This window comes from Prosopis cineraria, unplaced genomic scaffold, assembly GCF_029017545.1.
Source record: "Prosopis cineraria cultivar Desert tree isolate PC_DT_omini unplaced genomic scaffold, ASM2901754v1 PC2, whole genome shotgun sequence".
In the NCBI taxonomy this organism is placed as follows: Eukaryota; Viridiplantae; Streptophyta; class Magnoliopsida; order Fabales; family Fabaceae; genus Prosopis; species Prosopis cineraria.
In genome coordinates, this window is record NW_026555333.1 from 47,897,869 (window position 1) to 48,022,861 (window position 124,993).

The following is a 124,993-nucleotide window of genomic DNA, read 5'->3' on the forward strand; positions in this document are numbered from 1 at the left end:
TCCCCAAATAAAGATAAAAAGAATTATTTTTAATAGAGTAATTTTTTTAACATTTAATAGGGCAGAAAAGTAAATATGGGTATAAAAAAATAGTAAAATACTGTATAAATAATATCAAAATTAATCTTCTCTCCCTCCCATATAAATAGAACATAAAGAGTATAATTTTTTGTTGAGACATTATACTAAGAACTTCCTCTGATCTTATTCATAAGTCAATTCTAGTACTTTCATTGGAAATTAAAAAAAAAACCTTAAATATCATTAATTTTGTTTAAAAATTTAAAAAAATTAATTTTATCCTTATTAAATATGCATACTTTAAAATTAAAAAAAAAACTCTAATATTTAATAACTTTCCCAATATTTAATAAAAATGGTAAAAATATATAATAATTATTCAGGTGTCCTATAAATAGGACAAGACGAATAAGTGTAAATAGTTAATAATATCATTAAACTTGTAAGCAAATATTTGAATTTTTAATTTTGGCTTTCACTAAAATTAATGATCATAAAAATTACAACAACTTGATACAGTTAAGAATAATGGGTAATATAAAAAAAATATAACGACTACCACATTTTTGCCCTATATTTAAAATAAATAGAATTTTAAAAATTTGCCTTATAATTAGTATTGTAGAGCGTGCATGAGTATTATTCATTTTTTCATTTAAGTAAATAGATATTATAGTGTATGTTAAATTTTTTTTTTGGTGAGACTAAGAGTATCCTTGGTTAGGAGAAGGGACAGATGTCCCTTGACAAAAGGTAGACATGTTCTGATTAAGTTTTTTCCTTATACAAATGTTAGGAATCCTAACTCCAAGAACCCAACAGTTTACTTAAAACATCATCTAATGTGTCTTAAATTTTATTCGAGTCATACGGAATCGTTTTTTTTTTATATTTTTAAAAAAATGTAAATAAACAACTAAAATTAAATGTTATTACTTTCGTCCAAAAAAAAATCAAAATGCTATTACAAACTGATGTAATTTTAAATTTTAACCAAAAATATAGGAGCGGTGGCCGTTTGACGGTTTGAGAATGTGATGAGTTATGTGAAAGTTAAAAAACCGCCAAGGTTGTCACTCCTTATTTTGGGCTTGTCAAGGTACAAACGTTGCAATTAAATAATTAAATAAATGGGAGGGCAAGTAAATGTTTTATTATATTTTTTATAAGATACAGTAATTTTTTTTGGCATTATATACATGCATTCTTTAATTTATCATAATAGGAACAATTGGTAATAAATATGGATAACTTTTTTAACTAGATTCAAATCTTAGTTTATAATGTTGCTAAGGATGGTTTCTTTTTTTATATTCAATTCTCACTGATAAAATATAATAAATTATTATTCACATAGATTTTTAAAAATTTTATTCAAGTTGTATTGAATTACTGATTTTGTTATTTTTTATTTTATTTATAGGATATTTGTCAATTTTCAGTGCTCCTTTTTATATTTTTACCTTTATTAAATGTTTTGAATACAAATATTAGTAATAAAATTTAAAAATATTTATTAAAGTTAAAAGTAAAAAATTATTAAATTTTAAGACAAAGTTAATAAAATTTAAAATTTTTTTAATATTAGTAAAATATATTAAAAATAATTTATAAATAAGATCAAGCAAAATATGTTTTCAAAATATAGCTGAAATCAAAATATCATTTTGTACTTTTGAGATATATGCTATTTAATCTTTTATAGCATAATTATAACTATAATTATAATATGATAATGGCTGGTGCATGATATATTTTTGAAAAGTCAAAAAATGACATGGACGGGAAGGTGTTTTCAAATTTAGAATTAGATTATACTTCTTTCATTTCAAATTATAAGATAATTTTAAAAAAATTTAGCACTTAAAATATATGACACTTTAATAAAATAATGTTTTAGTAATGATATTCTTTAATATTATCCTCCCTATATATTTTCTCTCTTCAATATTCTTTCATCAATGAATTATTAAATGAATGGTATTTTTAAAAATTTATATTTTTATCTTAAAAAAATAAAATTATACAAGGTATTTAATGAATTTTTATTAATATATAAAATTTTATTTAAAAATGCTTTACAATTTAGTGCTTTGGACGGAGAGAGTTTGAATTTAATAAACGCAACGGCAACCTAACACCTATTTCGCCGCAAAAATTCTGTGGCTAACTATCCCTCTCTATTTCTGAAAGAAAATTTATTTTTGCGGCCTTCACAAGTATTTTTTCTCATATTCACACATTTACTTTTTCATGCATTGGATCTTTACTTTGACCTACAATGCATAATGCAATACATAGAATCTAATTTTAGTTTTTTTATTCATATTATAATTTAATATAAATTTTATGATATTAGTTATTGATGATTAATCTAGTTCTAAAGAAACCTCTCGTGAAACATTAAAAAGGAAGTCATCCCATAATTAATGATCCATCTAAGATTTTTTTAATTAAATTTCACCTTCAATAAATTAGTTATTTATTTTTAAATTAACTTTATCTTTTTATATTTATTGTTATTAAATACCCTATAATAAATATAAATGCATACATCAATAGGAGCATTTTAAAAAAAAAAAAGTTAATGATTACACTTAAAAAATTAAAAATATCTTATATTTTTTAACGAAAAGAGTGTAATAAAAGCATATCAATGAAGATTAATCTAATTGATGAAGATTTAACTTATAATCTACAAGGTTACTGCAAAAAAAGATTACTTAGTTACAAAGATTAATTAACTGATTAGGATTTGACTTATAATCTACAAGGTTACTGCAAAAAAAAGTCACTTAGTTACAGTCCCATAATAGCAGTTTATACAACCATTACAAAATCTGATACTTGTAGCAATTTTCATCCAAACCACTATAATATTATAGTTGTTTGACCCCAGCCTTTGGTGGGAGACGTTCTAGCAATTACAACAGCGTTTACCCACTACAAAGATTGTAGCAATTCCCCAAATCACTACTAAGTGGCACGAAAGGATGGTAACGATTTTAATGGTGAAACTGCTACCAACCTGCCTCGAGTAACGAATAGTAAGCACCAGAGTGATTTATGTAGTATTTAGTACCATATTACTACCATTTTAAAAACGCACTAATGATTGTCTTACCCGAACATTGAAGCTTGATGCAATTTGGATAGCAGTTTTGACACATACATATAAACCTGCACTCTCCTATTTTTTCACTTTTGACTAAATTTTCTCTCACTTGTACTTTTTAAAATGTTGAGGGACCAGTAGCTAGACTAGCATGTAGAGGAAAGGTTATAGAGTTATGATACAAGGTAATTATCTATTTATTTTAATTTTTAAATTAATTATTTAATTTAAATATTTTATATTGTGATTTGAAGGAAGTAAAACTTTAAAACTCTGCTTTATAACTTAAAAATGGATGAAATATTTCTCTCTCCTTTTTGTTCAACCTGAGTATATTATTTCTGGAATTGAGAACATTTTTCTATAATGATTAATGGTGAGTGAAGTGGAGGCATTAGAATTTCATTTCTGTTCTTTGATGGCTAAGTTACGTATGTTGGCTTCCATCTTAGGGGGGAAAAAGAAGAATAAATTTGGGATGATGTTGAATGCAACATGGTCATAAATGAAGCCATATGTAAATGGTCCCACAAGAACGCTCTCCACAAGTTTTAGCAAATGAGTTTGGTTGGAATGTGTGCAAATTCATTGTTGTTTGGTACAAAATAAAAATGCAATTTTTTTTGAAATTTAATTTTTTTTGTTACTCATGAGTATTCTTATATTAAAAATCATTTTATTTGAAACATGATTAACATTAAATTTAAACATCTCTCTCAACATCCTTTGATTTCTTTAGGATATTTTCTAAAAAAATTTCTTCATCCTTAATATAACTCATATAGAGATTTATTAATTAATGTTTCAATTTTTCCCCCATTACAAATTATTAAAAGGAGAATTTAATTGTAATTTAGCGTTTCTACATGCTTTCTCAAATATTATGTTTTTTCTTTTTTTAATAGGAATAAAATAAAATTAAAATATTTTTTAAAAATAAATTTAATGAATTAACTGTCCTTTCTTAATTCGGTGGTTGAAAATGGAGAAAGTATTCCTTATTTTTCATATTTTTTATGTAAATTATTATTTTTATAACAATTTTCGCCAAATTTGTTTATAATGTCTAAAATGTCTAAATTAAATTATTTAAATAGCACAAGGTGTGGATTGGATCCTAACAATTTGTGATGTGTCGTTTATCAATTTTGGGAGTTGGAGGTTGGTGCCTTAAGAAGAGAGAGCATTTATGGAGAAACTAACCAATTGTTATGTAGGTTCATCTCTACTTGTGCCCCTTTTATTCTCTTGATCGCCATCACATGGAATCATTTTTGCGGCGGTGGTAATTGCTGTACTGTGGGAGAAAATTTTTTTGCCCACATATAACTTTTTAAACTTGTTAAGAGGAGTAGAGAAAAATTTAAGAGGATATCCTTGAAAGTTATTAAATACGATCTCTTAATTAATAATATTTTTAAAAATTTAATAAATAATAGAGTACAATGACATCTTATAATTCATATAACTGACTCCACCTGATGAGATAAATACTTGTTGTTGTTGTTATTGTAATCTTCATCCATTAATTACTTGTTTGAATATGTAAATGTTGTTGTCTGAACTTAAATTCCTTGTAGACTCAAAATTCCAATACTTAGAGATGGGTTATTGTAAAAAAAAAAAAAAAAAGATTAAATTTCATCTCCAGATCAAATCTGGATTCTACTTTAGAGATAAACTTAGGGGGAAAAAAAAAATAAAGAGCCTACTTGTTTACTATTCTTCAAAACTGTTTTTTTATTTTAATATTTTTAAAATGAAAAAACTTGTTTGGTTAATGATTTTTTTAATTTTTATTTTAAATTTTTTTTTAATTTTTTGTTTTTAAATACAAGAAAATCAAAACAATTTTTAACTGTTTCCATTCTTATTATTATTATTTTGTTTTACAAAGAACAAGTGGGAAACAAAAAATGGAAATTGTTCTCGTTGATGACAAACATTATATTTTTGTCACGATAAAAAAGAATCATCCATCTCATAAATTTGCAAAACAGTTTTTGAATTACCATTACTAAGCAAGTTCTTTTTTTATTTGTTCTCAAAAACAGTTTTATAAAATAACTTTTGAAAACAACAACCACACAGGCCCAAAGTTGATGTGAAACCTGCAGGGGGAAGTCCAAAAAGAAAAGATAGAGAAAGGAGGAAGAAAGAGAAAAAGAGGAAAGTAAGGAAAAATTCGAAATACTTCATTTAATTAATTAAATCTACTTACAAGTTACAATGAGAAACGATATGATTATCTTGGAAAAAAAAAAACCATATCGTCATTTATAGAGCTCTAAAAATATTTTTAAAAAAATAAATTGAATTATAACCCTAATCTAGAAAAATATTCGGTAACTTCACTGGAGAATGAAAAACATTTACACTAAAATTCCAAAATGAATAAATTGATTCATTAGCTGAAAAAAATCTTATGCCCATAAAATATGAACTAAATTTTTGAAAATTTAGGAATATGATCGATTCTTATTGATATACAAATAATTTATTATTAAAATTTAAAAATTTAGAGTTTATTATTAATATACAATAGTATATCATTGACAAATATAATAAATCGATCATAATGCAAAACATAATAAATGTTGAGTCATTTGTTTGGTTTGATCCTATAACATGGATTGTATATGTAAAAGCCCCTTCCAAAATCCCCACACACACACAACCCCTAGAACAAAACATAGCACGACAAAAGATAAGACTTGACTCAAAAAAATACGTTAAACAACACGGATGACGTTAAAAGACTTTGATATTGAAGATGTTGGATTACAATTTCATATAAAGGGGTAAGCCACCTCAATTCAACACTACTTACAACCTCACAAGTCATAACCAAAACGCTCTGAACAGATCGCACGTGCACAATACAGAACCCATAAAAAAAAAAAGGATTGTGGACAGTGGCCAAGTCGTGGGATTTGCAGTGTTGTGGTTTATTTGGTTGGAAAGAAAAGCTTCAACATTTATAGCATGTTTGGCACATGGAAAAATATTTTCTAGAAAGAAAATGGGAGATGTGCCTAGAAAGAAAATGAGATTAGCACATTTCTCATTTCTCTTCTAGCAAACACTATTCTATCTACTTCTTCTATTAAAAAATATAATACATTTTTAACCGAATCTCACCTCCCAATAAAGTAGTTACCTACTTTTAAACTAACTCTATCTTTTTATATTTATCCTTATCAAACATCTTATAATAAATAAAGTTATTCATCAATAGGGGCATTTTAAAAAAAAAGACAATCATTACATTTTAAAAGACTAAAAATGCTTTATATTTTTTAAGGGAGGGAGTATCAAACATTGCACAAGGGTGTATCTTTGTCATTGTGATTAAGTGGGAGAGAAGACAAAGATACTTGTCCATGGTTTCTCAAGGGGACTGCCAAGTTATATTTGCTCCAAAAAAAAAAAAAGCAGTTTGGAAGCATATTTTTTAATTTAAATACTTGTGTGCCAGTCTTTCGTTGGTGAGATTGTTTTAGGAAGAATGTCATATTCTCCTCTTAGGACAGTGATGTCAACTAAACTAAATCCATTCGTAAACCAGTGAGCAAAGTATGTGTAGGACAAATGAGTTTTCCAATAAAACTTGCTATTCAATAGATAAGTAATAGTCATAAATATCATATCGACAAAGTTTGACATCAATACAGCATTATTTAGTTTCCAGGAAGGGAAACTATAAACTATTTGATCACAAATTTATTGTTTTCCAATTCTTCTAGAATTCGGCATGTAAGACCAAGGCGATAATTAACCCTAATTCAATGACTGGATCAAAGAAAATTAGTTCCAATTGGCCAAATATTTACATGTGTAAATTCTTGAGTTCTAACAATAGTGTCAACTGATCCCTAGATCCACATAAAATACACTACATCTCTAAACTCATGTAATGCACATTCTACCACTCTTACCAATGAAAATGCCTAAATATGCCCTTTGTATGCAGTATGATTAGAATTCCCCCTCCTAGAAGCTAATCAAGGATGTACTTTTAAGTGTTCGTTGACACCTCTCATAAATAAAGTCAATTGAGGTCATGGCAAGTAAATTGTAATCAAGTGGTTTCTCCATGAAAAAAATATTTTTATTAATCATTATGGAAGTTATGTGTACAATATCTGATCATCATGAAACTGATTGTAAATGACAAATTTGCAATAAGACAGTATAACTCAAACTCAACCAAAATTTGTTCCTAACGGTACAGTGCACAAAGGGTTACCACTGAAGAAGATTTCATACACCCAGCAGTTCTTTTGTCAACAGCTGATGACACAACATAAAACCAAGAACATCAAACCTTACGAGCTAGTGTCCGCTGCTTTGTTCCATGTTGTACTATTTTTTCCTCCACATGAAGGCCCTTACGGCGTCTGACTGCATCAATTAACTTTCTTGCTGTATTAGGAAGCACACTAGAGCCATCTCCAAACTCTTCAATCTCCTCTTCAGTTTTAGGTACGAAGAAAGGATCCTCAGAAAGTGCTTCCCAGTGACTAAGTACAAGAAGTGCACTAGCAGCTCCAGAAGTCCACCTCCTAAGCTCATCAGCAAAACCAAAACTTTCGGAAACAGGCACATATGCGTGCACAGTGAAGAGAGGGGAACTTTCCTGCATCTCTTCCTTTAAAACTCGGGCCCGTCTTCGAGCAAGTACAGCATACGTGGGACCCAAATATTCAGTAGGGGTATTCAACTCACAAAAGTACATGGCTTCCACAAGCCGTGGCCTATTCTGAAGCACAGCTGCTCTACAAGCATCTTTGACAGTTGTGATTATTTGCCCTGCAAAGATGCCATACTGCTCAGATTGTTGGTGTGTTTCAGTTTCATCATGCTGCCCTGAATAGGGATAAATGTATGCCTCAATAACAAACGCCAAACCCCACATAGGTTCATCACATAAGGGTCCAGCTGCAGTGGCCAGTTGGAACCCAGATATGACACTGCTCTCAAGACGCTTAGCCTCCATGTTTAATGCTTCATTCACGTTAGAGGGTGTCCCGGCCTCTATATTTGAAGTACTAGAATCATCAGTAAAACCCAATCTTTCAGATACATGACAATCACCACGTATTAGAATAGAGCTATCTGTACTCTCAGCTTTGACATCAGGAGTAAAGAGAATGTTCGGACCAATTTGCCTAGGTCCAAGTGCCCATATCCTTCTCAAAAGTTTTAACCACTTTGCCTTACATTTGACAGCATAATCCTTGTCATTCCCATTCCCGCTCAAAATCTCACTTTCCAATGCATCCATTATGCGTTTTTTTAGCACTTCAGTTGGATTATCATTTTCAAAAATACCTGATCTCTGAGCCTCCAAATTTTTAACATTATGCCCAGACTTTACTCCAATGGCATCCCCCAATACATCAGAACTATCATCAAGTACCTTTGTTAGAGAAGATGGAAGTTTCATCACATGCACACGTACAACACATCTTCCATTTGGTGTCGTTTTTTCAACATAATCTGAGATCTTACTAAGAGCTTTCAAATTTTCAAGCATGCTGGACACTTCTCCTTCAATGGTCTCTTTGTAAGACACAAGAGGTGGAGAGACTTCCAAGCTTACCTTAGCAAATCTTTCCTTTAAATCTTTTACACATCTTTCAAGATGAACCTCTCCTGCTGCAGCTAAGACATGTTCTCCTCTTGCAGATACAGTGACCTCAACAAATGGGTCCGCTCTATTTAGAAGCCTCAAGCCTTTCAATAGTGCACTCATTTCTGCAGGGTCAGATGGTTCAATTGCAACTCTCAAAGTTGGGGAAACCTGGAAAGCCATACTAGAGAAAGGCCAGCAATTCTTGCTGGATGAGAGTGTAGCACTCTTCAGGATATGTTGGCCAAGGCCTCGGATAGCAACAATATTTCCTGCTTTAGCAGATGTCACGACTTTCAAGCCTTGGCCCATCATTAGATATAAAGAATGTAATTCAGCCTCTTGAACATGCTTTTGCATTTGTTCCCCTTTTAGAGGATCATACAATGCTGAAAGCACAAAAACTTTCTGTCCTGCAGACAAAGTTCCACTAAATATCCTAGCAAATGCCAGGAAACACTCATCTGATTCACCCTCTCCATCACCAGAATAGTTCATGAGCTCCCCATGCGAACCCCTATCAGGAAGCATTTTAACTGGCACAGCAAACATTTTTGACACAAAAGCAACACATGGAGCTTCAGGTTTCAAATCACATGCCTCTACAGATTTTCTCACAAGCTCTGCCTCTGCAAGCACATTCTGATCAACTCCTTTATCAAGAACCTCTCTCTTTGGAAGAAGGCGTGATATACGAAATGATTGTGCAGATACTGGATCTGGCATACACTTCACCACCATTGATAAGATTGTATCTGACAGAGGAAGCCACCGACTCATAACAGCTTGAAGCACAACTTTTGGGTCTTTATTTTGCAATTCACGAGATGATATAGACAAATTAAATGACTTAATGACTTTTTCAAGCATTGCTTTGTCACCATTGCCCTCTAGAGCTCCTTGGTATACCTGCCATAGTGGTTCAAGAACAAACTGGACAAACATTGGCCTTGCCTTACTTCCTCCACCTATACCTTTCTTACCAACAATCATTTTAGTTTTTGAATTGAAATACTTAGGACCCCATAAGGCTTTTTGCAATGCAGCAGCACTAGCCCCCAATTTTGAAGCATAAAATTCAGCAAATTCATGAATTCCAAATCCCCAACCATCCAGTGCACACACAAATGCCACATTCCCTTTCTGTGGTTGAAACATATCTTCTTCATCATCCTCTATGAGGTCACTGTTTTCATCAACAGTCACATCGCCTGAAGGTCCTGCAAGTATGGAATCTACATCTGACAAATACTTCTCAGACTTATATGTACTGACTATCCCATTGACCTCATGCACAATCCGTAATAACCGAATATAGGCTTCCATAGGACTCAACTTCAATTCACTAATCAACCTATCAATCTTGTTAAGAACCAAGCACGGTGAGAGCTTCTCAATCCAACATTGCCGCAACACAGCATGGGTTTGAATATGCACACCTTCAACAGCATCGACCAAAATTAATGCACCATCACTCAATCTAGCAGCAGTGGACACCTCACAGCAAAAGTCCATATGACCAGGGGAATCTATGAGGTTAATAGAGTAGTCTTTATACTTAAGAGCAATAGAAGAGCTCTTCATGGTGATGGCTCTCCTTTGCTCCTCGTCAAGATAGTCCATGAACCTAACTCGTCCAGCCAACTTCGGGTGAAGTAGGCTACCCCCTGAAGCAGCAATCAAATGATCAGCCAGTGTAGTCTTTCCATGATCAACATGTGCCAAAATACATATATTTCTGATTTTCTGGGTATCAAAATCATCCTCCATTTTCCCCAACTTTTGTGTTCAAGCCTGTCATTGAAAGTACAAATATAAATAGAAAGATGAATAAACAGAAAAAGATATGTCCAAATATACACTTACAATCTGTGTTAAAACAGAACGAGACACAGGAAAGAAATAAACTTGTGTTCAATGAGCCTCAAGTGTCTAAAGTCTAAACCCCCTGTTGTATGAATTTTTCTAACCATTTCGCACCATTATGTAACTTAAACAGTATGTTTCGGCTGTAATAGTTTTGAGCTTGTTGATTCCATTGACAGTGTTCCTTCCCCAAGTCTAATCTTTTGTGGTCAATTAAACCAATTTATTTAATCTTTTATGGTCAAATATCAGATATTCCTCCTTTCCAAGTCTAACACATAATCACAATGAACCTGGTAAAATACATAACCGCTTGAAATCATACCTTCATGCTTGTCATCAAATATTATCAAAAAGCACACCCTGAACCCAAGTCATAGCAACAATTATTTATTACTAAAAAATAATAAAAAGCAGTAGAATAGAAGATGAGACAGCGCATAGTAAATTCCCAGCTCTAGCAAAGCTTTAACTTTCAGATAGGCAAAGGAAGTGAAGAACAAGGAAGATTTCATAAGTATTTAAGATTACAAAAGTCTCTTACCCTCTTCAATGTTGGAATGGACAGGAAGTCACACTAGATGGAGAGGGATATAGTTTTCTTTGAGAGAGGATCTTCAGGCTTCAAAATGGTGAAAAGCGCCTCTGGTACAAGAATAAAAAGGCATCAAAAAAGGAGGCAAGAAAATACAATGTGAATGATTCATAGCTCTTATGAGTTGGGCATCAACCTGAAACATGACTGGACATCCTGTGGGTTCAGAATTTGAACCCAAGGCCCCATCCAACCAGGGATAACCCAGCACATGATCAGGCTGGGTTATCGACCATGGTTGGGCCAGTTTCTGTCCAACAGAAAAATGATAAGAAACAAAATGGAGAACCAGAATCAAAGGGGAAAAAAATTCAACAACCAATCAACCAAATCTCAGAATGAAAGCATAGGCAAGGAAGCTGCTGGACTAGGAATTTCCATATTATAGCTTGACATTAGTATTCAAAATATGCTACAGAAAAGGGGGGGAAAAAGACAAACAAGGCAGCCTATTACAATTAAGAGATCAAACTCAGAATCATTGAGAAAAAATTCGGAACAAATCCTCTCCATTCAGCCTTTGAATGGAGAGGGTGCATCCAACATAATGGATAACCATTTATGTCATCCTATGTTTCAGATTTTGCAAAGCATGCATCTCACTAAAAAAAAAAAAAGGAATTTAGAACGTTGTGCTTTTCGGACAGATTTTAAATCCAGTTTCTGTTCTGTTTCCCACCAAATATAATCGTTAGGCTGCAATCCTAAAAACAAGTAAAATAAAAACCTATGCTATTTTATTGCAGAAATTAACAGTTAACCAGGATTGAGAGGTGAGCTTTGTGTGTGTGTGTGTGTGTGGATGAAAGATATTTCTGATTTATTCTTCCACTCGCAGGTTTGATTTTTCAATGACACTTGAAGGTTTGATACTTCAATGACACATGCAGGTTTGATTTTTCACGCACATTCAAGATGAGAGAAAAATGAGAACACATACAATCTCGGAGATGACAGGAATAAGAAGAACGCTACATTTAGGGTGCTGAGACTAAATAATGCTCAACTGAAACTAAATTCAAAGTTACAGCTCTCAATCCACAGTTCTGAAACTATAAATCAATGAAGCATAAAAGAAGCACCTGGCTACGTGCGTAGGGTTTGAACAGCACTTGAATAAAACCCCTTGGAAGATGCTGAAATAATCGATCCCCCCTGGTAGTTGCTCCGTTGCGGATGGAACCTTGCCAGCGCAAGACGACTTCACCTAAGAAGCCTTCCTTGCTGTCTGTGTCAATGGCGACAACGGGGAGAAAGACAGTGGCGCCAATTCGATCATGGGACGGGAAGGAGGACTTTTTTGTTTCTTTGGGTTTGAAAGGCGGTTTTAGCTCTCTCCTTGTTTTTTTTTTTTTTCCTCTCAAACGAGGCTGAATGCAAACAACAATTCAGACGCAGGCGCCACAGCTCCGAATTAAATTTTACCGCACTGACCAAATCCATCTATACATATTAAAAAAAATTATTTGTCTACTTGTTATTTATTATTATTCTCTTCTATTCAAGTTGTAAGAGAGTTTTTTACAACTAAACTTGATTAAAATGTAGGACATTACTAAAATCATTTTTTTAAGAAATTTATGTTTGTATTAATTAACGTGTGTTTGAAAAATATAATTTGATTAAACATATTTTATATACTCTTTATAATAAAGAGGTTGAGGACAATAAAAAAGGAGAAGCATGCTATTATTTTCATGAAGGTAAAAAAATTTTTTTTTTACTAATATGTGAAATATGGTTAGAAATGTTCTGCAAAAATCTAAACCAGAGGAAGATAAGAATCAAACTTACGTGAACTTGCTTAAATCTATTAAATCAACTTTATTCCTCTGGTGGATTTCGTTTGCACACAGAACACGTAATGGCTTCTTTTTTTCGGTGATCACGTAATAGCTTATTTTGAGAGAGTGTGTGTGTGCGTGTAATAATCTTTTTAATCATTTCGGCTACAGTCTTTTTAATTTTCAGGTATAGTTATTATCATCTATCCATCTGATTTCATTACAGTCACAGATGTCGTGATTTTGAATGAAGCTGTCCTCGACAGGCTAAACCAAATATCCAGTTTGTAACTCTCACGAGGCTGGGTAATTTGAACAATAAAGTATCAAGCCCAAAATAGATGAAGAAAATAAAGAAAGTTTTTGAGTTTTGGTTCTACAAGTTAGGGCCCCCAAAAAAAAAAATAAAAAAGAAAGAAAGTGAAGCTGTTCTTAGGGGCCCCAAGTTAGTTCTTCCAATTCACGAACGAAAAAAGTCATTCTGAGTTGAAACAAATTCTTGCCCATGAGGAATTGGAACATGACGTTACTATGCAATATGCCCCTAAATTTCCTGTAATTCCAATGAAGCAGAGCTTTTATAATAACGTTGATTTTCTGTCATTTTCATCTCTCCGTTCATCAATGGAGGGACATCCTCGTAATGATTCAAAGTAATCTTCAGACGTCTGTTCAATAAAAAGGCCAAATTTTTTTTTAGATAAGCGTTGTCTTTTCAACACATTTTCCAATTAATGGTGTTAAAAGCTAACAAGGATTCGAGGAGTTAAGAAGCTACATCACTATAGCATGTCAGAAAACCCGAAGAGAAAGGCCAAAATAGATGGATTTTATAGCCTAGCTGGCCTGCACATGATGCCAATTTAAGCTAAAGTTTTTGTACTATGATAATCAAAGCTGACGATGCTTCTTATATTTATGATCTGATAAACATATATTTTACTATGCGCAGAAGGACACCAAAAAAATATTCAAAATGACACACGAACACATCACTTTCTGATTTCTTGTGTTTGCCAATTGTCAGGCATACACCTTTTATATGTGTGTGGGTATATATATTTCGTCACACACTTTACATGTAAGTGCTGCCACCTTATCTCCCTTGCAAGTTGGAGACCTTGTGTGTAATTATTATTTAAAATTTCCTCCTTTTTAAGTTTTGACCTTGTTTCTGCCATGTGAAACAAATATTCATGAAGGACATTTGCATCGTTGTTTAGGCTTTTAGCTTTATATATAACAGACGATAAAAGAGATTTAACACTGCCAAGTTACATGGAATTTGCAGGTTGAGTATGCAACCACTTTGCAGATCAAAATAGAGAAGCTTGAAAGGATGGCAGAAATGGAACTGAATGAAAAATACACGCCAAAGAGGTATAATCATAAAGGTGCTTTGGAATTGTTTGTATCAATACAACCGATATAACATCAGTAAGAAGTTGTAACTTTGAGAATTTGATGAGTATGGCAGTGACAGATATGCAGTAGTGACAGGAGCAAACAAAGGCATAAGTCTGGAAATTGCAAGGCAACTGGCATCAGTAGGGGTCATCGTTGTATTAACAGCAAGAAATGAGGCAAAGGGCAAAGAAGCCATTTCCAAGCTTCACCATAATTATGGCCTCTCCAATGTGGTGTTCCATCAGCTTGATGTCTTGGACCTTCTCAGCATTCACTCTTTGGCTCACTTCATCAGACACAAAATTTAGCCGGCTTGATATCATGGTAACTCACCAATCATGATTTCATAACCACACATGTTTTTTCTTGCATTGCACTGTACAGAGTCTGAAAACTGGATCACACAGTCCATAGTTTTGAAATGGTAAGTATTATTAGTTTGATGCATCAAATGACTGATGGCTTGATTTCTGCAGGTGAATAATGCAGGAGCATCTTGTGTTGAAATTGACGAGCAGGCTCTGGAAGCCTTGAATGTGGATCCTGAAAGTTGGGTTAAGAACAGAATTCTGCAGATTACAGGGAGAGAGTAAAAAAGTTGTGAGATTTGTGACTTGTGGATGCAGCTTTCAGGCTAGTGTTTGGGCTTATTTGATGGAGTTATAAGACAAACTAGCGAGAAAGCGGAAGAATATTTGAACACAAATTACTGTGGTGTTAAAAGAGTGACCGAAGCTCTACTGCCTCTGCTTCAACTATCCACTTCAAAGCCAAAGATAGTAAATCTCTCCTCTCTCAGAGGTGAGCTAAAGGCACGTACAAAGCCAAAGTTCATGAGCAAGAACAATGATCAACGATCTCAAAGCCAAATAGAAGATCTTGATACTTTTTATTGATCACACATAACCCTAGTTCTTTATAATAGATTGTTGGACTTTATATGCCTACAAAATCAAAGCATAACATGAATGTAAAATCTAATTAACGTATTAGATAGGGACCTAGTGTATGTGATAAGAAACCAAGATAGAGTTGTGTATATCTGATTTCGTCATTGTCAAGCTAGTCAACTTGGTCTTCTTCTCTATATCCTTTTAGAGACATGCGGCATTTAGCTAGAGTTAGAGAGGGGAGCTAGCCTATTTAATAACCTTTACTGGGCCCACCCATTACTGGCTTTAGTAAAGTTATTGGCCCACACTTTAACCTCTAACCAGACTATATGATCACATAACATAAGTAGGCTTTAATATTGTAGGGACCACCAGTTAACCTGATTGAATATCAATAAAATAATTAATGTGAGCTTACACATAAATTTCCAATAACAAATACATAGAAATCAAAATCTCATGAAACGTGCTGTGGACTTATCATATCACACAGGATTCCAAATGAGCAAATAAGAAGTGAGCTTGAAAATGTGGAGGCATTGGCCGAAGAGAATATAGACAGCGTAGTGCAGAGATTTATTCATGATTTGAGAGAGAATGCACTTGAAGCTAATGGATGGACCATGATGCTTCCAGCATACAGTATATCCAAGGCTTGCTTGAATGCCTATACTAGACTTCTTGCGAAGGAGAACACTAATATGCTCATCAACTGTGTTCATCCTGGGTTTGTAAGAACTGATCTGAACATGAATAGAGGGACCATGTCTGTTGAAGATGGGGCCAAAGGCCCTGTCACTCTTTGGCTCTTACCAGATGAAGGTCCCACGGGCTGCTATTTTGATTCTACTCAATTGGCAGAGTTTTAAATTGGAGGTGTTTGTCTGTTTTTATCTTTAAAGTTGACATGTGAGACCACATTTTCTCAAATTTTACTCCAGTAATGAACCAGTCCTCTCACACAAGTAACAACTAACATGATAAAACCAACCATTGCATAATTTTAACTAATCTATCTGAGCTGAGTTAATGAGACCATTTATTAGAGTCTTTTCTCCTTCAATCTTATTTTTAGATTAGAGGGACTTCAAAGTAAATTCAGAATACTTTAATCATTTTCACAATTAATGTGCTCCAACGGTCTTTCAATGCGATTTTTCTTGGGAAAAAATCACCCTTGTTACAAATGAATAATAGTAAGTGTGATTTCCCCCCCAAAGTGCTAAAATCTGGAATACTATTTTGCCCAAGTTATTAGTTGCAGTAAATGAATGTGCATACACAAATTTAGAGATTATAAATAATTTTGTGAAAATGATGTTAGTGGAGCTGTGACTCTACACTCTACTAAACCTAATCAAGACTACGTTTTTAAAAATGTTGTGAATTGCTCAAATAATTTAATGTTATATTTAAATGTATTAGAATTTAAATTTGAACGAAATTTCATTTGAATATATAAAAACCTATGAATTTAAACTTGATCCAAATTTAAATTCATGTTTTGTTATAACTTCTTTATAATTTTAAATTTCTTTTACATCTTAGTCATTTGAAATTTTAGCTTTTCCAATCCTCTCATTTATTCACATTTTTGCTATTAGTGCATCTATTGGTTTTGCCTCTCCTCTCATCTATCGTTCTCTCATCTTTCACTAATTGAAGAAGAATAGAAATAAATTCATCATTCTCAATTTTTCAATTTGCTTTGAATGTCAACTCCTCTCTACATGGATTTTAAATATAAGATTTTAAATCTATCAATCCAAATGCCACCTAAGTTTTAAAAGCAAAAGATCCATTTCTCAAAAATTCAAAATGAGAACGTGAAGTTTGACGATCCATGACATTTGAAAAGGAAGAAAAGGAAAGAGAGATGAGGCGAAGTTGATTCAACTTGAGTAGTCTCACAGCATGGCTTACATAATGTCACAAAGTCACACAAGTATGATATCAGTCAAAACCTTCTCCGTAACAAAAAATCCTCTGCCGCCTAATTAAAAATGAGAAAAAATATTAATATAAATGATCCAGACAGTTCTTTCTCAGGGAAACAAATTATGCAAATCTATAATATCTGCAAGGACGCCTGCTGCAGTAGTGTCATTGCCTGCTCCAGCACCTTGAATAACCAGTGGTTGCTCCTTATAGCATCGACTGTATATTTCCAGCTACCATTTGCATTTGGAAAAAAAAAAAAAACACTCAATGAACCAACCACGTCCGGATCAAAACGGAGCAAACGACATGAGTCTGAAAAAGCAGAAATTTTTGGAAAATAACTCCTAGGAAACGAAGATTGATGTCTTTGAACTATATTTATGGGAAAATCACTCTAAAATCTCAAACGATTATTCTAAATACAAAAAGTATCATGAAATCACAAAATTACTCTGAAATACCATTTCTTTTACTGAAGTTGTCAATCACTATTGAATGGTTGTTAATTATTGCTACTTAATTGTCAACTGAAAAACTCCATTAACAACTATCTAGTAAAAATTGATAATTTCAATATAGCAAATTAACAACTTCGGTGAAGAACATGGGACTTCAAAGTAATTTTCCAATTTCATGGGACTGTTCTATATTTAGATTTCTTAACCAGGACCTTAGAAAAACAGTCTAGATTGATATTCCTAAAACAGCACAGCACAGAACTTTCCAATGTTTCATCCATGAGATATCTGACAACGGTTGAGTTTGAATGATGTATTTGAAAGAGTGAGCATATTTAATTTGCAGTCCCAAATTTAAGATATAGCCTCCTTCCTCATTCCTGCCAGGGCATTAAAATGGGCATAATCTGCTAGCAACTAGCGAGTGACAACAGCAATAAAAAAAAAAAGAGGCTTACTATATTGTCACTTCCTCTCAGTCTTCCTAGAGCAGAATTCTTCGGAATCTCAAGAATGCCAACTTCACACCTGTATAGAAGAAACAAAGTTCGCACTAACTAAAGCAGAAAGCAAGGATTAAAAAACCCAAATTAAATTAGAGAACACAAAGATATGTGCAAGGATATACTCAATTTACCACTTCTTGGTAGGACATACAAGTATGAAGGAAGAAAGGAGAGGGTGAAATAACAAGGAAAAATAACCTGGGTCCCTCAATCACACACACATAGCGCAACACTTTCTCATTAGAAGCTGCCTTCATAACTCTCTCTTGCATATATCCATCCATACGTGATATGCCATGGTCCAGAAAGTCTTCAACACTCATCACATCGGGTCCCAGTTCTTTAGGATACAAGCTCTCAATCTGTATAGAAACCATTAGGAGTTTTTTGGTATATCAGAAGAGATTAAACCCTAGACCTTTAACCTATACCTCATCAAACCCTTACCACCTGACCTAACCTCAGGTGGTTAATGGAAATAAAGTTAGTAATTGTACAAGAAAATATGAAAACAAGTAGACTGATAAATTAAAAATAATGACAATGAAAGGAGAGGAGAACTTAAAATATAAACATTATCACACCAACCTTAATGTCATCTAGATTAATCTGCTTCCCAAGAATTCTAGCAAGAATTAAAGCCTGTTTCAATATTTATCCCAGGAAGACAAAAGAGTCAGTATGACCTAAAAGTGTATATACTTCACTAATCATAATATAAGATCTCACAACTTTAACATATTACAAAATAAGAGGTCCAAAATTTTTCTACAGGGACTTCAACTTAATAGTAGTAAATAACTGTGTAACAAAACTCCATTAGGCTGACCCCTGAATGAATTTCATTCTCTTTTCCCATTAAAATTATTTTTTTCCTGCAAAAGAAATAGGAGATAAATGGAGGGAAAAACCCACATGCAATTTCTTATATCATAGCAGTCAGGTTTCCAAATTAAAACACAGCAATTTAATGTTTATCCAATAACAATATGAGAGGTATTTTTTTTCAAACAAGTAAATTATTCTCTAATTAAACTATGCATTAGTCTTGTTTTAATAGGCAAATCATTCACTTACATGCTTATTTATAAACCTAATAACAAGGATATAAGAAACTGCGTCTAAGCCTAATCCATAAATAAAATAAAAAAATGGGCATCACCGATGTTTCTTCTTCAATGCAGTAGCCACGATCAAAACCTAATAGATATTAAAAAGTTTCATGCTGATTGGGAAACATTCTAGGCTATTAAAAAGAAGAAAACCTTTCTAGCAACATCCATTCCAGATAGATCATCACGAGGATCTGCAACAAATTGTCATATACAATTAACAATCATACTATAAGACGCTTATAAGTAAATCATCAAGTGTACAGAAAGTATGAGAATGAGAGCATGTGAATCTGAATGAAAGTCGGCAAAAATAACAAGACTAGTCTTGTCAATTCAAGACCAAAGAATCAATTTAATAACGATGATACACTCATTCAATTTAAATATATTAAACACTCCAATATAAAAAATGTATGAAGAAAAACAACATTGTCGAACTCATTACATAACATAATCATTTGAGATTATTTATATAATCTCATTGAATGCCATTTCCATACTCTGCCACAGGTACATATCAAAATTGAAACAAAATAGTTAGGATAACATGATAAATTTTATTGATCATGGCACAGAAAACCAATATATGCACTAAAGTAACAATGTTCCCGGAGCAACTTAAAACAATAGCTCAAATTTGAACATAACTTTCATATGTCAAGTGCAATCATTTGATGTCAAATTCAACAAAGTTCTGTACCTGGTTCAGTGTAACCTAGAGTTTTAGCATCTCTAACAACTTTGCTCAATGGCTTCCCATCTTCAACCTCACTCATCACATACCCCAATGTGCCTAAATAGAACATACATCATAATTACAAACAACTACATGAACAACAAAAATATTTAGGTTATGTAACACACAGATTCCAGCAATAAGCCAAACCACATGATTTACAACATATAATGAAAGGCATTGTATAATGAAACCAATAAGGGTCAAGGAAAGGGTATAATACCACTTAAACTCCCAACAATGCGATGTATAAGATCTCCAGAAGAGATAATGCGATTGAGGGATACTATTACAGGGAGTCCAGCACCAACCTTTAAAGGAAATGAAACTGAATTAATATAAGCCAGCTGTATCATAATTCTTTTGACTAGCTAGAGAATAAAGTTAAAAAATCAGTACATGTAATTGCCTACAAATTTATAAAAAAAAAAAACAAGAACAAAAATATTAGAGAGACATTTAACCCTCACAATCTAGTGCACGCGTGCACCCACACACACTCCATTCTTGGAAATTGATAAAGCACCATTATGGTAGAGAGTTGCAGACAAAAGTTGATAGAGACAGAGAATTAAATTGAGGAATAATAACTAAAACAAAGTATTAATATTTATAATTGAAATGGAGAAAAATAATTCCAAGCCAATTACCAAATTCATAAAGTAGAAATATCATACAATATGAGACAAAGAATTTGGTCAATTCCTCATTTCACAATCCATCTTATACAATTAATCAGTGTTTTGTTTACAAGAATGACCAAAACATCCAATGCTTAATTCTGTGAGTATAGAAATGCCTATAGTTTTCAGGAACTATGATTAGCTAAAACCAATCCCCTTGAAGAACCATACCTAACTACCATGCCTCCATAATCAATATAGTCGAATGTTGCCTGCTCCTTTAAAATTAGCATTGGATCAAAGACCATGAGAATGGCAATTTCAAGAAAAAATATTTGGATAATCTGTGCATTACACGGATAAATGACTAGTTGTAAATAAATTCGGATAGTATTCAATAGAGGGGTTTGGTGAATATTGGTGTAGACAAGCTGGAGATCACAAAGTTATTCGGGAAAAAAGGAGGCTGGAGTTTCAAGTCACAAAGTGTCATAACTCAGAAAGGTTTGAATTCCAACCATTTTGATGTGATCCTATGTGGTAACACAATCGGCATCCAAAGTATCATCCTAGGTCACATCTAAGATGGAACCCTACATGACAATCAAGTCCTACATGGCAACATATGTGGAAACCATGTCTTAGGTGGCATGTTGTTATGTCATCAAGCCACCCAAAGTCATGTCATTCAAGTAGAGGAAAACCCAAGTAAAGATACTTATAATCAAGAGGCTATGATATGTGTTGAGAGCCCAAATCATTATATTAAAAGCCCAATACACAAGTATACTGAGGAGGCAAATTGGGTCATAGTCTTACATTAAACTCAAATGCATATTCTATGTCTTATTCTCCTTTTGAGGTGAAGGCTTCAATTGAACCTATAGATTGGGTTTGGGTGTATCTCAAGCCTAGGAGATTTCCAAATCTGAGAAAGACAAAGTTGCATCCAAAAGGTGATGAACCTTTTCAAGTGCTAGAACGAATTAATGACAATGCCTACAAGATAGACCTCCCGAGCTCCTATGGGAATGTGTCAGCTACATTTAACGTTGCAAAACTTTCTTTATTTGATACATGTAATTCGAGGATGAATCCTCTTCAGGAGGGAGGGAATGATAGGAATCAATGGACAAGTCAAAATCCAATATTTAGTACCTTTGATCCATTACAAGGCATTGGAAGACCAATGACTAGATCGAAAGCTAAGAGGATGAAAAAAGTCCTAAATTCATCAATTAGGGATAATTCTAAATGATCAAGAAGTCTTGAACACAAATAAAGTTCTAGAAGACCAAAGAAAGACTTTTAGCATATTAGGCCTTATCCAAAACACTCAGGACCATGAGTCCAATTAGTTTAGTTATTTTCTTCTTAAATTTAGAAAATTAGTCTATCTTATTTTTATTTTAAATTTAAGTTTAGGAAAATTAGTTTATCTTGTTTTAGTTTAAAAAAGAATATAATATATCCATCAAGGATATGATCTATCCATTTGAAATCCTAAATTAATTAGGATTGCGTCATTTAGGTTATTAGAAGTCTAGTTAAACAATTAAGTCATTTGTATTTTTTCAATTGTAAGGCTATTTTGATTAGTTTTGTTCTTCGTGAGATACCACACTGAGATTTCAGATTATTGTGAGCTATCGTTCGGTTGCCCTATATCACATTTTTTCCCTTGCAATCAACAAATAGCAACTAAAACTAAAGATTTTTCAAATCAATTACTCAGAGTATTTGGCCAAAAAAAAAATTACTCAGAGTATAGCATACAATAATAAACTGGAGTGTTATGGGTGTCATACAGAACTTGCAACATTAGCAAGTTGTAAGCACAAAAATAGTATAATGTATAAATTCATAAAAATCTTTGTAGTCTGATAGCAAAACAGCATTAAATATTATATCCAAGATTCTCTGCACAAAGTTTCAGAAACAGGATGATGAATCAAGCCAAAATTATAAAATAGGACCTAGTAGGTGGAAGATGATTCAGATTATTACAAGAAGATGCATAGCATACATCTAGACAGTGATTAACATCTATACTGGTCTAGTATGAAAACTTACAAGCATTTTACCCCCCTCCTGCAGGGGAAAGGACTCACAAGCATTTACGACAATTAAAAATCTTCATTTCTGACAAAAAATATAAAATATAAAAATGAAATAAAAAATTCATTCTTACGTTCCAAATCATTTAAAAGAATGTAAGTTATCTTCCTTCAGTCTTGGGATTTTACATTTTATCCATAAATTCATTGGATGTCTTTTTTCTCCTTTATAATTTAGTAAGGAAGACAGGAGAAGAACAAGCTCAATTTAATGGTAGCAGGTTATTAATTTTTTACAGAAGAGTTTCAACCAAATTGTATACCCTAAAGTCCTCCACCCCCACCAAAGAAGAACAATAAAACAACCAATTTTTTTCTTTTGGCCTTCAACTTTAGATATCTTACAGTAGTAATTTAGTGTTTGACTGAACCCTTTCAAGATGATAAAATAGAATAAGAGGAACAAATCTATTAAGAGGATATAGAACAAGAATCTTGTCTTATATTTCTCAATAGCCAAGTTTTAGGAGAATCTCCAAAGAGTTAAAAGAACTATTCTTTATTAATCATATGCTAACTTCTGAGTTGCTAGTCATATTTATAAAGGCAAATACAAATGAAATTTAGATAACTAGATAATGAAAGACTCGATAAAATCTAAAACTAAATCTAAATCTAAATCTAAATACAATCTAAATAAATGAATAAAATCTAAATCTAGATAAAGACTAAATATCTAAATGAATTCTCCTAAATTCAAATTAATATCTAAATAAAATCAACTAAATAATATTCAAATTTAAATTAATAAAATAACAAAATAATAAAATCAGATTTAATTTATCTTCTGTCGCTTTCTTCTCAAATAAGTCTTTAATGGAATCTTATCACAATTCCTTGCAAGTTCAGGATTCATACAAGACACCATTACTTATCAAACTACTTCAGAAAATAAGTGATCATAGTTAGGAAGCAAAAGAATAAACAAATAAAAAACTTCTAGCACCAAATTTGCAGATTATATTTCCAGTAAATTCTCAAATTACACTTCTTCAAAACTCCAATAGTCTCAAAAGTTTTAGTGAGAATGACATTTAACGCCCTCTCAAGAAAATTTGTTGCAATAAGAGCCCATCAATTTTGCATCAAATATTATCTTGTGAAAACACAACTTTTAACAATAACATATACGTGTTTTCACAAGACAATATCCGATGCAAAACCAATAAGTCCTTATTGTGATAAATTCCCTTGAAAGGGTTTTAAATGTCATTCTCCCAAAGTTTTAACCATATCATAAATGTAAAACATGTTACAGTGCTACTACACATATTGGGAATGAAATGAAGGCATACAAAATATTACTTACAGTTGATTCATGCCGAATTCGATGTGGGTATGCAAAAAGCTTTTCAAAATCCTCCTATTCCACATAGGAATCATTATTAGACAGGAAATACACAAGTTATGAACCCAAAGGAGAAAAAAAAGAAAGAAAAGAAAGAAAGAAACTAAGCTTTCAAGAACTTAAGCTATAAGCTTTCACTTGACCATATAAAAATTACCAAACCCTTGTATGTAATTTTGTGTGTTGGGCTGATAGATTTTGCAACGATGGCAACAAAAAATTAGCAGGATAAATAGGTTTTATTGACTTCTAGCATTATATATTACCATATCAACTTTATTGACTTCTAGCATGAAGAAAGATTGTATATCTCCATATCAATATCAACTTATAAGAATTTAAAATTATATTACCATTGTAGATGTAAGAGGTTTTTTATTTGCCAGAACTATACAACAACCCATATGAATGACTTCTTTTAGCATAATGACAGTGTCAGAACTGGCAGAGCAATCTACACAGACCAGACCTACATCAAATGATTCAAAAGCATTTTTATTAATGATTGAGAGCATAAGTATACTCTTATTTTGATATATCTTTGCATTAAGTCATTGGAAGAAATGAAATATTTAACAAACCTGTTGATTTTCCAAGTTGAGAGGCAATTTCCAAAATTTTTTCTTGTGATTCTAAATGCCCATATACCTGGCATTTATCTTTAAATATGAATCAGTAAATAAGCATAAAAAATATAGATGTAATCATACATGAACCATGTCAAGCAAATAGGCCTACCAAAATCTCCAAGTATTGATAGAGAGGAACCATTTTTCTTGACTTGACAAGCTTTCAATAAGAGGCTGTCATCCAAATCCTTGTGCAGCAAATCCCTTGTGACAACCAAACATTGGCTATCACAAATTCCCACAACTCTTAAGTAAAATCCCTGTCACAGAAGGTAAAATATAAAAATTGAATATTTTTTAACTTAAGCAACCCACTCAACTGTCACAACTATATCACTCAGAGCAAGCGTATGAAACAAAATCAGCGAATGCAAACAAATACAAATACCTTAAAAGAGTGAAGAGAACGGGTGTTGATAATGTGTTGGAGAAGATAACGCCCAACGCCTCCACAACCCATTAATATTAGAGGAATATTCTTCATTTGTGGTTGCTTTTCAAAGACTTTGGATCAAGCTATCAAAATTTTCGTCAATGCTGGTAGAGATCAGTACAGTAAGGATACTGAAAAGTTTGATAAAGATACCCTACAGTGGAGAAATCCAGAAGTGTCCTGAAAGTACAGAAATATTGGCCCTTTGATCTTATGAACATAACAGATCAACCCAAACCATTCTAGCCGCTCTAACATGGCTTAATCTGGATGGTTGACGGCTTAACAGCACAAATCAAAGTTGAAAACCACCATTTGACAGTTTCATTTCAGTGTGTTAATTCCCTAGCAATGGAAGTAGATGGAATGAATGGAAGGGAAATGGGCATCATCACGAGAAGAAGAATGTAGGTTAAATCTGGCTATTTTTAAACAAAATTTCAGTCTCCCTCAATTTTCTTCTTAGTTTACATTAGATATAGAGTATGAGAATATGGTTATTTATTAATTTATGACAGGAAAATATTGTGAAAAGATCGATTGTAAAAAGGTCCTGAGGTACCGAACTCTCCAATTTGGAGAGGGCAGGACAAAATAACTGAAGACAACCGTGCCCGAAAAAGATCATCATTGTTGAATTGCAAAGACCAAAGCCACTTCTCAAGCACCAGCGTTTCATCACTTTCACATAGGTTCGCCTCCAAATAACCAACAACTATAGTGCTTCATTAGTGCTACCAAACAATAAGAGATAGTAACAGGACTTAACTAATGTCTTCCATTCAGAATATCTTGCATAGTTCAGTTGGAAAAGGATAGACTGATCAAGTTATGTTTGCAAAACAACGCTTAAATTTACTATTTAAACAATTTACCAGATGGAGAAAAAAAGTGATACAATGGAGAAAATCAGATGCAAACAGCAGGACCACATTGGAAGGGATAGGGAAGACACTTCACCTCTGCCAACGGAGATGCAACCAGACGACGGAGCGACGGAGCCAGCCGACGACGACACAGCCAATGGAGGCGCGAAAGGAACTGCATAGGTGGGAAGGTATTCAGCCGTCATCTTCACCGTACAGCCTCCAACAGTCCAGATTAAGCCACGTGCTAGTTTAAGATTTACGGCTTCGACTGTACTTGACCCAATAATAATAAAATTAAGAAATAATTATATATAAATAAATATCAAATATAGAAATTAATTATATATAAACATCACAATATGGCATGTAAATGTTAGAGGTTGATATGCAAATAAAAAGACTGTAACATTATTAATATTTTTATTTGGGGCTTGTTTCTAACTCTCATTAAAATTAATAGATTTTTAATTTTATACATTGAAATATTATATGAAAAATTAAAATAATATTACTAGAAAATAAATTTCACAGCTAAATATTTAAACTAAATAACTTAATGTTCATCCACGATCACATGTTAAATTCAAATAATAATTATTACTAATTATATATTTATTCAATGAATACATAAATAAATTATTTATTTATTTACGTATAACAGTGATCTTTATATATTATTATAATATATGGAAAAAGAAATTTATTTTAAAAATGATATTGCATTTCACTAACAATAAAAGATTAAAATTTTTAAAAAAATTAACCCTTTAAACTAATAACTAAGTCGATTTTTCATTTTTACTAGATTTTAATTGGTCGTGTAAAACTTTGATGAACTGGCTCTAACACTGATTTTCCAGTTTTAACTAATTTAGTTCATTTTTATAAACCATTTATTTGCCTCCCGAGATTACAGAGCAGCATATATGGTGATTAAGAAAAATTTAGCCACATAAATGACATATATATGGCTATAAGAAAATTATGACATATAAATGATTATGTGCCGAATCAAATCAAAATAAAAATTCTTAAAAAGTTACTTGAAAGTAAACATTAACCAAAAAATTATCATCCAGAAAGGTTGAAGTCTGAAAGTTCAAACTGCCAAACCAAAAGGATTGAGCAAGTGCACAATGAGCAAAGAGCCAATATTACTTTCTTGATCATATTTGTTGTTGGCCTTCTTTCTTTGCGTCATTTCCTCTTCATCAAGTTCACAACTGGTTGTAAGTCCTCCTATTCTTGTTCTCAATTGTGATTTATGGACAATTTAACTCAAGAAATTTAAAAGGAAGAAAGCTTCACTACTTTATTCTGCCTCAATTCTTAATTTATTAATGGAAAGTTGATGATGAAACAGGTTCAAGATGCATCTCAGTTTTCTTTTCTTTCCTTGAGAGATGCTCTTTAGTGGATAAATTCCTTTTAGATTCATCTCTCACTATTTAATATTGCAGTTCAAATTAACTACATTCATAAAACCATGCTTTTCTTCAACAGCATTCTATAATAGCAATTTCAACACCATAGTCTTGAACATTAATCATATGCTTTATAAATTTCAACACCATCATTTTCAAGTCGTCCAATAAGATTTATTTTATTCTACACTTAGTTTCTCTCCTTGATTATTTTGTAATACTTTAATTAGTTTCATGACTTTTTCTTGAACATTATATTTATATTAAATTTTGACTTTATATAAAAAACTAATATATATATATATATAAATGTTTTAATTTTTATATATATTCATTTTTTAAAATAAATGTACCTCTATTTTTTAAGCTTTGCTGTTGTCTCATGGTATAGAGATAATCGACTATTATATTCATGTAAATTTTTTAACAATATCTTTTTTAACACAAACACATGATTATTAAATTTGTGAGAAATTATCTTTCACCATATCTTGAAAATCTGTTGTCGAAATTGGACCACATTATTGTCTCTTATATGCATCATGTGTAAGAAAAAAAAATTATAGTTTTTGAAGAAATTGAAAGAAGAATAGAATGAAAATAAGTACAGAAAATAATGTTTGACTTGCATGAAAATAGAGTCATTCATTCCTGCCTTGCACAACTAGTGGAGGATGCCGTCAATTAAACATTTAGGAACAGACTTTTTCACATAGTCAAAGAATCACAAATCCTAAGGAGTCCTCCGTCAGCTGATTACGTTCGAGTTGATGTAGACGCTTCAGTTCAGCAAAATCAGCACGCCACGTGTGAAGGAGAGATCAGGAATTCACAAAGAGAATGGATTAAAGGATTCCAGAAGGATCTTGGGTTGATGAACTTTGCTGCGACAAAGCTTCATGCAGTAAGGACGGGTTTAGAAGTCTGTAAGTTGCTTGGATTCTCCAAAGTTTAGTTATTCTCTGATTATCTTGAAGCCACCAACATTTTAATGTGCGATATTGGAGGATACTATAATATTATGTTTTCTGATTGGGAGGTTGTGATCCACCATGCGTACTGAGAAAGCACCAGTGTTATAGATTATATGGCGCCAAAGAATGCTATTAGAATAGGCGAACACTTGCTGACTGTGCATGAGCTCCCTGATACTTGTTGCTCAAAGATTGGACTTGTAGTTGTCCAGTGTGTCTCTTCCCTATGTTTATTTAATTTTCATTCTACAATTCTGTTTTAACTCTTCTCAAATTTCATGCTTATACCTTATGTATTTTTTTAAAAAAAAAGGGAAACGAAGGTTGCAATTTTGTGTGACTCAGCATTTCGGCTAAAATAGGTGTAAACACACACATGTACATGTACAAATGAGAATTATGCCAAATTTTTCATTACAAATTTTAGGAATATCCAACAAAATATATTAACTTCATTAAAAAAATAATGGAGTATTCATAAACGAATTATGTGTATAAACTTAAAAAACCTAACATTTCAGTCTTTACGAAAAAAAGATTATTTGCTTATAGACAATATGCTAGTTTTTTCATAACAAACAAATAAAGATAAGACAGCATGCCAGCCTGTTTTTGTTTTTTTAACCAACAAAGATAGCTTGTATATTAATATATATTATTAGATATTAAATCCCGAAAATAAAAGTTTCAAATTCAAATAAATTAAAAAGAAACCATAACTTTGCTATGAAGCATGAAAGCAAAATGTGACGCACATTGTGCCAAGGAGCCCACAGTCTTAGGTCATGCACTTGAGAGATCCCACCACAAAACACACAAGATAAGCCAAGATCTGATTTTGATATATGTGAAAGCGGTTCTGCATAACTCAACTCCTGCCGTCCATTCAGATCTGACGGTGAATACCACGCGGGTGCACTTATGTCATATCGAATCTATGTGACGCGCACTCACACACACACTCTCTCTCTCTTCCGGCCCTCTCTCTCCTCTCCCTCGACTTCGCAATTGCCCGGAGTGGCCGAAACCCTAACTACCTCCTATAGCACCGTCGTTTTGCACCGAGTTTCACAGTTCGCGTTCGTTCCATGAGGTTCTGCTTTGTCCCCGTGGTTTGAACTTTTTTGGGGTTTCTCTACTCTGAAATTGGAAGACTTTGAAAATTGATTGTCACCGTCGGCTTGATGTGGATGTGGATTTTGGAATCACATTTAGCATTTATTGTGGTAAGTTGGCGTTTTCAATTTTACTTGATGGTTCCTTTTGTGCAATATTTTTGGTGAATGAGTTCCTTCAACGATTACTCTGTCCCGCGTTAACTTTATAGTAAAATTATTTTGGTATTTGCCATAATTAGTATGCATGTGGAGCGTTTTGTTGATTTTTATTGAATTTTCTTTTACTCAATGTTGTTCAATTCTCATCCAGATATCTGAATAAGTTGAATAATGATGCATATTTCTCATAGCATATTTAAAAATATGATTATTAAAAATCGTTAGTTGCAGCTGTGGTGTTTATACTATACTTTCATTGAAGTCTGAGTCAATTCTCGTAGTTAGCTTGCACGCTTCTTTCTGCCTATGTGAGTCAGCTTTAAATTGGTAATGTCTAATTAGAAATAACAATTCGGTATTACTCTACGTAGGCTTAATTATTAATTTTTTTTAGCTGGATAGGTACTATTTAGAGTATTTTTATTTTTTCGTGCCTAGTTGCATTTCATCACTGGGTGAACATGATTGCACGCTTGCCGAGAAGGATAATGTTCTTTCTGTGGAAAACATCTGTTCAGTACTTCAGGATATTTTTATTCTTAACATGATTGTTTAATCATGACTTCATTTGTAACACAGGCAACACAGTCAGCACAGACTTTTAATTTGTTAGGGATAAAGCATGCAGTTCATTGCTGATTACACTTACCCATGAGCTAGGTGCTGCATAACTTATTAGTAGAAAGTGTTTCAAATGGACGTTCAAGTAATAAATGTGGAAGAAGGGACTGGTCACCGAGCTATGACTGATGATGGGGATGCTGAACCTAGTGAAGGTGAAGTCAATAATGCTGAAAACTCAGGATCTCATGTTGAGGATGGAATTCCTGAGCCATTTGTTGGTATGGAATTTGATTCTGAAGATGCTGTGAGGACTTTCTACAATGAGTATGCCAAACGTGTGGGCTTCACCACTAAAGTTGGCCAGCATGGCCGTTCTAAAGTTGATGGGGCAATCATGTACAGGGAGTATGTATGTGGCAAGGAAGGTTTAAAAAGAAGGCTAGGTGACAGTTGTGATGCAATGATTAAAGTTGAGTTAAAGGGTCAAAATAAATGGGTCATAACAAAGTTTGTGAAGGAGCATAGCCATTCCATGGTGAATCCCAGTAAGGTGCACCACCTTCGGCCACGTAAGCATTTTTCTAGTGTTGGAAAGACCATGCCTGAAACTTACCAAGGAGTGGGACTTGTTCCAAGTGGTGTTATGTATGTATCTGTGGATGGGAATCGTGTTTCTAGTGAGATTCGTGAATCTAAGAACACTCCTTTTGAGCCAAGTCATGCAGTGAGGAATTCTACAATGATGAACAATACTGGTAGGCCTTCTATCAGAAAGAGGACATTAGGGAGAGATGCTCAGAACCTGCTGGAGTATTTTAAGAAAATGCAAGCTGAGAATCCTGGTTTCTTCTATGCTATACAACTTGATGAAGAAAATCATATGTCAAATGTATTTTGGGCCGATGCAAGATCAAGGACAGCATACAGTCATTTTGGCGATGCAGTGACCCTGGACACGACATACAAAGTGAATCAATACAGGGTTCCTTTTGTTCCTTTTACTGGGGTGAACCATCATGGTCAAATGATTTTGTTTGGTTGTGCACTTCTTTTGGATGATTCTGAGGCTTCTCTCTTGTGGCTCTTTAAGACATTTCTGACAGCAATGAATGACCGCCAACCTGTCTCTATAATTACAGATCAAAACAAAGCCACACAGACAGCAGTTTCTCAAGTTTTTCCTCAAACACGCCACTGTATAAGTAAATGGCATGTCTTGAGAGAAGGCCAAGAAAAGTTGGCACACGTTTGTCATAATCATCCAAACTTTCAGGTTGAACTTTATAATTGCATTAACCTAACAGAGACCATTGAGGAATTTGAGTCATCTTGGAGTTCTATCCTTGATAAATATGAGCTCAGAAGAAATGATTGGCTTCAGTCATTGTATGATGCTCGTGCTCGGTGGGTTCCAGCATATTTTCATGATTCATTTTTCGCTGCATTATCTCCAAGTAGAGGATTTGACAGTTCTTTTTTTGATGGTTATGTCAACCAGCAGACAACATTACCAATGTTCTTTAGGGAGTATGAAAGGGCTTTAGAGAACTGGTTTGAGAAGGAAGTAGAAGCAGATTTTGAAACTATTTGCACCACACCGGTTTTGAGGACACCTTCACCCATGGAAAAACAGGCTGCTAGTCTTTATACAAGAAAAATATTTTCTCTGTTTCAAGAAGAGCTAGTTGAAACATTTGTTTATACTGCCAATAGAATTGAAGGTGATGAGGTAAATAGCACATTCAGAGTTGCAAAATTTGAAGATGATCAAAAGGCATATGTTGTCACATTAAACCATTCAGAGTTGAGAGCTAACTGTAGTTGTCAAATGTTTGAGTATTCAGGCATTCTTTGCAGGCATGTCTTGACTGTTTTCACAGTGACCAATGTACTTACATTACCACCACATTACATCTTAAGACGGTGGACAAGAAATGCAAAAATTGGTGTTGGATCAGATGAACGTGCTGGCGAATTACATGGACAGGAGTCTCTAACATCAAGGTATAGCAATCTATGTAGGGAAGCAATCAGATATGCTGAGGAAGGGGCAGTAGCTGTGGAAACATATAATGCTGCTTTGAGTGTCCTTAAAGAAGGTGGGAAGAAGATTGCTGCTGTGAAGAAAGGTGTTGCCAAAGTTGCTCCTCCTAGCAATCAGACTGGTGGGATTGCTTATGATGACAAAAAAACTTCTACGTCAACTTCAGATACAACCCCTCTTCTATGGCCACAGCATGATGAAATAATGAGGAGGTTTAATCTTAACGATGCTGGTGCTCCTGTTCAATCAGTTGCTGATCTGAATTTGCCACGAATGGCTCCTGTGTCCCTTCAGCGAGATGATGGTCCATCTGACAACATGGTATGTAGAAAGGTATCATTTTTGTTTTTGTTTCTATTGTTTAATGTTTAATATATTATTTGGTTTCTAATAGGACTGCATGAAATTGATCTGTTCCTTATTGGTTCAATTAGGTGGTTCTCCCCTGTCTGAAGTCAATGACTTGGGTAATGGAGAACAAAAATTCAACTCCTGGGAATAGAGTAGCTGTTATCAATTTGAAGGTATGCTTATTGGAAAACTCAAACTCTAAAATGCTTGTATAAGTATTATTCATTTATTGCTCAAGAGTGAGTTAGTTGAGATACTAATGCTTTATATGCATGGGAAGTAACATTTTGATGTTGCCACTTGAAGGCATAGCCATATTAGGTTTAAATTTGCCTTTGTCCTTCAATTACATGCTCAAGCCAGTTAAGCGTTCAAGGTCTTTAACATATCTCAAATTTTACTGTTGTAGTTGCAAGATTACAGCAGGACTCCATCAGCAGAATCTGAGGTAAAGTTTCAGCTCTCAAGAGTTTCTTTGGAACCAATGTTGAGGTCTATGGCTTACATCAGTGAGCAGCTCTCAACACCAGTTAATAAGGTTGCTGTAATAAATCTCAAGGTATGCAATTCTTATAGGTTTTTTCATTCAAATCTGACCATCCATAAGCTATGTTGCTTTCTAGTTCTACCACTACAAAAGCTGAGCTTTGTGCTTCTTGGCACACTTCTAATTGGTAAATTTTTTGGAGCAATTAACTTCATAACAACTAGCATTAAGGGGTTTATGGGTGGTAAAAAGATATGCGCATGTTGATTTTCTCCTTATGAAGCTGGAATATGTCATTAAGAGCCCTTATGGTTGCTAAGGCTGGTCTGGTGAGAAGGATACTGATGTTAGTTATCATTTTTCAGAGCATCCCGATGTAATGAAGAATTTTGCCTTATAGGGTGACTCAAGGCTTCTTATGTCAGATAACTTCTGGTGCCTTTAGTAGGCTTTAAAAATTTTTGATGGGGTAATATACCTTGCAGGCGTACATAAGACTAACAGTTAGTATTAAACTTAATGCTCTATATAATAGATTTGTGCCGGTCTCGGTTCAAAATATAAACACAATTGGGAATAAACAGCGATTGGCAGCCCCTGGTATCTTCCAACCGAATGGGAAGTAGCATTCTGACTTAGAAGTCACGTTAGGAGGCAAATGGCTCCTACCTAGAGAAGGAATCATGTTCATTTTGCTTATTAGCCAGACTTAGCTGGACTGGAACTATTATTATTCAGTCCATGGTATTTCTATAGTTATATAGATTAGATGTGGGATTGTTAGGCCTTTATTCTTTTTGGGAACCTTACCTTGTGGAAATGGTGTCTGATACGTGCTCCATCAAAGAAAGGAAGGAGGGAAGAGCAAGCCACCTAAGTAAGGGTGGGGTAGGATATGGGTAGAGGTCAAAAGTTCAGACCCTATTGATGTAACTAAAAAAATGGAAGAGCATGATCAGAATCGTTGAAATCTTGCTGGCTATTATCTTTTTAGTTTTAACTGTAATAATAGGGTGAAAGTTTCTCTCAATCCTTTGTCTGTGCTTTGTCCAGTTTATAAATATTGAACCTAATAATTTAAATTGTTTCAGCTTCAAGATACTGAGACAACTTCTGGGGAATCTGAAGTAAAGTTTCAGGTGTCCAGGGACACATTGGGTGCCATGTTGCGATCGATGGCCTATATTCGTGAGCAACTTTCTCATGCTGTAAGCTTTCATGTTCCTGTTATTTATATGCATAGGGATGAACGAATTCTTTCTTTAAAAAGATTACACAAGTTCTTATATTAATAAAATCACTTATATAGCTCTTTACTATTTTCCATGTGTGCCATAAATCGTTTTTATTTATAAGCCTCACTCCTGGTGTGAAATATATAATGATACCTCGTGTGACAGAAAGCAGAGACAGGCAAGTATGAGCTGTACTTGTTTTCTCCTTGGTAATATCTTATATAAGATGGCTAGCAGAATGGAGTTTACTGCTGGCCCTGTTATTGGCTGTGATGGTTTCAGAATATTGATATCGGAAACGTAATTTAAGGAATGAATTAGGAGAGAGAATAATGAGATTCAAAATTAGGATATTATTTTGTGTGTTTAGAGGAAAGTGTTGATTAGAATAGGGACTTGGAGCTGGGACAGACAAGTTGGTCCAATAAAATGGTAAATACGGTTTCCTTTTGAGGTGCCAAATCTTTTTGTGATATTATGCCCTTTCGATTCAATCATAACTCAACACTTTCCTCCCTTGTCAGAAACACTACTTCTTTTGAATCAGTATGTACGTGTTAACCTTAGGCACTTAAAACTGTCTGTTCCCATATGCAATGCTTCTCCCCGCCATGAACTCTTGCTTGAAATAAGTGGGTTTTTGTTCCCATGACTGTTAGAGGACAGTAGTGGGTTTGCCGCGCCTAAAGACTTCTTAATAACCAACCAATCAACACACATGGGGGCATAATTAGTTTTCAAGAAGCGGATTTGCTAATCCTGTTAAGATTTCAGTTTATTGTGTTGGCAGGGGTTTTATGTTACAGTTAAGTTAGTACGTGGAAATCTACTTGGTATTATGTTTTAGTCTGACCTAAAATATATGCTTTCAAGATTCACGCTTCCTTTGCTAGTTCCTTTCTTGAAATAAAAATTTAATGTATGTCAAAATTGACAGGGAGACACGCAGTCAGAGCCTGTATTGAAAAGGCATCGAAAATAAGGCTGCGAAGTTTCTTTTCCATGCTCAGGTGGGTTTGTGAGTTCCTTGATGGCAGTGTAAGGTGCCCAGTCAATACATGAATGGCTTAGAAAATGTAGTGTTTATTTTAATTTGGATAGCCTTTTTTTTTTTCTTGAAAAAAAAAAGAAAAAAGAAAATTCTCTGCACAGAGTTGCCTAACATGTCTGTACATGTATTGTGTCGTAGGCAGCAAGTTTGTATTACATGGAATCAGTTGATATATCCCCACTCTATCCCCCTTCTCCTTTTCTACTAAATGAGTAGGAATTTGGGTTTCGTTTCACCCTTCTTAATCTTAAGCCTCTAGGCATCTTGCAGTGAGCGGGCTGTTTGGGTCCTCTCCATGGAAGGATTTTCCGTTGTATCTTGAGGTAGAAAAGAAATTTGAATAGGTAGATTTTAATGATCTTTTTTGAAAAAAAATCTGTTTAATATAATTTCTCAGTTTGCAGATGAAAAATTGTTTTGGTTCTGCGTTTGAAGAGGATAATTTGTAAGAGATCATTTGGATTCAAGTTTTTGAATTTGTCAAGTACCTTTACACGCGCACACAGTTCTAATAACTGGCAAACAAATCTGTTGTTCTATTCCTATGTTGGGGCATGCTCCTAAGGGAAACAATACAAGACCCTTCGATCTTTTTTGCCTTTAACCCAATGTGTGAAGATGACCAATTTAGTTGTGCTATTGACCTTTTCATCTTTTTCCATCCAGGTCTTGCTCATCTTTTTGCTTACCTTCGAACATCGCTTCAGGCCAACAAAATGTTAGGGAAAACATGATTTTTGATCCTTATAGTTTTATTATATTTTGTTTTTAATCGCTTTAATTTCTTTTCTCTCAATATTTTCAGTCCCTATAGTTTTAGAAAGATTGGGTGATTTTTATTTTTAAGATTCCTATATTTTTCATTTTTTCAGTGAAAATCAATGGAAAAAAACTATAGGGATTAAAAGCAAAATTTAATAAGATTATAGTGATGAAAGATTATGTTATCCTATTTTTTAATTAAAAACCATTGTCTTAGTGCACTGAAAATTGGAACTTCACAGGGTCATGTGGTATTCGGTTTCATGTTTTGAATTGTGCTCATCGCCATATGTTATTATTATTTTATATGATTTTTTTTTTCTGTGTTCCCAAAAATGAACTGTCCATATTTTTAGTCAAGTGAATTCACAATATTTACTCCATGGGCTGATAACTTTTGGTGTGGGCAAATGTCTGAACGCAACAGACTAAAGACTCCGAGACTAGCAAGTGCATGTTTGTATCCATTAGATATCAACTTGGGGAAGGTATTCTTTTTTTTTCCGTTTTGCTTTTGGGGTTGCGCCAACAATCATTCATTAATTTTATGCGCAAGGAATGTGAAGATATTCGGGGAAAAAATTGATATTTTGCAGCTGATTGAAAATGGAATGTGTTGAAAGGCTTTTTGGAATACAAAATTGAAAGGTTTTAATGTGCTAACATGATCACTCAAACATCTTTGAAAGGTTTATTATAATCCTCAAATTAGACGAAAACAAATAGACTGTAAAGTATGATGTTGATTGCTGTTTGAAAATACTACAGCACTTTATTTATTAGATATTCCAGAATGCCAAGATTTTTGTATTATGTTCAATAAAAATAATCCAAACCAGCTCAATTAATAATTGGTATATATTTTCAATGCCTGCGTATTCTATCTCTATTAGAAAAAAGGATAATAAAATTATTTAAATTATATAAATGATAATTTGGTTTTTCTATGTTATAATTTTTAATAAATTTTAAAGTGAAAAAATTATTTTATCCTTATTAAAAATAAGAAGTTTTAATTATAATTTTTGCTTAAAAAATAATAATTTTCATTTTGAAAATAATAAAAGTTGAGCAAAAAATTATAACTTGTTAAGTATAATTTTTGTTATTAAAAAATAAACCTCAATTATAATTTTTGCTTAAGAAATAATAATTTTTATTTTGTAAATCATAAGAATGAAATAAAAAATTACAATTTATCAAATGTAATTTTTATTATTAAAAAATAAATTTTTAAAATAATATGTTTCAATCACAATTTGCATTTAAGGAATAACAATTTTTATTCATAAAATGGCAAGAATTGATCAAAAAATTACAACTTATAAATAAAGGTAAAATCTTTTTTAATTTAAAATTTATTGACTCAAAAAAATGATATTGTCATTTATGTAATTAGGAGAATTTTATTTTCATTTTTCCTCCTTTTTCTTAAAGTGTTTGCGGATTTTCTTTATACAGTCTTTTGTTAGTATTACTTAAAACTTAATAATTATTTTTTAAAATAATAATGTCAGTAATTTTATTTGGGAGTACCAAGGATGCCTCTTTAGTTTTAGTTTCTTTTTTTCATTTCATTCCATTTTGCATGCTAAATGGTTTCTTAAAACAGAAAATTTTAAGCAAAAATATATATTATTTGTTCATATTCATATCTTGTCATCCTTGGAAATCTATATATTTTTATTATTTTTAATTAAATATATGAGGAATATTTTTTTTATTTATAAAAATCACTTGTTCCATTTTTATTTTTATTTCTTTCTATTTTGTAAATTAAACGGCCTTTCAAGTCTTGAATAAAGCTTGAGAATTCCGATGATTGTTAAACAAATTTAAAAAAATATGATGAATGTTGGCAAAAGAAATTTCCAAAGTTACTCTTTGACTTTCGTGACGAACTGAGAGAATTAGTAGCACATTATAATTGCAGGAAACATCAAACATGACTCACGCTAAATATAAGTGTGGTGGGAGTCGTGTGCCAAATGTGATCAAAAGAAGGAATTCCTCCTTTACATGGAGAGGGATCCGTGCTGCTCGGGACAAGTTCAAGAATGGGTTAGGGAAGAAAATTGGAAATGGCAAGAACAACTTAGTTTGAGAACTGGTCTATGATGAATGTGCCATTAATTGATTTGGTGGCAAGCACGGAAGGCTTCATTGATAGAAATGAAAAAGTCATGGATTATGTAAATCAATGGTCATTGGGGCTTACAAAAGCTCAACTCTTGATTCTAGCCTAATTCAGTTATCTATCTGACTTGTGTCCGCCCCCCCTATGGGGAGAGAGAAGAGAATAAATACTTTTAAAAACTATCTACTGAGAGTTGTTTACTGTTAAGTCTGCTTATCTTTTCCTTTTTGTGGGTACAAGAAGACTTGGAGGTGGTAGGTCCTGAAAAAGATCAAATCATCAATGTAGCTATTTACACCTGGGCGATAGCGCACACCGCGGAGCTGAGATGCAAGAGACGACTATCAATAGAGCAGAGTTGCCCATTTGGTTGTGAAATAATTTAAGATTCCATGGATCTGATGGGGGACTATTCATAAGCACTTAACCGATGGAAGGATGTAGTCCAAGAAGAGCATTAAATGACTTTTGTGAACCTTGCCGGCACAGATTGGATCAAATGGAATTTATCTCATGAGGCTAGTAAGGCGTATATGAAAAAGGTGAACTGGAAAACACTATTTGGGCAGATGAACTGGGATATTTGGGTAGGTAGATGTATAAGGGATTCTGATGGTAACAACTGAAAATCTTCATACAATCCTTCCACTTTCTTACGAGCTTGCTCAGACGATGATCTCATTCATTTAGCCCCTTGTTTGAATTATGAAAAAAATAACTTAAATGTTAGAGCTCAACCTAGATATGATGCTTTTAGGCTTGAAGTTGGTGGATCTGTAAACGTAAATGGAAGCAGTGGATGTGGTGGCCCTATTTGAGATAAGAATGGCAACTGGGTTAAAGGTTTCAACTACAAATTAATTAATGTTTCCCTTATGGTTGTGAAGGTCGCTGTTATTCAGGACCTTTAGTTGTGCTGGTTTTACAAGGTCAGAGATGTGGCTATCTACAATGATTATATTGAAGCTATCCAATTTATTCAAAAAGGTTGTGAAGATGGTCGCACCTTCAAGGATATCATTGATGAAGCCAGATTGTTATGCCATGGAGAGTGGAGACTGACACTCCATCATTTTAGTAAAAATTGCAACTCTTACACTAACAGATTAGCTAAGCTTTCTCATAATTCGAATGTTAATTTTTGTACCTTTGATCAACTCTGATTTCCCGCACACCAGGCGGTAGTTGATGAAAGTGTAACCATGAATGATGATCATGCTTTGTAATCACATTTGATTAATGTATGCTTTATTAAAAAAAAAAAAAAGAATACTTGTGTCTTATGTGTTTGAAATGAAGTACCACTCCTTTTGCAAGATTAAAATAAACTCAAAATATGTTCTTAAATTACTAAACTATATAATTTAAGCCCTCGAAATATAGTAGTGACACGGGTTACTAACATCTCACGAGTTCATTCGTTTCAGCCACTAATATCCAGGACAAAAGCCAGATCGACATAAACAATCCAAGGATCAAATTAAATTACACGACATTATTTTTTTTGCTTAAATCATGCCACTGATTCAAATTGATATGCTATTTGGAATTCCTTTTCCAGTGACTCCAGGACCAGAAAACGGCTTCATTAGCTCATAAGGCACAATCCCAGCTCCATTCCTATTCTTCAACTTCTCATTACCATTTCTTTCGTCTATAATCTCCTCAATCTCCTTCAGCCTCCCATTAAACCTCCCAAAGGCTGCCATTATGGTTGGATCCTCAGCCCATGAAGGCTCTATCTTCTGCCCTATATACTCTTCATCTGGGGAATGATCAGATAGTAGATACAGAACTGCCATCACTATAGTGGCTTGAATCTGTGAAGGGAAATTCTCCAAAAGGGCTTGCCCAGGCTTGTTCACAAATCTCTCCCACTCTTCCTTTGAAGTGTCCTCTGTAGGCATCTTGTTTCTGGCAATGGAGGGTCTGTTAGGGAAGTAGCCCCCATAAGCATATTGAGCAAAGTTCACAGAAGCATGATGAGCTGAGGCTAGCCAGGCTATGGTGGTGAGGATCTGAATTAGGTCCTGCGGGGTTTGGAGATTTGGCCACCATGGCTCATTCTTCTTGTCTCCATGGCCCACCATTCTGATCTCAGTCCACCATGCTTGGAGCTCCTCGTCTGACTCTATGAGGCTTGGGTTTGGATAGTAGTGAGTGACATAGTCCGTGAACCACTGCTTGAGGGCATCCCATATGAGAAGGCCGTCGTTGGCAAAAGGGTAGTCTTCTATTGTTAGCTTCAGGCCATGGGGTGCATTAGGATCTTTTTCTGCCATTCCTCTGTAACAACAACGACGACAACAATATCAGCATCAGCTTACAAAGCACAAGCATGCTTATTTTGAGGCCTGATACATGTGTTGAATGGTATTGTTATGACTTCATACCAACATATATCCATCGAAACACATCAATCGAGGGAAAATATGATTTTAAAATAAGATACTAGGAAGAAAAGAAAAGAAAAGATGATAAAACTCACATACGCATATCATAGCTAAAATAAAATTATGTTTGATCTTGGATATGTGCCACATGGACACATTCTAATGAAGCCAAAAGGCATAGACTAAGATTCTATAATTTCCACTTTGACATAAAAGTTTTTAAGGTTTTGGGACTTCATTCTCAAACTTTTAAACAATAAAGACCAAAAATAAAATCATGTGAAATTAAAGAGACGAACAAATTGACAAAATTTATCCAGTAATTCCTTTTAAGACTCTATCACTAGATGGAAAGTCGTGAGCATATATGTACCTGTCAATAAGATCATTGGGAAGTGCCTGCAAATCAAACCTCCAAAGCTGGTCATACACTTCAGAGCTGAACTCCATAGAATATTTTCCAGTTGAGAAAGAGATCTCAATGATGCCATTAGCACTAATGAGTGCTTGACGAGCAAGAGCATTGATCTCCATTGTATATCTCAAATGAGGGTGCAGCAATCTGTAAATAGGATGCATCGCACTGAGCTGTCTGTTTGTTGCAATCACAAATGGTTCTACAGCACAGTGACTTCTTAGCCTGCAAATGTTGGCATACATATTTTAGTCTTTATCTTAATTCAGAGGTAATTCTAAACTTCTATTGAGCCCTATCAAATGGAAGCTCATGCTTCAACAAGAAATCACAAATGTACTTTACTATCATGACATTATTTGCAGACCAACAGACCATATAGTATCATTACCAAAAAATGAAAAAGATCACCTAGTATTACTTTATTGCCTTTGCAATGAAATTTAAACAAAATCAAACTTTTCAATGTGGAAAACATCCATTGAAAACTGATTGATATTAGGCAGTCTCAGCGATGAATAAGAGGTTATACTCATAAATAAACTAATTATTGGGTTCATTTCTCAAGATTGGTAAAAACATAAATTAGCCTTTGAGAACAACATAAATCCTCTTAGCATCCCTCTGTTACTTAACGAAAAATACTAGTTGGCAAGATATTTATTATTTTCAAGAATTAATTCTTGCCTTCACTATTCTTTACCAGTGATTTAGCAATGATTCAATACATGTTATGTCTGATATTTCATGCTTGATGAATTAATATGAGCATATCAGTGCCTGTGTTTCATAAGTTACTCTATGCATATGAAAGATAGGTAAAAGATAAAGGCGAGATGATACAGACCAATGGCTGACAAGTTCATGGACACCAGAATCATGGGCAAGCACATGAGCTTTGGCAAGTCTCCAAAGCCAAAGATTGGTGGAACCACTGGAAGGCGTGAAGACTTGCCTCCATTGTGGCTTCCCATCCATTGGTGGTCTAGTTAGCTCAATAGCCAGTGGCTTCAGTGTGCCTTGTGCGGTCAAGAAGAACACTGTCCTTGATCCATACAATGTTCTTCCCTCGAGTTGCCTCACTTTGCTCACATATGGAAGCAGTAAATCATGGTAATCTATGATGAACAACTTCTTCTCTTCAATGGCCTGCATTGCATGCACACACACACACACACACACTCTCATCAAACAACATTATGGACAATGTTTCACTGAAATGGCTGGTTAGTCAGTGAAAACAATGGTCTGTTTTTTCAACTGTGATCAGAACGTGCTTGGATAATATATGTGTTTTGTTAAAATTATAACATGCTGGACTAATCAAATTATCTGTAACATTGCTTAACAACCATGTTCAGTTAATTTAATAGAGTACCTTTTCAACCGTGGTGTAGCCACTTATCTGTTGCTCAATTACATCTCTGGTGATCGCTGATTCAGGGGGACCATAAATAGTGGGGTTTAACTTACTTATCAGTGGCCATTCCTGCATGATAAATAATAAAATAGAACCAGAAGAAAACATGTAAAATTATTGAAAAAATATAAGTAATATAATTAAAAAAGGGTATACATTCATGTCAATTCATACCTTAACCAGTTTTATGCTACAAGGGTTAACACCTGCCAGAGTCTCTCTGGCAAATTCCTCATCAGAAAACCAAAAGAATTCATCCCCTGCAATTCCAAATTTCACAAACATATTAAGTAAAGCGAATTACAGACAATGAATTAATTGGTGATAAGATTATTTATGAGCTCTTTTCTGTTGGCTTAAACTTTTGAGTCAAATTATACTCACTGTCAATAGTATCAGGGGCCTCGAAGCGCAAGACTTGTTGGCTACCTGAAACAACTTGAATGAGCTTGGGAATGAACGTCTGAAGGAGTCCATTGCCACTGTTCTTAAGAGTTGGCACCTCAAATCCATCTTTGAAAAGCATATCTATTTCTGAGAATGTCAGAAATCCAAGGTTTTGGTCTACCGCCGCCGCATCTAAGGATTGTATCAGTGCACTCACCCCTGCGGATACTGTGGTTGCGGTGAATTGAGTCTGTTTGGTCTCTGAGAATGCTTCGTCGCGAGGAACGTACACACTTAAACTCCTCTTCTCTGAAGATGGGTCTGCCATATCACAGGATAGTTCCATTAATTAATTAATTAATTAATTATGGGAGAAAAAAACTTGGAACATAAAGCCAATGCAGAGAACTGAGCAAGGAATGAAAAGAGTGAAGAGAGAACCTGCAGAAGAAGGTTTGCGACCAGTGCGACAGCGTCTAGGGTAGGGATGCCGGGAACCACCAAGAACGGGTCTGGTGAGGTCGACGTTGGAATCAGGGTCGCCAAGGTCGTTATAGACGTCATAGTCGTATATTCTATCGGAACTCTTTCTTTCTCCGTCGCCATTGCCTCTCACCTCCGCCAGCTCCTCCTCTCTCAGCCTTTTCAGGCCACTTGGTGTCTCCGATGGCAAATATGACTGCGTGCATGCCCATGCACAACCCACTTTTAATTTCTCTACTCTCACATTAGTTGATTAAACTACGCATTCACAATGCAATATTAATATGCAATGTAACTTGTTAAATTTCACATCATTTTACTAGCTTTTAGTTGAGAATTTGATTTACCAAAACTTTATAATAATCAAATAGTCCCAATATCCTTACTAGATAAAAATGCTCGATATATTATATTAAATATATAAATAAATAATATAGTGAATATTATTTGAGTAATTTTAATTCTTAAACTATTTAGTTAGCAATAACACCATTATAATTTATAGGTATTTGTTTATTATATCTTATAAGTAATTTTAAATTTTTGATAACATAAGTAATTTTAATTTTGTCGTATATATCTATTCAGTATTAAGCAAATTTCAATCCTATGCTTTGATGAGTCCATTTCTTATTTTTAGGGTAGTGCAAAGTATATGTAAATTTGTTTTTATATACTCCCTCTGTTAAGGAGTTGAATATTTAAAAATATAAAATATTTTTAATTTTTTAAAGTATAATTATTATATTTTTTTTAAAAGTATCCTTATTGATAATGACCCTATATTTATTATAGGGTGTTCTATATGAGTAAATATAAAAAAGAGGGTTAGTTAAAAAGTAAGTAACTACTTTATTAGGTGTTGAGATTTGATTAAAAATGCCTTATATTTTTTAATGAAGGGAATATAATTTTTCAAATGAGCAAAATAAGACTTCTTAAATGATTTGTAGTAAGATCTACATGCATATCTCTAATATAGTATGGAATAACTATATACTAATGGAATAAAAATTCAACATCCTAAATCTCATAAGTTTTAAAAGAGAGGCATGAAGAGGGTATTAAGTACTTTTTTTAGGACCTTGATTAACTAATTAAGGCAATTACTTAGATGATTTTTTGCCATCCACTTCCACAGCCCTGTTTCGTATGAAAATCATATATTGCAATAAAAAAAGGTATTGTACTCTTCATTTTTATATATAAGAAATAAAAATTATATTACAGAGTTTAAAAAAGTTGACTAGCTATAATAATTATGTTAAAAATAAAAAATGGACTAAAATATTCTGTGTTAATTAATATAAGCATGTATGAATTATTTTTTATTAATGTAAATTATGAAGAGTAATTTAGAAAATAGTTAATAAATACTTATTAAAATAAGTAATTTTTTATTTTTAAAAATAAATAAAAATTAATAATTTTTTTATAAATAAAAAATTGAGAGAATATTTATTTTTAGCAACACCGTGTCACAGTAAAAGAAAAGGCAACAACCGGCTTTATCTTATTACACAGCGCACAGGCACGGGATGGATTATATCACGTTATTATATTTTATTAATTATAAAATCTTTTGACTAATTGTTAACCAAATATTTAAGGACGTAAACCAACAAACAATTTAGGGAAAAAAAAAAACAAGAAGAAGAAGACGGATTCATTATTGAAGGAATCACATCCAAGAATGACCATTTAATCAAATTAGTCATATACAAAGATAAACAAAAAGTGACATTCAAAAAAAAAAAAGGTTTACATTTCTGTTTTAACAATAATTAATTTTATATTGATCATTACCAGTGAATAGTATATTTGAGTAGTCTATGAACGTAATTCTGAATTAATTAATTTTGTGGAGGTTTGAACTCACCACATCTTACGCTTACTGATCTATATGTCCAAGTCATTAGCCTTAACGTGAGCGAACTAATTAATGAGGAGTAATTTGAAAAGAAAGGAACCTTATGATTGGAGAAGAAGACTCTGAGGAGAGAAGGCTGGATCCATGAATCGCAGGTGAAACGCAGAGGGCCCTGAGGGAAGCCGTCGAGAAGAATGTCGTGGAGGAACATCTCCTTGCTGTGGTCATTCCGCACCAGAACCGCCCCCACCTCCCCAAAATCTCTGGGCACCTCAAACGACGCGTCGTACAACGATATCTCCTTCTCCGTCTTCCCTGTCCTTCGCGCTTCCCCTTTGATGGTGGTCTTGTCTGCGTTTGAAGGCACCAGCTCAATCCTCAGAGACTTGCCAAACAAGTCTTTAAGCTTGGACACTCTGGCCGTCCCTTTAACCTTCCAATGATTCTCCATTGTTCTCTCTTGTTCTCTCTTATCAATGTGCTTGTTCATGCCAATCCCGTCATCGATATCTCCTCCTTTATAGGCTGCTTCTGTCGGCTTTTCTTGTGTGGACCTTCCTTCATGGACTGTCTCTCTCACAAGGGATAGAGAGGTGAGAACCGGACGCTCTTGTTCATCTCATAATTCTCATTCACATGCATTCACCACTTGCAGGCTGACTATTCAATTATTCCCTTTTCAATTTGCTCTCCCTCATTAGTTTTCTGTGGGCTTAGGGATCCCATATCTTTGTTCACCGACGCTATCTGGTTGGCTGCTCCAACTCCAGACCCTTTGTTAAGTTAGGTAAACGCCTTGTCGGTTCATCTAAATGCTTGGTGCTTTAATATGCTGGCTACCCTCTGTTTCCATATATAGCTATATCTGCATACTTTAATTTGTGTTCATAATTTCCACGCTCCACCTTCAGATTATCGCTTGATGTGATCATAATTTCCCAAATCTATTACTTCCACCAATTTCAAGAAGTATTTTGTAGTCTTATTTATAAATTACATTATTAAATTTTTATTTTAAATTTTACTTTTACCCTCGTTAAATATTTGTAAGAAAAAATATGTTATCAAATAAAAATAAAATTAAAAATTTATTAAATTTTTAGACAGTATTAATAAATTTTAATATTTTTTTTAATTTTAATAAAATATGTTAAAATATTATAGAACAGGTGTGCGAGTTTTCGTTACCTCTTAGAAGTAAAAAAAAAAAATATTTTGATTTATATGCAATAATCGAAAGGAGCCTCGTGGTCATCATGCATGAAGCTTACCGTAGTTGACAAGTCGATAAGCCAAGAAAGAGTTTGTTTTAATAGTATGTACTGCAACTGAAGTCGACTCCAAGATTATTTGCCACGTTCATGCCCCCTAAACTTAAATATTTATTTTGTATTTTAACTCCTCAATAATACACGAGTTTTATTAGATCCGCCCATGCGGTGAGTCGATAACAAATCTTAAGTACATAAAATACAGAAATGAAATTGATGATCAGTTTAAATTTAAAAAAAAAACTGTTTTCAGAGATAAAAGCTGGTGCTCGCAATTTTTAGGAAATAAGTAATGCAATATAGTATATGAAGTTGATTTCCCATACAAGGCGTAAAGCACAAACAAGCTACAAGTAATTTCTTACACGAAAAAGTTTTTTCCCCTTAATAACAACGATTCTTTTATAAATACCCACCAGTCATCTTCTTTCTTTAATAATGCAAATGATGAATACTATTTACTTCTAGGCAGAATAGTAAGTTAGAGTAGTTTTATTTATTAACGCCCGACCTTTACAGGTGTCTTGTATAAATACTCCAACAGACTATTCAATAAAGTAAGAGATTCATTTCTCCTTTTCCATTATTGCTCATGGTACGAGCCAACTGGACCCTAATCTATAAGCTCATAAATGTTTAGGTTGGGTTCTAAATTTATTTTTAATATAATATTATTTTTTAATTTTTAAAAATAATTTAATAATTTAATTTTTATAGTTAATAAAAATTAATTTTAATTATTAATTAATTTAAAAATGACAAAAAAGATTTTATAAATTACAAACAATGATTCAAAAAAATACAAAAAAAATTTTAAAAATACAAAAAAAATTTTAGGTCATTTTCAAATTAATTAATAATTAAAATTAATTTTTATTAATAATAAAAGATAAATTGTATTATTTTTAAAAATTGAGAGGTAACATTATATTATAAATACATTTAAACTCAAGGCCAATTTTTTCTTTTATTCCTATCCTTATCTACATGCAGAGGATTTGAACTTTCTAAGCCTCCAAGGCTCCAAACATGTGCTCTTTGTCGCGTGTGAAATTTGCCTTTTGTTTTTTAGTTTGTTAGTCATTGTAATGACTATGTCACGAAAATGACTTTTGAACGAAACTGGCTTTGTCGACTCGTTTAATCCATACTTCATTATCCAGGATTTTTTTTTATTGCTTTTCTGAAAATGTTATGGATAAATTGAAATAATATGGTCTAGTCAGCATATAGTATTAATTTTTCAAGTTAATACTTTCATAAAATTATATTTTTAATTAAATATTTTATAAATTTCACATATAAAATTACTTTCCTATCCGCTGCTAAAAAATGGATGCTTTAGTATAATGTTTTCACTGCGATTATAACAAATAACAGTTAGGTATGTTTGAGTTGGTAAATGAAAATTCGAATTTTAGATAAATGTTAAATATAAAATTAATGTATTTTAAATTCATAAGCATATAAGTAAATCCGAATCTATAAATTTTTAAATGCCTAAACAAGAGACAATTTTTAATTTATTATAAAAATAAAATTGATTTCTTCTTTTCGAAAAAAAAAATGATTATCTCATTTCTGCATCAGAATATTTGCTTCTTGTGTGTTAGTACTGAAGATCATACAACGCATTTTCCAAGATTAAAATAAGCTCAAAATATGTTCTTAAATTACTAAACTATTTAATTTTAGCCTCGAAATATAATGTTGACACGGTTACTAGCATCTCACCAGTTCATTAGTTTCAACCACTAATCTCTTGGACTAGAGCCAGTTCGACATAAACAATCCAAGGATCAAATTAAGGGCAGTTTATTTTAGCTTATTTTATGAAAAAATTACTTAATTTTTTTAAAAAATTGTTTTGTAAATTTTTATTATATTTGTTTAAACTTTTAAAAATAATCATAATCTGAAAAAGAATTTCTGAGTAGCTCCTTAAAATAATCTAATGCGATGGATAAAAGAGGTTATTTTAAAAATGCATGATACGCAAAAATATTAACAAGGTAAAAATAATTTATTTTTATAAAATAAAATTTAAGGAAGATATTATAAAATTTAAAAGCAACTAATTAATAATCATTTCTTATTATTCTAATCAAATATAAACAATGTTTGTTTTTTATAAAATATTTACAAAATAAATCTAAGCTACATAAAAATCACTTATTTTTTAATCTTAAACAAACGATTTTAAATTAAACAACATTACTTTTCTGCCTAAATCATGCTACTGATTCAAATTGATATGCTATTTGGAATTCCCTTTCCAGTAACCCCAGGACCAGAAAATGGCTTCATTAGCTCATAAGGCACAATCCCAGCTCCATTTCTATTCTTCAACTTCTCATCGCCATTCCTGGCGTCTATAATCTCCTCAATCTCCTTCAGCCTCCCATTAAACCTCCCAAAGGCTGCCTCTATGGTTGGATCCTCAGCCCATGAAGGCTCTATCTTCTGCCCTATATACTCTTCATCTGGGGAATGATCAGATAGCAGATACAGAATAGCCATCACTACAGTGGCCTGAATCTGTGAAGGGAAGCTCTCCAAAAGGAATTGCGCAGGATCCTTAAGAAATCTCTCCCACTCTTCCTTTGAAGTGTCCTCTGTAGGCATCTTGTTTCTGGCAATGGAGGGTCTGTTAGGGAAGTAGCCCCCATAAGCATATTGAGCAAAGTTCACAGAAGCATGATGAGCTGAGGCTAGCCAGGCTACGGTGGTGAGGATCTGAATTAGGTCCTGCGGGGTTTGGAGATTTGGCCACCATGGCTCATTCTTCTTGTCTCCATGGCCCACCATTCTGATCTCAGTCCACCATGCTTGAAGCTCCTCGTCTGACTCTATGAGGCTTGGGTTTGGATAGTAGTGAGTGACATAGTCCGTGAACCACTGCTTGAGGGCATCCCATATGAGAAGGCCGTCGTTGGCAAAAGGGTAGTCTTCTATTGTTAGCTTCAGGCCATGGGGCGCATTAGGATCTTCCTCTGCCATTCCTCTGTAACAAGAAGAACATCAGTTTCAGTATCGGTATCATTTGGGGAGAAAAATGATTTTAAAATAAGATGCTTTGAAGAAAATAAAAGATGATAGAACTCACGTGGACATGTCATATTAAAATAAAACTATGTTTGAGCTTGGACATGTGCCACTAAGATACAATCTAATGAAGCCAAAAAGCAAAGACTAAGATTCTATAATCTTCATTTTGGCATGGAAGTTTTTAAGTTTTTAGGACTTCATGCTCAAACTTCTAAACAATAAGACCAAAAATAAAATCATGTGAAATTAAAGAAACCAACAAACAATTTATCCAGAAATTTCTTTAAGACTGTATCTCTAGATGGAAAGTGATGAGCATATTTGTACCTGTCAATAAGATCATTGGGAAGTGCCTGTAAATCGAACCTCCAAAGTTGGTCATACGCTACAGAGCTGAACTCCATAGAATATTTTCCAGTTGAGAAAGAGATCTCAATGATGCCACTGGCACTGATGAGTACTTGACGAGCAAGAGCATTGATCTGCAATGTATATCTCAAATGAGGATGCAACAATCTGTAAATAGGATGCATCGCACTGAGCTGTCTGTTTGTTGCAATCACAAATGGTTCTACAGCACAGTGACTTCTTAGCCTGCAAATGTTGACATACATATTTTAGTCTTAGTCTTAATTCAGACGTAATTCTAAACTTCTATTGAGCCCTATCAAATGAAAGCTCATGTTTCAACTATAAATCACAGAAATGCTTATACTTTACAACCATGACATCATTTGCTGACCAACAGACCCCATGGTATCGTTATAAAAAACGAATTAAAAGTGTTACCTAGTAGTATTATTTTGTTGTGTCTACAATAAAATTTAAAAAAAGAAATCAAACATTTCAAAGCGGTAAAAAACTATTTAATGAACTGATTGACATTCGGTGGTCTCAGAGAGATGAATAAGAGGTTATACTCATAAATAAACTAATCATTTGGTTCATTTCTCGAAATTGGTAAAAACATAAATAGTCTTTCAGAACAACATAAATCCTCAAAGCAATATCCCTCTGTCACTTCACAAAAGGACTACCGGCCAAGAAATTTATTATTTTCAAGAACTGATTCTTGCTTTCATTATCATTCAACATGGACTTAGCAATGATTCAATACGTGTTATATCTGATATTTCATGTTTGATCAGTTAATGTGAGCATATCAGTGCCTGTGTTTCTAAGTAACTCAGTGCATGAAAGATGGATAAAAGATAAAAGCGTAAAGATACAAACCAATGGCTGATAAGTTCATGGACACCAGAATCATGGGCAAGCACATGAGCTTTGGCAAGTCTCCATAGCCAAAGATTGGTGGAACCACCAGAAGGCGTGAAGACTTGCCTCCACAGCGGCTTCCCATCCATTGGTGGTCTAGTTAGCTCAATAGCCAGTGGCTTCAGTGTGCCTTGTGCGGTCAAGAAGAACACTGTCCTTGATCCATACAATGTTCTTCCCTCGAGTTGCCTCACTTTGCTCACATATGGAAGCAGTAAATCATGGTAATCTATGATGAACAACTTCTTCTCTCCAATGGCCTGCATTGCGCATGTATTCATCAAACAACCTTAGGACCAGTGTTTTACAGACATGGCTGCAGGTTATAAGGGCAGTGAAAAACAATGTTCTATATTTTCAACTGAGATCAAAACGCTTGGATAATATGTGTTTAGTTAAAATTATAACATGTTAAACAAATCAAATTATTTGTAACGTTGGTTAACAACTTTGTTCGGTTAATTTAATAGTGTACCTTTTCAACAGTGGTGTAGCCGCTTATCTGCTGCTCAATTACATCTCTGGTGATTGCTGATTCGGGCGAACCATAGATACTGGGGTTTAACTTACTAGTCAGTGGCCATTCCTGAATGATAAATAATAAAATAGTCCCAGAAGACATAAAATTATTGAAAATATATAACTAATATGATGAAGAAATTAAACCGTAATATATCCACATCAATTCATACCTTAACCATTTTTATGCTACAGGGGTTGACACCTGCCAAAGTCTCTCTGGCAAATTCCTCATCAGAAAACCAAAAGAATCTATCCCCTACAGTTCCAAATTTCACAAACATGTCAAGTAAAGAGAGTTACAGAACAAGATTATTCATAACTCTTTTCTGTTGGCTTAAACTTATGATTTTAAATTATACTTACTGTTGAAAGTATCAGGGGCCTCGAAGCGCAATGCTTGCTGGCTATCTGAAACAGCTTTAATGAGGTTGGGGATGCACCCGTTGCCACCGTTCTTGAGAGGAGGTACCTTAAAGCCGTCTTTGAAAAGCATATCTATTTCCAAGAATGTCAAAAATCCAAGGTCTTGATCCGTCAGCACCACATCTAAGGATTGTATCAGTGCACTCACCACTGCACATATTGTGGTTGTGGTGAACTGAGTCTGCTTGGTCTCAGAGAATGCTTCGTCGCGAGGAACATACACACTTGAACTTCTTGTCTCCGAAGATGGGTCTGCAATATCACAACACAGTTCCACAGTAAATTAAGTATAAATATGATGTGACCTACGCAGATAACAACTAGGAACACAAAACATATGCTAAAAATTGAGCAAGAAATGAAAAGAGAGAAGAGACGTACCTGTAGAAGAAGGTTTGCGACCAGTACGACAGCGTCTAGGGTAGGGATGCAGGGAGCCACCAAGAATGGGTCTGGCAAGGTCGATGTTGGAATCAGGGTTGCCCAGGTCGTTATAGACATCGTAGTCATATATTCTGTCGGAACTCTTTCTCTCTCCGTCGCCACTGCCCCTTACTGCCACCAGCTCCTCCTCTCTCAGCCTTTTCAGGCTACTTGGTGTTTCTGATGGCAGATACGACTGCGTACATTCCCATGCAAATCCCACTTTTAATTTCTCTACTCTCACATTAATTAATTCACAACGTGATATCAACAAGTTCAGCTTTTAGTCGTATATTCATGGCGTGCTGGTGATGTCGAGGAAATAAAATTGCTGGAGGCGTGGTTTAACGAATACTACCTCCAATCCAAAATATAAAATATTTTTAATTATAATTTAAATATTAATCAAATTATATCCTTATTTTTATTAAAAATATTATAAGTTTTTTTTATCTTTTTTTAATTGTCAATGATAAATTATATGAAAGAGATATTATTTTTTAATAAAGTACTATAACATAAAAAAGTGTGATCCTCCTTATAAATCAATAAAGTTTTAGTTATTATAAAGAGTGAGAAAAATATAATAAATACTAATCAAGTTACACAGAAAATTAAGTTAATAAAAATAATAGTAAAATAAAAAAATTCAAAACCTACTAACTATTAAGTGTTTTATATTTTGAAGCAAAATGAGTTGAAAAAAATATTTTATAAGTTGAACCAGAAGGAGTAATATGTAATGTAACTTTATAATTTCATATCATTTTCTCATCTTTAAGTTGAGAATTTTATTATTTACCAAAAATTTATTATGTTTTTCTTGTGAAGAACAAGCAAATATATTATATTATATTATACTAAAATTAAAACTTGTAAATTTAGTTTTCAAAAACACCATTCTAATTTATAGGTATTGTTAATAATATCTTATAAGTAATTTTAATTTCGTGCTATATATCTATTTAGTATTCAAGCGAATTTTAATTTTTTTGATGCTTTAAGCCCATCTTGATAACTTTTGTTGTTATTTGTGGGGAGCACAAAGTATATGCAAATTCTTTTTTTCATCATAATTTTTAAAATAAGTAAAATAAGGCTTCTTAAATGATTTTGCTTTCTTGGCCAACCTTCTTAAATGATTTATAGGAAGATCTAACATTCATGTCTTTATAAATATAGTAATGGAATGATTTAACCCTTATGAAGGTGAGATTTATAAATTTATTCCTTTTTTTTAAGTTTGTTTTATTTTATTTTATTTTATTTTTTTTTTAAAAGAAAACTTTACATAAATATACAATTTTCATCGGTAATGGAATTAACAAGTGCCCAGATGACTCTAGTATTAAGCCATCCACAGCCCTGTTTTGTAGGAAAAGAATTGTAGTTTTCTTCAGCAGCAGCATGTTGAGTAAAAGAAACAACAGTAATTTTTTGATTAGGCTTTCCCCCCTCATATCAGTCAAGCATGTGGGAGCCGTACAACAATAAAAACTAAACTCCATTTATTAAGTAGTGTCAGTTTAATTTGCATAAATTATATGTTATTCTGTTTTATCAAGAATCAAATCTTTTGATAAGTTGTATGTTAACCAAATATTTAAGGACGTACACCAGCAAACAATTTTTTTTTTTTAAAAAAACTAATTAATGAGGAGTAATTAGAAAAGAAATTAAACGAACCAGCTTGTTGGAGAAGAAGACTCTGGGGAGAGAAGGCTGGATCCAAGAATCACAGGTGAAGCGCAGAGGGCCTTGAGGGAAGCCGTCGAGAAGAATGTCGCGGAGGAACATCTCGTTGTGGTGGTCATTCCGCACCAGAACAGCCCCCACCTCCCCAGAATGATCTCTGGGGATCTCAAACGACGTGTCGTACAGAAATATCTGATTGTCAGTCTTGCCTCTCCTGCGTGCTTCCCCTTTGATGGTGGTCGTCGTGTCTGGGGCAGGATGCACCAGCTCAATCCAGAGAGACTTGCCAAACAAGTCTTTAAGCTTGGACACTCTGGCCGTCCCTTTAACCTTCCAATGATTCTCCATTGTTTCCTTAATTAAAAGCTCTCTGAATATCTGATGGTCTCATGCACGTACGTACGTACTTGCCAATCCTTGATCTGTCCTCCTCCTTTATATACACTGGAGATTCTTTCTTGGGGGACTTTTCTTCCTGCGCAGTCTCTCTCTCACGAGCTAGGGATAGAGATGTGGTTCATATACTCACAATTCTGATTCATATATATTCCTGCCTACTTGGGGGGCTGACTCATTCAATTGCTTTTAATTTAATGTATCTTCCTGCTTGCTCCCCTTCTTCAATTCAATCAATATAATATGAATATGGTAGCTTCCCCTCCGTTTCCTTGTAGTTGAGAATACATAACATGTACACTTTTGTCTTCATTTCCGTCATCCAACTTCAACTATACATACACTTGCGCTTAGTTATTGTTGACTTTAATTGCATGCTCCGTGCATTGACATCAGGCCGCCCTAATAAGCTAGGGCCGCCGCCTTAAACCTAAACTAATATTCAATTATACTCTATATAATTTATCATTATTTTTTTCCTTAAATATTAATATTAATTCTATATTTTAATTATCAATTAATTACTTATTTATATCCTATATATATAACCTGTAGTCAATATTTTTTTCATTAAGCATTAGCCTCTTAAATAATTTAATATTTGATTTTACAGCTCAAAAAACTAGGAAAATGTTATAAAGATAGAAAAATAATACTCTCCCTGTTCAAAAATATAAATTATTTTTTGAAGAGTTGGATGTTCAAAAATATAAGATATTTTTAGTCTCTTTGAAGTGTAATCATTACTTTTTTTCAAAAATATCCCTATTGATAATGACTTTATATTTATTGTAGGATATTTAATAAAAGTAAATATGAAAAGACATATAAAGTTAGTTTAAAAGTAGGTAACTACTTTATTTAAAAATAAAATTTAATTAAAAATGCTTTACATTTTTTAACAGATTGAATAATACATTAGATCTCTTAGATAATTTCGTTTCAGATTTCAAAACTCTTTCACAAGACCCTTTATATATATATTGGAGGGGAAAATAATAATTCAAAAGATTAACAAACTGTTTGGTTTCTGTTCTTATTTTCTATTTTAAAAAATTGTTTTGTAACACAGTTTTTCAAAACAAAACAAAATAAAAATTCATTTGATTATGTTAATATAAAAACAGTTTTATAATTAAGAAATAGACTAATAGTTATAGTTGTAGGTTATTAATGATAATGGTTTATAATAAAAATAAATTAAGCTAACTTTATTTTCTAATAATCAAATGTAGTGTACTTTAAAATTAAGAAAAATGAAATGAAAATAACTTTAAGACTATTTCATTTTTTAAAAAACAAAAAAGAGAATAGTTTTATAAATAACTAAATTCAAAGTATTTATCCAAACGATTTTTTTTCATTTTTTATTTTAAAAATAGAAGCTAAACAAGTCCTGAATTGATTATTGTTTTAGATCCGTGCAAGCATGGCGAGTCGATAACAAATAAACTTAAGTACACATAAAATACGGAAATGAAATTGATGCTATGTTAAACTTTAAAAAAAAATGCTTTCAGCCATAAAAGTTGGTTCTTATGATTTTTAGTAAATAAGTAATGCGATAAGTATTGTATACAGTACATTTTAATACTTTAAGTTGATGTTGATCCCATAAGTGGTCAAAAAGTCCAAACAAGGTGCAAGCTTTCTTACACGGAAAAGTTTTTTCCTCTGAATAGCAAGGATTCTTAATTATAGTGCTGTTTGTTTTTCTTTTCTCGCCCAATCATTTTCTTTCTTTAATCACTACACATATCCTCAAACGCAGGATTGTCAAAGCACGACGTTTTGTCTAAAAGATTTTGCATTTCCTAAACCTCAAATAATATACTTTTCGTCGCGCGTGAAATTCGCCTTTTGTTTTCGCTTGATCATTAGTCAACAGTCAATGCGATCGATGACTAGGTCATTGAAATGAGTTTTAAACGAAACTGCAGGCTTCTTTTTTTTATTATTTTCCAAAAAAGAAGATTGGTTTCGACTCAATTATGACTACTTCATTATCCAGGGACTTTTATATTTTCGGCTCTCTGTTAATGTTATGGATAAATTAAAATATTAAGGTCTAGCCAGCATATAATATTATTTTTTCAAGTTGATACTTTAATTTCTTAAACTTACATTTTTAATTTAATCTTTTGAATCTAAATTCTTTGAAGCTGAGAATCGTAAATTAAACTTATGTGAATTTGCCTTTAAAAATAAACACACACACACACACACACAGTCTTATTTTTTTAAAACAATAATAGCTAGAATAAGGAAAAATACAAAAAAGAGAAAGAAAACTTTGCTTAAATTTATAGGTTTTAATTCTAGATAATTTAAATCCTAACTTCTCAGAAAAGTATTTTCTTAATTAGGCTGCTAAAAAAACGGATGTTATATAATAATGTTTTCACTGCGATTATAAAAGTAACAGTTGTGGGTTATTATGGCAAGACGATATTTGTAAAAGTAACAATTGTAGGCTGTCATGGCAAGACAATATTTAATTTATTATAAAAAAATAGATTTATTCTTTAAAAAAAAACTTGATGGTACTCCCTCCGTTTAAAAATATAAACCATTTTTAACATCCCTTAATAAAGTAGTTATTTACTTTTAAATTAACCCTATATTTTTATATTTATTCCTATCAAACACCTTATAATAAATATAAAGTTATTCATCAATAGGAGCACTTTTGAAAAAAAAAAGATAATAATTACACCTCAAAAGATTAAAAATGTCTTACTTTTTTTAACATACAACTCCTCAAAAGATATCTTATATTTTTTAACGAATGGAGTATTATTTTACCTTTCATTCCAAATTAATTAATGTTATTTATTTGGCGTTGAAGGATATAATAACTTATTCACAATTTTTGTAAAAAGGCTATTTTATATTAATTACATAAATATTGAATAGGTGTTATATCATGCATTGTGTGATGAATATAAGAATATATTTTGGTGGATATTAGAAGATTCCACAGCAAATTCTAATGAAAAGTGTCCTCACTTAGGGAGAATATTTGGATTGAGAAAGAAGTAAAATAGAAGTAAAATATAAAATAAAAAGTGGATGAAATGGTCGAGGTCCAATTGAAAAAAGTATATGTTCCCTTCAGATCAGAATATAAATTATCCATGTAGAGATACAATAATAATATTGGAAACAGACGTACTCTCCCTAAATCAAAATATAAGATGTTGGTAATTAATTTATAATTTTTAAAAAATATTAGTTAAAACTTTAATTTCTTAAAAAAATTATATCTTTTTAATGATACCTTCACTAAATATTTTATCTAAGAGTCTTGATAATAGTAATTAAAATTTTAATACATTATTTTTTCAAAAAGAGTAATAAATACAATAGGGGTATAATTAAAAAAATAATTATAAAAGTTACCCAATGTTAGAGTTAAGAATAAGGTTCGAGCTTAGAGACCTTACTTAAATAAAGGTTTGAACTTGAAAAATAGAAAGATTTTTAGGGTAACCAGGCCTCTAAGCCTGGCCCTAAGAAGCCCTAAATTTAAAAGAAATGCCCAGGCATGGACGATTCTCCAAACTCGGTTCTATTTTTTTTCTTTCAATCTTTTAACAAATGGGAAAAAAAACCTAAGTATATTCAATCATTTTCAGTTCTCTAGCTCTCTTTATCTCTCTACTCAACTTTTCCCTCTCACTTTCTCATTTCCTTTAGTTGTCTTGCTTCTCTCTCTCACTACTATGCTTGCCCTCTGGCTCTCTTCGTCTCTCCATTTGCCTCTCCATCTCATCTTTTGACTCACTATCTCTCAACTCAGTGTTTTCCTCTCGGCATTATATTGCTTTGTTTTTTTAGCTTTCTCACTCTCAAGTAATTCCTCTTCTTGCATAAATGATTTTTTAAGTTATAAATGTTCGAGATTTCAATTTGATACTCACTTTTAAGATTTTAATTTGATTTAAAAATTTTGATTCCTCATCTTATTCTATGAGAATTATATCAATATACCTTATATATTTTGTTTATGAAACTTTGTTGTGAATTCTGATTACAACAACTAACATGTATTTAGACTTTAAAATCTTTTATTTATTTTCTAGATGATGTAAGATCTTGATTTAATTTATGTTGAATTTTATAGTTAAATTATAATATTAAATATTATGATGTTGAATTAAATCATTCTTTAGAAGAACAAAATTGAATTATAATATTATTTTTTTTAAACCGGGCTTTTGGCCTGACTTTGAGTCCTTTCAGTAAGAGCTAGATCTTAAGATTTGTTTAAAATTTAGAAAATTTTGTTTTCGTTTTTCCACTTCTACCAAATGTCCTATATTTTAAATTAAGTAAATTTTTTAAAAATAAATACCTTATATCATGATCAGGAGAGAATATATCAAACTATCAAAGGATGTCCGTGTCCTACCCAAGGAGGCTGAATCAAAATTGGGAGCTCAGTTGCCAAACGTTTCCAGGAAAGCATGCTGAACGTGGCATTATTTAAAGCTGATATCAAAGACATTGTGATGACAATGGCCGAGCGGATGCGCCTGTGCACAGTACCATGCTGTTCTTAATCTAAACAATTTAAATTTAATAATTTGGATGATTTAGCTTTAAATTTAAAGTTTTTATTTTATATTTATTAAAGTAAAAATTTTATAAAAATTGTAGAAATTTTTAATAAATATATTTTATAACCAATCTAAACACTCCAAATTTAATTTGAATTGTTCAAACTTAATATTAAATGTTTTTATCATTGTTATAAATTAAATATCTAGATTTACTTTTGGGCAATTCAAATTGAAAATTTTTAACTTATAATTTTATTAAAAAATGACATTTAAAAAATTAATTATCTTTATTTTTAATATTATATTTATTAAAATGATTTTTTTAGAAAAATTAATATAAATTTGTACTGATAGCGGACATATTTATTAAATTTTTTATCCTGATGAGTGATCAGTGCCGAAGCCAGACGCGCATGCATGTGGCATTCAGCATTCTCCTTACAAGTGATGGCAAGTTCTGTTGGATGGATAAGGATTATAACTTGTCCAAGCCAAAATTGTTGAATATAATGATTTATAAAATTATATTTAATTTAAGTTTTGATGATGATAGACAAAAAAAAATTAAATGTATACTTATGTCTAATTGTTTTCTCGCATATATATAGTAAATAACTATAACTGTGGAACAAGTGTTTTAAAGTGTTTTTACTTATATTATTTCATATTATATTATTTGAAAAAATAATTTATGTGTATAAAATTTATTTTATATTATTACACTTTTCCTTATCTTAAACTAACTTTATATCCAAAGATATTCAAAATATTATCATTTATATATTGGATATAAAGATTTTCCTATACATAGTACCATAATTTTCATTCCTATACTTATACGCATATTGATATTTGGACTAATTATTTTGTTAATGATATATCATTTAATGGTAGTCAAAGTGAAGATGAGGGTGAATATGAAGAGAAAGAAACTAAGTCATCATTTACATGCTACACTTATGATTGAATAACATAAAGAATAAGAGAAGGTTGATCCAATAAGAGCTTAAGAAGGTTGAATCATGAATGTATTTTGGAAGCCTTGGACTTGATAGGTGTAATATTATTAAGCTAGAAATATTTATATTAAACTCATTGATTTAGATACACAATATTGGCTTAAGAGAAAGAGTGAGATATATTTTTCTGCAATCATGTTTTTCATCTTTGATCATATATACCTCATGAAGTTTGCAATGTTTTGATTACAAACACTATAGAGTTTTCAAAGTTGTTCTATTTACTTAAAAAGGAGTTAAGTTGAAAAAGTTATGAACACTTAAAATTTAAGCTTTGAAATAAGAATTGTACAGAAAATTATATTTGACCTTTAGCCATATTTTTAGTCATATCTCTCACTACATAAATCATTTTAATGTAAAACATATCTCATTTGAAAATAGACTCCAACATTTTTTTAATAATATTTTATTTATTTATAATGGAGTTCTATTGAAAGAGATATAAATTTTAAAAGTTGAGTGTTGAGATATTGATTCTACACAATATTCAAAGTTGACCTCCAATAACTCTTCATATCTCAAAATTTATATTGAACTTAAGTGTAAAATTTTTTTTATTGAAAACTAGACTTTAACAGCTTTTTAACAATATATAATTTGTTAGATTTGGAGTTATACTGAATAAGTTATAGCCTCATGAAATTCTGTACAGTGAAGCCCTCCAACACACACATGAATGAAAATGGTACATACGCTTGAAAAATCAGCCAGAAGCATTGTTTCCACTTAAAATGCTTTAGTGTGCAATTTATGCGCAAATCACTTACTATCCAAGCTTGAAATGCCATTCAAAACCTTATTTTTCATTGAATAGCCTATGTGATCCAATTCAAACTTGAAAGCACATAGCGTCCACACATAAATTGTCAAATATATGAAGTTTGGAGCTTCTACCAACAATTTCAAGCTTGAAAGACAAGAGCATTCAAGTATGATTTGTCATCCTGAATGGATTAGAGTTTCTTCTAGTCATTTGAAACTTGTGAGCAAGAGCATTCAAGCTTGATTTGTCACTTAGGCATACTAAATGGCATCTCAAGCTTGAGTCAAAAATGATCCACGATTGATTTGTCACTTAGGTATATTGTATGAAGTTTGAGTTAGAAATGATTCACACTTAATTTGTCACCTTTGTATGATGTTTCAAACTTGAATAAAAAATGATTCCTATTTGATTTGTCACTTCAATATACTTTCATGATGTTTCAAGCTTGAGTCAAAAATGATTCACGCTTAATTTATCACTTGTGCATGTGAAATGTTCATTTCATGGGTGATGAGTTTTGTTTCATGTTTGAAATGTCACCAATGGCTATAATCACTATATAATGGCTATAAACAATCATATTATGTCTCTAACTCCTATTTCATTCCATTAGTTATAAATATAACACTTCAAATTCATCTTAATAGCAGGTTGAGCTTAGAAATCATCAAGCTATAAAATTCATACTCGTATTACTCTTATTTTATGAAAATCATTATTCTTAAGCTAATATCATTTATATCTTCATCTTTTGAGTATTACAATTTCATTGTACTTATCATTGCTCTTATAAAAAGTTTTAACTGAGTAATTTATATACTCAAAATCCTTGTAAAGATGAGGGAAATATTTCTCGTATAATTAAGAGATGTTGTTCTATTAAGAAAAAGAGCTCACTAGTGAAGTTAATTGTTATAAAGGTTTACAAGTATTCAAACTAAACTTATGATTATACTGTGATAGCAAATACACACTTAAACTTGTGTTATAGTGGAAAAATTTAAAGTAGTTGCTTGGAAAATGGATGTAGGTTCAAGTGGTGGAACTAAACCAGGATAAATCATAGTTTGCATTATTTCTTCTCTTAACTCTTTATATTTCTAGTAACCTTAATTTATACTATATTTTAGTGTACAAAATTAAATTTGATATTTCTAATACTCATACTTAAACTTTCACTTAGAAATTAATTTTACACATATTGAGTTTGTGCAAATTACTTTAACATTCTTATAATCAAAGTTTAGAACTTAAATTTATTCAAACTTTTTCTTACATATAGTGTTGTTGAAAAATTTTTGAAAGAATCTTCATAAACACTCAATTCATTCCTTTTTTGGGTGTGTTGTCATATCTACAAAAATCACATACACATGTACCCTCCTTATTTTTATAAAAAAATATCGTCTAATAATAATAATAATAATTTGCTAATTAGATATTAGGATCCTAATAAAACAACCAAGGCTTTTAAGCCTGCAACTATTTTCCATAAATTAAAAAAACAAACAAAAAGAGACTTTAATAAAAACTGTAAGGCATAGCTCAAAATCAAATAAAATAGCTCTTCAAAATAGTTTTAAAGGACTCAAAGTACTATAATTTAGTGGTTTCAAAATCAATAAAATACTAATTTAAATATACATTCCTAAGTTATGGTAATAAACAAAATGTAAACTAAACATGTGCGATGCTTAGAGGACAATTGAGTCATTACTCAATTCTCCAATGCCTTCCCTTATTACCGATCAAAAACTACACCTAAAAATTATAAGAGGTAACGTATCAGACCAACCGTTTCAATAAGATATGAAAATTTTAAATATATCAACAAACTAGTTCAAAATCTCATTTCAAATTATCTTTTTTTTTTAATAAGCATGGATAAACTTCATTCAAAATAGAAGAAAACTCCAAGAGGTACATGATGGCAACCAAGGCCAAAGCAAAAGAGAGCCACCTAAGAAACAAGGAAAAACAAAAAGAAAAATACATAGGAAAAAACAAAACCAAAACAAAGAACAGAAGAAACACAAAAATGGTACCACCCCAAAGACTCAGACTCCTATCTGTATTGGCACCTTAAAGAGATTAGAGTCAATGGGGATACTATGACAAATCTTTGCCAAATAATTAGCCTCTTTATTATCTTCCTTAAATGTAAAATTAAAATTTATAGATCAATTTCTACAAATTAATTTCCTAGTAGCCTCAATGATATTTTGGAAAGGGTGGTCAGTATGGTTATCTCTTGTGATGGTGGCAATAGAATACACACAATCACAATAAACTTTCACATTCTTGAACCCTTTTTCCTAACATAGTTCCAAACCTATAAAAATACCGCATATCTCAACCATAGCAAGAGGAATATGACCTAGCTTTTGATTAAAGCCCAAGATCCAATTACCCTTAGCATCCTTTAAAACCACACCATAGCTACTTAAACCATTTGCAGTAGTTGATCCATCTGTCTCTAGTTTGATAAAATCAGTAGGTATCTTGCTTGTATTCCGTACCCATCGTTGTGTAGCAACTTTATTTATTTGTTGTCCCATCTTTAAATCAGCTGCCACTATATGAATAAAGCTTGAAGGTTCTGCAATTGTGTATTCATTATTCTCTTGGAAGAGAATAGTACACCTATTCACAGTATCTATTTATACATAATATATTTTACAATACTAGTTTACAAATAAAGGAATATTACTTGTTCGATTCAAAAGTATAACAAAAAGTCATACGAATATGTTATGCCATCCCTGGCCCTCCTTTTTATCTCTTATCCAACTTATCCCACTAGCTAGAGACTAGTTTGAGGACACACCCAACCAAAAGTGCATTACTAGCAAGATTAAACTTCTCTCCTTAAAAGGAGATGCCAAATGTCCCATAGTCTCAAACTAAGAAAAAGGAGCCCTAGCAAGAAATGTCAATTGCGAGGTCCTTGGTAGCTTATCATGTGGCCAAAATAGCAACAAAATCCCCAACACTTCTCCCATAATCATATCTTCCCTTATACTCTCCACAATTGCATCACATCCATAAGGTTCCAAAACACACAAACATGCTTAAATATATATATATATATATATATTTCTTATAATATTTCAAGTATTCATAAGCATGCTTGAAAAAATTCAAATAATCCTAAATAACCATTTCTACAATATGATTCATTAAACAATATAAATTAGCATGTTTGAAAAGGAACAAAATAATAGATAGGTTCAAGTTATAGCTAAGCATGCTAGACAATTTCAAAAATATATTTTTAATCAATGATAAATCAAACAAGCCCTAAGTGGGTGCAATATTTCTAAAATAGCTTGTGTGTGTGTGTGTAATATTATAGCACAATAAAAAAATAATTATTGTCACCTCTTTTTCAAGCTAAAATTTATATGTTCCATAATATTCACAGAACTACCAACACAAATGCTAGTTTACAAAAATTAATAATAATAAATATATTATTTAATAAGTCTTGATAATTTATTTTATTCAAAAATTTACTTTGACTGCTCCTAACATTCCCTATTTAATATCTAAATTATTTTATCATTTAACTTAAATTAATTTATATACATTTTGTCCATTTACACCTCTATAAAATTAAAAGAAACCCCTTTATTGTAAAATTTTTCCCAAAATACTCAAATTCTATCTTTAAAGTTTTTCCTATTCAACTTATTTGTAAATAAATGTAATGTCCAGAAAAAATTTCTAATCCATTAATTCTTAAATTATTATTTATTTATCGTAAGTCTCTTAAAAACTGCTTTAAAGATCTCAAAATCAATGAGCTGGACAAAACCCACGTATATAAACTCTTAATTTAATTTTTTTTGGCTATTTTAACAGCCTAATAATCAATTAAAAACACCTAATAATTTTCAAATTTATCTAGCTCTAAATTTATTTTTCATATCAGATCTAAAAAATATCAAAAAGAAAAAAAAAAGATGAAGATTTGGATCACTTACTTAATTTTTAGAAGCCTTGAAATCCACGGAATTAAACTTCGGAACCCGACAACACTCACTACGATTAACTCTCTGAGTCTGAATCTGCATAGGAACTACGCCCCATATACGCCGCTGACTGAAAAGAAGAAATTGGGATGTGACAGCACACGTGTAAAGTTTTTATATGTTGTTAATTTTCATTTGGTCACAGTACTGTAGGCTTCATTTATCTAACAAAAACAAATATGGAATCCTTTTGATCTAAGTAACTGCTTCATCTGGATAATTAACTAACAAAATGGTGGGACACGTTAATAATTGCCAGCCTGATTCACACGCCAACAATATCTTATATGCTTTTCTTCACGACTTGATCATGATCAATTATATATGTAAAATGCAGCAAATATATTGGAATGAGTTAACAATATGGAAAAAATTTTACATGGACCAAAAATACTATACTCATACTTTATCCAATAAAATTATATGAATTCAATCAAATAAAAATTAATGTGTCATTGTTGTTAAATAATTTTTTTAGTTTCTTATCTTTTCTCTCTTTATCATTATCATGAAGAGAAAAGATAATAAATTAAAATAATTTAAGATGACATAAATGTGATGTAACATGTAAGATTAAATGAATTTCACATAAATGTGATGTAACATGTAAGATTAAATGAATTTCACATGGCATGGCTTCTTCTTTTTTTTTGTGTGGATGAATTTGGAAAAAAAGAAAAAAAAAATATGGCATGTTTTTATTAAGTGGTATAAAAATGACGTGGCCTCAAAGATATCCTTAATTCAACTCACAGGCCCAATTAATTATATTTAACAATCCAAGCAACCTGGATGGTTATTCATGTATATATATAGAGGGCCTATAATCAAATGATAATGATAGTCACGGACGCTCCAGCTCCCTACCAAGTTGCAACTTGGACGTCATCTTTAGATTTGTGTAATTAAAAAACCATTGAACGTCACACAAGTCATATAGACCATAACATTTGTAATTGTTAACTAATTCACAGCTTGAGAAAAATGTTACGTGTTCTTATTATATTTATAAGTTATTTTCAATATTTTTATTAAAATCAAAAAAAATATTAAATTTCATTAATTCTATTTAAAAGTTCAACAAGTTTTTAACGTCATGATTATCAAATATATTTACTTTAAAATAAAATACACTAACATTTATAACTCATTTAAATTTTAACTGAGTATAATTAATTATGAAAAAATTAATTAATATAATTAATTATGTCATAACATGATCATGTTTGGATATTGTTTTTTTAAAATTGACTTTGACATAATTAAATATGTTTGGATGATCTACTCAAAATAAATTTAAGATGCATAATTCACCATAAAGGATATTGCTTTTGAAAATATAAATATTAAAAAGTTGTATATAATATTATCAAATTTGTTAAACTTTATTTAAAAAGTAAAATTTATTATTTAACTTATAGAGCTAATTAATTAATAGATATTTAAATTATATTATATTGTAATATTAATAATTTAATTTTGGTTAAAAAAAAAAGGGATTGAATGTGTTAATATATCTAAGAGACTAAGATGTGGCTCAGGTTCAAGGATCGACTAATGAGATCCGGAAGAGAGCAAGAGCGAAGTGGGACATCATAGAGTTCGCCTTCTAGTTGATGGTTGGTGCCGGGATCTTCGGGCTCACTGGACCAACCATTGTGTTGCCATATATGTTGCCTCCGGCATCTACTCCATGCTCTTCACATGTCTTCTACTACACTAAATTTGCTGTAGAAATCCATGTTGCAGGCGAGACTGAAGAAACTCATGTGCTTCAAGTTAAGGTTTAAGGGTATATTGGGTATATCCGGGCGGGCGGAAGTTTCTAGCAAAGAATAGATTCTGAAAGTTACACCTCATTAATTGATTATGGGCTAAATGGAAGTGTTTGGGTTTTTTCTTTTTGTTTTTTTTTTTTTACCCAAACCAGGGTTTTAGTGCCAATAATTGATTATATAGGCAAATTCAAACACAAATTTAATAAATTTTTTTACATTTAATAAAGGTAAAATAGTAAAAATGAATATAATAATTGTTGAAATACTTTATAAATAAAATCAAAATAAATAATCTTTCTTTACCTTATAAATAAGATCAGATGAGCAATTGAACCTTTATTTTTAAAAAAATGTAGACATCTTTTCATTTGTGCCTTTGAATTTTTCTAATAACATGTGCATATTATTTAAACATAAAGCATTTAAAGACAAAGAATGTTAAAAAAAACACAGGTATAAATGGGGGAAAATATAAAATTTATGCAATGTCATATATTTTGAACTAATGGATGCTTCTATAAAATGATTTATATTGTAGTTTGGAGGGAGAATATAACAATAAATTGATAATTACGAAATGTTTTTTTAAAAAAAAATGAATGAACAAATTTTTAGTATGGACGCAATCTAAGCTCTGAGTGATTGTTAAATGGGGTCAGGAAAATTGTATTGGGCCGTCTATCCTTTCGGCCTAACCTTGCGCAACCGAAAAGACGAAGAAAATACGTTAGGTTCATAAGCTCCGTACGACATTGTCAATCACATTACTTATGGAATTGCAGGTTGAAAAATAGTTTGACGTTGTGTTTTGACTCTTCACTTGATAAGGATAAAAGAATCTTGAAAGTTAAAGGCAAAGTTGTGTTATTGTAGAATCAGTGTCTGTATGTGGAAGAAAAAAATGAAATAATTGAAAAGGAATAGAAATAATGCAATAAATGAACGTGGATTGGTTGCTACTACTCCAACCATTGAGTTGGTTTATAAGTAAATAAATATGGAGGAGATGTGAACATGAAATCAGAGAACATAAATAGAGGGGGAGGAGGGTCGTTTGGTTCTCATGAAGTCCTTTTAAATGTGGCTGTTCTTGGGTCTCATTTCATTGAAATCTCTTGAGCCCCACTTCTTTCTCACTCCCTCCAAGCCATAAATATATAACATTTTTTTGAAAACCTTGTTTGTCTCAAAATATAGAGTATTGGATAACTTTTATAATTATTTTTCTTATTATACTCCTACTTTATTTATTATTCTTTTTTAAAAAGTGATATATTTGAATTTTAATTACTATTATTAAAGCTCTTATATAGATTTTTAATTAGAGCATAATTGAAAGAATGTAAAATTTTAAAAAATTAAAATTTCAATTAACATTTTTTTAAAATTATGAACTAGTTACTAATACTCTATATTTTAATTTGGACAGAGCATGTTTTAATGTCTTGAGAATGGCCTTGTCTCTCCATTTCAGGTCCTGACAGAGATGGCTAGAAATTACTTCCACAGATCCTTTTTTTAAATCATTTCATAAAAATTAAATAGTTGTTATATCATGCATTGCGTAATAAATATAAGAATATATTTTGGTGGATATTGAAAGGTTTTGTAGCAAATTAAAGCTGAGGATTCCCCTACTCCTTCCCTCTAATTTATTAAATACCAACCAAATACGGGAAGGATAATAACTCTCCTCACCTTTCCTTCAAAAATCTCTAACCAAACACTCCCTAAGAAATGTAGTTAAAAATAATTTGTATAATTAAAATGGTAGAAAATTATCACTATTTTTAATTAAAAGCAATATATTTTAATTATTTGTAATTTGTATAAAGTCTTTCTATAATATAATTAATAAAAGTATTCGTGAAACTTTTATTTTTTAAATAAGTGTAATATTCCTTTGGTCAAAAAATATTTTTTTAAATGAGTTTTTTTTTTGGGTTGAAAAATGAGGGTTGAAGGGGAGAAAGTAGGCAAAACATATGACTGATCACATGGATGCAAAAGAAGAAAATCCCAATAGGAATTGCCATTGGCCAAGTAGGTAGGATGGAGGCTTAGAGAGGAACTAAAGCCTTGTTTGATATACAGGCCTTAATTTAAAAAGATCTATATTGAAATTGGGACTAGCATTAGTAATGGGAATGAGAGTGATAAGGAAGTTTTAAAATTATATTTAGTATGGAGTAGTATTGATAGAAAATACTTTCTATCATTTTATTTTATAATTAAACATAAATTATAAAAATAATATAATACCCCTTAAATTAAAAAAAAATTGTAACCCTTGCTCTTCCAATCAATCTCCTTCTCAGCTTCCCTGCAACCATGGCAGCGCAAAAGGCCACTACCTTTGCTCTCTGACCATGCACAAAAGCTCTTTCCACCACTCTAGCCTCCTTGTTGTCTTCTTCCTCTACTTCTTATTGCCCATCATGACTCTCCTCTCTCTTCTTCTTAGTATTTCCAATGTCTTGCTTTTCGGTCAATGCCGATTCCTCTTCCCTCTTCTACTTCCTCAAGATAGACTTTGGAACAATAGCCTTAACCTCCTCACCCATCTATGAAAGAAAATAAATATACAAAGTTTGATTACAATGAAATAACAAGGATGATTTAGGCTAAAACATTTAATCATATGGAAAAATAAAGTAGACACTATCAAACTTGGACAAGATTTATTCAAAAAATTTTAGTAGGCCTAACGAGGCAATACTCATCAATTTGTTTCAAAGCAAAAACATAAAGTGAACCAAAATAATAGATAGAACCCATAAAATGAAAGAAGAAAACAAAGAAAATGAGTGTTATCAATGCTAATTTTCTCATCCAAGCTAAGTAAAAGACTAGAGGAGATTGACGGAATCAGGACTTTGTCAATGATGGGGATGAGTGTTTTGCCAGCATTGCGAAGAAGATTGACAAAATTTAGAGGGGCACTTTTGTCTGAAATTATTATGAACAAGGATGGCTTTGTCTCATAATTTTCCAATCCCAAGACAAATTTTTAAATATTAGATGGAGGTGAGTTTGAGTAATTCCTTCTAAGTGGTACTAAGCAATCTCAAGCTAATCTCAATTACTCATACCAAGCATACCAAATTGGGCCATTCCTAATATAAGTCTCAAATCCAACCCTCCATTCATTCCTACCAAACAGGGCCTAAGTATGGTTAGTTGGTGGGGTCAACTTAATTATTTTTTATCATATATTAAGTGTTTTCCATTATAGGTAATTATATTCATGATACCATTAAATTATTATTTTTTATTATGGTCGCAACATAAGCTTGGAGCGATTGTTAAATCAGGTCATGAAAATTGTATCGGGCTGATTATCCTCTAGGCCTAACCGTACACAACCGAAAAGATGTACATTTTTGGGCACACAAAAACCATTGGAAAAATGACAATCAAGTTTTAAAGAAAGTAATTTATTTAAGATAAATCTTAAGAGATTCAAAAACTCCACATAAGTCCCATAATCCTTCAGTGATCATAACTAACAAGCAATAATACTCAATTACCCTTATAAAAAATCCTAATCATGCACCAGTATTATGATGTTCTCTCAAAAACTCATGCTCTCGAGTCTCGAACCTAAATACATCCCTTTTGAAAACAATAGTGTGCCCTTATTCCTTATTTCTGACGTCTCCTCCTCTATCATCATAGTGGGTAGATACAACCACTAGTTCTGCCATCTGTTGTTCACTACTTAATGCTATCAAGCTTCAATCCTCTGAATCAATGGAATGGAGGAGCCCTTTAGTGATTTATTTGTTCTATGAAAGAAATAGAAGCATTTGGCCTAATCCTAATACTCCGAATCAAGGACCAATACTAGAAAAGAGAAGCTACTCATTTTAGATCTGCAACTTGAAGATATGTACTTTCTGAGTATGTAGCATGCATTGTAAAATAAAAAACTATTGAATTCGAGAAAGAGTTGCAAATTATTATCATTGAAGGAGTGGAAGAACTATTAAGTTCTTAAAAAAATTATTCTAGGAGATGGCTCTAGTAATTTGCAATTAAGATACCAAATTTTATAACTATCTTATAAAAAATTTGTAATTCATTCTCCAAATTTTAGGTGAAAGAACTATTAAATTATTAAACTTGTAAAGCTACCAAATTATTTTAAGACAACGATTCAGTAATTTGCAATTTAGATACCAAATTTTGCAATGTCATTATGCATAATTTGCAACTCCTTCTCGAAATTTTGAGTGAAAGAACTAATTCTTAAAGTTATTATTCTAGAATATAGCTCCAATAATTTGCAACTCAAATACCAAATTTTGCAACTTTCTTATGAATAATTTGCAACTCTTTCTCGAAACTTTGGTTAGAAGAACTATTGAATTATTAAACTTACAAAGTTATCAAATTATTTTAGGACAATGCTCTAGTAATTTGCAACTCAGATACCAAATTTTGCAACTCCTTCTCAAAATTTTGAATGGAAGAGCTATTAAATTCTTAAAGTTATTATTCTAGGAGATGGCTCCAGTAATGTATAACTGAGATATCAAATTTTACAACTTCTCTAAGTTTAATTTGCAACCTCTTCTCAAAATTTTTAAATTTAGTAATTTACAATTGAGATACTAAAATTTTGAAAAGAAGTTGTAAGTTATTCACAAAAAAATTGTAAAATTTGATATCTCAATTGTAAATTACTGGAGCCATCTCTTAGAATAATTTTTTTAAGAATTTAATAGTCACTCCTTTCAGTGATAATAATTTGCAACTCTTTCTTGAATTCAATAGTTTTTTATTTTACAATACATGCTACACGCTCAGAAAGTGCATATCTTTAAGTTACAGATCTAAAATAAGTAGCTTCTCTTTTCTAATATTGGTCCTTGATTTAAGGCATTAGGATTAGGCCTAGTGTTTCTATTTCTTTCATAAAACAAATAAATCACTGAAGAGCACCTCTATTTCATCGATTTAAAGGATTGAAGCCTAATAGCACTAGGTAGCACACAATGGATGATGGAACAAGTGGTTGCATCCACCCACTGTGATGACAGAGAAGGATATGTCAGAATAAGGAATAAGGGCACACTACTATTTTTAAAAGGGACGTATTTAGGTTCAAGACTCGGGAGCATGGTTTTTTGAAAGAACATCATAATAGTGGTGCACAATTAGAATTTTTTATAAGGGCAATTGAGTATTTTTGCTTATTAGTTATGATCACTGAAGGACCACAGGACTCATGTGGAGTTTTTGAATCTTTTAGGATTTATCTTGTGTATAAATTACTTCCTTTAAGACTTCATTGTGATTTTCTCAAAACCATTAAGTTGGTGAGCTTTGAAAGACGTTCTCAATGTTATTGGATGGAAGCTTGGAAAATAGTTTCATATGGTGTTTTGCCTTTAAAAGAATAAAAGAAATAAAATTTAAAATAAAATAAAATAAATGTTGATAGTTCGAGTATGTTTAAGCTCATGGCTAAGTTTCAGTATGTTGAAGAAAATGAATGAAATAACTCAAAATAAATAGAAATGATACAATAAATGAGCATGGGTTGGTGAACGGCCAACCGTTCAGTTGGTTTGTAAATAAATAAATAAACAAATAATGAATGGATAAAAAGAATTAGTGAGAATGATGGAGGAGACTTCAACATGAAATAAAATAATATATGACAAATAGAAGGGGAAGAAGGTGGTTTCTAGTTGCAGGTTCATGTAGAGTCCTTTTAAATGCCATTGTTTATGGGACCTAGTTTAGATGTTTATCACGATGAGCATTATATTGCTGTAATGAAATTTGAATCATTTAAATTTTAATTTAAATAGTTTAAATTTAAATAATTATGATATATTTTTATTTTTATATTTATTAAAATAAAAATTCATAAAAACTAAAATAATTGTAATAAATTTTTTATTTTTAATATATTTTAGATTTAATTTAAAAATTCTAATTTAATATTAAAATTTTTATAATTTTTATATATTAACTATACAAATGTATTTTGCATAATTCAGATTTAATCTAGTGTTACTTTAACCTGTACAAAGTATATTTGAATAGTTAATATATATATTAATTATAAAAATTTAATATTAAATCATACTTTTTAAATTAAATCTAAACCATCTTAAAAATAAAAAATTATTTTATAATTTTTATATATTTTTATTTTAATAAATATAAGATATAATAATTTTTTAAATCTAAATGATTTTGATTTTATTACAGATGAGCATCCAAGTTTATTTATGAGTCATTTCATTGAAATCTTGTGGCCCCACCTTTTTTTTTTAAATTGGGTAGGAAGACAATTATCTAATATACCCACTCATCTACTCATATTTACACTCCTTCCCCATGAAAAGGAAACTCACACACCCTCCCACGAATTGCCCATTTTTGGCTCGAACCGGCACCTTGCTTGTTAGTGGGGCATTGGTGCTATTGCGGGACGAGGCCATTGGCTCGAGCCTTGCTTCTATTTTATATTTTAGTACCCATTTGAATTTTAATTACGTATAATAAATTATAAAAATAATTAATTAAGTGATAGATTTTAATCATAATTAATTATATTATAACTAAATTTGTTTGGATACTGTATTTTAAAATTGATTTTAATAAAATTGAAGTTGTTTGGATAATTTAATCAGAATTAATTTTAACTATATAAATTACTATATAATTTAATTCTTAAATATCAAATATTAATTTTTTGAGGATACAAAGTTTGAATTTTATCAAAAAAAATAATAAAAAGAATTTAATTTTATTTTTATTAAATTATGTGCTTTTTTTTGTAACTTTTTTTTGAGCATTTCTTTATAATTTTTTTCAACATTTTTTGAAAAACTTTTGGTAGAGGCTCATCGATAGCTTTCCAAAATAATCGATTTTAACTAAAAAATTCAATTATGGGTTGTTTCAGGTGCTTGGATAATAGCTCAAAAAAATTGATTTTTTGAGTCAAAAAATCGATTTTTTGAATATACGCGTGTCCAAGCAGACACTTAATGTCTTGAAAATGGCCTTGTCTTTCCATTCCAATCCCTCACATGCTTGGCAGGAAATTGTTCTTAAAGATCAACCTATATTCCTCTTAATCTTAACTACTTTACATTAGTGATTAGAAATGATTTGTATCGTTAAAGTTAAAATATATTTTTAATTTTCTAATTTTATATAAAATTTTTAATTTTATAAAGTGTCTTTTTAATTCTTTAATCTTAACATTGTTAATTTTAAATGATTTTTTTTATGTCACTCATTGTTATCCTAAAAAAAATTAACTTAATATGTTAACATTTAAAAATATTTTATCAATATTTGATAGTTCAATGTAAAATTTATTAGGATAAGACTAACAATGTTAATATTAAAAAATTAAAAAAATACTTTATAAAATTAAGGAACTAAAATAAAACGTTATGTAAAGTTAAAGAACTAAATGTATACTTTAATCTATTGTTGAAATGATAAAAATTATCACTGCTCTTTAAAATTATTTTTTAATTAAAAGTAGTCTATCTTAATTACTTTTAATTTATTTTTTTATATAATCTTTCTTTACAATAAAATCAATGATGGCATTTGTGAAAAAGAAAATTTAAGGTCATTAACTTTTTGTAAAGTATCATTTTTTTTTGAACCAGGTAGAAAATATCTTATAATGTATACCGAGAGAAGTATAAAGTAAGAAAATATAAGGTATGAATAATGATAATAATGTTTAGGTTTCCTTAACTCCAAAGGTGTAAATTGGATTTGGTCCCCTTACTTCATGTTTTAGTTTCCATTTGACCCCTCCAATTATTAGCGCCAGGATTTGTGACTGCTTGAGTTCAGTCTTAATTCCTTAATTATAAACGTGGGGCAAAAATAACTAATTTCTACTTATCAAAGAATGGTAATTTATATCCTTGATCTTGTGAAAAGGACAATATTTACGCTTTTTGGCTCTTCAATAAAATAAATAACCATAGTTAAAAACGATGTACTAATAAGTAATAACACACTGCAATTAATTATCAGAAACTCAATTCTCACAGAGCATTATGAGACCAACAGCAAAATGAAGGAAGGGAATGATTGAAAAAAATATATATGAATATTATATGTTGCTCTATATTTTAAACAAAACAATGTTTCTAAGAATTGCTTTATAACATGTATTTATTAATATGAATTTCGTTTAGTAGAAAAGATTTTCTCATAATATGATAAATTAATATTTAAATTTTTATTAAAAAAAGTATCTAATATTCAACCACATCTCAAACAATATTGCGTTTGTTAGTAAGACACTTGTGTATAATTAAAAATGTTATATTATCCTTAAGTTAAACTCATATATGATTAGATGGTAGTGATAAATATTAGACAATTTATAATCAAAATCAAAACATCTTTATAGTAGTAGTATTAGTAAGATTAAGTTGTTGTAGCTTATTTTAAAAGAATTAATATCAATAATCAATATGAAAGTGCCAAGTTTGAATAATATTTCTCCTTGCTGCCAAAAAAAATCAACATAGTAAGTGTTTTTGAAGAGGAGAAGGTTGGCATATGCATGGTTGATCACATGGATGCAAAAGCGGAAAACCAAAATTGGGATTAGCATTGGACAAGTAGGTAGAACGGAGGGCTGGAGAGAAATTAAACGAAGTATGGTGGTTCATTGGTGTGGTCTTGTTCATCAGTCTGGCCAGTTAGTTCTCCTACCCCAACGGTACGCATTTAATATACCCCACCCTTCATAGCCCTGAACCACCGTTTCTCACTCTCATTGTGATTTTGCTCTCTTTCTCTCCCTCGCTCCTTCCCATTCAGGTAACCCAACGTTTCCCTTTCTTTTTTTCCCCTTTCGCTTATTTCTTCTATAATCCCAAGTTTCCTCAATAATTCACATCTTCTTTGATAATCAAAGTTGGCCTGTTCGTTTCTTGCTCCCCCAGCTTTTCGGGGTTTCTGGATTCAATATTGCTTCTCTGAAAATTGCAACCTGTACATGGGCTTTAGTTTTGAAAACTTTTTGGAACTTCCGGTGCTTCCTATTGTGGCCTATTTCGTTAAGATTTATATCCGGCGTAGCTTGTATTTCCGCTGCCTCGTTCATTGGGGTTGTGAATCTTTTAATTGTATTCTTTATTTCCAGCCGCTGCTTCTCAGGGATCTTGCGTAGAACCGTCCACAGATCGACTGAGATTGTTGCTAACACTGCTTCGTTAAGCGGGACTGTTTTGGATTGAGGATGAAGGTCTCAGTGGTTTTGCGGGGTGGAAGAGAAATCCTTAAAGGAGGCCTTGATCTCAGTGATTCGGTATGCCGCCTTGTTCCCAATTTTACCCCTCTTGCATGTTACCTTTTTAGTTGTGAGCGAAATGGGTGTTGTAATTTCTTAGTTGAAATTCATTTATTCAACCCTCAGTACTTCCTTTCTTGTAGATTTTTAAATGCACACAACTTTCCGAAGTTACCGTTCATGATTTCTCTCATTGTTGCTTTGTTATAGGCGACTGTAGCAGATCTCCAGGAGGCAATTCATAAGCGAAGTGAGTGAACCATGTGCTTTTTCTTTGTTAATTCTGCACATAAAATTGGATCGACTTATTCATTTCATATTTTGTTGTCGTTATCTGAAAAGTTTAAGCCTATAAGGCTTGAGATGTCACCTAAATTGTTCTTTGCTTTTTCCATGGATAGTTTTTGTGATGGCCATAGACCATTAAATTTATAACTTATCTGGTGCATTCTGTGTGATGATAAACTTCACTACGTGTGCTGGCCTGATAAATCTGTTGCTATTTCACTGTTCTTTCTAAAATTACCTTTGAAATTCAAGTTGAAATATTTCTTCTTCTAAAATTTAAATGATGGTAAAAGATTGTTGAGTTTATATTATTACTCAAATAGATACCAGTTTTGAAGTTCCTTTGGTCGTGCGGGAGAAAGTTGAATGAAGTCCTCTTACCTAATATACACGACTAAGAGGTTTTGATGTCATTTACAAGATCTACAAGGCTATTTCTAGATTTTGAACTAGCCTGTCTTTAATTATGGACTATCAAAATGTCAACTTTGGAACCTGAAGCTAATTCATTGCGTTTCATTTCTGCTGCTATCAATATACTTTGTGGCCTTTGCTACTCCATCTTAACATCTCTCTTGGGAAAAAATATGTTAATCTTTCAATGTATCAGTGTCTAGGTCCAGTAGCATTGGATAATTAACATGATTCATATGTTTCATATTAACAGCCAAGAAGTACTACCCATCAAGGCAGCGCCTCACCCTCCCTGTCCAACCAGGATCTAAGGAAAGGCCTGTTGTCCTTAGTTACAAGAAAAGTCTTAAAGACTATACAGATGGAAATTCAAACAACTTAACTGTAGTTTTCAAGGACTTAGGCCCTCAAGTTTCATATCGCACACTTTTCTTCTGGGAGTATTTGGGTCCTTTGGTCCTCTACCCAATGTTCTACTACTTCCCTGTCTATGAATATTTTGGATATAAAGGGGAAAGAGTCATCCACCCTGTGCAGACTTATGCCATGTACTATTGGTGTTTCCATTACTTCAAACGTATTATGGAAACATTTTTTGTCCATCGTTTCAGCCATGCAACCTCTCCCCTTTCAAACGTGTTTCGTAACTGTGCTTATTACTGGACATTTGGCTGTTATATTGCTTACTATGTGAACCATCCTCTCTACACCCCTGTAAGTGATCTTCAAATGAAGATAGGGTTTGGGTTTGGGATCCTCTGCCAAGTTTCGAATTTCTATTGCCATATTTTGCTGAGGAATCTTCGTCGGCCTGAAGGGGATGGTGGATATCAAATCCCACACGGTTTTCTTTTCAACATTGTTACCTGTGCAAATTATACAACAGAGATCTATCAGTGGCTGGGCTTCAACATTGCAACGCAGACTGTCGCAGGTTATGTTTTCCTTGTGGTTGCTGCCGGTATCATGACCAATTGGGCCCTTGCAAAGCACAGGCGTTTGAGGAAGGTCAGTCTCCCATGCTCATTGTCATGATAATTTGTGAGAGCAAATTATACATAGTTTACCTGAATGCACTTGCTTACTATGAAATATGGACGCTTAAACAGAGAGAGAGGCGTTTGTGTTCAAGGCATGCTAAATATGATGCAACACTAAGAAAAAAGATTACTGCACTCCTTAAGTTTATGTGTGTTCTTGTGTCCGTCTCCATGTTCTGCAGTCTGCACATTTACGTGTCGGTGTTTGTATGTATTAACCTACCTGTGAAGGATCTATAGCTGAATATACTTGAGTATAATATCGTAAAGCAATTTTAAAAATTAAAAGTAATTTCATGTCTGTATTTTAAAAGAAAAAGGTAATAAAAAATATTAACAGTTGAACAATGATTATGAAGACATAACAGATATAGCCAAAAAAAGAAGAAAAAGAAAAGAAAAGAAAATCCTTTTCTTTCATTTTATGGAAGGGGGCGAGGGTCAGATGTTTAGTTGTCGAGTATGCTAAGCGTATAGATCAAAGTGACGTATAGGATGAAGCTTTGTCGCATCCCATCAGTGGACCAAAAAGACATTTCCCCCTTTAAATAATTGTTTAGTCTTTGCGTATTATTTTACATATAGATTACATCTGATCTTTGATGTTGCCTGTAGCTATTTGATGGAAAGGAAGGAAGGCCCAGGTATCCTCGTCGATGGGTAATATTGCCTCCATTCCTGTAGAAGCCATGGCCATTAATGAGGCCATTAATGAGGCCATTGCTTCTTGTTGCTCATCTGGATGCAGAAGTCTAGATTTGTTGCATGTTGAAGTTACTAGTTGTCAGACATGAATTTTCTCAGTTTCTCATTAAATTTTATATATGAAGTTGGCTCAATTTGTTAGAAGTTTTTATTTGTTTGGCTTATTCTTCAGAAAAAAATTGTAATAATTTTCAGATCAAGCTAGTGGGTATTTTAGTTGTTGTGTTGTGCTGATCATGATTTGAGGCTGTTGTTTAGCTTATTAGCTGTCTGGTGGGCTATCCTCTTGACTGGGAAAATGAACCTCTTGGGCCCATGCATTCTTGGCTTAGGATTGATCCTTTGTTCTCATACTGTCAGTTTTCTTTCTCTCCATTCATGGTTGCAGTTCTGTAATCAGCTCTCTCTCTCTCTCTCTCTCTCTCTCTCTCTCTCTCTCTCTCTCTCTCTCTCTCTCTCTCTGTGTGTGGCACACATGCACACATCTCATACATAGCGCATCCCCTTTACCACCACTCATATTTCATATGCACCCACAATCATTTTGTCCGCTTGTAGTTTGAGAAATGTCAATCTGTTTTGGATATTTTGCGTTGATCGCTTCTTATACTTGCACCCTGGGTAATGGATCATGTTCAATTGGCTAATCTTAATCAATGCTTACTTGGCATTCCCTGCTGTTGACACCTCAGAGTTATCATAATTTAATTTAGGGAAAACATAATTTTAAATTCCTGTACTTTGTTTGAGTTTTGTTATAGGTATTTACATTTTTTTTTTCAGTATTCTAGATCATCACATTTCTGTTTTTCAGTGTTCTATATCTTTTTATAAGTGGTGTTATAAGTACCTATAGCATCAAAAAACAAAAATGTAAGAGATCTAAAATATTGAAAAAAATATATGAATTTATAGCAAAATTTAAGTAAAATTTAGGAATTCAAAATTATGTTTTCTTTTTAATTTAGTTACTTCAAGTAATTTTTTAAGAAATTCATGTGCAAGTTACTTTTTTTATTTTTTGCCAAATACTCTAATTTCTTTTCCAAATACTATATAACCTTACTATTAAATATTTCTTGGAATTAAACAATCATTACTAATGAAACTTGGTGTTTGACATATACTATGACTTGAAGCAAACATGATTAAAGTTGGTGTTTGAATTATTAATGCAAATACTTTTTTAGAAAGTCTAATAATATAATGCTGTTATTAATCTGAAGTGCTGAATGATTGAAATTCGAACGCCCTACATGATCTGAAATCCTGATATGGGTCTGGCTCCTGCCAATGAGATTTGTTTCAAAAATGACGACAAACTCCCATTATAAGGAATTGACCCCACCCTATCTTTTATTGCAACGTGGTCGGACGAATGAAATCTATGAGACATTTCATATTTTTTTAAAAAAATATTAATAAGATGAGTCTTCTTAGCCCAAAATATGAAATGAAACTTTGTTCAATAGGATCAGCATGCATATGCTGAAAGTAGCTCGACAACAAAATATCACACCAAAACACTCAAATGCCAATGGAAATATCTTTCGGAGTCACTGCCATCACCATGTGACCTTTGGGTGCAACTTGCAAGCGCCCCGGGGTGATCCTTGCAGTAAAATTGTTGATATGTGCTCATAAAAAAAGATCAAGGAATTACGAAATAAATGAAAATTAACTTGAGGTTATACTTGACTGCTAGCATTATTTTTCTGATAAAATATTATTCTTATTTATCGTTGACGATAAAAAAAAAAAGTAGATCTATAGTTGAAGAATCATGTGCTCAAGCTTGGACTCTTCAAAAGTCATGCATAGGACATCTAAATTCGGCAGATCCACGCTCTCTTTCACAGTTCTATTATTTATCTGTATTTTTTTTTTCTTGCGTACAGAACAGATAATGCTTTTAAAATTACAACTTTTTTTTTAAAAAAATATTTTGGCCAACAAAAGGTAATAAAAAACATAAGAAATTTTTTAAAAAATAAAATATAATCAATACGTTTCCATCTTTCATTGTGTTGCTTTACATTTACACAACCAGCTTTTCGTTAAAGTTATAATTTTTAGGTAGAATAATATTGGGTGCCTTCCAAGAGAATTTCTAATATTTTGACAACTGTCAAATTTATTTGCATATCAAGGAGAATAACATTTGCATATAATTAATAAATAAAAAGACTTTAACGCATTATTATTCTCTCGTTGAATGCCATCACTTCCACCTGTACTATTGAAGCAATTTAAACATTTTAATTTTTATTTTAAGTTTAATATTTCATTTAAAGATTTTATTTGCAAAGCGAAAAACACTATGAAAATATTTTTAGATAAAATATAAAATCCAAATTTCTTGAATCACAGTCAAATTGTTCCAAGAGGGAACAGGAAATTTCGATATTTTGTTAGACCAATATTATTCTCTCTCTTTTGCATCATTTTACGTTTTTCTTTTGGGTGATGATATATTAAAAATACCTCATTTAATTTCCCAAGTCGAACTCAAGAGTCAAGACATGGATGATGAAAGCAAATTGCCCTCAACACTAAATCATGGGTTCACTTGGAATCATTTTCGTTCAAGAGAAAATGAGTCATATTTAAATAAAGAGGATATATAATTTCATCAAAATATACAAAATATTCATAATTTTGAAAAGGGTCATTTTTAGATAGCAAGCATGAGTTTACAAGTAAATGAAATATTCATATATAATCTACACACATGATCCAATAAAATAGGCTTACTAAAGCACCAATTTCATGGAGGGTTTTTTTTTTTTTTCCTTTTAATTCAGAATATTGTTGTTCCATGCTTAAAAAGAGTAGAGAAAGAAAAAATTTAACCGAATCAACTCGTCCAAAACTCTTGACCAGATCAGTCAAAGATCAATTCATTAATTCACTAATATCATCGGTAAGCTTCGGTTATGTTTCAATATTATGAAAAAAATTAGATTGTTCACTAAAAAAAAAAAAGTTAGATTGTCGCTTTACAAAGAGTAATTATAAATATGAACAGGAAATTTATAATAAAATGCAAAGCATGAATCATTCCTCTTATCCCTATTATAGATACATAATTTTTAAATTAAAAATAATATTCATTTAAAAGTATTTTTAAGCGAAGCCACACATTCGGAATAGAAGTAATGTTGAATAATTTATTTTTTGATATTTGTATATTATGCTATATATTGATAATATATGCTCCTTTCATTAAAAATGTAAGGCTTTTTTGGGAGTTAAATTTTAAAAAAGTAAGACATTTTTAATATTTTAAAATATAAGCATGCCTTTTTTGTTTCCCAAAAGTGTTCTCATGAATAAAACACTTTATATTTATTTTTGATTGAAACATCCTATTTAATAAGGATAAATATAAAAAATAATATCAATTTAAAAATAAATAATTACTTTATTAAGAAATGAAATTAGGTTAAAAATGATTTTTGAAAAGAGTAAGTAGTAAATACTCCCTCTATTAAAGGGTTTGAATATTTAAAAATGTAAGATATTTTTAGTATTTTAAGACATAAATAATATATTTTTTTTTGAAAGTATCATTAATAAATAAATCACATTTTTTATAAATAATTCACTTTATATTTAATTTAAAGTGAAACACCTTATTAAATATAAATAAATATAAAAAGATGATGTTATTTTGAAAAGAACTAACTACTTAATTGTGAGATATAATTTGGTTAAAAATGTAAATAAGCACGGAACTTTGAGAGCTAAATTTGAAAGTTATGTTTAAATAAGAGTTTGAGTTTAAAAATTAATTTTTTTTTAAAAAATAATTTTGGGGTTTAATTTTGATGAGCTTAAAAAAAAAGGCTTGAACTTTGGTGGCCCTCCAAGCCCCCTATTCCCTAAAAGAACAATGCTAATTCAAGTATTGTGTTATTAAAATGATTAATGTTGATTCTTTTATCATTTATTTTTACATGATATTGACATATTATTTACTAGTTTTTTTAAACACGATTACTTTGTAAAATTTATTCTTTAATTTTAATTAATGTTGCACCCTATGATACACAAAATTTTTTATTATCAAATTTGATAAAGTTAATTTAGATTAAAAATTTTTTATCTTCATTTTAAAACTTGATTAAGATTATATATCTAAATTTATATGTATTTATTTATTTTATTAAATTTTTAAAATTTTTTTAAACATACAATGAACTTACAGGCTTTGCCTTACACCTTTTAAATAAAGGTTTAACTTTAAAAATTAGCCATTTTTTTAAAAAAAGTATTCAAAATTTAAGTTTTTAAAAATTAGACCCGCCTATTTTTTATCTGTAAAAATGTAAAAATATTTTTATATAGAAGGAGTAGAGTATATTTTAAATCATTGAAAGCTTCCTCAAATTATTACTAAATTCATTAATTGTTTCATTTCAACTTCTCGAAGAACGACGCTCTCGTCGCGGCATGGATTGGCAAAAATATCTTTTTAAGTTTGCCACCGCCTGATTCGAGAAGCAAGGTCGTCTTCCTCCGTGCATTGTGCTCACTCTGATTTCTCCTTACCTTCGCCACCGCTCAATTTGAGAACCAAGCTCTATTCCACATTCATGGCGTATTCCTTTTCTGCTACCCAAAATCCTCCTCCTCTTCGTCTTCACCATTCCTCTTCAACTATTCCTTTCTTGCGTTCCTCTTTTGCATCCCCATATCAAAAACCCATTCCCTTCTTCAAATCTTCTGTTTCTGCTTCGCGCTTTACTCACTACAGACCCTTCCTTTCCCTGTCACGTCCACGACTCACTTGTTCCATTAATGCTCTTCATTCTGATGTCCCTCGTCCCCACCAGGTACCGCTTTATTCTTAACAATTTTTTTATTTCCCCATTTGAGAACACCGCGAGTATTGAAATGTATTGATTTGGAATCCTTTCTGCCTGTCATGTTCTCGGTTTACTTAACGCGGGTAAGTAATTGCTGATCATCTCGTTGAATCATTTTTCTTGGACCGCTTTCTTGGTAAACAAGTATGAGTAATTTATCTTATTTTGCTGGAGAAAACTTTCCATTATTGTTTGAGCTAGTTATTTTCTTGCGATCTTGTTATGACCTATTGCATCTTGAATCCTGCATTGGATGGATGCCATTCTACTGTGAGGCTATTATGAACCTGAGTTTTTCGTGTAGTTTTTGGGCATAGTACTCCCAAAGGATCAAATCATTGCTTTAAGAAAAAATTGTGCAAAGGTTCATAAAATTACTGGTACTAAGTTACTTTATTATACTAGAACAAGCACAGTAAGAATCGAAAGTGCATGAGGTTTCACGCTTTATGCTTTCTGGGTCTGGTGGTGGATTCCTCATCTTAAGCGAGTTTATTTGGTCCAAGAAAACTAGCTTCCACTTGTTGTTTTAACTTTTGATGTATGCCTCTCTTTCGGATTTACTTGGGCAATATTTGAAGGGATCAGTGGACATTGAGCGGGAAAAAAGGTACCAGCAGTGGGATTCACTGACATCCAAGTTCGCTGGAGCAGCCAATATTCCATTTCTATTGCTGCAGCTACCCCAGATTATCCTTAATGCCCAGAATCTTATGGCAGGAAATAAAACTGCTCTCTTTGCTGTCTCATGGCTGGTAAGGCAGAGCGCCAAGTTTTAAATTAAAAGCTTTCTATGCCCCACCCCCCCCCCCAAAAAAAAAAAAACCCTTTTAAAAGTTAAAAAACGAGTACTTTATTCTAAAATCTTGCACTGAGATGAATCAATGATTTGTAAGATTTTTTCAAGACTATGCTTCAGAAGTTTTTTTTTTTTTTTTTTTTAGTAAAGACCAATTTTAGGTCTTCCTAGCTTAAGATTTAGAGTTGAAATGGTTCTTCACAATGTTCAATTTCAAGATTTATATATTTCATTAATTCTTTTGTTTGGGTATAATTATATCAGTAATTCTTTATCCCTGTGTTTTGTTTTATCAACTTAACGGGGCATGCCTTTTACAACCTAAGGCTAAAATTGGGATGGATGTCAATGCAGGGAATGCTTACCTCTTTGCTTGGAAATTTGTCACTACTATCATACTTTGCCAAGAAGAGAGAAAAGGAAGCAATGATAGTGCAGACACTGGGTGTGGTTTCGACATTTGTAGTCCTTGTTCAGCTGGCATTAGCAGAAGCAATGCCTCTACCTCACTTTTTGGCCACCTCAGTTGTTGTAGGATCTGGTCTTTTTCTGAATTTTATGAATTACTTTGGTTTAGTGAGTTCTGCAATCTGGAGCTTTTGGGAAGACTTCATCACTATTGGTGGTTTATCAGTGCTTCCCCAAGTAATACTCCATTTCCTCTGCCATTAATAATTAAAATTAAAACTGTGTGTACTTAGATGAAGGAACGAAGCCACCAACTCTCATTTATATAAATGTTATGTCTTTGCATTTCCTGCACACAAACAAACAAGTATATTGATTTTATGGTATCTCTTACTAATTATCTTTTGTTGGCAAACATTCAAATTTGGATACAGATAATGTGGTCTACATTTGTCCCCTACGTGCCAAACAGTATCTTACCTGGGATTACTGCCTTTGTGATAGCTATTCTGGCTGTTATCTTGGTAATCTTCTTGTTCCCTTTCTTTTTATTCAGATTATTAGAAGGCAATATCCTGTAAATTACAAGGTTAAAATCCAGTGGATCAGCTTGAAATGGTGCAACTTTGTACTGTCCTCAGTTTTAAATGTCTAATTTTCTGGGGACTTGAAGCAGTAAATTTGATCCGGTGCATTCACGTCATATGAGGGAAGGGATGCTACCCTGCTATAACCGTTTGACTACTGTTTCTATGATTTAGCATTATTCATATTTGATGGCTCAGACAAACGTCAGAAGCAGTTATTTCAACAACTTGTCTGAGATAATAGTAGCAACACAGCTTTATGTAATTTTTTTTTTAATTCATTTTAATGTTTTTCACTCCCCACTCTTTAACCTAGAAATTTTTAATTCAGAATTCTTGTTTGTAGATTGGGTCTTGTGTGGAACTGAATTAAATAGACTTCCTATTATGGCAACCTGTCAAACCCATCACTGCTTTGATTTGCAGGCAAGAAGTGGAAAGCTCCCTGAAGAAGGTGTCAGATTTGTTGGGCTATTATCTGGATGGACAGCTACATTTCTATTCATGTGGATGCCAATTTCGCAAATGGTAATTTGAAGATGTATGCCAGCTTTTTTCCTTGAGAGACAATTAATATTTACCTTGAATATGTAATTATGACCTTATGCTTCTCTCTAGTGGACAAATTTTCTGAATCCTGAGAACATCAAAGGCTTATCAGCCTATTCAATCTTGCTTGCTATGATTGGAAATGCACTTTTGATCCCACGTGCTCTCTTTATTCGTGATCTCATGTGGTAATTCTTCTCTTGCAACGTGCTCTCATTATTCTTGCCACTATTACTGCCACATAAAAGTTACTATTCTCTGGTTCAACTTTGATGATAGGTTCATTGGTTCTGCTTGGGCTACTTTTCTTTATGGATATGGGAATATTGCATGCCTGTACTTGTAAGTTGATCCCTGTTCATTTTTCTTTCCTGCATGCATTCTGGATCTCTTGTAGAATAAAATTAGCGAGAAAATTGCATTTTATTCCCCATGAACTTTGAGGCCTAGTTACAAATTTACTACATCAACTTTAAAACAAGACACTATATGTTTAGTCTCTTTTTAAAGTTGACAATATGATTGACCGATGTTGTATCAGATCTTAGCTTTTGTTCCAGGGAGTATATTGCATTTCTCCCTAAAATCAAAGGTTAGATGAAAACTAAGGGTGTTTTGTGATTGCAGTTTCAATATTATCAGGAAGGAATACTTCTTGGCAGCAACAGTCGGTCTGGTTTTATGGATAGGTTATTCTCTGTCTTGCAGTTCACAAATCTTTGCTTATATTTATCATTCCGCATTCAATAGCACTATTCTGATGATTTTAGTTTTGGGAGAATGACTTGCATTCTTAAAAAATTTTGCTGCCAGGTTCGTCCTTAGAAGTATAATACTTAGTTATTTTCGTTCAATAGAGCCCTTCCACTTGTCAATTATTTAATTGACGAACTTAAAATGCATACTCAATGAATTGAACCAATCTTGATTGTCTGCTAATGTATAACTTCATTTTAGGAAAAATGACAATTAAAGATTCAAAACTTAAATTAATGACAGGTAAAGAGAGAGAGAGAGATATATATATATATACATATATCTGGAAGACCATACAAATCCAGTATTATCAGTGCTTTTTAAAGTTACTTATATTTCATAAAGTTGAAGTTTGATTTTTTTTTTTTCAATATTACAAGGATGTTTTAAATTTCAATGAAAAATATCCTTTAGCATTTGAAAAACCAGGTTGCGTGACTTTAGAGAATATAACTTCAGAAAACACTAATGATATCGTATTACTACAGTTTTTGGAAGGGCTTCTAATTTGATTGTTATTTTTCCTTATTCATGTAACATGAATATGAACTTGCTGCAACCAAGCTACCGTTAGAAGCTACACCCTGTTCCCAAACCACAGTGATTTTATCTTTTTAGGTTTTTGAAAATGTGTCACATCTCTTCGAATATGTGTTGTGAAGGTGTGAATGAAGTTTAGGCTATGTACCACTTATTAAGTAGCAATTTTTATCTAAGGCAATGGAATGCTGCTACTGATTATTTCTGCTTGTGACAGTGACAACTTTCTGGAGAGACTCTTCAGTTCATGGCTACAGTTCACCATTGAATTCTGTACAGGCCTTAGTGTTTAAATCATCAAAATGAAACTGTGGACTCTGCATCCACTGAGAGTTAAAATTTTCCAGTGTGTTTGTGAACATCTATACGGTTTATCATTATGTTGTATAATTTTAGAAGAAAGGAAGCAAAAACAAGGGGAAAAGAAACGAGAAAATTATATTGAATCTTACCAAGGAGATATGTTACTGGTAAATGATAATAGACTTGTCATTGTCATACAAAACAATCCTCGTCCTTGAGCTGATCATGGAAGGCAGATTTGCATTTTGCTTATGTTTCCTTTGTTTAAAGCTCTTTTATTCTAATTATTTCAATTTGTCTCTTTAACTGAAGGAACAATAGCTTCAAAGAATGTAAGAAAAAGACAAGCATAAACTACTCCCAATCTGAAACTTGAAAAGAACCAAATTGCAACGGTGTACAAAATTGTGTTCCCAAATCTTGTTTGCTTGTTCCCTTCTCCAAATCAAAAATACAGATGCTAGTTATATCAAACCGTTATTCAACTAGAAAAACATCCATGTTCACTTATGATTCATCAACACGAAAGTAGTATTTCTATTAATTTACTAATTCATTCAATTTTAAAGGAATCAATGCATTCAATATTGAATTTTAATGAAAACATACCAAAATTAAAGATCAAGAGTGAATAAAATTTTAAAAAAGGAGAATAATGTTAGTTTTGGCTCCCAAGAATAATTCAATTAAAGCTTTTATATAAGTTAAATAGGATTAAACACGCAGAAAATAATAAAAAATTAAAGCCAAATTGAGGTAAATTTCTTAGTCATGTTAAAATTACAATGGCCAATTACCTATAGTCCTCACTCACATACTCTAAAAAGTTGAATTAAATTACAGTATCTACTCCACTGATAGAATTCAAGCTGGGTGATTTAATTGGAGAAAAGCTAAAGGAGTTATTTGTGACCGTAAGGTGCCTAATAAACTTAAAGAAAAGTTTTATAGCACTACTATCAGACCGGCAATGTTATATAGTAGTGAATGCTGAGCTCTAACGGGACAACAAGAGCATAAAGTTGGAGTAGCAGAGATGAGAATGTTACGATGGATGTGCGGACATACACGTAAAGATAAAATTCGAAATGAGCACATACGCGAAAAAGTGAGGGTGGCACCTATTGAAAAAAAAATGGTAAAAAATCGATTAAGATGGTTTGGACATGTACAAAGAAGACCAAGGGAAGCACCAGTGAGAAGAATAGAACATATAACTTTGAGTCCGATTAAGAGAGGTAGAGGAAGGCCTAAGAGAACACTCTTGGAAAGCGATCTCTTAATTAATAATATTCCTAAAAGCTTGATAAATGATAGAGCACAATGACATCTTGCAATCCATGTAGCCGACCCCACCTAGTGAGATAAAGACTTGTTGTTGTAACTTAATTTTGTTATACGAGACGGTAAAACACTGGTATCCATGGAACAACGAGGTATTAGTAAATAGTAAAGATCCACTTTGTGTAAGTGCAGGGTATCCATGAAGCTTTGGTGAAATAAATATCTTATAATTCAGAAACCATCATTCAACAGGTAAGTATCAGCAGTCGATATTATGTTATAAATTATAAATGATGATTCATGATTCAAATGAGCATTCACTTTCTCACACTAGAGGTCACTCATCCTGATAACGAATTTATACTAATACTTTCACCAAAAAGTAAAAACAAAGCGAAGCCTACTCAAACAATAACAAATATCTTCTTTAATATGCTAGATGGGCAAATTAACTTGTTAAACTGAAAAATATCGCATTACATCGCTAAACAGCATGTAGACAGAACCAAAATTTAACTGCACCCAGAAAAATTAAAATCATTACAAACATTCTGAAAACTCATTTCTTCTTTCCAGCCTCAGAAGCCTTGGTCTGTACAAAAGAAGACAAAAGTTTAAATATATCGCAAAGTACAGAGAGATTTAAAATTATAAGCCATTAAATTTACCTTCTTTACACCACGAATCTTCTTCGCCCTATTCTTTCGCTCCTTGACTTGCTTCCTTGACTTCTCTACCTTGGAAGCGAGTCCATTCTACCCAAAAAAAAAAAAACAATGCCAAGTATTAACAGAACAAAGCACGCAGAATAGAAAGAAATAACAATAACCAAAGAATAGGCAGCAGGAAGAACTGTTATCAAATTCAGCAACTAATTCAAAAGAATACCAAGTATTAACAATAAATAAAAGAACACCATTAACAATTCTAGCTAGCTAAGACCATTGAAATGATAACCAGACACAACTAGAGAATGCAACATTACTTGGCCATATACCGCTGATACTACAAACGATATTCCTAGGAACTCGAGAATGATGAAGAAATAAGGACTTTTCTGAGCAATACCATGAAGAATTCAAGTCGTTGCTTTGGAACTAAGAAAATCTTCTAATGAATTACAATTTTACGCAGGCAACAAGAAACAGCAAACTATCACTAGTCACTACCCAGTCCCACTGACAAACTAAGGTCTTGGAATAAAAATACAGGGTCAAATGAACAAGAGCAGTACAGAACTATGCATCAAGAAAATGATCAAAAGCATGATGTTGCCAACAAAATAAATCCTTTCCATTACAGTTACACTCAACTTACCCTGATAAGCCTGTACTTGGGCTCATACTTCTTTGCATTTTCAACAGAATCATAAATTAAGCCAAATCCAGTCGACTTCCCGCCTCCGAAGTGAGTTCTAAACTTGAAGACAAAAATCGCATTAGGGTCTTTGACATCGTACATCCTTGCTAACTTCTCCTTAAGTTCCGCCTATATACCACCAAAAATAATTAAAAACAATTATACGAGTTTTGTCGACTCTAGCCCTAACAATTCATAAGAAAGGGATAAAAAACTGAAGTACCTTGGATACGTTTGGCCTCCCAGGATGAAGTACATCAATGATCTGCAACACAAAATAACATGAAAAAAATATCGGTCCCCTCTAATTCAAAAAATAGGTTAAAAAAACCCAACAGATTCGATGTGCGGATGAAAAACTCACAAACTGCTTGCGAGATAGAAGCCTGTTTGTCATGAATTTCCTGGTTCGGACGGTGACAGCCTTGTCAGCCATGTTGTTGAGGTGATCAGGGACCTTTTGAAATGCAGGAAACGCAGGGTAAAGGAGTGCCCGGACGACAATTACTCGGCAACGAGACCCCTCAACACAAACTTTATACCCTAGGGTTAGCTGGTTAGGGTTTCAGATTTTTTTTTGGGGGCCCAATTAGGGTTTCAGATTCAGACCCCTTTTTATTTTCCTTTTTTTCATACTACTTGGGCTATAAAGGACCAAACTAAGAAACCCATATGACGCCGAAGACATGTTGCCCAAAAGAAAAATGAATGACACAACAAAGACCCAGAGGCATTGATAAAATGTATATAATAAGAGTGACAATTTAAAATTGTGAAAATATATATTTAATGAGATGGTATCTTTCTCTGTTTATTTATATAAATTAAAGGGCAATTTTTCTATTAAATTATAAATCTAATAGCATTTAAGACTAAATTTGTTCTCATTTGATTGTTGAAAATGATATAACATTGACAAAGGTTAACTTTATTAATGGTAGAAACAACGCTACACAATTTTCATTTGTTGAAGGGACCATGCAAGAGGGAAAAAAAAAAAGGAATCCTAGATGATAATAATCATATAGCATAAGGCCAACATTGTCTTTTAATTCTCTCTCTATAAGGTTTGGCTTAGAGCTATTCAACATAGAAGTTGGCCGTAGATGTCCTTTTCACATTAATGGCCAGTGATTAAATTCCTAACAAAATGCTCAAGAGACTCACACATCAGCTAATTGTACTAGACCTTGTTGTAGAGCTAGTAATATGTGTGAGTTAGTCTGCAACGGATTGTGAATTTAGTGGAATAGGTTGGCATAACCTGCATTCTGTGTAGGTTGTAATTCTACCAACTTGCACAACCCCTAAAAATTGCTAGTAAAAACATATTTTTTTATAATTTTTTAATTTTAAAAATTACAAATTCACCTCTTATTTTTATTTTTTTGCTGTAAAAAATCATATATTCTTCCTAAAAGCTAATTATCTAATTAACAATAAAAGTTTTTTTAATCAAACTATGCTTATATCACTACTTAACTATAAACTAACTTAATTTTATGATTCTTTTGTTCTTCAGTGTTTGCACTTTACACAAGTTTTTGTTTTTCACATATATGATTTCTTTTTTTGTTTTGTTTGGATTTTAGCATTCCTCAACTTTGAGAGAGCAATAATGGTTGTGTCCAATTAATTATTGAAAATGGTTGGTAATTTCTAAATCAGATCTTTATTTGGACAACATAAAAATATAATATTATGATTTGAGATATTTAACTTATATCTAAGCGGTGTGTTTTTATTTTTTTCTACCATAATTTAAACTTGAATTAAATAAATATACAAGTGTTAAGTACTTAGACTATAATTCCATGTATGCTTATTCTGATTGCTTTACTTTATACTTAATCTCATTCATTTATTTTTGCTTTTTTTTTCAAAGAAAATATAAGTGGGCTAATCCACTAACTGGAGAGATAATTCATTATGAGTTCTAGCCTACCCCACATTTAAATGAATTCATTTTCTTTAGCCCAACCTATTACTTTTTTGCAAGTTGGCGAGTTCGACCCATGTTATTGGTTCTCTCTTGCTAGTTGTGTATGTTATTGGTTCTATCTTGCTGGTTGTGTTTGTTAATTGATTTTAAATTGGTTTGAAAATCAAGTGATTAATTTGAAAAAAATTAATCTAAGTATTTTGTATTGAATGATTATAACTAATTAAGATATTAACACTATCACAATATATTAATCTAAGTATTTTCATATTTAAAATTCGAATTATCAAATCTTTGGATTTTTTTTCAATTGCAAATCTATAATGATTTTCAATTTCTCCTATGCATCAGGATTTTATATATATTAATGTTATGTTTTAAGTTTTTAGAGTTAATAATTAATAATCTATTTTTATATATATATGGATGAAGCAACTTAACTTATTATTACATAAAACGCGCAAGCGTCTAGTTATTATAGAAACACATTATTTGGTTAGGATGGCTCGTGCACAATCTCTCGATTTTAATTTTGAAAATAAAAAATTATAAGTCCTCATATTTTATTGCATTTTATTTTCACCCCCTTAATTTTATTTAATTGTTCAACATCCTTTTAGTTTGATGTATTGATAATATGTTCTTACAAATTTTAAAAATATACATAAAAATTATGAGCTAGATTTTATTTTCATGTCAATATATTTTTCCCATATCAACAAAAACAATTTATGATACATTGCTAAAACCTAAGATCCTAAAACTATAAATTAAATGATTGGAAACAATGAAATAAAATTATTTAAATTAAAAAATTAAATACAATCAAAATACATGAATCAATTAGTATTTTCCAAAAAAAATTAATAAAAACACAATAAACAGAATAACTTCACACACGCCATTCCGTTTCTGAAAAATGGAAAAACTTTCCTCTCTTGAAAGTTGAAACTCTAGCCAGTCTTTCATTCACTTTTCTGCAAAAACAAGTATTGTTCTCTCGACTTCCCGCTAATGTAGCTGTCCATTTGAGTTTTCTGAGGAAGTTGTGGATGCGAAATTCCATTCATAGATCTTAGGAGCAATTTCTCTCTTCTTTTTATCTCCCGTCAAATTTTTTGGTTGGCAATGGATGGTTACACTGCCGAAGATCTGTCAACTATCGGAGGAATCGCTACCGTTTCAATTCTGCATTCCTTCATTCCAACCCACTGGCTTCCTTTCTCTATTGTGGGTCGTGCGCAGAAATGGACTCTATCGAGAACGCTGCTTGTCAGTATGTCATCCACCCTGTTTTCACCGTTTGCTTATGACTTGCTTTCCAGATCTTATTTTCAGGGGATATGAATAACTTTCAGCGAGGATTTAGGAACTACGCTTTCGTTTTCTAGCTTGAGTAAAGACAATATCAATGTAATGTCCTTATAATTGTCTTCTTCTTCTTGCCTTCCTGTAATTAGACTTTAAATCTGGTTGGGGGATTTCCGACTCCCTTTATTTCCCCCTCTTACTTTTTGAATTTATTGCTTTGGTCAAAATCGTGCTGATTCAATACCTATTTCATCTTTCGTATACCCCCTGATTGATGGCTAAAGATTTTAGGAACTTTTAAGCTTAATTCTAATGACTTTGTTCCATTCGGGACTGTCTAGTCCGGGAATTAACTACTTTCGTGACCCAACTATCTTCGTGTTAAGTGGACCCGCATGAGGTTGATGTTCCAGTAATGTTTAATAAGCTGAATTGTCGAAGTGCATTGAGCATTAACTCACTTGTATTTTTCTACAGTTAAACTATTGCATTTTGTGGTTTGTATTTGTATTAAAATTTCGTTTGCTTTTCATGTTAAAGCCAATATCCATAGAAAAAAGCACCCATGTTAAATTAAGCCATGAGTTTGAGGTATTATTGTTTCTTTCACTGTCAAATAAATTAAGGCGATTGTGATATTGAAAAGATTGCCTGCCACATTTGGAGGCATTTGGCCATGTACTCAAATTTTAGTCACCAAGAATATTCAGTGAATTGTTATTGCCATGCCTCTTGATATTTCTTTACACTGTACTTATTCTTACGCAGCTGCCTTTGGAGCAATTTTGCACGTGATATCCACTTCACTTCTTGGTGTAACAGCAATCACCATGGCCAACACCATTGCTGGTGAAGAAACGGTGCACAAGCTTGCCTCACTTCTGCTCATATTTCTTGGTGGTAGTTATGTTCTTTTGTTTTTATTCGGAAAGGGTGGCCACAGCCATTCTCACAACCAACCCATGGAGAAAATGGCAGTTGCTGGGCTTATTCTTGTTCCTGCATTATCACCTTGTGCTACAACACTTCCGGTTTTTCTTGCTGCTGGCAATTCATCCTCAATGATGGTACTTGCCATTATAATGCTTCTATTCAGGTACTAATAAGTTGCATTGTAGTATTGATCATTTAGAGTTTTATACTTTTTTTGAAGGTTTCATTTTATTTTTTTACTTCTTCTGTTCATTTGTGCATATGGCATATCATGGTGCACGTCTGCATGAGCATTGTATGATCATATAAGATGTTGTGTTATTCAAAGGCTTTACTCGTGATAACAACGCAAATTTATGATGATGGCCATGACATTGAAGTAAGCAATGGCTGCTGTGTATATTTCCATTTATTTGAATATTTATAGGAAACTGGACTGAACTAATGAAACCATTCAAATATCCTCCTTTGCACTGGCATTTGCCTATCATGTGAGATACCTCTTGAAAATTTATTTCCATTTCTTTATAAGGATTTATGCAGAAGCTGCAATGCAAATGCTGGTATTAAAGGCAATAATGAACTACAACCCTCTGTTGCTTTGCTTGGACTAGCTACTTGTAATTGAGATGCCACTCAACCTTGTTTGTTGTTGCAAAGGACATGTTAAGTAATAAATACTGTCTTTGTTCCTAATTATAAGAAAAATTTTTGGTGAGTATGGTTTTCCTATATACTAGACAAGTTACAAAGAATAAAAAAAAAAAAAATTGACCCACAGGATAAGAAAATGATTAGCAGCATTAATTGAGGGCAGAAGTGGAAAGATGAAAAAAAAAATTAAGACATAAATTAGTTAAAGCTGTTTTATTGGCGTGTGTGAGTTAGGTAATTGTACCTTATAAAAATTAACAGAGGGAGTATAACAATCCTGTTTCCGTTTCTGCTGCATGTTTCTAGTTTTGAATGCTATTCTGCATACTGAAAGTGTGTGTGTGTGTGTGTGTGTCCTTGAATCCCCTCGTAAGACTTGTACAATGGGGTTGTCCTTATTTGGTATAGATGTCAATTTGGTTTGACAAAAGTCATGCATTTGAACATTTGTAACTTTTACCAAGTTTCATACCGTGTAATATTGCATTTACAGCACCGTATCAGTAATGACTTCACTGGTAGCACTGTCATTCTATGGGGCCAGTCAGCTGAAGTTTCATTGGGTGGAGCGGTACGACAAACTTCTTGTTGGTTCAGTCCTTTGTTTGGTGGGAGTCTTGACCTTAGTTTTTCATCATCACGACGGAGAAATGGGTTCTTTTGGAGAGCACTCGCATAGGAAAATCATTACCCTTTGAGAACTAATAACATAATGTGATTATGAGCTTTTTGGCTATGTTGAGGTCTGATAATCTTGATCCAGTCAAAGTTGTCGTAAGCTGATTTTGCAATGTGCCATTAATGAAAATTCAAATAGCTCTAGCTCATTGCGCATTTTTTTTAGTTACCATCTTAACTATAAAGTAGACCTAACGATCCTCAGTAATTAGCAAGAGTTAAGACTTGTCAAGTGATTTTGGCATAAACGAAGGGCATGTTTGGTTTAATTTTGTAAAAGGAGTTTCGCTAAATTGAACTGACTTTTGCCAAAAGCTATTCTAATTTTTGTTTATAAAATTGACTTTTCATTTATCGCTTGTTTTTATATTTTTCTTGTGAGAGAATGAGAGAAGCATGTTTACCATTATCCGAAAATGCATGGGTTTTGCGAGATGCATGGCCCATTTCATTGCGTATTCTTTTACTCGAAAGTTAAGCCACTCCTCACGATAACAACGGATTAAAGGTAAACAAAGACATTAGACAAACAGTAGTGAGGATATACATTCCTTGCGTCTTTGGTTTAACTAAAAGGCCATTCAATTCTAGTCCAACAAGCAGAGCATCAGCATCCACCCACCACCTTTTTATACGAGAAGTGGACACCAAGAAACGAAGCTCTTGTCTCATATTAATTTCTCAAACCTTCATTTCTTCTCAGTCCCCGGAAGTAACTTCTCTGTCCCATACCAACACCGAGAGAAGGACGTCCTTACTTGTTCTGTCTTTGTGAAGACCAGGTGATGTTCATGAAGAAGGCAGAGATAGATACGAGAGCCCCATTTCGGTCCGTCAAAGAGGCTGTTTCCTTGTTTGGTGAGAAAGTGTTGGCGCAAGAGCTCTATGCAACCCAGCTCAAAGAGGTTCTCTCTTTGTATCCACCTTTTAATTTATTGCTTCCTTTGAATGTTTTTATACCACCGTTTTCGTCTCTCTCTTCTTCTCCTAATGGCTTCAACTATACCCTGCTTGTATTACAATGTTCATGTGGTGTGATGGAATAAAGACAGGGAGAGTGAACAAATAATAAGTCATAGCCTATGAATGCATTCCTCAATTCCATTTTATGTCAATTGTGTGGCTTTGATATATGCATATACAGAGGGGAGGGATGGAAGAGTCATGGAGGGTGGGAAGAGTAGCTGCAGAGCTGGAGGAGACGAGGCAGAATCTGGAGAGGGCGAGAGAGGAAAGCATGTTAATGGCGCATTGCCTGTCATCTCTGCAGGAAGAGCTTGAGCGTACGAAGCAAGAGCTGCAACAGCTGAAGCAACAGGAGAAAGAGGAGAAGCATGTAGTGGAATGCGAGATTGAAGATGTTAAGTTTGTTGAGAACTTGAGCAATTCACAAGAGCTTCAGAAGAAAAGGTACGTCACATTTGCGAATCCTCCCTCTGTGGCTCATGCCATTCACCCACAGGGTCTTGAGAAGCTGGAGAGGCATCCTTCCCTCAGGAAGAAGAAGAACAAGAACCCTTTGATTCCTCTCATTAGTATCTTCTCCAGGAAAAGGGCTAACCCACCAGTCCCCTGAACTCTTATATTCTTATGCACTTTCTGTTCTTCATGTCCTTTTTGTATCATACTAGCTGGTAGCCGTTAACATATTCCCCCAAAGTAAGACGAGAGTGTACATTTAAGAGTCTTGTATTCATGAATCATGAAGCACCATCATTACAAATTAAATTCTGTTGCCTTCTCAATTGTTTTTGTCCGTACATAACATGGGAACTGACAATTCATTATAACTGTATTCTGTGTGTTAAATTTAGACTAAAACACACCCCAGAAACGGTTTGATGACTAAGAATGAACAAACTCACGGATTGTAATGGATATAGAGAAGAACATAGGCATTTGCAAGAACCCACAAAAGTGATATGTCTAATTTACCGCATTGAGTTCCAAATCGTTCTTCAAACTTTATCGATGGATTTTAATTTCTTTTCCATTGCTGAATCCTAGACACGGATGGAGGAGGGGTAGGTTTTATATCAGCGAACTAACTGAAGGTGTCCCAGGGAAAGAGAGACCTGAGATAAATTCCTTGTTACTGAATTTGCTTTTAGTATCGGACTCGTGTGTTCTTATCAAGTATCGGTTTTTATTTCTTCTACATAATATGCATGTTTTAGATTGTAATCACAAATAAATTTTATATTTTTAAACAAGTTTTTCTTTATTTCTATCATCTAATAACTAAAAAATTCTGTGTGTTTTTGAAGATAAAAAATATAGTTAATTGTAATCACAAATATATTGATTTTCGCTTGTTTGTTTTTTTAACCAACGAGTTTAATATTCTATTTTTTTTTTTTTGCCAGTAGTCTAATATTCTATTTGGTTAACACACATTTAGCTTTTCCAATGTTGTTTGCGTAAAATATGATGATAAAACTACTTTCTCAATACGTCCTTTTTTTTTTTTAAAATACAATTCTCAAAGTATATCCTAAAGTGTAGGTGAAAGTTCATTTTATATCCAACAAGCTCACAATTTTGTTGGTAGGTGTAAGTATTTCTATAAATACTTCTTCAGTTTAAAAATATGCAGTGACTTTAGTGAGTTTCTGAAACCTAACTCACTTATAATTGAAATTCCATTTAATTGATTTAAACTATAGTTTGTAGGCTTAAAAGCTAGTTAGAAATAATATATATATATATATATATATATGTTTTGGTAAGAGTAATTGGTAAATGAGCTTTTCTTTAATTTCCCAACTATAGTTAAGCTAAAAGTTAAAATTTTTTACATTAGTTACGTTGAAATATATATATGTTAGCATTATTTAATGTATTTTAAATTTATTGAATAATCTGTTTATCCTTCTGCATTTCCTTTTAAAGTTTTATATTTTTATTATTTATAAATTTCAAATTTTTATTATTTGTAATATATATTCTTTAAATTGATTTAATTAATTTTTTTAAGTATTTAAAAATATTTTTCTACATTAATACATTAGTTATTTTATTTTTATAATTGTAATTTTAATATTTTTTCTTAAATCCATCAAATTGCATCCATATATGTGCGCTACACCACTCATGTCCTTTTTAGTTTTTTATTTTTTTTATACCAACCAATCTTCTTTTTAGTTATTGTATATTTAAATATACTTTTTAATTATATCATTGAAACAAGTTTTAATTTGTCAAATTGATTTTTTTTATAAAAAAGTATTCAAATATAAATCGCATTACAATAATTAATTTTTAACTCAACTTTAATTTGCAAACTATAATTTATGCAAAATATAGTTCTTCAAATGTTAATCCAAACAACCATTTACTTTTGCATTTGGAGGAAGTTTACGAGATAAGTAAAATTTCTAAGTTCCTAAATTTCGCTTCTTCGGTAGTTCATGTCTTCTTTGCATTTTATTTCCCGTACAATATGGTATTTTAGTCCAATAGTTTTTAAATAATAAATTTCCAAATGCTTTATATTATATTAAAATACATTTTAACTCTGAATAAATAATCTTATATTTAATTTTTTTAATAGGAAAGGAAAGACAAAACCGAAACAAAAAAAAAAGTAACTACAGAGGTGTTATTATTTAATTTTTTAAAAAATACAATCATTAATTTCTACAATTTTATTAAATTTTGCTTTTAATTTTTATAATTTTTTAATGTTTTTAGTTTATACAGTTTCAACAAAATGTAGCAACATTTGTTACTAAAATCTCTATAGTTTCGGTGTTGTTAATCCCTAAAGATTCAAAACACTAAAAAAGTTATCGAGATTAAAAGTAAAATTTGATAAAATTATAAGAATAAATGATTTTGCATTTCTTACTTTTAATTGAAAATTTATATAATTTTTATCCAGTACATGAAACTTTTAATTTTTTTATTCTTACTATTTATTAAATTTTATATTATTTAAAATTTGTATCACATATTTGTGTAACAATTTATACATCATAAAAATAATAATTTTTTTATAATTGTACATTTAAAAACATTTTTCATTATTTACAATTTAAATAATTTTTAATTTAGCAAACTAACTTTTAAAAAATATATTCAAATGTAAATTTTGTAACAATAATTAACTTTTTAAAAAATGTACCTGTTTAGTTTTTCCTTGATCAAAAATTAATGTCAAAAAATTATTTGGTAAAAATTAATTATTATAATGAAATTTATAATTGGATATATCCTATTAAAAAAAAAGAAGAAGAAGCTCCCCCATGTTATGTTTTCTCTTGTTTCTTTATACGTTGCTTTCACTAAATCCACATTCAATAGTTTTTAGGAAGTACATATGAAAAATTGGTTGAGTTAAACAAGATATCCACAATACTTTCTACTCTCTAGAGCACAGAGCAAATTCACAAAGAAAGAAAAGTGCATATCAAGTATCAAATTCTTTTTATTTTCAAGAGAGGAAACCTCCCAAAGACAAGAATATGCTTTTAGTTAATCTAATACTTGTGAAAGGGTGATTGCTTGATTTATATCCTATGGCCATCAGATGAGAGACATTTTGTTACTCCAATTTAATTACCCAGAGCTCTTACTCCTTAATTTCACCATGGTCGACGCCTGTTCTTTTTTCTCAAACTTATACCAAACATTGCAAACAAATATAACTTCTTCCCCTCTGGACTGTGCTAGTGTAAACTCTAATTTCCAAAAGCCCTCTACATTAATGTTGTACAGTGACGTAAACTAGCTAACTCATAAGTTCTTTTAATAAATTACAACTTCAAAAATGTTATGTTATGGGTTATGGGGTAGGACTAATACAAACATATAATACATACACGTACACCTAAAAGCTTTTTCCTCCTCAATAAGCATGTATGATAGAATGTCACGTTTTGTCATTAATCAGGTAAGAATAAACTTCTATCCTTGATTTTGACGGGCTTCCATTCTTATCTAGTTGTTGAAAATAAAACCATTGAGACCCCACCGGATTTTCATATATAACTCCTATAGAAGTTAGAATATCACCGTAAGACATTGTTTCTGCATCTCCTTTCCTAGCTATGACATGCAATCCCTACCATAAAAAACCTTAAACATAACCATGCCAACTATGCAGAGTACTATTTCTTAGTAAATGTAAATCTAGCTCTTTCCGTCACCCAAAAATATTACTTTGCAACATCGAAACTCGAATCAGAAGTAAAAACTAAATAGTACCATTCATTGCAAAAAGAGGTGTACTGTTCACAATATTAAAACATGTGCAACAAGCATCAAGAAAAGCGAACAAGTTATAGCTTTTAATATGCAAGCAAGCGTATTAAGTAACATAAATTTTCAAAAACACCATCCCACTTTAGACCAAGCATACTATAGTGTAATTTAGCAAACATGTACAGCATCACAAAACAAAAAGCTCCCTAATTCAAAACAAAATATGACTCGTCAGCCACTGTACCCAAGTGTTCATCATCTTCCCAATTGCGAAATAATCATAATAGCTAGTTCACCTGTACAATCCATTCAAAAGGTAAACCGTAAACACATCATTACAAACATTTATGAAAAAGACAACATAAATACAGTGATATACACACACTTGTTGGAAGTCTGAATTTCAAACGTGGAGGGGTGGTATATTTGAGTTATTTCAGTTTATGTTGAATCTAAAATATAAAAGATAAAACATGCATATCTAGATTAATATTTTTTTTTGACCAAATATCTAGATTCATTGGCAACCAAGTTTAGTGTGAACAGAAACATTTGGGATTTGTCGTTATTAGAGACTAGAGTGAAAAACTGGTTCAGAAACCAAAAAAATACAAACTTCCAAGGAAATGGTTTTCTTATTCAAACTGAGTTTTTCAACATCGATGCAAAGCTCCTATTTATACTGCCTTGGGGAAGAGCAGCATTTAAATGCAAATGAAAGAGTTACAGGGAGGGAGTTACACCATGTTTATTGCTTATTATGAGCACCTTAGCGGCACTAATGCAAATGACCGAATGTTGGAATAGTTCCTTTGGTAACTGGCATGCATTCAAGCTTCCGTTTCAAAAACCAAGACTAACAAGGAATAACTAGAATATATAATAACAATTAATAAGAAATTATTTGAATGATTGACAAAATCTCACCCTTGCATCACCAGACACAACCCAGGCTGGGGGAGGCCAGAAAAGTCCAGAATAGCCAAGCATTCCTGGAAGCATCCTAGCGGAACAGTCCTCCAAGTCAAACAACGCAGCATCATGGCCTGGACTTTTACCATCATTATGACCGTCACAGAAGCAATCTTCGGAATATTAAATGCAATTCTTCTTGCATCCTCGAAAGTCTTGAGCTGAAACAGAGAAGGTGCACATATCACAAATAATCACAGCCCTGTTTTCCAAGCTTGTCACCGTAACCCATTGGCGCTTTTCCTCTTTCAGTTTATAAACATGAAAGTAAGTGGGACGAGCACCAATGTCGTCTTCAGAATCGCAACGCCCAAGAAAAACATCCGCAGGATAACGGTCCTTGTCTAGAAGGAATAAATCACCGAGAGAATTCACCAAGCGCTTTTCTCGATCACCATATATGTATCATAACCACAAGGAGGTATTTCTGGTGCAACCCGTGTAATCTTCAACGAAAAATCCGCTGAAATAGTAAAACCAGAGCTATCCAGAGCATAGAACTTGCGATCGCGATAAACAACATCGTTATAACAAGCACCGTCTCGGCCATCATTTATACGAGTCCATTTCTTATCGCCCCTTCTCAAAATACTCAAATGGCCAGCCGTGTGAATAGTCATAACGGCAAAATCAGAACTCTCAGAACACACAGCAACTCTCTTAACGATGAGAGATTTAAGGTCTGGAGAATGTACTTCAGGTAGTTTCCCCGTGGTCACAAATCGAAGCTCATAAAATTTATCTATCTCAGAAACCCTATAGTCAAGAAGATTCAAGCTCTCAGGAAGACGTGGAGACAAGTTGTAGTAGTCATAATCAAACCGATAGAGAGGATCTTTGAAGCGAACTGTGCCAAGCTCCTCGGCCTCCTCGATCTTGATGAGCCAGCATTTGGGAGTCTTCCAACTGTTTGATATTTTCTTGAGGGGTTGAAAGCAGTAGATGGTGGATTCAACAAAGTCGAAGTAACGACGAATTCTTGGATTGAGTTCAGAGTTGGGACCCGCTGGGAAGGGAAGCTCGGATGGCGAAGATGACCTCTGGGGCGGCGGCGGGAGGAGGGAGCGCCATGAGTGGCAAACAGCACGGAGGCAGAGACGATCAACACGAGAAGCCAGGCAGTTAGCGATATTGAGGAGCAAATCTCTGCCAAGACCAGACCACGAAGGAGTAGAAGAGGGAGTATCCATTGAAAATGGAGAGGTTGGAGAGAGGAGAAGAAGAAGAAGAATGGGAATGTGAGTAACGTGATGAGCAAGTCTAGGGTTAGTGGGCGGTAGAAGTTTTTGAGGATGATGATGGCGATGAGACTGGCATTAATAACTTCCCGCGGAAACCAGCGCGGGGGCGCGGGAAATGCGAAAATATTGAAATTTGTGCTCGTGCGTTAATTAGGGAAAATTCGGAACCAGGACCGTGACGTCCAAATATTTGGGATTTGGGAAGAAGCAATGTCATGAAAATTGGCCCGGTTATAGAATTGATTAAGCTACTGGTTTATGATTTTTTTTGAGCAAAAAGCTACTGGTTTACGATTTAATAGAGGTAGAAATAGGTTAAGTTGAATTAAGTTTTAACTAAATGAACCTAAATTTGTGTGGTAAACGTAAGACTTTTTTCATGACTTAAGCTTAAATTTATTTAAAAATAAACCTTTTAAATATGCTCGTATTTTAATTTTAAATGATTCAAATATATTTAAGTACTATTATAATATATAATATATGACCTGATTTATCAATTACAATATGTGATAATTGAAAGGACTTATCAATTACAATACAATATAATAATAAAGTAATAACATTAAAATTAATATATAAGTTCAATAAGATTGAAAATATAACTAAAAACTAAAAAGAATAAATTGATTAAAAATCAAATGGTAAAACTAATGTACTTGTGATATATTACATTATATATGTGCATGCGCGTAAATAGGCCGGCTTGTTGGACTCATAGGCTATGCCTTAAAAAATAAGTCTAACCTATTTAATTAAATAGGCTTAATTAGAAGCTTAAACTTGGCCTAAGCCTATTTAATAAATAAGTTAGGTTGAGGCCGAAATAAGTTAGATTACAGGCTCCTGTTAAGGGTATGGCCTATTCTCACCCCTATGATTCAATGATTGAGCCATGGTTGGACCCATGGTCTAACCGATCATAAAAAAGTTGATATATTTTAAATATTATATACTTAAAATAAAAAGAAATAATTATATATAATAACAAAAATGAATGTTAAATTTCAAACAAAATAATATACAATAAAAATAAAATATTCATCAATATTACATTATTTTCATCCAAAATATATATAAGTACTCCCTCCGTTAAAAAATTTAAGGCATTTTTTAAAGAGTTGTATGTTAAAAAATGTAAGATATTTTTAATCTTTCGAGGTGTAATCATTACTTTTTTTTTAAAAGTGTCTTCATTGATGATGACTTTATATTTATTGTAGATTGTTTAATAAGGGTAAATATGAAAAAATAGGATTAGTTAAAAAGTAGGTAACTACTTTAGTGGGGGTGAGATTCAGTTAAAAATGCCTTACATTTTTTAACGGAGGGATTATTTCATAAATTGTAATTTATAAATTTAAAATATACACACACATATATAATTCATACATATTTCTTATATTTTTTATTTCATAATTCTTATTAGGTATAAATATGAATTAAAAATAAAAATATTAAAAATGATATGATCGGTTCAATCAATTCTTACCTATTTTTATCTGGTTTGATCAATTTTTTGTTGTTTCGGCCTATTTTTGAGTGGTTATCAAAATTCCAAATTTCTGTGATGACTACGCTGGCCTTGGGACTGATACCTGATTGAATTGGCTAATCCGATCCAATTTTAATAACACTGGGTAGAAGCACCAAGATTTTAATTAAATATTGTAAAGGTCCATGCTCTTAGAAAGGGAATATATATTTAAGAGAAAAGATTAAAGTGTCCTTTAACTTTAAGGAAAGGGATGGGAGTTCAAAGTAATCAAACAAGGTAGTAAATGACCTAGTCATTTTATCCACTGCAACATATCTTTATCACCTCATTGTCATTGAACTCGTCAATAAGGGGTTGAGAGATGAAAGTGAGACATTATTAATATTTGAATGTTGTGGTGTATTAAATAGATTATTTTAAGTATATTGAGTATAATCTAGAGATAATTGTAGGCTATTGGCACTTGGTTGGGATGGGCGTCCAAGTTGTGTTTAAAAGTGTGAAAAGTGTAAATTTACAAATGAGTGCCCAACTTTTGATTGAAGTAAAATTTAGGAATGAGACTAATGTCATTAGTTAAAATTTAAAAAGAGCTTTCTGTATATTCTTAAATTACTTCAATCAGACATCCAATGGAGAATTGGGGCGCATTGAAAGTTTACCTGGTTGTTATCAAATTGACAACAAGTAGCTGTCATCTTTGTGCAATATGTTGTGGCGCATGGCATAAAAAGGGACAAGTCGTAATTAGTGTGTGACATGCCATGGCACTTGATTTTGTTTCTTGTTGCCTTGATTTTTTTTAATCTAATTTCATTGTCTTCAAATAAAAATGGTATCTCGTGCTTTTGTACTTAACTTTAATTTTAACTTGTCATTGTATATTTGAAATGACTTTGGTTTACAAACTTGGGATCCCAAAACCTAAAAAGTTTTCCAATAAATGTTTCAAATCTTTTAACCATGGTTGGGTAATTTTACAGATTAGTCTATGATTACTTGGCAGTTTTTGGCTAAGTATCAAGGTAATAAGCTAGACATTACAAACATTTCCCAACATAACACTCTTGTTACACAATTTAATTTCTAATGCCATTATTAGAGATTCTTAAAACCATACACATATTGCATATAACTTGTGTAAGGTGTGTTGATTTGGCATCTAGATAATTTTGTAATTATTACAACCAAAGGGGTACACAATTCAAAATCACCAACTAAATTACCTTTCTCCCCTCCTATTCAAATTTGCCTGAATATTATTAGCATGACTAGGGTTGAACTTGATATAAGGGGTTGAATTAGTGACCTTTACAATAATTGTAGAGTTTCATAATGATACTCCTTAAAATTCTAAACTTACATGGTAGGCTAAGCCATGGTTAAATTGCTAAGGATAAAGTCAACTTAAACATCATAAGTGTTCAGCTTGATTTAAAATAGATTTGGAAAAATAATTTATATGCCCTATTTAAGGCTTTAAATCTACCTTTCTCAGGCATTTTAGTGACAAAATAGACATAGATCTTGTAATATTCTCACTCTACTAAACCTAATTAACCATTAAAACTCATGATAATGAAAGGATTAACTCAAAGTGTGATTATCAAGGTTTAATTCAAAAGCAAGGGATCCTAAGTTTTCTAAATAATAATGAATCAATCAAAATCCTTTATATTAGAGTAAAAATAAGTTTCAGAAGCATGAGATACCTCAGAGGAGTAAAAGAAGTAAAAAACGGTTGAAAGCCAAAACATGTGATGTGATACAGGGCAATGTGTCGTGGCGTGTTGCACGAAATTCAGCAGATTTTGTTGTCATTTGACAACAGAATCGGGAAATTTCTAACGCGCCTTGATTCTCTGTCCGACATCTGAATGACATAATCTAGGTGTCTACAAAAAGCTCTTTACATGAGCTAGCTAATGGCATAGGTTTTACTTTCAAAACTAGTCACACTAGAAAGTTAGATACCTAAATGTATTTTAACCACTTTTAACACAAAATGGGTGTCCAAAACTTTTAACATGTGTCAAAAGCCTTTCTTAACACCTGGATCATGTCCATTAGACTCAAGACTACCAGCACAACACGTCACAAGTACTAAGATCTCAATATAACAAAAATTCACTCCTCAACCTCTTTTTACCAAAAATAGAGGGGGAGGTAAATTGGCATTATATTTCGCCTGAATCAATCAAAACATATTCAAATCATAATTTTTATACTTGTACTAGTATTTTAACCCTACAAACATATATATCTCAACATACATAAATACTTAGAGTTTAAAATACAAATCAAACATTTTTAACAACAAAATAGTGCAAGTGAGATGGTATGCAACCCAGAATTAGCAAATATATACTATTATACAAAATAAACTAAGTTAGAGAAATACAGAGAGTAATATGCTAATTCCTAACCTCTTTAGCTTTCTCTCTCTCGACACCACAGCTAGAGCTTGAAAAGTGTTAAATAGAAGGGGTGAGTCTAGCCACTTAGTAACCAAGGTAGAACCTACCCTATACAGTTATATTTCAATCATAAACTAAGTACATGCATAAGAAATCAAGTAAATAAAACATGCTCACACATATCATAACTCATCATTTTACATTTAGTAACTTCTTTATCTCCCATATACTAGGTATAATGTCACCATATTCTCAAATATGTGATCAAGGCTATACTCTCATGCACCGGAGGGCAACCTAAATACTATATGGATTTTTCTCTACTCCCAATCCTTAAGTAAACTCTCACCTACTGATCATGCCATATATGATATTTAATCATTTTTATACTCTCATTTTTATTTACTCTTTATCATCATAATCACATTGGGCTTGTGACCGTGTTCTACCCAAGTATGCCTCCTCATCAATTCTCAACATTATTCTTACTTATCTAAAAAGAAATCCATTTCTCATTAGCACACATCTACCTCACACAATCATCACATTTACTTTTCTAAAGGCATATGTAGGTTCATAGTTTGAAAACTATCTTGATTTCACATTGTATTTCAAACCAAAAATAACACTATGCACATTCAAATTTTCATACACCTATTGAAGCTAATACATGCTTTCATATTGAGAATCAATTCATACATGCAACATTCATGATTAGAAATAAATTTACAATCAATTAACTTATAACCACCTAAAGTAGGGTTTCCCTAGTTACCTCAAACATTTGAGAGGTCAAATGTTTACCCCTCAATATACTAGCTTCCAAGCTTGAATTTTCAATCCAATTGATAACCAAGAGCCAAACACTACAATCAATTAAGTTGAATTTCATCAACATTACCAACTCTAAGCCCTTGATCCTCTACTTTTAAAATTGCTCAGTGTTCACTTTATATGAGTTTGTGTAACATTCCAATTTAAATTTTAATAGTTAATTTGGGTTAATAGAAATTTTAAAAAATATTTAGAAGAAAATAAATTAGTAGGAGATGATTATTAGATTTAACTTAAGATATAATTCTAAGTTAAGATTTTAAAGATTATCATTATCATTATCATCATTATTTTTATTAAGAAAGGAGAAAGAGAAATATAATAGAAGGAAAGACTAAGAAATGAAATGTAAATATATATATATATATATGTGTGTGTGTGTGTGTGTGTGTGTGTGTGTGTGTGTGTGTGTATGTGTGTGTAGGAATTAAACAAATAAAAATAAAAATAAAAAAAATGGGAAGGTGGAACGCACAGGTAATGTACAAATATATATATATATATATATATTAAGAGAAAAAGGGGAAAGGAAAGAAAAAGGAGGTGGGGCCCACGGTATTTTTTTTTTAAAATACTCACACCCCTTTTCTCCTTCGTCTATTCAAACCTTCTTTGTGCGCGAGAAGAGACACAGAGAACGCGAGTCTGCCAGCGAGAAGAAATTTGAGTTTAAAGGTTTGGATTTCTAATAGAATATTTAAGGTGTGATTTTAAGTTTTTTAAGACTATTTAAGTGTTCTAAAATTTTTTCTTAACCATCTTTTTTCTTTGATTTTTGATTTTGTGGTGGTAGAAAATCTAGAGCTTGAAGGAAGGATGAATTTTTATTGAATAAATGTGGTTGTTGAGGTTGTTAGTAGTATAATAAATATTTTAGAGCATAAATTTGTTGATGAACTTAGAATTTGAAGCTTATGGATCAAACCCTATGCTAGATTTTTATTAAATCTAAAAATATATGTTAATTTATTGAGGTTTAGATGATTATTTGGGATGAGAAATGAATTATTTTGGCTATAGGATGATGATTCTAAGCTTGAGACTCAATTTTTAATTTTTGGGTATTTTAGGTGCGAATTTATGAAATAAAAAGAAAAATTTTGATAATAGAAATTGGTTTAGAGATTGATTTTAGCTTAATAATATTTATTGATGACTAAAAGAGGAGTTAGAAATTTTATTTAATAGTACTAACTCTAAGTTTGTATTAAGATTGAGATTAAAAATTATGTTATATTCTCTAATCCTATTATTAGAGTTATTTTATTAGTTTCAATAATTGAAACTAATATTTATAAATAATATATTATTTGTAGATATTTATAAATAATATGTTATTTGTAGATTGTGTTGTTGGTGAAGATTGTGGTGGGAGAAAAATTGTAAGGAATAATTTATTGAAAAAGTCACAATGTAATCATGCTTTTAATTTGTGCTTAGTGTTACTTCATGTTAATTGAGTGATTATTGAGAAAATTATGAATTGTTGTTGAGAAATTATCTTATTATGTTTATGGAAAAAAATTATAAAATTGTAGATTTGCATTTTGAAGTATCTTTGCTAAGTGGGATGTTATATTGTAATATTGTTGAAAATGAGAAAATTATAATATTGTAATTGTACAATATTATTATGAATTTGTTTGGTTATTGTGGGAGGTGTTGGGAGACTTGTTGTTGTATTTATGTGTCACGTGGTACGTCCCTATTGGAGCCCAATAGATGGCTTGTAAGGGCTCGGGCTAATCTACATTTGGCCGGGTAATTTAACACTGAGTGAAGGCTACGGCTCGAGGTTAATGGAGGGAGATAAGGATGGTTGTTTGTTTTTATATTGTAATATTTCTTGTTTTTTGTTAGAATTATATGACTGTTATTTCCCTACTTAGCAAGCACACATTTAACTGTTTGTATACACTATCATAAACTGGCATTGGTTACTGAAACTTTTGAGTCTCATTATGTGATTAACAATTTTCAGGAGAAGAGCCACGAGTGGTGTGTGGAGGAGTCCCTAAGGCTTAGTGACATAGGTCCACTGTCTCCTTTAAGTATTTGATTTATGATTTTTAATGTGTTATATTTTCAATACTAGGGCTTTTGTTTATTGACAATTATATGAATGTAAGGATATAATCATGCCCTTCAAACTATTTCTACTTTTAGTACACTTTGGATGACTGTAACTTTGATCTCTGATTTATTTTGGATGGTTTGAAATGGCATGATTATGAGGCCAAATAATTAGCTTGTTTTGAGAATTGATTAAGTTGTTAGTTATTGATTTATGGTTTGCACTTGTTGGGAGTATGAGGATGGAAAATGTGGTTTTAGCCTAATAGTATATGGGAAGTAAAAATTTATCTGAAATGTTGTATTTTGCAAGCTTAAACCAATTATAAAATATTTTATATTGAATTTATTGATATAAAATGTGTTGGATGGCTGTAACCCAACTATGGTTGTAAATGTATATTAGTTGTATAAAATTATTTTGTATTATTTAAAAAGAAGTTTAATCTTTTCTATCATGGTAGTGTTTTAAATAATGGAATTGTTTCAAAAAAAATATAGGATAAGTTGACTTCTATTTACCATGGTAGACACTTTTCTACCATGGTTGAGTTAAATTGTTTTTGAAAAAAAAATTTAGGATGTTACAGTTTGAGCCTATCCATTGGATTTATTATCTCTCTTTAGTCTCCAATAACATTAATGAGCTATTAAACTCCCATTAATGGCATCACACTCTTCCAACCACCCAAATTAAATGAGATTTTTGGATATAAATGGTGTCTAACAACCCAAGACACCAACAATTTATTTTACTAGGTTTAGATACTCTAATCTTCTCCCATTAACTCTATTTGAATCAATAAATTCGAACCCCTAACTTATATGGACCGAAAATCCACTTTCACTATCAAACCCTAATCGTAAACTCATAAATGTGGAAGAGGTGGAGAGATTAAAAAGTGTGGTACTTACTTTGGGTATTTATAACCTCTAAAATACTTCCAATGTCATCTACTAGCAAACTAGCAGAGCTTGGCATGCCTCTTTTAGTTTCTCTTTTCTTTCTCTCTATTTTTATCTCATTTCACGACTAATATATGCAAAAAAATTGGCCATGCGCCATGGTGGACGCATAATGCACCACAGGGTATGGCACATAGAGGTTCTCCTTCACATCTGAAGTGTTTGTGTGCCACAACGAATGATCTCTATGTCACAGTGTGTGGCACAGTAATATTACTCTTCATTTTCTTCTCCTTTTAATGCCCGAGTAGCCTGCCTTGGTACCGAACCCGTAATTAAGGTTAAAATACAATCAAATAGGCTTATTAAGCCTCCCTGGCCATACACTACCTCAACTTACTTAATTACCCTAATTAGGTTTAATTAATCAGGTAATTAAAAACTAAGATGTTACAGATCTTATTTCAATATGAATAAAATAAGGTATGATCGCACGAGGACTACCCCCTTCAAAATGATACTTAGACAATGGTTGCTCTATGTATATGACTGGTGAATGCTTAATATTTATAAGTTTTGTTGAGATGGATGGTGGGACTTTCACTTGTGGCAACAATAACAAGGGATGAGTTATTGTTGTAGGTAAGTGAGAACACTCATTATTTACATCCACTTTTTAGCTTAATTAAACCATTCTATACACCTAAATGTGGTCATAGAGCTTGCACAATCCCATTAGATGTAAAAAAGGAGTGAAATATGAATACTTCTCAAGAGGTCACCTATCCAAATATTATTTTAGTCAAGCATGTTTAGTTGTGGAGTTCTAATAAGATTTGATACATTAGTATTGGTATGATTGGACTGAAAAAGAGATGCACAATCATTTCTTATATTTTGACTCACAATCTTAAGAGATGTAAAAAAAGGGTGCAACACAATGACTTCCCAATAGGGGACCTATCTTTATATTACTCTCATCCAAGCATAATTAATTGTGAATTTTTATAGGATCCAGTACATTAGTGCTTGTAAGATCAAACTTGAAAAGAGATGCACAATCATTTTTTATATTTGGACTTGCACAATCTAAGGAGGCATAAAAAATTAGGATGCAACACAAGGACTTCCCACTCATCCTAGTATTACTCTCACCCAAGCATACTTAACTGTAGAGTTTTGATAGGATCTAGTGCATTAGTGCCAACATAGTCATGCCTAAAATGAGATGCCCAATCATTTCTTATATTTAGACTTGCACAATCTCACGAGATGCAAAAAAAAAGGTGCAATACTAGGACTTCCCAAGAGAACACCTATCCTAGTACTACTCTCCCTTAAGCACGTTTAACCGTGAAATTTTCATGGAATCTGGTATATTGGTGTTGTAATGTTTGCCTTGATATTACTAACTAGTTAACTACAATTAAGTCATATAATGGTAATTAAGAGTCATTGAGGTCCTAGTTTACCTTAATCATGCAAGGGTTAATTTAAATATAAGATTTTGAAAACATTAAGGATCTCTAAAACCGTTCAAATATGTACTTTGAACTTAAACTAAAAAAATTTGTAAAGCAGAAGAAGCATGGAGTCACAAACAATCAAGTTAAAACATAAAAATAGGATAAAAATGCAACACAACACATTCTGTGCCACATGCTATGACTTGTAGCACAGAAAAAGAACTCTTAGCCTTTGTTGTGGCATAACATGCACGAACTGTGGTGCATGAGTTCAGAGAGCTTCTGGCATGTCCCATTTTTACATCCAAAATTTAATTGGAGTGATTCAAGTGCTCATACAAAGCTTATTTGATGATCTATCTAATTGCATAAGTTTCATTTTGATCCATCGATTCATTTGAAAATTAGACATCTAGATGTATAAATTTTCAAGTATCTAAGTGCCTAAAACCTAAAATTTATGCCATTAACCTATTTTGAGCGTTGAATCTAGCCTAAAAGAACAATTTGCACCTAATTGAAAAAAAATATAAAGCAATAAAACATCAAAATCAAGATTTAGCCTCCTAATGCCCCAATTTCACATCAAATTAGGCATTTTATGAAATTCACCAAATTTTATTTCTAGGCCAAATCATCTCAACACATAACACATAAACATAAAAAACATACACTTGTAAACCCATTTAGCATATTCCATTAATGTTTTACCAAACATATCTAATAGGCTAAAGTAAACCCCATGCACACACACACACACACTTTTTACATGTGTAATATCACCAAATATGTATTCATACAACTAAGTACTTGTATTAATATCTTAGCCCTTACCACATACAACCTAGGCTAACATATCAAAATCACATTATACAAGTACCATTAAAAAAATGTGAATTATTCTAGTTGGCAGCCATACTTATATATATAATTATTTACGAACAACTCAAAACATAAAAGATTTGCAGTTATGTAGACTAGCTACTCTTAACCCTACTCTTTCCCTTGTCTCCTTTCCACTTTTAAACTTGTAAAATTATAACCACATGTGAGACAAGATTCCAGTAACTAAAAAATCATATTACCTAATATCAAGTACAATTATGACCAAATCATAGAGTAGTATGTTAAAATATGTATTCATACCATATAAGCTACATCATGTGCACGCATATGTCATATGTATCACATGCATGATTACATTTCAATTTGAACCTCTATTACTTCCCGACTAAATTTGTAGGCTACCACACATAATCAATCCCTCAATAGATTGATCCAAGTTTACCTTTAGTGGAAGAACTACTCAACCAAAGGTGCTTTCAACCATTTTTGGTCTACAAATTCCCCTTATTCGCATAATTAGGGTGTCGCATATTTTGATCCCCTAAAGACTTTTTAGTTGATACAGAGCTACACCGATCCACCACACTTAACTATATACATAAGAAATGCATTCTAAGCTCTATCAAGATAGACTTATTAACTTTTTTGATTTTGAATCTTATAATACTTGTGAATCTTGTTTTTTAGGAAAGATGATGAAAGCATCTTTTACTGGGCATAGTAAGAGGGTTAATGACTTACTGGGACTCATACATATAGATATATATAGACCAATAAGTATAATTGCTAGAGAGGGTTATCTAAACTTCATTACTTTTATTGATGACTATAGTAAATATGGATATTTCTCTACTTAATGAAACACAAATCTGAATCTTTTAAAATGTTCAAGATATTTCAAAATAAAGTATAAAACCAACTTAGCAAGACTATTAAAACTCTTCAATTTGATCAAGGAGGTAAATATTTAAGCCAAGAATTCATTGATTATCTCAGGAGTTGTGAGATAATCTCACAATTAACTCGTTCAGGAATACCACAATGGAATGGTGTTTTTGAGTAAAAAAATCAGATTCTATTAGATATGATTCGATCCATAATGAGTCAAGTAGATCTTCCACTATCCTTTTAGGATAGTACTAGAAACAACTATGTTCACATTGAACCGTGTTTTATCTAAGGCGATTGAAAAGACATCATATAAGATATGGAATAAGAAGAAACCTAGTTTGTCTTTTCTTAAGTTTTAGAAATGTGAGGTATACGTTAAGAAATAGGCCTCAAACTAGTTATCACCCAAATTCACAAAGTGCTTTTTTGTAGGGTATCTCAAAGAAGCAAAAAGATACTATATTTATAATCTCACCAATAACAAAGTGTTTGTAATTCAAAATAATGTCTTTCTAGAAAGAGAATTTTCCTCTAAAAGGACTAATAGGAGTAAGATACATGTTAAAGACATTCAAGAACTACAAAATAGCACAAAGTCATAAATGAAAAATTGAAAAGACTCACAAGAAGTAAATGAGCCTACTCAAGTAACACAAGGCCCACAAAGGTTTGATAAGACATAGCATCAACCTCAAAGATATAGATTTTTGATTAATGAATGTCATGATGTGTTACTTATTGAACACAATGAGCTAACCACCTATCAAGAAACTATAATGGGACTAAATTTTAAAAGATGGCTAAATGTCATGAAGTCTAAAGTGCAATCCATGTATGACAATAAGGTGTGTAACATCCAAAAATTTTAACCCTGATTTGTTAACTTAATTAGGGCAGTTAGTGAGTTAATGAAATGTGTGGCCAAAGGGGCTTAATTTGGTATAATTATTGTGATTTCAGCCCTAGAAATGGGTTTGGATAGATGGTAGGTCACTCGGGCAAGGAAAGAGGATGAAAAAGTGAAGAGTTATGTTCTGTGCCATACGCCGTGGTGGGTGGTTGGTCCGCCATAGCGTACAGACATAATTTAAACATAACGGGCTCTTCTGTGCCATATGTCACGGTGGAGGGCAGCGTGCGTCGCAGTGCACAGCCAAAAATTAAATAAATTAGCTCGTGAGCTGCGTGAACACAGAAGAGAGAAAGAGGAGGAAAATGAAGAGTTTGGTTTTGGCTTTGTTAGGACACAACACTTGATCCCATTGTTGATAGATTAGAGCTCTCAAACACTTAAGGTAAGATCATGGTGCCTTCTTCTTCCTTTCTCTCCCTCATTTATGATTATTTATGGTAGGGTTTGAGTTGAGAAATGAATTTTTAGTTCATAGGAGTATAAGTCTAATTTCATTGGTTAAAATAAGTTAAATGGGAGTTATTTAATGTATTGGAATATCACATTGATGATTTTAGAAATGGTTGGTCTATGGAAGCATTTAATATCTAAAATTAGCATTTATGAGATAGTTGGGAGAGGTTAATGTGCATTAATGATGGTTTGAGGTGTTATTAATGATAATGTATATTAATGAAATCTAATAAGTCGATTGGGTATGAATGGGTAGTGATTATGAGTTGGTTAAAATAGTGTTTGTGGAGTTTTATGTTCAAGAGTTAAGTAATGATGATATCCTTGTGATACGGTTGTAGAAAGGTTTGCTTTGGCACCATTCAAGCTCGTTAAAGCTTGAGGAAGTTGCTATAGTAAGGGGTAAACCTTTGACCTCTTAAAGATTTAAGGTAATTGGGGAAAACTTAGTTTTTATAGTTGAATGTTAATTGTGTTTGTGAAATGTGATTTATGAGTTTAAATTGATGATGCATATTGGCAAATACTTGATTGTGAAATGGTTTTGAAGAAGAAAAAACCTTTATTCTACCACCCTTGATGTTTTGTGAAATTACTTGTGATTTATTACTATGGGTAGAGAATTGTGATAAATTATATGTTAAATTATGGAGTATTTGTGTTATGTGAGTTTATGTGTTAAGAAATGATAGTTAAAATGCATATAATGTGTGAAATTTGCATAGCATGATTATTGGTGAGAGTTCGCCTAAAGAGAGGAGTAGATTAGTTAAAATCCACGTGGTATTGGCAATGACCGTTGGAATTGAGAACTAGCCTTGGCATCGACCATTAAAATCGGGAGGTAGCCCTTGTCCCATGGTTGTTTTGGAATTATCCTACTTGTTCTATGAGGAACTTGAACCTAACTAGTCTCCACCGGTTCATGAGGAGGATAGATTAGGGGTACGACACCCTATGGTTGTTAGTATTGGAGAAAACTGGATTGCATAAGTGAGTGAGTTAACCTTGACCTGGTAGCTCCTCACAAGTGAAAGACTAGATTAGTCCGTGAAGGACATAGCCTCGTGATAGCCACCAGTTTCATGTCAGAGGTAACAAGAGGATATAAGGTTGGCATATGATCATGCATATAAATCCGGCCACATGGTTGCTAGTTTTATGATTTGGCACGTGTTAAGGGCGTATGGTTGTTATTTTTGCAACCCTGAGTTATGTTTTTAAAAATGACATGATATGATGTTTTGTGACAAGCCCGATCACATGGTTGTTAGTTTTGTGAACCGTGGCTTAATGCTATGTGATATATGTGTTTATATGCCTATTTACATCTATTTACAATTAATATGTAACTGTAAGGGTTAAGTAAAACTTGTTTATTGAGTAGTTGTACTCACTCTTTAATTCTCAATATTTTCAAGACCTAACTCATCGGATTTGAGTTGGGAAAAACATACTGAGGCTTAGGATTAGCAGAGTAAATTCTCTATATGCCTCCCTTTTGTTATTTATATGTGTATTTGTTAATGCCTTTGCTCATTAGGATTAATTGTCATGATTAGTGTAATACTTATATGATTTTATATTTAACTAGTGTATTTTGTGCCCTGGGTTAGTGAGTTTTTGTTGTGAACTCGTGGATAGGGCCAAAATACTTGTGCAAGTAGTAACAATATATTTTTGAGAAATATGAATGAAATGGTTGATTTTGTGCAACTTTTTCTCTCCTTTTATGTTTTGTGAAAACCGGAGTTCAGTGGTGATTTTGTGAAATAAGTGTGTTTGATTGCATGTGGTGTGTTGCATGAGTTTGCAAGAGTCCAATGAGTGTGGTCGGAGAATTGGTGTAGGCTATTGACACGTGTGGTTGAGTTGGGACACTCTATTTAAGAAATTTTATGAAAATGTGTCAAAATGAGTTTTAGTGTCCAACTTTTTATAAAAAATGAATTTAACTGTGAAACTGGTGCCATTAGCTAGAGTTAGGAGAAAGCTTCGTATAGACACCAAAACCACCTTAATTGGACGTCGGATGGAGATTTGGGATGCGTCAGAAGTTCTCTCCCCGCATTGTTAAATGACAACACTGATCTGTCAAATTTTGTGTAATGCGCCACAGCACATGGCACAAAGAAGACACACCGCGGTGCACGAGCTGTAAACTTTCCTTCATTTCATCATCCTGACATGAGAAAAAACCACATCTACCCTGACATTCATGCTTGATACTCAATACCCAAACCAAAAAAATTCAGATCAAGGGAGATTAGTGCTTAGGCATACCTGGCTGTAGTTTTTACACCCAAAAAACCTTTTTCTAAGGTTGTTTGCATTCTACTATGTCACTGATCCAGCATACATGGCTTGTCAAATATGAAAAATCCTGAGCCCCATAGATGAACAAACGGTCAAATTGCATTGACTAAACGTCAAGGTAACGGAGCACTTATTTTGCGAAGTTAAGGCATATAAATGACCCAAAGTTGAGTTTAGGATCATTTGTGATCCTTCGCGTGTACTTTAAGGATATTTTTGACCCTTAACCCTTTATTATATTAGTTGTTTCAAGAGTGCCTATTGCAATTAGTTTGTAGAAGGAAAAATTTAAGCTGGGAAAACTTGGGTTGACAGTTAGCTACACAACTTACGGATTCAACTGACTAACTGAAATGATATTTTACAAAACTGATGATAATTCCATATTAAGAAATTAGATTGTCCCTTTATGGATACCATGGATAGGGTTCCATCTTTGACTCGAATCTTAACGTCATCCAAACAAGGGGCCTCAAGTATTGCTTATTTCCAAGTCTTGAAAACACATCACATAAGCAGTTGGAGATATAGTTATTTGGGCCTTCGAGTATGAAGCAAATATTTTTTATTTTAATTCAATTAGGAAATGCAGTCCAAACTAATGCCTTTACCTAGGAATCTTGGATTTCCTTAAAAGCTATATAGTAAGAAAGAGTGCATTATGACTTTCAATCAAAAAATTAAAGGAAAACAAGGGTAAGAATCCAAACTCCGATCCTACTGTAGGGAAAAGTAGTAGTGACATGAAAAGGAGCAAGGATTTCCATTTCCAACGGCAACCATTTTTGGTACAAAGAAATGTGATATTATAAAATTGAAATTCAGTCCATGGGCACTCTAATTACTCACTAACACCATTTATGAGAAGCCAGTATATAAAAATAGTTTAGTTTTACATCAAAATTTTATTTACTAATTGTGCAATTTTTAGTTGATTATTCAGGGAAAAAGGCAAAAGCAATAGTATATATGAATTTGAGAAGCTTAATCTTCTTATGCACATACTCGGGAAAAAGCTCATTGTCTCACTCCAATAGGGTATGGTGTTATTTTTACATCTTAATGTAGAATTCGAATCCTCTGTGATAATGTTGAACAGAATAACAAAATAAAGTAATAATACAAAGAGATAAGAATGGGTATGAATTTTCTTTCTGCTTGCTACATTCATTTTTTATTTTCTTTTATCTCTTTCATATGGAACTATGCAATAATTATTTCGATGCAAATAATTTAGGCTCCTTAATGTAGTTACTGCAACACTATTAGGTAACCAAATATAATGTTTGAATATATTCTATATAGCCGTTACCTTTTCAGACTATGCCTTTTACAACCGCATTTTTTGTGCTGGTTGACCGGTCAACTTCTTATAATCTTACCAAAATTGTGTTGTAACAGATACACAGTATTTTAGTAACAATCTTGCTCAATTCCTTATGGGGGAGGTGCAATATTATAGAGGTACAATTTATGTGTTCAAGGTCAATGCATTTTACCAACAATAATGACTATCCTCACTGTAGACTACCAGAATTAAATTTTTTATTAAAAATAAATCATAGTTTCCACATGTATCTTTTCTGTCCACTGTGCATCAATATCTTTCTATTGCTAGTATAAATAAGACTAAGGTGTTGGCATTCTTATTCCTTGGAGAAAATCCCTCCTGAGTTTTCATCTGTTCGACAGCTACCAGGCGCTTGGAGGGCATTTTAGGTCACATGAAAACATGATGCAGAGATATCCAAATTTCGAAAGCCACAACTCTCCCGTTGGTACCATCCCTTATTTCAATCCATTACCAAAGGGCCTAGGCATAGCTTCCTCGGGAGCTCTTGTGAACAATTATTGTTCATCCAGAGGTAAAGGACTTGCCAATCCAAAATATACTAAGTTTTGATTCCAAATTGATTTATAATATCTTTTACTTGTTAAATGCAGAAAACAATGGTGGGAATGAGACTGAACTGATCCTGTCTTCAAACCTCTCACGTGCCCCCAACTCTTATGCATCATCGAGACCAGCAGCTCAATCTGGTGGATTTATGCCTACAACTCTCCCTTTCTATCGTCCTATAGATAAGGTTAACTCTAATAATCCTCAGGGTCTTGCATCACGTGGAGGCTCAACTGGTTCTTGCCGGTTTGATATCGAGGCTGTACGACGCTTTATAAATCGTTATCCGTATCTCTCTCAACATTTCCTTCAGATTGTGATGGTTCACAACCACAGTAACCATCCATGTCCTGCATGTGTCATTTGTTCTCTCTGTCCTTGTTTTATGATGAATAATATCTTGGAGTTCATGGGTGTTATTCCTTGTTCAGGACTAGGCATAAATAAATTTATTGGCTTGGAGAGCCTTGTTTTTGGCGACCACTTGCCTCCACCTCCACTTCATGGTCAACTTACAGTCTCAATGTGTCCAAAGGAATATATCAGGGCTCTAACTTCTGGGAGAGAGAACAAGCGTTGCTTGTGCCAAGCTTTAGCCGACCATGTCATGAACGCGCTGAAAGGGCCGAGGGTGAGCTCCAGTTCACAGGTTTCATGGGTAGGAAAACCACCTCAACATGAGTTGCTCCTCTTCAAGGATTCATACAAGTCTTCCGGATCAGAGATTCCAACTGGTGGAGACGATAAATATGAAGCAACTCTGGATCTCTCGCTTCATCTGTAATTCTAGGGTTGTCTCTCTTAGTTGAATAAATCTATGCCTAGTTCTTCATGTCTAATAATGAACGCATCTTTTGTGTTCTTGTTGAGAGTGGAGTTCCATCTATCTTTTGTCATTTCCTTTTACCTTGTAATGGAGTTCCTTTAGTTTTCTAGTTAGCGTTGGAATTTTATATGTTGGATCTACTGAAATGAAGTGTCTTTTGTGTCTTTCTTTGGAGCTCTTTGGGACACCTATGTTCTGCATTTCCTAGTAATAGTATCATTAGGTTTCTATCTGCTTAAGGTTTCTATGGTGCTAGAATTTTGGAAGTGACAAATTAATTACTTTTTTTTTTTTTGGCTTGAGACAAACTTATCTCTGGATGAATTAAATATAGAAGCTAAGGTTATTAAACTTGTAAGTTTAAGTAAACTCATGATAAGAATGTAAATTCAAATTATAGACTCAAATCATAAACTCGTAAGAGTTTACCTTTATTAATAAATAGCTATTAAAATTTTTTTATTAAATAATTAAAATATAAAATATAATCATAATTTGATTTAAATATATTTAAAATATAAATCATTGAATTTAAACACATCTACATTAATAAATTATCATATAAAACACATAAATTTTAAAATGAAGAAACTTATTTTTGGTATTTTTTGTTTTTTTATTAATATTAGTTTTTGCTTTTAAAGTTTTTTCTTTAAGCCAGGTTCTATAACTTTTATGAACTGAATTTTTAATAATATATATTTAACTTGCTCAACTCGAAAAAAAAAAATCAACGAGCTTAACAAGTTTAACATGCTTGCATCTAGTCCAAATTTATGAATTAATTGACACAATTTTATAAGTTAAAGATATAAAGATGATAAATTTGAAGGTAAACTCATGAGTTTAATTGAGTTTGTATCTAGTTTGAGTTTATGATTGAGTTTACACAATTTTATAAGTTAAAAATGTAAAAATGTTAAATTCTAAGAGTCAACTCAAGAGTTTGACAACTATAACAAGAGCTATCCTTTTTTTTTTATATGATAGTTGATGAAAATATATTGATATTATACATATTAGTAAGGATTAGACGGTTGGCAATTAGGTATAGATAGAATAAAAGTATTATTAATTATTATGTTTAATTTGATTGGTATTGCTGTGAAAGATTATATATTTATATTAGTTTGAGTATTTTCTGAATTGAAATTATATTTTTAATATTGTTATGATTTTTTTTATAAATATATGTGCTCGTTTCAAAATGTATCATATCTTATATTACGAAAAAAATGAAAGTATCGACATTTAGGATAGCATCATAGCGTGCAAGGATTTCGTGAAACCTATTGATGTCAAACATAAAACTTAACCGGCGTCACCTTATAATCAGTTCAAGTTCATATGCAAATTCTTGAATGAATAGCTTGACTTGAGTAGAAATTTTTGAAAATACATTTCAAAAGTTCAAAAAATTAAATTTAGATAAATTTGTTTCCAAAAGCTTTAAAATATTTTGGTTTTAAGGATGCTTTGCATTTTCAACACAGTACATCACTAATTGAACTACTAAGTGTCTAGATTATTTAAAATTTACTTGTAAGGTTCAGACTTTGATTTTTTATATAGTTAACAAAAAATAATCAATTTTTTAATTTATAATTAAAAATTATTTTTATCTTGCATCCCCCAAATGTCTATGGCTCATATCTGGCTAAATGATGCCAAAATGGAAAACAGTAATTCTCCTTGCAAAATAGTGTGTATGGTGCATGGAACAGTCAAGGATAGACTTAGGTTAAAAAACAAAGAGAGAATGACACATAGGTTTCTAGAGGACTAATTCATTCAAATTAGATCTTAATTGCCAAACTTTAAAAATTTACAAGTTTTGTCTTTCAATTTTGCAACTTTATAATGATAAATTTATAACTTATTTCCAAATTTTTACATGATTGAAGAATAAATAAATTTATTTTTCTCATTAAAATGTGGAACACAAGTTGTAAATTTATTATAATAAAGTTGTAAAACTAAGAATTGAACTTATAAATTCTTAAAATTTAATACTTAGGATCCAATTTAAATTAGGAGACCTCTGAGTTATTCTTCCAAAAACAAAAGCGAGGAATAGATTAAGATTTTCTTTTTTGACAAGATCTGTTAGGATTGACTATATAGATTTTTTCAATGAAAATGAAATATAAAATATTTTAAAAATACCCAATAATATAATTTTGAGTTGCAAAAAAATTATTTAAAAATTTATGCACAAAAAAAAATTTGTCTAGGTTCTCTTATAATCGTGCCATTGAAGCCCCAATAATTTTTATTTTGCATTCTTTTTCTTGGTCAAAATATTTATTTTGCATTCTAAACATATAGAGACTATTTATTTCATTTCCTTTTTGTTTTTTTTTTGAAAAAGATGCAGCAAATAAACTATATAAACCAAGGAACCAAAAAGGAAAAAAGCTCTGACATGCAAAAATGGGTTAATGAGCAAAATAAACCCTAAAGTATTGCTTGAAAAGCACTCTAAACCTTAAACTCTTAAAATATGCAAAATAAATCTTAAACTTTTAAATATGTAGCATTTTAAACCTCACCATTATCTTGTAGACAACTGTTGTTAGTTTTCAATTGGTGGGTCCCAATCAATGGTGAAGTGGCAATTGTCCCTCCTGATGTGTCTCTTAGTTATTCTCTAATATTAACGTTGCCCTCATATAAGTGGTAACTGGAGTTAAGGTCTTTTCCTGTTTCAATCATCTCTTTAGCTATAATTGTCTTCACCCTCTTATTAACTAAGCTAACAACATCGAAAGGACCTGCTAAGGGGCGCCATGGTTGAATTGTCGTCATCGTCATGTGGAAGTGGTAAGAGGAAGGTGAGACTATTGAGGTAAGGAGGAGTAGAGATAAACTATGAAGGTGAGATAAGAGCATGTTATTGCGGCCTTCCGACACCTCGCTGGACTTCATGGACTAATGAAAATCCTAGGAGAAGGTTTTATAGGTGTCAAAACATAACAAGGTACCCTTTTTTATACTAATTTGTATTTTTTTTGTGCTTTATGCTAATGAGTAAGATTTGAACCACCATTTTCAAGGAGAGGGATGTAGGTATTTCATATGGCATGATGGTGATTTGGGGCATAGATCAAAGATGATAATTAATAAGCTTATGGAGCATATAGATAGGATGTATAATGAAAATAATATGCCGAGAGGAAGAAAAGAGTCAGATGCTTTCATGGCAGAGCTTGATTCACAGTGTGTTGATGTGAAGAAGTTGAAGAGCAAGTGTGAGAGGGAAGAACTAGTTGCTGAAAATGAGAAAAGAAAGTTCAAAATTTCTATGACATTGTTGATCTTATTTGTCTATTGTAAAATTGTGTAATAATGTTTTGATTGATCAAATACTAATGTCAAACATGTTCATGTGATTAGTTTGCAACACTTAAAATTCTCAGAAATGAAGAGCCTCTAATTAGCAGTCTTATAGTTCTTTAAGCAGTCTATTGATGGAAGTGGAAAAAGTGAAGAATGATTGTCAATCAATAATTTAGATTATTGCTAATTAGCAGTATTAGATTATTGCTAAAGCGATAAAGGTCTTGGCCAGTATGATATGAGTAATAAAGAGGAAAAGAAAGCTTATTCTTGCTACTCACATCCCACATCCTAAAGAGATCTTAACAAAGCTAAGAACAATAAGAAGCAAAGAACAAGAAGAAAATAATGAGCATCTCTTCTTTTAACTTGTAAAACATGTGTCTGCTACACATAAAACCAAAATATTGATAGAAATAATGCTGCCCAAAATACAATTGCAGATATTGATAGAAATGGCTTGCCAACAGTGTATCATCACCTAAAATAATTACATTGTATATTACTCCAAAATGCATCATATAGTCAAATACATTAATCCAAAATAAAACATCAGAATGGGAGTTGTGAGCCTAAATCCCTTTATTTCTCTCTCTACACTTCAGCTTTCCAATCTATGTTTGCTTCTCTGCCTGAAATTGTATGGTTATAATTGAAGGATTTCCCATCCATCTCAATCCTAAGAGTGTGAAAGGGAGTTTTCTAGGCTCCTTAACTATTAAACCATCTCCAATGAATCTAATTTGTCTTGAACTAATTGTTGTATTAGTTTGTGTGGACTTGGCTTTTCTAATCTCTTACTTGTTTGGAATAGGGCATTGAGTTTCTGGATCAGCATAGTTTGCCATATACTCACTAGCAGTGCCTTCCTCAGTCACTTATTTAGATTTAAGTCTAGGCTACGTATGAAAAATAAAAAATTGTTAAAGGCATGGAAATAGTGTAAAAGTTAACATTTTAAGGTAGACAAGGAATGCTTACATTATAAAAAGTCCTCCCCATTCTCTCTCATATACTCTAATACCATAGCTAACTATATTTCTAGAACTAGATTGTGTCCTTTTCTAAGAGTGCTAAGTGAGTTGATTATGTTGTGTTTAAGTCATTGCTTGTTCTTGTTGAGTGGCCTTACCATGTATTTTAGTGCTTGATTCTTCTTGTTGAGTAGTTGTGTGTTTTCCTCTCTTTTCTTCCTTTTGTCTTACTTGTCCTTAGAGGTGCCTACAAAATAAGCAATTTAATTCAAACAATTTGAACAAAAGAAAGTATTTAACTATTAGAACAAGTAGATACATGAACTCTTATTGTGACCTTGTTGTTTGCACACACTACATGTGATTGGACTTCCTCTTTTTGATAATTTTCAATCACAGTTAGAGGGACATCAAAGAAGGCAGCTTCAGCTTGTCTTGCAATTCCTCTCACCAATCTCCTTATGCTTTCTTCTGTTCTCTATCTTTTTTCTTTGGCCTTCCTAGTAATTTTTCTATTGGGGATGGCTCAATAGGTTGAAATCTATCAAAATTCCAAAACTTCTTTCCCTTTACAGTGTTAAATTTGATCTTATATAAAGCCTTATATGCTTCTTTATG

General features: G+C 32.2%; 11 protein-coding genes, 1 long non-coding RNA gene and 1 pseudogene across 28 annotated transcripts; 7 read left to right on the top strand and 6 right to left on the bottom strand.

The window, feature by feature from the left end:
• Positions 1–7,225: 7,225 nt before the first annotated feature.
• LOC129303618 (uncharacterized) lies at positions 7,226–12,576 on the bottom strand. Of its 3 annotated transcripts, XM_054943047.1 has the most exons (4): positions 12,315–12,576; positions 11,182–11,282; positions 10,963–11,000; positions 7,226–10,565 (listed from the first exon to the last, which is right to left on the bottom strand). In XM_054943047.1, the coding sequence occupies exon 4, from the start codon at positions 10,539–10,541 to the stop codon at positions 7,458–7,460; it is 3,084 nt and encodes a 1,027-aa protein (XP_054799022.1). In that variant the 5' UTR covers positions 10,542–10,565; positions 10,963–11,000; positions 11,182–11,282; positions 12,315–12,576; the 3' UTR covers positions 7,226–7,457. The 3 variants fall into 3 exon arrangements, with proteins under 3 accessions (XP_054799022.1, XP_054799020.1, XP_054799021.1); XM_054943045.1 differs by lacking the exon at positions 10,963–11,000; XM_054943046.1 differs by lacking the exons at positions 10,963–11,000; positions 12,315–12,576 and adding an exon at positions 11,369–11,434.
• LOC129302839 ((+)-neomenthol dehydrogenase-like) lies at positions 12,409–16,185 on the top strand (annotated as a pseudogene).
• A 997-nt stretch (positions 16,186–17,182) lies between these two features.
• LOC129304016 (uncharacterized) lies at positions 17,183–26,312 on the bottom strand. Of its 6 annotated transcripts, none has more exons than XM_054943634.1 (13): positions 26,183–26,312; positions 25,178–25,326; positions 24,899–25,049; positions 24,742–24,819; positions 24,514–24,629; positions 24,122–24,175; positions 20,296–20,383; positions 20,037–20,129; positions 19,487–19,527; positions 18,810–18,863; positions 18,420–18,583; positions 18,174–18,243; positions 17,183–17,487 (listed from the first exon to the last, which is right to left on the bottom strand). In XM_054943634.1, exons 2-13 carry the CDS (start codon positions 25,271–25,273, stop codon positions 17,362–17,364), a joined length of 1,131 nt encoding a protein of 376 aa, XP_054799609.1. In that variant the 5' UTR covers positions 25,274–25,326; positions 26,183–26,312; the 3' UTR covers positions 17,183–17,361. The 6 variants fall into 6 exon arrangements, with proteins under 6 accessions (XP_054799609.1, XP_054799610.1, XP_054799607.1 ...); XM_054943635.1 differs by having other exon boundaries at positions 25,178–25,305; positions 26,183–26,301; XM_054943632.1 differs by having other exon boundaries at positions 25,178–25,402; positions 26,183–26,300.
• Positions 26,313–29,265: 2,953 nt separating this feature from the next.
• On the top strand, positions 29,266–39,597 carry LOC129303334 (protein FAR1-RELATED SEQUENCE 3-like). 9 transcript variants are annotated; one of them, XM_054942591.1, is made up of 8 exons: positions 29,266–29,715; positions 30,346–32,707; positions 32,809–32,898; positions 33,135–33,284; positions 34,304–34,400; positions 35,385–35,457; positions 36,688–36,748; positions 38,194–38,606. In XM_054942591.1, the coding sequence occupies exons 2-8, from the start codon at positions 30,461–30,463 to the stop codon at positions 38,362–38,364; spliced, it is 2,889 nt and encodes a 962-aa protein (XP_054798566.1). In that variant the 5' UTR covers positions 29,266–29,715; positions 30,346–30,460; the 3' UTR covers positions 38,365–38,606. The 9 variants fall into 9 exon arrangements, with proteins under 9 accessions (XP_054798566.1, XP_054798568.1, XP_054798567.1 ...); XM_054942592.1 differs by having other exon boundaries at positions 29,269–29,715; positions 30,346–32,695; positions 38,194–38,605; XM_054942593.1 differs by lacking the exons at positions 36,688–36,748; positions 38,194–38,606 and adding an exon at positions 36,165–36,637 and having other exon boundaries at positions 29,268–29,715.
• A 137-nt stretch (positions 39,598–39,734) lies between these two features.
• LOC129303335 (linoleate 13S-lipoxygenase 2-1, chloroplastic-like) lies at positions 39,735–46,157 on the bottom strand. The gene is made up of 8 exons (XM_054942601.1): positions 45,466–46,157; positions 43,454–43,691; positions 43,010–43,333; positions 42,800–42,885; positions 42,584–42,694; positions 42,053–42,354; positions 41,164–41,430; positions 39,735–40,683 (listed from the first exon to the last, which is right to left on the bottom strand). The coding sequence occupies exons 1-8, from the start codon at positions 45,853–45,855 to the stop codon at positions 39,924–39,926; spliced, it is 2,478 nt and encodes an 825-aa protein (XP_054798576.1). The 5' UTR covers positions 45,856–46,157; the 3' UTR covers positions 39,735–39,923.
• Positions 45,825–46,334, top strand: LOC129303336 (uncharacterized). The gene is made up of 2 exons (XR_008591456.1): positions 45,825–45,958; positions 46,083–46,334. It is a non-coding gene; the product is annotated as an uncharacterized LOC129303336 (long non-coding RNA).
• A 2,365-nt stretch (positions 46,335–48,699) lies between these two features.
• LOC129303958 (linoleate 13S-lipoxygenase 2-1, chloroplastic-like) lies at positions 48,700–54,529 on the bottom strand. The gene is made up of 8 exons (XM_054943554.1): positions 54,014–54,529; positions 52,286–52,523; positions 51,845–52,156; positions 51,652–51,737; positions 51,435–51,545; positions 50,918–51,219; positions 50,012–50,278; positions 48,700–49,640 (listed from the first exon to the last, which is right to left on the bottom strand). The coding sequence occupies exons 1-8, from the start codon at positions 54,368–54,370 to the stop codon at positions 48,881–48,883; spliced, it is 2,433 nt and encodes an 810-aa protein (XP_054799529.1). The 5' UTR covers positions 54,371–54,529; the 3' UTR covers positions 48,700–48,880.
• A 20,645-nt stretch (positions 54,530–75,174) lies between these two features.
• On the top strand, positions 75,175–78,727 carry LOC129299081 (very-long-chain enoyl-CoA reductase). Of its 2 annotated transcripts, none has more exons than XM_054937530.1 (5): positions 75,175–75,311; positions 75,738–75,902; positions 76,095–76,134; positions 76,840–77,594; positions 78,242–78,727. In XM_054937530.1, exons 2-5 carry the CDS (start codon positions 75,834–75,836, stop codon positions 78,308–78,310), a joined length of 933 nt encoding a protein of 310 aa, XP_054793505.1. In that variant the 5' UTR covers positions 75,175–75,311; positions 75,738–75,833; the 3' UTR covers positions 78,311–78,727. The 2 variants fall into 2 exon arrangements, with proteins under 2 accessions (XP_054793505.1, XP_054793499.1); XM_054937524.1 differs by having other exon boundaries at positions 75,253–75,412.
• Positions 78,728–82,746: 4,019 nt separating this feature from the next.
• LOC129301933 (maltose excess protein 1-like, chloroplastic) lies at positions 82,747–87,396 on the top strand. The gene is made up of 9 exons (XM_054940562.1): positions 82,747–83,169; positions 83,784–83,957; positions 84,356–84,646; positions 84,844–84,933; positions 85,423–85,524; positions 85,615–85,733; positions 85,825–85,887; positions 86,173–86,234; positions 87,059–87,396. Exons 1-9 carry the CDS (start codon positions 82,930–82,932, stop codon positions 87,145–87,147), a joined length of 1,230 nt encoding a protein of 409 aa, XP_054796537.1. The 5' UTR covers positions 82,747–82,929; the 3' UTR covers positions 87,148–87,396.
• Positions 87,397–88,832: 1,436 nt separating this feature from the next.
• On the bottom strand, positions 88,833–90,309 carry LOC129303496 (40S ribosomal protein S24-1-like). The gene is made up of 5 exons (XM_054942855.1): positions 90,152–90,309; positions 90,011–90,052; positions 89,746–89,916; positions 89,097–89,183; positions 88,833–89,020 (listed from the first exon to the last, which is right to left on the bottom strand). Exons 1-5 carry the CDS (start codon positions 90,221–90,223, stop codon positions 88,988–88,990), a joined length of 405 nt encoding a protein of 134 aa, XP_054798830.1. The 5' UTR covers positions 90,224–90,309; the 3' UTR covers positions 88,833–88,987.
• A 2,340-nt stretch (positions 90,310–92,649) lies between these two features.
• LOC129301997 (uncharacterized) lies at positions 92,650–95,449 on the top strand. The gene is made up of 3 exons (XM_054940653.1): positions 92,650–93,005; positions 93,809–94,136; positions 95,121–95,449. Exons 1-3 carry the CDS (start codon positions 92,858–92,860, stop codon positions 95,323–95,325), a joined length of 681 nt encoding a protein of 226 aa, XP_054796628.1. The 5' UTR covers positions 92,650–92,857; the 3' UTR covers positions 95,326–95,449.
• Positions 95,450–95,587: 138 nt separating this feature from the next.
• On the top strand, positions 95,588–97,050 carry LOC129301998 (WEB family protein At1g75720-like). The gene is made up of 2 exons (XM_054940654.1): positions 95,588–96,210; positions 96,450–97,050. The coding sequence occupies exons 1-2, from the start codon at positions 96,091–96,093 to the stop codon at positions 96,879–96,881; spliced, it is 552 nt and encodes a 183-aa protein (XP_054796629.1). The 5' UTR covers positions 95,588–96,090; the 3' UTR covers positions 96,882–97,050.
• Positions 97,051–101,433: 4,383 nt separating this feature from the next.
• Positions 101,434–102,672, bottom strand: LOC129302840 (F-box protein SKIP23-like). Its single transcript, XM_054941703.1, has 3 exons — positions 101,895–102,672; positions 101,705–101,826; positions 101,434–101,643 (listed from the first exon to the last, which is right to left on the bottom strand). The coding sequence occupies exons 1-3, from the start codon at positions 102,670–102,672 to the stop codon at positions 101,434–101,436; spliced, it is 1,110 nt and encodes a 369-aa protein (XP_054797678.1).
• Between the last annotated feature and the right edge of the window lie 22,321 nt (positions 102,673–124,993).

Excerpts from the sequence above, each read along its gene's own strand:
- LOC129303618 (XM_054943045.1), bottom strand. The coding sequence starts at position 10,541 with ATGGAGGATGATTTTGATACCCAGAAAATCAGAAATATATGTATTTTG.
- LOC129304016 (XM_054943634.1), bottom strand. The coding sequence starts at position 25,273 with ATGAAGAATATTCCTCTAATATTAATGGGTTGTGGAGGCGTTGGGCGT. Across the intron at positions 25,050-25,177 it reads GTTCTCTTCACTCTTTTAAG|GGATTTTACTTAAGAGTTGT; the intron begins GTATTTGTATTT and ends CTTCTGTGACAG. Across the intron at positions 18,584-18,809 it reads TTAATCTAGATGACATTAAG|ATTGAGAGCTTGTATCCTAA; the intron begins GTTGGTGTGATA and ends GTTTCTATACAG.
- LOC129303334 (XM_054942591.1), top strand. The coding sequence starts at position 30,461 with ATGGACGTTCAAGTAATAAATGTGGAAGAAGGGACTGGTCACCGAGCT. Across the intron at positions 34,401-35,384 it reads GCGATCGATGGCCTATATTC|GGAGACACGCAGTCAGAGCC; the intron begins GTGAGCAACTTT and ends CAAAATTGACAG. Across the intron at positions 35,458-36,687 it reads AGTTTCTTTTCCATGCTCAG|ACTAAAGACTCCGAGACTAG; the intron begins GTGGGTTTGTGA and ends TGAACGCAACAG.
- LOC129303335 (XM_054942601.1), bottom strand. The coding sequence starts at position 45,855 with ATGAACAAGCACATTGATAAGAGAGAACAAGAGAGAACAATGGAGAAT. Across the intron at positions 42,886-43,009 it reads GGCCCCTGATACTATTGACA|GGGATGAATTCTTTTGGTTT; the intron begins GTGAGTATAATT and ends TTGGAATTGCAG. Across the intron at positions 42,695-42,799 it reads GTAGCATAAAACTGGTTAAG|GAATGGCCACTGATAAGTAA; the intron begins GTATGAATTGAC and ends TTTATCATGCAG.
- LOC129303958 (XM_054943554.1), bottom strand. The coding sequence starts at position 54,370 with ATGGAGAATCATTGGAAGGTTAAAGGGACGGCCAGAGTGTCCAAGCTT. Across the intron at positions 52,524-54,013 it reads TCTTCTTCTCCAACAAGCTG|TCGTATCTGCCATCAGAAAC; the intron begins GTTCGTTTAATT and ends GAATGTACGCAG. Across the intron at positions 51,738-51,844 it reads GGCCCCTGATACTTTCAACA|GGGATAGATTCTTTTGGTTT; the intron begins GTAAGTATAATT and ends TTGGAACTGTAG.
- LOC129299081 (XM_054937530.1), top strand. The coding sequence starts at position 75,834 with ATGAAGGTCTCAGTGGTTTTGCGGGGTGGAAGAGAAATCCTTAAAGGA. Across the intron at positions 75,903-76,094 it reads GCCTTGATCTCAGTGATTCG|GCGACTGTAGCAGATCTCCA; the intron begins GTATGCCGCCTT and ends GCTTTGTTATAG. Across the intron at positions 77,595-78,241 it reads AGCACAGGCGTTTGAGGAAG|CTATTTGATGGAAAGGAAGG; the intron begins GTCAGTCTCCCA and ends TGTTGCCTGTAG.
- LOC129301933 (XM_054940562.1), top strand. The coding sequence starts at position 82,930 with ATGGCGTATTCCTTTTCTGCTACCCAAAATCCTCCTCCTCTTCGTCTT. Across the intron at positions 83,958-84,355 it reads TCTTTGCTGTCTCATGGCTG|GGAATGCTTACCTCTTTGCT; the intron begins GTAAGGCAGAGC and ends ATGTCAATGCAG. Across the intron at positions 85,888-86,172 it reads AATATTGCATGCCTGTACTT|TTTCAATATTATCAGGAAGG; the intron begins GTAAGTTGATCC and ends TTGTGATTGCAG.
- LOC129303496 (XM_054942855.1), bottom strand. The coding sequence starts at position 90,223 with ATGGCTGACAAGGCTGTCACCGTCCGAACCAGGAAATTCATGACAAAC. Across the intron at positions 89,184-89,745 it reads CCAAGTACAGGCTTATCAGG|AATGGACTCGCTTCCAAGGT; the intron begins GTAAGTTGAGTG and ends TTTTTTGGGTAG. Across the intron at positions 89,021-89,096 it reads AGATTCGTGGTGTAAAGAAG|ACCAAGGCTTCTGAGGCTGG; the intron begins GTAAATTTAATG and ends TCTTTTGTACAG.
- LOC129301997 (XM_054940653.1), top strand. The coding sequence starts at position 92,858 with ATGGATGGTTACACTGCCGAAGATCTGTCAACTATCGGAGGAATCGCT. Across the intron at positions 93,006-93,808 it reads ATCGAGAACGCTGCTTGTCA|CTGCCTTTGGAGCAATTTTG; the intron begins GTATGTCATCCA and ends ATTCTTACGCAG. Across the intron at positions 94,137-95,120 it reads ATTATAATGCTTCTATTCAG|CACCGTATCAGTAATGACTT; the intron begins GTACTAATAAGT and ends TTGCATTTACAG.
- LOC129301998 (XM_054940654.1), top strand. The coding sequence starts at position 96,091 with ATGTTCATGAAGAAGGCAGAGATAGATACGAGAGCCCCATTTCGGTCC. Across the intron at positions 96,211-96,449 it reads ATGCAACCCAGCTCAAAGAG|AGGGGAGGGATGGAAGAGTC; the intron begins GTTCTCTCTTTG and ends ATGCATATACAG.
- LOC129302840 (XM_054941703.1), bottom strand. The coding sequence starts at position 102,672 with ATGGATACTCCCTCTTCTACTCCTTCGTGGTCTGGTCTTGGCAGAGAT. Across the intron at positions 101,827-101,894 it reads ACCAGAAATACCTCCTTGTG|ACAAGGACCGTTATCCTGCG; the intron begins GTTATGATACAT and ends TATTCCTTCTAG. Across the intron at positions 101,644-101,704 it reads AAAAGCGCCAATGGGTTACG|CTCAAGACTTTCGAGGATGC; the intron begins GTGACAAGCTTG and ends TCTCTGTTTCAG.